At 42.3% G+C, this 144,179-nt stretch overlaps 1 protein-coding gene across 6 annotated transcripts; it reads left to right on the top strand.

The window, feature by feature from the left end:
* The first annotated feature begins 50,948 nt into the window (after positions 1-50,948).
* On the top strand, positions 50,949-135,346 carry NPR3 (natriuretic peptide receptor 3). Of its 6 annotated transcripts, none has more exons than XM_034960210.4 (8): positions 50,949-51,889; positions 65,796-65,918; positions 79,326-79,492; positions 118,337-118,472; positions 124,342-124,436; positions 126,500-126,635; positions 128,422-128,509; positions 129,855-135,346. In XM_034960210.4, exons 1-8 carry the CDS (start codon positions 51,769-51,771, stop codon positions 129,964-129,966), a joined length of 978 nt encoding a protein of 325 aa, XP_034816101.2. In that variant the 5' UTR covers positions 50,949-51,768; the 3' UTR covers positions 129,967-135,346. The 6 variants fall into 6 exon arrangements, with proteins under 6 accessions (XP_034816101.2, XP_057158292.1, XP_003818558.2 ...); XM_057302309.2 differs by having other exon boundaries at positions 51,143-51,889; positions 128,425-128,509; XM_003818510.7 differs by having other exon boundaries at positions 51,754-53,643; positions 128,425-128,509.
* Positions 135,347-144,179: the final 8,833 nt, after the last annotated feature.

Below are 144,179 nucleotides of genomic sequence, written 5' to 3'. Positions count from 1 at the left end.
TTCATGGAAGGTCAATTATTGACACTTATCTTTTGTAATTTTTAGCTTGAGTTCCCCAATTTCTTCACATTAGTACTTTGGGTGCTCTTCTGGGTCGGCAGAGGTAACTCTGTCAGCTTCCCAGGTCTTTACTCAAGTATAATGAATCCAAGAATCTATTCCATGACCTTTATTGCTGTAGAAGTAGAAAGGAGTACAGTGTAAGGTCCCTCCCAATCTGGGCCTATAGAGGGAGAAAAGGAAGGAAGTACCTTTACCAGTACTAGGTCCCCTGGGTTGAATAGAGGTGGCCCTAGTTCATGGGATTGGGCCTCTGACAGTTGTTTCAGTTCCTGTTGGAAATGGGCTAAAGAAGTTCTGTTTAATCAAATCAGAGGTTTCTTGGTTTAGGAAGAACTCTTGGGTGGGAAAATGCTGTCCATACATCATTTCAAAGGTACTCAAACCTAGCTTTGAAGGGGTGAATCTAACATGTAGTATGACTATTGGAAGAAGGGTAGTCCAGGGAAGATGAGTCTCCTGAGACAGTTTCCTGAAGTGCCTTTTGATAATATCATTTGTCTTTTCTACCTTTCCCAAGGATTGTGGTTTCCAAGCACAATAAAGATGGCATTGTAGGCCTAGTGCATTTGAGAACCCCTGGGTGACAGCCATCTTGAACGAGGCACCATTATCACTCTGGAGATACTTAGGGAGTTCAAAGTGAGGGATTATCTCATTAATTAGTACTTTTTTCACCTTAGAGGTTTCTCTGACATGGAAATGCTTCTACACAGTTAGTGAAGGTATCCACCCATACTAGGAGGTACTGGGTACCCCACTGTCTTTGGCATATGGGTGAAATTCATTTGCCTGTCTTCCTCCAGGTAACCTCTTGTTCTTTGTGTTCCTGGGGGGAGAAGCCGTCAATTGAGGGGATTTTTTTAAGGCAAGTTTTGCAAGCATTAACGACCTGTTTGACTGTTTGTAGCAGATTTTTACCTGAGAACAATATCTGGGCTAATTGATAGGTTTTATCCTTACCTAAGTGGAAGGCTTGGTGAAGGATTTTAAGAACTTTCCATTGGCTGACAGCTGGTAGATGAAGCTTGCCATTCTCTGATTGCAGCCATCCTGAGGACTGAAAGATGTATCCCTGAGAGGTGGCCATTCTATTTCCGCAGGATAATATTGAAGTTTTATTTCTCTGATGGAGTGTTCCCAGATCAGAGGGGCTTCAAGTGGATCAGAAATCTGGGGCCCTCTCACTGCTTATTTAGCTGCTTTTTCTGCTAACCTATTTCCCTGGCTATTTTACCCATCTCTTTTTGGTGGCCTTTACAATGTATTATTGACACTTCCCATGGGAGGAAAACTGAGGATAATAGTCTATTAATTACCTGATGGTATTTAATAGGAGACCCATCAGGTGTGAGGAGGTTCCTGTTTTTCCAGATAGTGGCATGGGCGTGGAGGACTAGGATAACATACTTAGAATCAGTATAACTGTTAACAGATGTCCCTTTGCTTAATGCAAAAACACTCATGAAGGTAATTAGCTCAGGTAGTTGAGCACTTGTGCCCGAGGAGAGAGATGTGCTCTCAACAATATCACTCAGGGTAACTATTGCATACCCTGCTTTATGGATCCCTCATTCTACAAAAGAACTTCCATCCATAAAAAGAATCCAGTATGGGTTCTCTGAGGGTGTTTCCTTGAGGTCCTCTCTGGCTACATGTGTTTGTACTACTATCTGTTCACTGTCATGTTCAAGCTCCCCAGTTTTCCCTGGGAGGAAGGTGGCTGGGTTTAGGGAGGGACAGGTTCTTTTTTATCTTTTTGAGATGGAGTCTCACTCTGTCACCTAGGCTGGAGTGCAGTGGTGCGAGCTCAGCTCACTGCAACCTCCGCCTCCTGGGTTCAAGCAATTCTCCTGCCTCAACCTCCCAAGTAGCTGGGATTACAGGAGCACACCACTACACCTGGCTAATTTCTTGTATTTTAGTAGAGACGGGGTTTCACCATGTTGCCCAGGCTTGTCGTGAACTCCTGAGCTCAGGCAATCCGCCCGCCTCAGCCTCCCAAAGTGTTGGGATTACAGGCGTGAGTCACCATGCCTGGCTGAGACAGGTTCTTAATTGGACTGCAGATCCCTCTAAAAGAAGAGCTTGATGTCTGCGAGGCAGTTGTCCATTAGCCAGAGACTCCCCTTAGAAAATAGCAGTCCTGCCACATTATGTGGGGTATAAATGGTTAAGTTATTTCCCATGGTTAACTTAGTAGCCTCTGGTACCAGCTACCACTGCAATTACCTGGAGGCAGGCCAGCCATTGTGTAGCTACGAAATCAAACTCCTTACTTAGGTTGCTTACAGGCTGCTGGGTTGGACCTCAGGCCTCAGAACTCCCAGGGCCATTCCTTTCTTCTCTGACGTGTAAAGATTAAACATCTTCCATATGGGAAGACTAAGGGCTAGTGCCTGAAGCAAGGCTTGGTTTAGTTGGTCAAAGCCCTTTTTAGCCTCTGGTTCCCAAATTAGAGAGTGAGTTTTAGCTGCCTGAGTCTCTTTTATTAGGTGATATAAGGGACAAGCTATTTTACTGTACTCAGGTATCCATAGTCTGCAGAATCCTGTAATGCCAAAGAATCCCTTCAGTTGCTTGAGGGTTTTGGGGAAGGGAAAGGAGGAGATGGGCTTAATCCTTCTTTCACCCAATGCCCTGGTCTCCTTTGACAACACCAAACCTAGGTACTTCCCTGAAATCTAACAGAGCTGAGCTTTAGATTTTGAAACATTATATCCTTTGCTGGCCAGAAAATTAAGAAGAGCCTTACTGCCCTCCTGAGAGATTTCCTCAGGTGAGGAGCAGAAGAGAATGTCATCTATGTTTTGTAAAACTTTAACCTGAGGATAAAAGAACTCAGAGAGGTCTTTGGACAATGCCTGCCCAAACAGATGGGGTCTGTCTTGGAATCTCTGAGGTAACACTGTCCAGGTTAGCTGGGTGGTTTGGTTAGAGGGTTCCTCAAATGCAAACAAATACTGGGAGTCATGGTATAATGGTATGCAGAAAAATGCATCCTTCAGGTCCAGGACTGTGAACAATTTAGTTCCCTCAAGTATTTGAGCTGGCAGGGTATATCGATTGGGAACCACCAGGTGAATTGGAACTACAGCCTCATTAATGAGACAGAGGTTCTGGACAAGTCTCCATTTCCCATTTGTGTTTTGTTCCCCCAGTATCAGGGTATTACAAAGGCTATTGCAGGGTGTGAGGAGGCCCTGCATCTTCAAGTTATCAATGATGGCTTCTAGTCCTTTCCTAACCTCTGGTTTCAGGGGATATTGTCTCTGGTTAGAAAAGGAGGTGGGATCCTTAAGCTGGATCCCGACTGGTATAGTGGTTATGGCTTGGCCAATTTTCCCTTGAATTGCCCAAACTTCTGGGTTAATATTGGTCTCCACTAGGGGGAGGAAAAGAGTTTGTCCTGGGGCCATCATGATGGTGGTCCCCATATGGGCCAGAATATCTGTGCCCAACAGAAGAGTTGGGCTTTCAGGCATAATTAGAAAGGCACGGGTGAAAAAGAGGTCTCCGCAACTACAACAAAGGGGTTGTATGTTGGGAAAAATATTGGGTTAAAGACCTTCCTGAGAAACCCCTCACTGACGTGCTAAGAGAGGAGGGGGGCCCTGGATTGGAGAGAATGGAGAGACCAGGCCCAGTGTCCAGAAGGAGGTCTACTTTCCTCCCTTCAACTTCCAGGATTACCTGGGGGTCCTGTGTGGTAATGGTGGTCTGGACCACCGGAGCCAGGGAGAGGAGCCCCAGGACCCATCAGTTCTGCTGGACCACTGGGAGACTGGCTCTGGACCTGGTGACCTGACCTGCTTCTTTGGGGACAGTCCACCCTCCAGTGATCCCCACTGCAGATTGGACAGGGTTGAGGTGGCTTCCTTATGCTATCAGGTCAGCCCTTTTTAAAATGCTCTGGCTTACCACATTTGTAACAGTTAGCAGATGCGTCTCAGGGATTCTGGAGTTTGTGGGCTTGAAAGGAGGCCATTAAAGCATCTGCCTTTATCTTGTGTCTCTTTTCTCTCTCTCAGGCTTCCTCCCTATCTCTGTTATAAAAGACCAAGGTGGCCACTTTCAGGAGGTTCTCTAAAGTACTGTCTGGTCCTGTGGCTTGTTTCTGCAGCTTTCTCCTGATATCAGGGTCTGCTTGAGTAATAAAATATATCCTTTAAAATTAGTTGTCTCTCAACTGAATTAGGAGATAGAGAGGTGTGCTTTACTAAGGCCTCTCTTACCCTTTCCAGGAAGGCAGCAGTATTCTCATCAAAATCCCTGGTCTCTTATGGATAGTTTGGAGTAGTTGAGAGGCTTAGTTCTGGTCCTTCCTAAGCCCTCCATTATACACACTTGAAAGTGTTTCCTCTTCCATTCTCCCATTCCATCATTGGGATCCCATCTAGGGTCATCCAATGTTACTGCTTCCCTTCCAATTGGATAAGGCTTATACGTTTCCCTGATACTATATGAGATACAAAGCTCATTCCCAAATCTCTCTGCCACTTGCAGAGTGGCCTGCTTCTCAGTGTCAGTCAGGGTTTGATTCAAAAGTAACATAATGTCTTTCCAGTAGAGTTCAAATACTTGGGTTAAATTCTGGGAAGCCTCTATATACCTGTCACGGTCATCTGAAAACTTGCCAAGATCCCCCTTAATTTGCCTTAAGTCTTGTAGAGAGAAGGGGACCTGGACCTTACTGGGACCATATTCACTAGGCATCTGTTACAGGGGCAGGAATGAGACACGGGGCCTGTCTAGAGTGAAGATTTCTAGGATGGGGTGAGAGAGAGAGGGGAACTGGATAGGGAGGATGAGGTAGACCCAGAGGAGCAGGGCCAAAGGGAGTTAGCTTCCCTCCTGGAGGTGCCTCTGGGGTTTGTTTCTTTTGTTCCCTGGGATTGCCCCTTGCAGCCTCTCTTGAGAAGGCAAACAGGATGCCTGGATCAATCCTACAGTGTTGGCAAAGGTCTGGATTACCCTGGAAGGTAAAGAAAGACTGCACATATGGGGTCTCATACCATTTGCCTCATTTTGCATTTACAGGAAAGATCCAGCTGCAGGATGGTGTTGAAATGAATGATTCCTTCCTGAGGCCAAGCCAGTCCTTCCTGCAAATCATAATTTGGCCAAACCTTTGTGCAAAGGGCTATGAGACATTTTTTTTCCTCAGAGTTTGAGGGTCAGAGCAATCCCAATGACTCAGGATACACTCCAGAGGAGTACAGACTGAAGATGGTGAAGATGGTTACCCATCTGAAAGAGAGAGGGAAACAGGTGTCCCTGAGTTCCATTCTCTCAGCAAAAACCCGGGGTGTGTGAGGGAGAGAGAAAAGGGCATTCCCCTTTCGCTTCCATCTTTCCATCCCTGAGTCATGGCGACCCAGATGGGATGCCATCCATGGGTGCCAGTGTGACCTGCACCCATGAAGCAGAAGGGCCTAGAAGGCAGGAGTTATTTACATTTACATTTACCTGCACTGTCTATCCCCCACAGTGTTGGTAACATTTGAGTTCCTTGGGCCTCACTTATGCCATGGTTAATAGTGTGACCTCCATCCATGAACCAGGGGCTTAATCAGCAGGAATTAGTCTGGCCCACCCACGCTGTCTATCTTCCTTAGTTGCCGGCCTTTGGATCCCTCAGATCTAGTTTTCCTTTCTAGGGCTTCAACCTGAAGCTTGGGTTTGAGTTTGCAGGGCTATGCATTAACTCTTGACAAGGTGGAGAAAAGGAAAAACAAACAAACAAACAAAAAACAGCTTAAGTGCAAGGTGGGGGAAAGGCCTGGGGGAGAAACCTTTTGCTCTATGCAAATGGATTCCTTTAACAGGAAAAGGCTCTTAATCACTGTGTCCTCCTCTTGGTTCAGACTGAGCTGGGCCCCTCTGTCATGGGAGGAAGGATTCCGTGGGAGCGCGTAGGTACGAGGGGGCGGAGAGTGGGCAATGTTGACCAGCCAGTTGCGCAGGGCCCCCAAGACTGCCCTGGAGCCCCTGCCTTGACTGCAGCTCACTCCCACCCGCCATGGTCTTTGGGTGCAGCATGCATGCCAGGGACATGGCCATGCACCCCAGCTGGTAGGGTGGCTGGTGGGGTGAGGAGCTGCCCTCTGCCCATCCGTCTGTCCTGTGCACCTGTGGCTGTTTGGATGGGGAGGCACCTCTAAGAACAGATGGAAATCGAATTGTTCTGAATTGCATAACTGATGGCTGGGCCAAAGACTCATTCTACTTAGTTATATTTCTGCAGTTTACAGCAACAGCCTTAACATTATAAAAGAAGAGATAGGAGCCATTTCAAAACCATGAAAGAAGGAAGTAAAGACACCATAGAAAAGTCTGGGGGTCTTGGCCGATGCCCTAATGGGTGGTCTGGGATGGAAGCCAGTCTAGGGGCTTTCCAGCAACACGGAGGAGTGGCCTCGGCCAGATGCCTTGAATTGCCCCAGGACCTTATCCCGGTCCCACGAGACTGCTAGACCTCCGTGAAGGGAAACAAAGCTAATATTCCTTTCTCCCGAAAGAAAGAGAAGTGGCAGAGTCACATCTTGTCCTCTGTAGCTGTCCCATTTGCCTTTAACTGGCCACTCAGGGAGGTTCGGTGCATCATCTGTCTTCAAGGAAAGTCTGAGGACAAGAAGTCTTGGGAAAAAAGTGAAGAGACAGATCTGCATTTACTCACCCTTCTGATGAATCCCAGGCAAGCCCCCAGATGATGCAGGAGTTTTTCTTGACTCCTTCGTCGGACTTGTGATGGGGGTGCCCCGTTTACTGGCCCCCCCTTGTGCTCAACCTCTTGCAGGAGGGAGTGCTTGAGCCAGTGAGTGTGGGATCCCACTGGCTGCTTAGCGTTCCCTCCCTCAAGAGGTTGAATGCCTCGGGCTGAGTAAATGGTTGCAAGTTCAATGAAGGGATCAAGAAAGACTCCTGCATCACTGGCCTCAAGTGATCCTCCTGCCTCAGCCTCCCAAAGTGCTAGGATTACAGGCATGAGCCACTGCGCCTGGTCTCTACTATCTTTGCATCACTGGTATGGAGGCAGCAAAACAGGGTCTGGAGGCAGGGAACATAAGGCCGATCCACACTTCAGCTATAACAGGAAATATTCAGCTGGGTGGGGTGGCTCACACCTGTAATCACAGCACTTTGAGAAGCTGAGGCAGGCAGATAATCTGAGGTCAGGGGTTCGAGACCAGCCTGACCAACGTGGCAAAACCCCATCTCTACTAAAAATACAAAAAATTAGCTGGGTGTGGTTGGTGCTTTTATTCCTAGCTACTCAGGAGGCTGAGGCAGGATAATCCCTTGAACCTGGGAAGCAGAGATTGCAGTGAGCCAAAATGGAGCCATTGCACTCCAGCCTGGGCGACAAGAGCAAAACTCCATCTCAAATAAATAAATAAAACAGGAAATCTCCTCTCCATAGAGCATATAGCAAATAAATGACTTTGTGACTTTACTTCATCCTCTTCATTTACCTAGGACATACCCCAAGTAGAGGGTATTTAAACTCATAAAAACTCTGTAACAGGGCCTTTGAGCCCCTATGCTCAGGCTTGCTCCCACACCATGGAGTGTACTTTCATTTTCAATAAATCCCTTCATTCCTTCCTTGCTCTGTGTGTTTTGTCCAATTCTTTTTCAAGATGCCAAGAACCTGGACACCCTCCATCATTAACAATATGGTCATGTGAGAAGGCATCTGATGGGAGCCTCTGGATTCTCTTCATAGTTCCTTCCTGCTCCTGCTGGGTTTCAGCATACCTAGTTCCCTTTGAGAGTCAGGATCGACCCTTTTCACCAATTTAGAATCCACCTCTGTTTTTGTTTATCTTCCAACTGGCATGAGGATCCTGAGTGTAGCCATCATTGACTGTGGAATCATTCCTTCCTGGGTTCAAAGCCAGTGGAACCCAGAGTCACAGAGATGGGAGCATAAATTTGGAAAGTGGGTCAGTAGGAGTACTAATAAAAGGTGACAATCCAATTTCTGTCCCTTGATTCCAGATCCTTGTATTCTGGCTGTGAGAGCAACAGTTACATATATTCACCGAAACTTGAATAGCTATAGGCCATCCTATATTCTTTAAAACCAGCTGCTTCAGATTAATGGTGAATACACAATAAAAGCTGCAAATCTCAAGGGCATGAGATTATTACCTATCTTTTTTCACTGTAAAATTAATTCCTTGGTCATAAATAATGATGTATGTGATACCATGAAAGTACCTCCATAGATGGTGTAGCTGGCAGAAGCATTGTGGGTAGATTTGGTGAAAATACATCATTACCCAAAGGATGGGGTGGTCCACCTAAGGAATGGGGAGTTTAGGGTTGGTCTCTGCTGCTGGCAAATTTAGCACTTATAATGGTAGTAGTCAAGTCAGTTTTGCTAAGGGAAAATATTTTGTTGAACTCCTGCATAACCTCCACTCCTGCCACCATGCACTTTGTTTTTGAATCCTTTGAATAGCAATGGAGTAGCTGGGGAAGGAAGCAGATAGAGCAGGTCATCTTTCTCATCTGACTAATTAAGAGTTTCCTCCATGGGAGGAAATTTCTGTTAAGCATTCACATGGAACATAAATATTCTCAGACTCTGAGCCCATTCAAAATGTCTATAATAAACTTCTTTCCCAAATCTTTCTGTCTCAATATTCAAATCTTTCCTACCACAACTCTGACAATTGAGTTATACCATTAATATTTTCTCATCACGCCAGTTGATATTAAATTCAGCTGCATGTAACAGAGAAAACTCAAAGTGTGGGATAAACAAAAATAAATTTATTATTTTCTCACATAAAAGAAATATTGAGCTAGGCTATCCAGGGCTGATATTGCCTCATCATATTTAGGGTGTGGTCCTTGTCTTTTGGTTCAATATAGCTTCTAGCACTCCAATCATCATGTTTACCTTCTAACTGGCAGAAAGGAGGAAAGAGGAAAATAGCTAACTTTGATATCTTTAATAAACCTTTCTGGAAGCTACACACAACATTGCTGTTCAAATCTCATCATTATTCACATTGGCCCACATCAAGCAATGTGCTCAGTTAAAGTCACTAACAATGAAGAGGACAATAGATAAATAGTTGCCTAACAGGTTTCAGGGATGATTTGGTTTGCCCAGATCGGTTTAGACACTACAAATGCTGTCTCCACCTGATTAAAATCAAATATTCATTATCATTTTCCTAATACAAATCTTTTTCATTCTAGCCAATTGGACATATAGGTGGACACGTAATAGAAATCATCCTCCTTCCCTGTATAAATAAAATATTTCATGATGGCTCCTGTTGGGGTGATCAGACCCAACACCAGGACATGGGGGTGACAAAGTCTGGTGGAGTCAAAGGAATGAGAAAAAGAGTTTGAGAGAGAAAGTGGGACCAGGGCGCCATTGTGAGTGTGGAGGCTGTGAAGGCCCCAAGCTCTGGGAGCCCACGCTATTTATTGGTGTTCAAAGAAATGGGTGGTGAGGATGTGGGGGTTGAAAGGAAATGGTGTATCAAGTGAATGAGAAACATATGGCTACTTGAGATAATGGGAGTGCTAGAAGCAAGGAGTCAGCAAGTCTAGCAGACATGCAAGCCCCGCCTCAGCTTCTCTCCCAACACTCAGCTTTTCTCCCAACAGGCTCTGACCTATGTAATTTCTTAGAAATGGAGAATTGCTTTTGGTTTATTGTTTTGGAAGGGAGGAGAAACCACACAGGTTCCTGTTGGTCCTGTCTACTAAAATAAGGAGTAAAATAGGACAAAAATGGTCCTCACTCCTTCTGTCAGGAAGCCAACACAAGTATTCTTGACTTGATGAGGCTATCTATATTTTTAGCAATCATGCGATATTTTAGTGGTCCTGTGTCTGGAATTGGTGGGTTCTTGGTCTCTCTGACTTCAAGAATGAAGCCGTAGACCCTCGCAGTGAGTGTTACAGTTCTTAAAGATGGTGTGTCTGGAGTTTGTTCCTTCAGATGTTCAGATGTGTCCAGAGTTTCTTCCTTCTGGTGAGTTCGTGGTCTTGCTGACTTCAGGAGTGAAGCTGCAGACCTTCCCGGTGAGTGTTACAGCTCATAAAGGCAGCATGGGCCCAAAGAGTGAGCAGCAGCAAGATTTATTATGAAGAGCGAAAGAACAAAGCTTCCACAGTGTGGAAGGGGACCCCAGTGGGTTGCTGCTGCTGGCTCAGGTGGCCTGCTTTTATTCCCTTATCTGGTCCCACCCACATCCTGCTGATAGGTCCATTTTACAGAGAGCTGATTGGTCCATTTTGACAGAGTGCTGATTGGTGCACTTACAATCCTTTAGCTAGACACAAAAGTTCTTGAAGTCCCCACCCGATTAGCTAGACACAGAGCGCTGATTGGTGTGTTTACAAACCTTTAGCTAGACACAGAGTGCTCATTGGTGCATTTACAATGCTTTAGCTACACAGAAAGTTCTCCAAGTCCCCACCCATCCCAGAAGCCCAGCTGGCTTCACCTCTCACTAGCACTCACCATGGGACTTTGCGGCACCTAGCTAGTCCCAGACAACCAAAAGGAAAAGAAGGGAAGTGAGAAAGAGAAGGAGACCTGCCACCATGGCCAATGACCCCGTGAAGAGGGAATGGTGGTCCACGCACAGGACCCAGCCTCCAATCAATCACAGCAGGTGCCGGCTGGCAGTGCCAAGTGCCGGGCCTGCCGGGCCCATGCCCACTTGGAACCTGCACCAGCCTACAAGTGCCACGTGCAGCCCCGGCTCCCACCCGCACCTCTCCCTCCACACCTCCCTGTGGGCAGAGGGAGCAAGCTCCGGCCTTGGCCAGCCCCAGAGAGGGGCCCCCATAGTGCAGCGGTGGGCTGAAGGGCTCCTTGAGTGCAGCCAGAGAGGACGTCAAGGCTGAGGAGACGCTGAGAGCGAGTGAGGGCTGCTAGCACGTTGTCACCTCTCAGTCCACCCTCTAAACAGGACACCCCAACGGCTGTTGGGAATTTGGCCGATGACCGCTCTAGCTACTTCCTGCTGGATGGGACAAAGAAGAGGCCCTGCAGTTGTAGGGTCCTCTAGAGGTGAACTCTTTAGGCCAGCAGAAGGGCCAGCAAGTTGGTCCAGGGGTCCTCGGTAGAAGTTGTTAGTTGAGCTCATTTGGGGTTCCATTTGTAAGACCATCTGTAGCATGATGACCTTGATTCTAGAGGAAACAAATTGACAAGAAGGTTAAAAACACAGGGTCCAAAGGCAAGTAACAGCAAGATGGCTGCCACAGGACCTAGAAAGGGGAGAAGGCATGTTGCCCAACTCCAGAGGTGGTATAAGAGTTTGAAGGGTGTTGTCTGATTTCAGAAGCCTTTTCCTGTAAATGCCAGGCAGCATCTCATACTGGTTAGTGTAAAAACAACACTCTTCCCCTAAGAAGGTGCAGAGTCCTCCTTTCTCAGCAGTGAGGAGGTCTAGGCCTCAGCAGTTTTGGAGAGTCACTGCTGCCAAAGAGTCTATTTGGGACTGTACAGTAAGGATAGATTTCATTATTTCTTGCAAACTGTCTGAGAAATCCTTTGAGAGTGTGTGGTAGTAGGATAATGAAGTAGATAAACTGGCTATTCCAGTTCCTGTAGCAGTAGCCATTCCTAACCCTATAAGTAGGGGTATTAGTTGTATGGCTCTGCGCTGATGGACTTGAGCTTTGAGGGGTACTGACAAGTTCTGATTTCCTGGGGCAATGTTAATGTTGGGACTTAGAAAGACTAAGGTGCAGGTGCCTGTCCAGTTAGTGGGGAGGCAGATATAGGTCGATGTTCCACATAAGAAGAATATACCGTGGCTGGGTAGACAGAAATTTACCCTGGCTTTTAAAGGAATAGGGTACACTGTTTTTTCTTTACTACTTCTATCTCTCTCTCTCTCTTTGACTCCTTTGTCTCTTCCTCTCTTTTCTTCTCTCTTTTTTTTTTTTTTTTTTTTTTGAGACGGAGTCTCGCTCTGTCGCCCAGGCCAGACTGCGGACTGCAGTGGCGCAATCTCGGCTCACTGCAAGCTCCGCTTCCCGGGTTCACGCCATTCTCCTGCCTCAGCCTCCCGAGTAGCTGGGACTACAGGCGCCCGCCACCGCGCCCGGCTAATTTTTTTTGTATTTTTAGTAGAGACGGGGTTTCACCTTGTTAGCCAGGATGGTCTCGATCTCCTGACCTCATGATCCACCCGCCTCGGCCTCCCAAAGTGCTGGGATTACAGGCGTGAGCCACCGCGCCTGGCCTTTTCTTCTCTCTTAAACTTTCTGTCTCTTTCTCTCTTTCCTTTCTGTCTCCTTCTCTTTGACTTCCTATCTCTCTCTCTCTCTCTCTCAATCTCTCTGACTTTCTGTCTATTTCTCTCTTTCCTTCTTTGACTTTGTCTCTCTCTTTCTCTCTGCTGGTCTTTCCCTGCTGCCAGCCGCTTATGCTGCTGTTCTCCCTCTCTTTCCCCTTTCTGATGGCTTTGGCGGTGTAAGACTGCCACCTCCTTGGGTTTTTGTCCTCTGGGGCAGTGCACCTTCCAGTGATTGCCTCGGCATAGAGCACATGGATAAGGGGACGGCTTGTTTCTCATTGGACAATCTTTTTTAAAGTGTCCTTGTAAACCACACTGATAACAAGCCCTACCAGGTGATTGGCCTGCTCCATTTTCTGTCCTTTCTGAACCACCAAGGTTTGTTTGTCTGAGGGCCATGACTAAGCCTGCAGCCTTTCTCTGATCTCACTTTTCATTTTGGGCCTGTTCCTCTTGGTCCCTATTATAGAACACCGAGGTTTCCAGGTTTAATAATGCCTCCAGATTTTGTTCAGGGCCCAGGGCTTGCTTTTGGAGCTTTCTCCTGATATCTGTGGCTGATTGGGTAATAAACTTAGCTTTTAGAATCCATTGACCCTCGAGTGATTTGGGTGACAGGGGAGTATATTTTCTTAAGGCCTCCCGTAGCCACTCAAGGAAGGCAGAAGGATTTTCTTCCTTTCCCTGAGTTATGGTGGACATCATTGAATAATTCATGGACTTTTTCCTAATTCTCCTTAGTCCTTCTAGAACACAGGTCAACAGATGTTTACGACTCCAATCCCCATGATCTCAGTCAAGGTCCCAGTGGGGACCCATACTGGGGATGGCTTGGTAACTGGTAGGGAATTTATCCCTTTCTTTGGCTGTCATTCTATCATTTACTTGACTAAGATACCAGGCATCTCCAAACTCTCAGGCTGCAGCTAAAGCTGCATTCTTTTCATTAAAGGCCAGGGTTTGATCTAACAGTAGCATGACATCTCTCCAAGCGAGGTCGAAGATTTGCCCTAGACCCTGTAGGACATCTATGTAACTATCAGGATCATCTGAAAACTTCCCCAGGTCTGCCTTGATCTGCTTTAAATCAGAGAGGGAGAAGGGGATATGTACCTGGATTGGGCCAAATTCCCCTCCCTCTACAGCTTGCAGGGGACATAATGGATAGCCTGGGGGTTTTTGTGGTCCTTTGGAGATTTCCTTGCTTATTTCCTTCTGGGCAGGGGAGATTAGAGGAGGATTATCAATAATAGGAAGGGTAGCTATAGGGAGGCTAGGATATGGGGGTAAGCTGAGAGGTCCTCCTGTGGAATGTAAATTGCAAGCTTTGCATAGTTGTGTATTCTTCTTCAATGAAAAGAAAGCTTGGACATAATGTATTTCACTCCATTTGCCTTCCGTCTTACAGAAAAGGTCAAGTTGTAGGATAGTATTGTAATTTACACTTCCCTCAGGTGGCCATTTTTCCCCATCAGAGAGAGAATATTAGGACCAGGCTGTAGTGCAGAAAATAATGAGCTGCCTGTTTTTCAGGGTTTGTGGGTCGAATTGGTCCCATTGGCTTAGGATGCATTTCAAGGGTGAGCCTGTTGATGCCTGAGTGTTTCCCATCTGAAAGACAAAACCGCCCATGGTTTTGGTTTGTTTTTTTCTCCCCCCACCCTAGAACCCACAACGGTCCCTGGACCCTGCTGATAGGAATAGTTGCACTCACTGATGCAGCAGCACAAACAACCCCTGCCCAAGAACCCGCAACAGTCCCTGGACCCTGCTGATTGGAATAGTTGCACTCACTGATGCAGCTGCAGAAACAACCCCTGTCCTAGAACCCACAATGGTCCCTGGACCCTGCTGATTGGAATAGTTGTGCTTACCAATGCAGCAGCAGAAACACTAGTTTTCCTCCCAGACCACAAGGAGGACTGAGGAAGGTCAGATTTACTGGCGCTTACTGATGCATTCTTGAAAACCTGCACCCTTGCCTGTCCTCCTAGACCACAAGGAGGACTGAGAAAAATTGGATTTAGTGGCCCTTACCGATGCATTCTTGAAAACCTGTTAGAGTCCTAAGCATTCTCCTGTTAGTATTGGGACCTTAACTGTGTCCTATAAAGATGTTATGCCCCAAAAATGAAGTGGAGGGCCATACTCTGAGTGAGGGACCTCCAGAGTTGGAAGAGTGACACCTTTTGTCCTCACTTATGTGAATAGGAAGGATACAATTTCTGAGGCTCCCCATATCCTAGCTTCAGGAATAGCTTTTGTTAGGCCTGCTAGTCTGAGGAGGGATCCTAAAATTCCAGATAGTCCCCTCTATGACAGGGCTTTGGGCAAAAATTATGTCTTTCTGATTGGTGAGCCTGGGTACCTAAAGAAGGTAACAGAGTCCTGGAGTGTATACTAGAAATCATTCTTACAGTAGAAACTAGAAAAGCACCAGAGACAGGGAGTTGTTTTTAGAAGTGGGACTAGCCTTGGAGAAGAGAGGCAAGAGGAAGTTTGTCTGGCAGGCATTAGGACCCAGGAGGCAAGGGTTAGGGTAGATAGAATAGATGGGCAAGTCTCACTGGGCAACATGACTTTGAGAGTTCCACTCATGGCCGCAGGGCCAACCAACTTATTGTCAGGACCCCAGAGCTGAACGGCTTTCCTCTCTGTCAAACCTCAGCTCAGCCCAGAAGTACAGGAAAAGTGGAAGCTGGTTCCAGGAAATCCAATGCTCCCAACTCCAAAGAGTCTAGGGTTGTTAGAGAGCCCTTTCCCAGAAAGCCTGACACCCGTGTCTGTAGTCTGGCGGCTGCACTAGTGACTTTTAACTGGCCAACAGGTGCCCGGTATTTAGCCCCCAAATTCTAAGGAAAAATAGGACAGAATAGCAAGTGAAAGGGGTCCGATGGTATTCACTGCTTGGTGATAGGCAATAGTCTCACCACTTGGTGATAGGCAATGGTCTCACTGCTGGGTGATGGTCCCTTCATGGTTGGCAAAATGTGTCCAGAACTGGTGGGTTCTTGGTTTCACTGATTTCAAGAATGAAGCTGCGGACCCTTGCAGTGAGTGTTACAGTTCTTAAAGATGGTGTGTCTGGTGTTTCTTCCTTCAGATGTTCAGATGTGTCCAGAGTTTCTTCCTTCTGGTGGGTTCAGGGTCTCGCTGACTTCAGGAGTGAAGTTGCAGACCTTTGTGGTGAATGTTACAGCTCATAAAGGCGGTGTGGACCCAAAGAATGAACAGCAGCAAGATTTATTGTGAAGCGTGAAAGAAAAAAGCTTCCACCGCGTGGAAGGGGACCAGAACTGGTTGCCGCTGCTGGCTCAGGTGGCCTGCTTTTATTCCCTTATCTGGCCCTCCCCACATCCTGCTGATTGGTCCATTTTACAGAGTGCTGATTGCTCCCTTTTACAGAGAGCTGATTGGTCCATTTTGACAGAGTGCTGATTGGTGCGTTTACAAACCTTTAGCTAGACACAGAGTGCTGATTGGTGTGTTTACAATCCTTTAGCTGGACACAAAAGTTCTCTAAGTCCCCACCTGATTAGCTAGACACAGAGCACTGATTGGAGTGTTTGCAAACCTTTAGCTAGACACAGAGTGCTGATTGGTGCGTTTACAATCCTTTAGCTAGACACAAAAGTTCTCCAAGTCCCCACCGTCCCAGAAGCCCAGCCATCTTCACCTCTCACTAGCACTCACTGGTGGACTTTGTGGCACCTAGCCTGGGCACTCTGGCAGCCCAGAGGGAGCTTGTCCCAGACAACCAAGAGGAAAAGAGGGGAAGAGAGAAAGAGATGGAGACCTGCCATCATGGCCAACAACCCCGTGAAGAGGGAATGGCGGTCCATGCACGGGACCCAGCCTCTGATCAAGCCTAGCAGGTGCCAGCTGGCAGTGCTGAGTGCAGAGCCCAATGAACCCATGCTCACTCAGAACCTGCCCTGGCCTGCGAGTGCTGCATGCAGCCCCAGCTCCCACCCGCGCCTCTCCCTCCATACCTCCAAGCGAGCAGAGGGAGCTGGCTCTGGCCTCGGCCAGCCCCAGAGAGGGGCCCCCACAGTGCAGCGGTAGGCTGAAGGGCTCCTTGAGTGCGGCCAGACTGGACACCAAGGCTGAGGAGGCGCCAAGAGTGAGCGAGGGCTGCTAGCACATTGTCACCTCTCGGTCCCATTGGACCTCTGGTGAGGTGGATATTGTTAAAAAAAAAAGTCAATATCATATGTCTTCTGTTATCTCTACTGTGATTTGTAGACTGCAGTGATAACCTGGGAGTTCTGGGAGTTGGTGTTACCTTAGAGTCAGCGTACAATAGTTTTCAAAATATTTGGGTACTTTCCTTTTTTTCTAGTGCCAGGTTATACTGATGATTAGCTATAGGCCGCTTTGGAGAAGACTAGGAAGAATCATGGTACCCACTTGTGGTATTACTTTAGGTTTATTCATTCCTTCATGGAACCCGGATTTTTCTTCACTAATCCTTCACTGAGTCTGTGAAGGATTCAGGACTGGAAATTGGGCAAAGTCTTCCTACTCTTGGGGTATTCTTAGGACTTGGTGTTTTCTTATTCAAATCAAGTAGAACCTCAGCAGTCTGACTTCACATATTTATTCCAGGGACTAAATAATCTATTAAAAATCACCAGAGTTCCATGTGGGTCAGACCATTTTGATTACAATGATGACTCATTGTCTATAATAGCAGGAAGTTGAGGGTGGGGGGTGAGGAAATCAAGGTTTCTAAGATAGAAAACTTAAGGAGGCCCGCACTCCTAGGGTATCAGAAGTGCCAAGCCCTTCTCTTGCACAACCTTGAGAGTGAATGCTTCCTTAAATTTTGTGTCTTAGGTGCTTTAATGGCCTCACCCTAGACCTGTGTAAGAGTCATCATGTGCTTTGACTTTACCTCTGATTGAATACTGCTTCTTGGACTCCATCATCTCTAATATCTTGGATTCCTTCATCCCCACTGAAATTGAAGAGATAATTTCAATTGCAATCAATTGTGCAATGCGATTGTTTCCCTGGTTGTGTGTGCTGTGCTGCCCAGGCCCTCTCTTTAGGATTGGTAGCTAAGGGCTCTCAGCTGAGTTGCTCACCAGGAACTGCGCTCAGGTGAAGGAAGTCACCTCGCCAAGATCACACCCCTCCCTGGGGGTTAGCCTTCAACATGAAGCTATAAGGGTCTGCACACCATGCCTCAAAGGTGGCCATTCCAGCTCCAGAGCTCTTGGTGGGAGCTACATTGCAGTTCATCCCTCCCTCTTCCTCATCCTCTTGTTTTCACTCCCCCACACATGTAGAACAAGAGAACATTCACCAATAAACTTCCTACATGTGTATCTCCTCTCAGAGTATGTTTCCTGGAGGACCATATCTAAGGCAGCTTGTGCCAGGTATGGTATGAGGAAACAGATCCTGTAATAAGATTTTGGATCAGGATCACCTGCCAGCTGACTGCTACTGAGGACAGCATCCTCTGTGGGAGTGAAACACTGGTAGACCCTGTCATACTGCAGTGGTGCATTCATTAAAACTTTTATGGCTGGTGTACACGATGGGATACCAATAGAAAAGAATCCAGCCATGGACTGCAGAAAAAAATGCAGAGGTAGGGGAAATACCACAGGTGTTTGAGAAGTTTGGGGGAAGTAGTAATTAACTGTGGAACTGAATAGCTATTCTGGGAGGCAATTAATGCAATGGAGTAAGACAATGGAAAACGGAGGCAGGGGGCATGAATCACTAAGGAAAGGCTAAGTGTGAAAGACAGAGGGCATCTCTGGTAGCATAGAAAGACTCCTCCTCAGCTGGAAGGCAGAAAAACCTGAGGGTTGGGCCTAGTGTGTAATTATAAGAATAATATCACTCCAGATGAGGTTGAATTCTCAGTATTAGAAAGTCTGTGACACCAAGATTAGGGTCCTGACTGGAAGGAGTGGTACATTATGACATGGGATGGGAACATCTGGGTCAATGCATTAGAAAATATTGAATCTCCATATCCTTCTGAACCTTCTAAGCCTGCAGAAAAAGCAAACCACTTGCTGTTAAAGGACCTGTGTTCCCTCCTTGCTTGAAGACAATGTAGAAGCCTCTTCCGTGCAAGACAATATGAAGCTCCTGCAGGATCTACCCCTATTTCATATCCCGGCTCCCAGCCTATTAATTAGGGTTTAATCACAGTACAACTCAGCTGTGGAGGTGCTGGGTCTGCTAAGGAAGGATAGAGACTCTACCCTGAAGGAACTACAGGATTTCACCAACATGTACTAGCAGCAGCTGGGAGAATGTACATGACACTGGATCCTGAGACTCTCTGGCTTGAGGGCTAAGAACACCATAGTGGGGAAATCCCTGAAACTCCTTGTCCATTGCTCACTGCCCCAGCCAAAAGAGTATTACATTGTCATAGGAAACAGCACGGATTGGTATCCTAAAGGATGCAGGGGTCATGGTTTCCCTAATATCCCCATTTAATTTACAGATTTGGCCACTACGTAAACTCCCTGGAGGATTACAACTTACCAAAACTCAAAGAGGTAGTATCTCCCAATGCAGCTGCTGTGTCAGATGTGGGTATCTTCACTAGCAAATGAACAAGGCTGTAAGTACATGGACTGTAGCCATTCTTGTCACGAAGGAGGATCAGAAACAGTTCCTATTCACTAGAGATGGATAACAGTGTACGTTCTTACCTTGAGCCACTTCTCTTTCCACATAAAGTGGGCAAACAGGTGTGTGGTCTAAAGTTCTGCTCATTGTGAATAGTGCCCCTTGCTGTAGTGTTTCAGGGCCACCTCCAGACAGGCAATAGCACAGCAGCTGCCCATTTCCAGCTCTGCACAGCTTCAGCAGCCCGTTATAATGGGCCTTACCATAGGTGTGATCTGAAGGCTAGGGACATGATGTTCCACTTAGAATGTATTTTTCTGCATTACACCAGTGGATTTTTGTCACCTCAAAACTTTGTTTAACGCTCGTCACCATAGTTTAATAGTGGAGCAACTGTTAGAATCATTAAGAACTGCTTGAGCTGGCACATTGAATCCAGACTCTTGGGCTAGGTTATCTGTATCAGTCAGGGTTCAACCAAAGAAATAAAAGATATAAGAGACGTATTGCATGGAGTTAGCTTATATGATTGTGGAGGCTGACAAGGCAAGTCCAAAATCCATAGGGCTGGTCATCAAGAATGGCAGGCTGGAATTTCTGGGTAAGAGGTTTAATTACTTTACACAGGTGGGATTTCTTCTTCCTTAGGAAAGCCTCAGTTCTGCTTTTAAGGCCTTTCAACTGACTTAATCAAGCCCACTCAGATCATCTAGGATTATCTACATTATCTAAAATAATCTCCTTTACTTAATCAACTGATTATGGATTTTCATTACATCACAAAAAGCTTTTAGAGCAACACTTGGATTAGTTTTGATTGAATAACTGGGAACTATGGCCCAGCCATGTTGATATATAAAATTGACCACCACAGTACCCATACCATTAAATGTAATCCCACTTAAAAACAAAATCTAAATGTTTTTCTTGTTTGATTGAAAATCCTTAGAATGTATTCTCATGTACATACCCCAGATTTTTGCTAATGTAAATTAGTTAAGTATATAATTCTTTTGTGTTTAAGTCAGCCTCTTCAAAATTTGACTTTTTAGTGGCAGCTTTTGGGAAATCCAGGATCTGACCCTAAATGTAGAAAGAAGTGGCCTGGAATCAAGAAAGGCTCAGTTGGCATGGAGAGTTTGAGGGGCTCCAAGTGCTACAAATCCTCTCATATGCCCCTATTCATATTCTCAGATTGCCACTCTTTACCAATCAATTCCTATCTTTCATATAGGAGACTTTAAAAGGCATTATTTTCAACTCCAGTTGCAATTCAGAAACCAGCAGGCCCAAACTTTGCTTTCCTTCTGGCTACTTCAGAATTAAGAAGCCAGAAGAATTAAGAATCCCTTGGTTTTAGTTTACATCTGAGTGGGAAAGACAAGCATTTGAACTTGTCATTCTATTTTTTTTTTGTTGGGTCAGGGGGGTGGATGGAGTCTTGCTCTGTTGCCCAGGTTGGAGTAAAGTGGCATGATCTCAGCTCACTGCAACCTCCACCTCCTGGGTTCAAGCAATCCTTGTGTCTCAGCCTCCCGAGTAGCTGGGATTACAGGCATGCACCATCACACCTGGCTAATTTTTGTATTTTTAGTAGAGACAGGGTTTCACCATGTTGGCCAGGCTGGTCTTGAACTCCTGACCTGAAGTTATTTGCCTGCCTCAGCCTCCCAAAGTGCTGGGATTACAGGCATGAGCCACTGCACCTGGCCTTGTCATTCTATTTTTAAAGAGAAGTTCAGTGCTGTTAGAAGCAGCTATCCCATTTCTACATCTCTGAATTTCTCACATCTTTTATACTCTTCTTTGGAAGCAGGAAGACAGTATCAAAAAGTTTTGCTTCACATGGGCATGTTATTTCAGATGTCCATTGATAATAATTTATTTGGCCATCTTGCTACTATATACTATGAACTTCCAGATTCCTATCATGTGAATATTAATGAGACTTTGACTCATTCTGCCCCAGTTAATCTAGATAACCCCAGTTTTCTCCCGTTTTCCTTAGAGTCTTTGCCTACAACACATCTGCTGGTGCCAATTTTTGTTTTGAATGGTATTCTTGGTTGCAAGCCAGGGAAACCAACTCAGGCATCTTAGCCAGAAAAGGAATACTAGGGCCTCATAGAATTGGCAGGATGCTGGAGACCAGGCTCAGAAATTGAAACATAAACCAAGGTAGCTTTGGGAAGTCAGGATGCAGGAAATACAATTGTCTCTTGAAGAACACTCTTCCCAGAATTTAGCTGCTGGGGTTGGCACCTCCCCCCAACTTTTGTTTCCTCTCTTACCATATGTTCTTTGCACACACCAGCTCCTTTTTGCCTTCCACCATGAGTGGAAGCAGGTTGAAGCCCTCACCAGAAGCAAATGCTGACACCAAGCTTTTTGTACAGTCTGCAGAACTGGGAGGCAAATAAACCTCTTTTCCTAATAAATTGTCCAGCCTCAGGTATTCCTTTACGGTAACACTACATGGAGTAAGACAGAAGATACGTACTGAGGAGTGGGCTGTTGCTATAAAGGTACCTGAAAATGTGGAAGCATCTTTGGAACTGGGTTGGAAGAGTTTGGAGGGCTCAGGAGAAGATAAAAAAGTGAGGGAAAGTTTGGAACTTTAAGAAGTTCTGGTTAAGAAGACTGGTTAAATGGTTGTGACCAAAATGCTGATAGAAATATAGACAGTAAAGGTCATGCTGATGAGGTCTCAGATGGAAATTAGGAACTTATTGAGAACTGGAGCAAAGGTCACCCTTTTTTCCCCTTAGCAAAGAACTTGGCTGCATTGTGTCCATGCCCTGCAACTTGTGGAAAGCTGAATTGGAGAGTGATGAACTAAGGCATCTGGTGGAAGAAATTTGTAAGCAGTAAAGCATTCAAGAAGTGACATGGCTGCTTTTAACAGCTTATTATCAGATATGAGAGCAAAGGAGGGACCTAAAGTTGGAATTTATAATTAAAAGGGAAGAAGAGCATAAAAATTTGGAAAATTAGCAGCCTAGCCAAGTGTTAAAGAAGGAAAGAGCATTTTCATGGGAGGAATCCAGAGGTGCAGCTGAGATGCCATTTGCTAGAGAGATTTGCATGGCTAAAAGGGAAAAAGTCTCCTATGGCATTTTAGAAATATTTGAGGCAGCCCCTCCCATCACAGGCCCAGAGGCCTAGGAGTACAGAAAGATTTCAGGGGTCAGGCCCCAGCACCACTGCTCTGTGCCACCTCAAGATGCTGTTCCCTGCATGTTGGCCCCTCTGGCTCCAGCTGAGGCTCAAAGGCCCCCAGGTATTGCTTGGGCAGCTGCTTGGGAGGGTGCAGGTAGTAAGCCTTGGTGACTTTGTGACATTAAGTCTGCAGATGTGCAGAATGCAAGAGCGGTAGAGGTGTGGCAGCTCCACCTAGATTTCAGAGGATATATGGGAAGCCTGGGTGCCCACAGAGAAGTCTGCCACAGGGGTAGAGTTCATGAAGAGAACATTTACTAAGGCAATGCTGAGCAGAAATGTGGGGTTGGAGCCCCCAAAGAGAGTCCCACTAGAGCACTATCTAGTGAAGTCCTGGGAGAACGGCTGCTGCCTTTGAGACCCCAGAATTATGGAGCTACCATCAGTGTGTGCCTTCAGCCTGGAAAAGCCACAGACATTGAACTCCAACCCATGAGGACAGCCACGTGTGCTGCAATGGGCAAAACATGGGGGCAGGGCTCCCAGAGGCCACAGGAGTCCACCCCTTGCTTTGAGTGTGCTTCGGACAGGGGAGATGGAGTCAAGGGAGATTATTTTGGAGCTTTAAGATTTAATGTCTAACTTGTTACCCCTTTCTTTTGGCTGACTTCTCCCCTTTGGAATGGGAATGTTTACCTAATACCCATGCAGCTATTCTGTCTTGGAAATAAATAACTTGTTTTTGATTTTACAGGCTCACAAGCTGTAAGAAACTTGCCTTAAGTCTCAGATGAGACTTTGGACTTTTGGATTGATGCTGGAACAAGTTAAGGCTTTTGGGGACTATTGGGATGAAATGATTGTATTTTGCAGTGTAAGAAGGACATGAGATTTGAGAAGCCAGAGGTGGAATGCTGTAGTTTGTATATGTTTGTCTCCCAAAACTCATGATTTTTTTTTGATAGAAACAATAAGATACTTTTATCTTCAAAGTACTTGATAAATTCACAGAAGAAAATAGTTTCTATATCCACCCATTACAGATTAAGAACAAAAGAGATTGGGAAAAGATCTGTTTAACATTTCTCTATATGATTGGGAAAATATCTAGCTTAACTTCTTTTTTAAAAATTTTTTTAAAATTTAAAATTTCTAATTTTTTAATTTTTAAATTATATTTTAAATTCTGGGGTACACGTGCAGAACGTGCAGTTTTGTTACATAGGTATACACGTGCCCTGGTGGTTTGCTGTAGCCATCAACCCGTCACCTACATTAGGTATTTCTGCTAATGCTGTCCCACCCCTAGCCCCCCACCCCCTGACAGGCCCTGGTGTGTGATGTTCCCCTCCCTATGTCCATATATTCTCATTGTTCAACTCCCACTTTTGAGTGAGAACATGTGGTGTTTGGTTTTCTGTTCCTGTGATAGTTTGCTGAGAATAATGCTTTCCAGCTTCATCCATGTCCCTGCAAAGGAAATGAACTCATCTTTTTTATGGCTGCATAGTATTCCATGGTGGATATGTGCCACATTTTCTTTATCCAGTCTATCATTAAATTCAGTCTCCAATCTTAGAAGTGGAGTCTAGTGGGAAGTGTTTGGACTTGGGGACAGATCCCTCATGAATGTCTTGGTGCCATCCTCAGAGCAATGAGTGAGTTCTCACTTTGTAAGTTCCCTTGAGAGCTGGTTGTTTAAAAGAGTCTGGCACCTCCTTCCTTTCTTTCTTGCCCTTGCCATGGTGCCTCCTCACCAGAGAACATCTCTCTCTGCACACACCAGTTTCCTTCCACTGCAGCCATGCATGGAAGCAGCCTTAGGCCCTCACTAGATGCAGATGCTGGCACCATGCTTCTTGTACAGTTTGCAGAACTATAAGCCAATAAACCTCTTTTCTTTATAAATTATCCAGTCATGTAGAGGCTTGTGCTTGTAATCATAGATACATGGGAGGCTGAGGTGGGAGGATTGCTTGAGCTCAGGAGTTCGAGACTAGCCTGGACAACATAGCAAGATCCCTCATCTCTAAAAAAAAAATTAGCCAGCTGCAGCAGTGTGTGACTATAACCCCAGTTACTGGGGAGGCTGAGGCAGGAGGGTCTCTTGGGCCCAGGAGTTTGCAGCTACAGCAAGCTATGATCATGCCACCATACTCCAGTCTGGGGGACAGAATGAGATCTCATCTCTTAAAAAAATTACCCAGCCTCAGGTATTTCTTTATAGCAACACTATGTGGACCAAGACAGTGGGGTTAAAGTGGGACTCAGGGAAAGAGTGAGGGACAGTGATTGGGTGAAACTCAATTGGGTGAAACTCAGATAAGTATTTAAAAGTGAAGTGAAGATGAGGTTAAGGATGAAGTCAAGGTCAGAAATGGGGTGAGAGTTAGGAATGGGATAAAGGTTAGGAAAGGTGTGAGGGCCAGAAATTGTGTAAGGGTCAGGAATAAAGTGAGGGGCAGGGAAGAGTCGTATTACTTATATATCAATGGCATCTTATCATTCTGCACATCAAAAGGTTCACAGCATCTACACAGTTTTGTCAAGTTATGAATCATTCTTAGTTGGGGATGGGCTTGATATGATGCATTGAGATTTGTCACCCATTTCATTCCCTTCTGTGTTCCTCTTACATCACAGTGTTTGGGAAGGCTAAAAATGAAACTCTTCAGATTCCCTTGCTATTAGGGTACTCGATGCATCTTACTTCCTCTTGAGACATTTGGAAAGCAGAAAGGAAGACCTTTATCCTTGTGGCAGTGGCAGCTGATGTGGGCATGAGTTTTTGAAGGACCCACAGTCATGATTTACAATTCAGCCACCATCTTGGAGAGGAAGGGACAGCTGTGACATTGGCAGTAAGGCTGGATGTTGTGCAAGTAGGTTCCTCATCTTGAAATTGCAGACATGGTGGTGTGACCTTGAGGTCAAAAGTCTAGCTGAGATCTCCAATTCTGCTCCTCCAGTCTTTCCAATCATTTTTTTAAAAAGCTGTAGTGTAAATAGTTCATTTTAAACGGTATAATCACCCTATAACTTTCATTTCTGTTTTTTAAAAATAGGCTGCACCTATAATTATAATTAAGTTAATTTAGTGCAGACTGGGAAATATAACAAAAATTAAGCACATTCTCTGGGACTGGTATAATATTAACTCTGGAAATTTGGCACCCATCCCCACCTGCTAGAATTTGCTGGCATGGAAACACATTCCTACTCCTGGCACAGTGCCTAATGCAAAACAGGAGCTCAGTTCATGAGCACTGAACAGATAAATACCAGTAGAAGTAATAAACAGAAGTTTTATACCAAAATAATGTATAAAAATGAGCTTTAAGAAAAATAGGAGTCATGTAAGGAAGTTTGGGAGGGGTATAAAGGGAGTTTAATATTTTAATACAAAGCAACTTCCAATTATTTTTAAGCATCTAAATCTTTGTATTAAGGCCCTTCCTGTTTGAAATAACTATGGTGGTTTCCATTTTCTATAATCTTGAATGACACAGAGGACAGACAACTAATCTGAAGTAAGGAACGATAGAAAGGCTGACAAATTTACTAGGTTTTATAACTTCAATTTTTCAATGCTTGATTATCCCACAAGAGGGCTGATCCACGGCATTGCAACAGCATTGGCTACTGATTTGAAAACTCTTTGATACCTGCATGGGTAGAATATGGAGGACCCCATAAACATTGTCTCCCATTCAGGGTGGGGTAGAGGAGAAACTTGATTTTAGAATATCTGGACCCCTAGGCTTTTTTTTTTTTTTTTTCACACTGGGGGTGAGATGGGGATCTTAGTAAAGAATCACGAGATCAATTTGCACATTCCTTCATGGAAACCAGATAAATGTAGTCTGACTTTATAACAGAGCAAGCATGTCAGGGTGAGGTAGGGACTGAACAGGAAAAAAAGTTAATATTGAGTTAATGTTGATGCCCTTGTAGGTGTGAAGAGGGATTCCAGGAGAATATTTTGTTTTGTTTCTTTTTGTTGTTTCTCAATAGTTTGCTATTCATTGAAGGTGTTTTATAAATGCTAAGCCTAAAGACTCCATAATAAAAAAGCAATGGGATGATTTAAACTTGACTTGAAGGAGTATCTATATTTGTTTTTAATATTTTTTAACCACATGGTTAAAAATACTAGTCCTTAGTTGCATCTCTTGCACCCTCAGCCCCATTCCCTAAGGAAAGTTCTAACTCATTTAATTTTTTGGAATGTTTTTGAATTAGGTTAGTGATCAGCTGCAGGTGACCTCAAGTGAACGTTAACAAGCTATACGCTATCCTATCTGTGGGTGCTTTGCCAGTGTTTATCTTCAGTTTCCCTAATGTTTGATGTCAGCAGAAATAGACATTTTCTTAGCATTCTGCTAATAGATTGTCAGTCAACCTTCCTTTATTTTGAGAGTAACAGGCACAAAATCAGGAATGGGGAAACAATTTAATACCCTCTCAATGAATTTAGCCCAAGTGGAAGTGGGAAACTTGATTTTGTTGATTTAGGGTAACACGATTTTCTCAGAATTCTGTGACACAGTTATTCCAGGATTTAAATCCCACCAGTTAATGATTATGTCCCTTCCCTATTATCTCCTTCCCTTCTTGGAAGCCTAAGCCTTCTTTGCAGTGGCAGCATGGCAGAGGGATGTGCTGTGTACGGAACCTGGCCCTGGGGAGGGATGTTCCAGCTGTTCCGGCCTTCTGCCCTTGCTGGCCTCTGCTCCATAGGACTGGGTAGGCCTGGTCTTGTTCTTTACCTCCCTGCATCCCCTGCATCTTTACCTACTCTCTGGATCCCAGGGTTGTCTCAGACATACAGTCCTTGTTCAGCCATTGCCAGCATCTGCCTGTCATTCTGTGAGGCTTCTGCTGGTCTTCCAGCCCTTCCAGCTGTTTCTGCTTCTCTCCTGGGGGCATAGAACACATTCAGTGGCACCTGCATCTCACAGGTGATGGGCAGGCCTCGGCAAGGCTCCCTCATGGCCATCTGCCTGTGCACCTCCCGTGGCCATGGCTGCTCTGCTCCTCAGGTACCAGTTTGGATGGGAGAGTTCTTTCTGAGTGTGCAGTCTCTCTGAATATAACCGGGAAGCTAGGCAGTGACTCTCCTGATCTTTGGGTTTTCCCAAACCTACATGCGGTTTTAGTACGGGCTACCCCCTGACCCCAGGACTCAGAGCCAGGAAGCATCTATGCACCACTTATACCCCCTCCAGATCTCTCTGGTAAAATTTTTTATCCTCTTTTGGATACTCCTACATCTTCAGCATTATTTTCCCAATTTATTTATGGATAGACCCCTGCCTTCCAGCATTTTCCCTTAATATGTAAAGCTGATATTTTAGAATAAAAATAAATTTTCTCTTTTGGGATCCTGGTGTTTGTAAATCAAAAGCATTTTGGTTTTTAGACTATTGACTCTGCTACAGATCTACAAATACCTGCTTAGATGCTCAAAAGTAAAAAACAAGACTGCTCTCTTGGTATTAGCTCTGCTTAGAGCAGAAAACTGTTGGTGCTGTCTGAGTGGTAGGAAACCACCTGGACCATTCTGAAGAGTAGAGCTTAATAGAAAAAAATTATTTTGCTACATGAGATGACTCATTTTACTTTTGGGTATCATCCTTTTAGAAAATCATGGTGATAGAAAATAAGAATTACAATTATTTTAATGCCTTTCTGGGGGCGGGTGATGAGTGGAAAGCTTTTGTCATCCTTTTTCTATTTCCTTATCCCTCCTTCCTGCCCTCTCCCCCTCCCTCCCTTAGTTTCAAGAGAGGCTAATCAGAATAGTTTTTAAGCAGAGCAGATCGTTTCCCTGAATAAAACAGAGTTCTGTTAATTAAGGACAAAGGGGAGAATGGATGTTGGATGGGCCACTAAGTGTCTCTGCTGCAGATGGCTTCCATGGCTCAGAAGCCCAGCTCGGTGGATGTCCTCCAGCTCCAAAAGCTGGCAAAAGCTCAAAGCCCCATTGCTTGTATTTTGTCTGTGCTTTGAGCTTCTCTCCAGTCTCCCTGTGCAGGCATCATCCTAGAACCATCACCTTAGTTCTTCCTCCATGTACCATGGGCTGGCTCAAGCCAGAGGAGCCAGATGTTTTTCCGGGCTTGTCCTTGGTTTCAGTTATTGGCTTGGAAGTCATACCTTTTCCTAGGGAACTCTTAGTGAAACTCACCAACTGTCCTTGAGCATGGTAGAATTGTTATTTTGATGGCTCCCTGTAAATCATGTTCCTGGTACTCACACCCTTGTGTAGTGTCTTCCCATATTGGCTGTGGTCTAGGCCATATGACATGCTGTGGCAATGGGACATCAGCAAATGTCATGCCAAAGGGTTGATGAGCACTTGTGCACTGAGGCTTGTCTTCTTGGAACACTGCACACCACTATTTAAGAAATGCAGTCTACCCTGTTGGAGAAGCCACATGGATGAGAACTGAGATGTTCCAGCCGACCACCCCGGGTATTCTCCAGACATGTGAGTGTGGCTCTCTTGGACCTTCTTGCTCCAGATAAACTGCCAGATGAGCAGATATTTTAATTCCTTTTTGATAGGCAGTGAGACAGCTCACTGTAACCATGTGAGCTCTCTTAGAGGAGACACTAGAAGAGCTGCCCATCTGAAGTTACCTGCAGAATTCTAAGTAAATAAATGGTTGCTGTTTTAAGATACTAAGTTTTGGGGTGGTTTGCTATGCAGAAATAGAAAACTGAGACATCCTGGATATTGTTCAGAGAAGTTATGGCTTGGGTAAGTGTTATGTGTTGTTCATACCCCTATCTGCAAAGTTGCGGTTTTAGCGAGCACTTGTTTACTTGTTTTTGGACATTAAGCGAGTACTTGTTTTTGGACATTATGCATCAATTTCTTCTACTTTTGGCACAATACTGGGATTTTACTTAGGGAAATCAATTATTCAATGTATCACATGCAGTTCCTTTGGCCACAGTGTTTGGACCAGAAGAGGTGGGTGACCTAATTGAGGACAATTAAAGATCAGATCCAAAACTTATGTTCAAACTCTCGCTTCATCCAGAAGACAGACTCTGAAGTTAGGAAAGATCTCAGGAAACTGGTTCAGCTTTTCTCTTTGGGAATGAAGACACACCTGAAAGGCGTTAGAAACATATTGAATTTGTACTGAAGGAATCCTCCCTGTAGAGCTGGTGAGAATGTTAGCTGATGCTGCCATTTTCAGAGTAATCTGGCTGTACTAAGTAAAATAAAGCACATATACCTTTGAGCTAGAAACATGTATCCCGGGAAAATGCTCACGTAAGTCTAAAAGGGGACACCGATGAAGAGCTTCATCAGAGCAGTTTCTACTAACAGGGAAATAGCATAGGTGTCAAAAGCGAGGAGAAGGAATAAGTAAAACATGTTAGCATGTTATGCAGCATGCAAAAGTAATGATGTAGATTTTACACTTACTATTGTTAAGATCTGTCCATGCTATTCTCTGCAAAAATAAGAAATAGCACAATACAATTTCTATATTGGAATAATACATGAATGCACAAGAAACACTCTTTTTCAGGAAAACAGATCTATTACAGCATATATTAAACACATTAAGAAGAATCCTATGGAATGAAAGGAATGTGAAGAGAGCAACGAAGGGGCAAAGTAAAATAAGACAAGAACCTTGCAGATTGGAAATGAGAGTGTGCCAAGAATTGAGGATATAGCTAATTAAACATTTTTACTTGAGGTTAAAAAAGAACCCGAAGTGATTCACTAGTACATGAATGATTTGCAAATGAAGAAAATGTGTACACTTATATATACTTAGACATGAGAAATTACCCAAGAAGAAAGGCATTTCCATGTCATAACTCAAGACAACCAAGAGCCTGCCAAACAACAGGATTCAGGTTAAAATAGCTCTTACTATTTCTCCCAGGAAGTTAATTCATAAAGGAACAATAATAAAAAGGCTGACAAGAGAATATTTTTGTAGGATAGATGAGGAACAAAGACGAATATTTAAAGTGAAAGGAGTTACCAACAACTGAATAGGAACAATGTCAGCTTGATGAAATAAACTTCTCCACTAATGTGAGGGCAGAATTTGATGTTACAATATGATTACCAAAAATATGAGAGGGCAAATGTCAAGAATTTTCCTGATGTTTTTCTTATGGCATTCTATTCTATTTTAGTCTCATGCATCAGTTATCCAAGATGTAATACCAACTGGAATGTACTTGCTGGAAAGAAATAAAAAATTGTATCTCACAACATTGCACATCATGGTAATAGAAAATTTCCTCATTACCTTAAATTTCTGTTCCTAGCATAATAAAAGAGAACACACTGATTCTTCTTTAGGCTATTGCATTTTTCTCATTAGCAAGGAAATAATCAAGAATTAAGTATGGATTGGGGATGGTGGCTCACGCCGGTAATCCTAGCACTTTGGAAGGCCAAGGTGGGATCATCAGTTGAGCCCAGAAGTTTGAGACCCACCTGGGCCACATAGTGAGACCCCTGTCTCTACAAAAAAATAAAAAAATTAGCCAGGCATGGTGGCATGTGCCTGTAGTCCATCTACTCAGGAGGCTGAGACAGGAGAATCCCTTGATCCTGGGAGGTTGAGGCTGCAGTGAGCGGTGACTGTGCCACTGCACTCCATCCTGGGAATAGAGCAAGACCCTGTCTCAAAAAAAAAAAAAAGGGATCTTTGATCTCTTATATTGTTTGTATAATCAGAAATCTAACATGACTGTATCGGAATGTTCTGAAAATTATGATTTTAGAAATACATACAAATAAATTTGTATATAAATGAGCTAATTTCACTTTGAATTATCTCTTTTTTCCTTTTATTGTTTCATTCTTTCTCTTGTAAATTCTGTTTCTTTAACTTCTTTAAATTCTTATAAATTCTGTAATCTTTGCATTCTTTGGATTTATCATTGGTAAAATAAAATTTTAAGTGATCACATATTGTTCTTCAGGGAGGGAATGCAGGATTGAAGAAAAAACTCCCTTACAGAGTTTATATTTTAATGGCTTAATGCTGACTAATTTAGAGTAGAAAATGTTCAATATTGTGATGTAATATGATCAGAAAAATGATTTTTATAAGGTGTTTTTGAAATTTGGTATATTTTTGTCCTGATAATGTTACTTTTGAACATAGCATATTTGCCTGCTGTAACACGATTGGCTATCACACAGATTTAAATATAATTTGGGCCAAATCACATCCTCAAACAAAAGGAATGAATGTCTGATCCAAAAGGTTCAAGCCATAGAGCACCATAGTCTTTGACATACTGTAGATGTTTCAAAGGTTTCTTGAGTTTAATAAGAGCATTAAGCCCTGGGCCGGACATTTTTATAAGCTGAGTATTGAGTACATTAGTACATTCTACTCTTCTCTCATTATTTATAACACCCATGATCCAAAAGTTACATACACTCCCCCCAATGCAATCCTCTTTGTGCCTTCATACAATCTGCTTCTGGCTCTCCTTCATCCTCAAAGTCCTGCCCCTTGCATAGCCACTTTTATTTTCACCCTTTCTTTTCTCGTTGCCTCTGATGGCTTCCTGTCTTCTCTTGCTCCTTCTAGTTCTCTCTAGCTGGAGGCAGCCTGAGTTTCTGGAGGATACTGAAAGCTGTTAAGGGCACTTGTGGGGTAGCAAACATGAGTCCTACTCTCTTTGTCCCATTATGTAAGAGAAAGAATATTGAACAAGTGCTGGTCTCAAGCTTACTTGGAAATATCTGAAGTTGGGATACCAGGGCCAATATCAAGGTGACTACTAAAAGGGTTCCCCCAGGGAAGCCACTGTTAACAAGCAAACATTATACAGTAAGGTCTGTTGTAATCAGGCAGTAGATAATTCCAAACAAATTACAACATAACAATATTGTCTAGGGTTTTAGATTCATTTGTTGATTCCATAAGCATTTATTGAACACTTACTTGGTGTAAAATTTTTTCCAGGCATTGAAGGGAATGTAATAAAAAGAGCTGCCATTTATTAATTTTCTACTGTATACTAAGCACTTTGCATCTGCTTTTTCTCAACCTTATTGCTACACCAGGATGATATCTGAGTTTTATTTATTTTTATTATTTGTCTAATTTTTAATTTTTGTAGGTACAGAGTAGGTATATATGTTTATGGGGTATGTGAAATATTTTGATACAGGCATACAATGCATAATAATCACATCGGGTGAATGGGATACCCATAACCTCAAGCATTTATCTCTTTGTTTTATTACACACAATCCAATTATACTGTTTTAGTTATTTTTAAATGTACAACAAATTATTGTTGACTGTAGCCACCCTGTGGTGCTATAAAATACTAGATCTTATTCATTTTATCTAAGTATATTTTTTACCCCATTAACCATCCCTATGTTCTCCCTCCCCCACACTGTCCTTCCCAGTCTCTGGTAATCGTCAGTCTATTCTCTGTCTCCATGAGTTCAATTATTTTAATTTTTAGCTCCAACAAATAAGTGAGAATATATTAAGTTTGTCTTTCCGTGCCTGGCTTAGTTCATTTAACATAATGGCTTCCAGTTCCATCCATGTTGTTGCACATGACAGGATCTCATTCTTTATTATGGCTGAATAGTAATCCACTGTGCATATTAACTACATTTTCTTTATCCATTAGTCTGTTGATGGACACTTGGGTTACTTCTCAATCTTCGCTATTGCGAATAGTGCTGCAATAAACATGGGAATGCAGATATCTCTTCAGTGTACTCATTTCCTTTCTTTTGGGTATATACCCAACAGAGGGGTTGCTGGATTTTATGGTAGCTCTATTTTTCGTTTTCTTTTCTTTTTTTTTGAGATGGAGCCTCGCTCTGTCGTCCAGGCTGGAGTGCAGTGGCACGATCTCGGCACACTGCAAGCTCCGCCTGCTGGGTTCACGCCATTCTCCTGCCTCAGCCTCTGGACTAGCTGGGACTACAGGTGCCCGCCACCACGCCCGGCTAATTTTTTGTACTTTTAGTAGAGACGGAGTTTCACGGTGTTAGTCAGGATGATCTGGATCTCCTGACCTCGTGATCTGTCCGCCTTGGCCTCCCAAAATGCTGGGATTACAGGCGTAAGCCACCACGCCTGGCCCTCTATTTTTAGTTTTTGAGGAACCTCCAACCTGTTCTCCATAGTGGTTATTCTAGTTTACATTCCCACCAACAGTGTACAAGAGTTCCCTTTTCTTCACTTACTCACCAGCATTTGTTATTGCCTGGCTTTTGAATAAAAGCCATTTTAACTGGGGTGAGATGATATCTCATTGTAGTTTTGATTTGCATTTCTCTGGTGATCAATGATGTTGAGCACCTTTTCACAGACTTGTTTGCCATTGATATGCCTTCTTTTGAGAAATGTCTATTCAGATCCTCTGCCCATTTTTAAATCACATGATTAGATATTTTCCTATAGAGTTGTTTGAGCTCCTTATATATTATAATTATTAATCCCTTGTCAGATGGATAGTTTGAAAATTTTTTCTCCCATTTTATGGGCTGCCTTCACTTTGTTGGTTGTTTCCTTGGCTGTGTAGAAGCTTTTCAATTTGATGTGATCCAATTCATTCATTTTTTGCTTTGGTTGCTTGTGCTTGTGGGGTATTACTCAAGAAATCTTTGTCCATACCAATGTCCTGGATAGTTTCCCGTGTTTTCTTGTAGCAGTTTCATAGTTTGAGGTCTCAGATTTGATTTTTGTATATAATGAGAGATAGGGTTTTAGTTTTATTATTCTGCATATGGATATCCAGTTTTCCCAGCACCATTTATTGAAAAGGGTGTCCTTTCCCTAATGGATGTTCTTGACCCCTTTTTCAAAAATGAGTTCACTGTAGAGGTATGGATTTGTTTCTGGGTTCTCTATTCTGTTACATTGGTCTCTGTGTCTGTTTTTATGCTAGTACCATGCTGTTTTGGTTACTATAGCTTTGCAGTATAACTTAAAGTCAGGTAATGTGATTCTTCCAGTTTTTTTTTTTTTTCTTTTTGCTTAGGATAGCTTTGGCTATTCCGAGTCTTTTATGGTTCCATATAAACTTTAGAATTGTTTTTTCTAGTTCTGTGAAGAATGTCATTGGTATTTTGATAGAGATTACATTGAATATGTAGATGGTTTTTGATAGTATGGACATTTAAGAATATTGATTCTTCCAATCCATGAACATGGAATATCTTTCCATTTGTTGTGTCATCTTCAATTTCTTTCATCAGCGTTTCATAGTTTTCATTGAAGAGATCTTTCACTTCTTTGGTTAATTCCTAGGTATTTTATTTTATTTTTAGCTGTTGAAAGCGGGATTACTCTCTTGATTTCTTTTTAAGATTATTCACTGTTGGCATATAGAAATGCTACTGATTTTAGTATGTTGATTTTGTGTCTTGTAACTTTACTGAATTTATCAGTTACAATACCTTTTGTGGAGTCTTTACATTTTTCCAAATATAAGATCATATCATCTGCAAACAAGAATAATTTGACTTCTTCCATTCCAGTTTAGATGCCCTTTATTTCTTTCTCTTGTCTCCTCTGGCTAAGACTTCCAATACTATGTTGAATAACAGTGGTGACAGTGTCATGTTCCATATCTTAGAGGAAAGGCTTTCAGTTTTTCCCTATTCAGCATGATACTAGCTGTGGGTTTGTCATATATGGTTTTTATTGTGTTGACATATGTTCCTTCTATACTCAGATTTTTGAGGGCTTTTTAAATTGTGAAGGGATGTTGAATTATATTCAATGCTTTTTCAGCATCAATTGAAATGATCATATGGTTTTTGTCCTTCATTCTGTTGATGTGATGTATTACACTGATTGATTTGCTTATGTTGAACCTTCCTTGTTTCCCTGGAATGAATCCTACTTGGTCACAATAAATGATCCTTTTAATGTGTTATTGAATTTGGTTTGCTATTCTTATATTGAGGATTTCTGCACCAATGTTCATCAGAGATATTGGCCTGTAGTTTTCTTTCTTTTTTTTTTTTTGATATGTCTTTTTCTGGTTTTGGTGTCAGGGGTAACACTGGCTGCATAGAGTGAGTTTGGATGTATTCTTTCCTTCTCGATTTTTCAGAGTAGTTTGAGTAGAATTGGTATTAGTTCTTCTTTAAATGTTTGGTAAAATCCAGCAGTGAAACCATTTGGTTCTGGGCTTTTCTCTGCTGAGAGACTTTTTATTATGGCTTCAACCTTGTTACTTGTTATTGGTCTGTTCAGGTTTTGGATTTCTTCATGGTTCAATCTTGGTAGATTTTATGTGTCTAGGAATGTATCCATTTCTTCTAGATTTTCCAATTTATTGGCATATGGCTGCTTATAGTAGCCTCTAATGATCGTTTGAATTTCTGTGGTATTGATTGTAATGTCTCCTTTTTCATCTCTGATTTTATTTATTCAGGTATTCTCTTTTATTTTTAGTCTTGCTAAAGGTTTGTCGATTTTCTTTATTTTTTCAAAACACCAACTTTTCATTTTGTTCATCTTTTGTATTGTTTTCTTTGTTTCTGTTTCATTTATTTCTGCTCTGATCTTTATTATTTCTTTTCTTCTACCAATTTTGGGTTTGATTTGCTCTTCCTTTTCTAGTTCTTTAAGATACATCATTAGGTTGTTTAATTGAAGTTTTTCTACTTTTTTTGATGTAGGTGCTTATAGCTGTAGACTTTCCTCTTAGTACTGCTTTCACTGTATCCCATGGGTTTTGGTATGTTGTGTTCCATTATCCTTTGTTTCAAGAGATTTAAAAATTTCCTTCTTAATTTCTTCATTAGCCCACAGGTCATTAAGGAGCATATTGTTTAATTTTCATGTGTTTATATAGTTTTCAAATTCCCCTTATTTTTTATTTCAAGTTTTATTCCATTGTGGTCAGAGAAGATACTTGATAAAATTTCATTTTTTTTTTGAATTTTTAAAGACTTGTTTCGTGGCTTAACATATGGTCTTTTCTGTGCTGAGGAGAAGAATGAGTATTCTGCAGCCATTGGATGAAATGATCTGTAAATATCTATTAGGTCCATTTGGTCTATAATGCAGGTTAAGTTCAATGTTTCTTTGTCAATATTCTGTCTGGAAGATTTGTCAAAGGCTGAAAGTGGGATGTCGAAGTCTCCACCTATTATTATATTGGGATCTATCTCTCTCTTTAGCTCTAATAATCTTTGCTTTATACATCTGGGTTCTCCAGAGTTGGGTGCATATATTTGCAATTGTTATATCTTCTCGCTGACTTGACCCCTTTATCATTAGATAATGACCTTGTTTGTCTCTTTTTATAGTTTTTAACTTTAAATCTATTTTGTCTAAGTATAGCTACTCCTGCCCTTTTTTGGTTTCTATTTGCATGAAATATCTTTTCCATCCCTCTATTTTCAGTCTATGTGTGTCTTTAGAGGCAAAGTGTGTTTCTTGTACACAATAGATGGTTGGATCTTGTCTTTTTAAATCCATTCAGCCAGTTTATGTCTTTTGATTGGAGAGTTTAGTCCATTTACATTCAATGTTATTATTGATAAGTAAGGACTTAACTCCTGCCAGTTTGTTATTAGTTTTCTGGTTATTTTGTGGTTTTCTCTTCTTTCATTCCTTCTTGTCTTCCTTTTAGTGAGGGTGATTTTCTGCAATGGTGTGTTTTAATTTCTTGCTTTTTATTTTTTATGTATGTGTTGTATGTTTTTTATTTGAGGTTACTATGATGCTTACAAATAATATAACCCACTTATTTTAGACTGATGGCAACTTAACACTGATTGCATAAACAAACTAACAAACGAGCAAAAAGCAAATGAACAAAAACTCTGCGCTTCATTTTTGTGTTTTTTATTATTTTATTTAACTTTAAATTCTGGGATACAAGTGCAGAACGTGTAGGTTTGTTACATAGGTATACGTGTGTCATGGTGGTTTGCTGCACCTATCAAATTAATCCATCATCTAGGTTTTAAGCCCCGAATGCATTAGCTATTTGTCCTAATGCTTTCCCTCCACTCATCCCCTAACCCCCTGACTGGCCCCAGTGTGTGCTGTTCACCTCCCTGTGTCCATGTGTTCTTATTGTTTAACTCCCACTTATGATTGAGAACATGCAGTGTTTGGAAAAACTCTGCACTTTAACTTCATCCTCCTGCTTTTTAACTTTTTGTCACTTGTATTTATATTTTCTTGTATTGTGTATGTCTTGAAAAGTTGTTGTAGTTATTATTTTTGATTAGTTTATGTTGTTGTCATTCTACTTGACATGAGTAGTTTACACACCACAATTACAATGTTATAATATTCTGTGCTTTTCTGTGTACCTACTGTTACACAGTAATAGGGAGTTTTGTACCTTCAGATGGTTTCTTATTGCTCATTAATGTCCTTTTCTTTCAGATTGAATCACTCCCTTGAGCATTTCTTGTAGGACAGGTCTGGTATTGATGAAATCCTTAGCTTTTGCACTTCTGGGAAAATCTTTAATTTTCTTTCATGTTTGAAGAATATTTTCACCAGATATACTATTCTAGTTTAAAAGTTTTTTCCTTCAGCACTTTAAATATGTTGTGCTGCTCTCTCCTGGCCTGTAAGGTTTCTACTGAGATGTTTGCTGCCAGATATATTGGAGCTCCATTGTATGTTATTTGTTTCTTTTTCTCTTGCTACTTTTAGGATCCTTTCTTTAACCTTGACCATTGGGAGTTTCATAATTAAATGTCTCAAGTTCTTTTTTGGGTTAAATCTGCTTGGTGTTCTATAACTTTCTTGTACTTGAATATTGATATCTTTTTCTAGGTTTGGAAAGTTCTCTGTTATTATCCGTTTGAATAAACTTTCTGCTGCGTCACTCTCTCTACCTCCTCTTTAAGGCCAGTAACTCTTGAATTTGCCCCTCTAAGGCTATTTTCTAGATTTGGTAGATGTGCTTCATTGTTTTTTTAAATTCTTTTTTCTTTTTTTTCATTATACTTTAAGTTCTAGGGTACATGCGCACAATGTGCAGGTTTGTTACATAGGTATACATGTGCCATATTGGTTTGCTGCACCCATCAACTCATCATTTACATTAGGTATTTCTCCTAATGCTATCCCTTCCCCAGCCCCCCACCCCCCGACAGGCCCTGGTGTGTGATGTTCCTCGCCCTGTGTCCATGTGTTCTCATTGTTCAATTCCCACCTATGAGTGAGAACATGTGGTGTTTGGTTTTCTGTCCTTGTGATAGTTTGCTGAGAATGATGCTTTCCAGCTTCATCCATGTCCCTGCCAAGGACATGAACTCATCGTTTTTTATGGCTGCATAGTATTCCATGGTGTATATGTGCCACATTTTAATAATCCAGTCTATCATTGATGGACATTTGGATTGGTTCCAAGTCTTTGTTATTGTGAATAGTGCCACAATAAACATACGTGTGCATGTGTCTTTATAGTAGCATTATTTATAATCTCCTGGGTATATACCCAGTAATGGGATGGCTGGGTCAAATGGTATTTCTAGTTCTAGATCCTTGAGGAATCGCCACACTGTGTTCCACAATGGTTGAACTAATTTACACTTCCACCAACAGTGTAAAAATGTTCCTCTTTCTCCACATCCTCTCCAGCATCTGTTATTTCCTGACTTTTTAATGATCACCATTCTAACTGGCGCGAGATGGTATCTCATTGTATTTTTGATTTGCATTTCTCTGATGACCAGTGATGATGAGCATTTTTTTCAAGTGTCTGCTGGCTGTTTTATTATTATTATTTTTTCTTTTGTTTCCTCTGACTATGTATTTTCAAATATCCTGTCCTCATGTTCACTAGTTTTTTCTTCTGCATGATCACTTCTGCTGTTAAGAGACTCTGATGCATTCTTCAGTAGGTCAATTGCATTTTCAACTCCAGAATTTCTCTTTGATTCTTTTAAATTATTTCAATCTGTTTGTTGAATTTATCTTATAGGACTGTGAATTCCTTCCCTGTGTTATCTTGGATTTCATTGAGCTTCCTCAAAACAGCTATTTTGAATTCTCTGTCTGAAAGATCACGTATCTTTGTCTTCCCAGGATTGATCCTTGTTGCCTTATTTAGTTCATTTGGTGAGGTCATGTTTTCCTAGATGATCTTGATGCTTGTGGGTGTTTGTCAGTGTCTGGGCATTGAAGAGTTAGTCATCTATTGTAGTCGTTGCAGTCTGGGCTTCTTTACACACATCCTTCTTGGGAAGGCTTTCCAGGTATTCAAAGGGACTTGGGTATTGTAATCTAAGTTTTTGATCACTGCATCTGTATCTGCATTAGGCGGCATCCCAAGCCCAGTCATGCTGTGGCTTTTGCAGACTTATATAGGTACTGCCTTGGTGGTCTTGGATGAGACACGAAAGAGTACTCTGGATTACCAGGCAGAGACTCTTCTTCTCTTCCATTTATTTTCTGCCAAACAAACGGAGTCTCTCTCTCTGTGCTGAGCTGCCTGAAGCCAGGGAATGCTGACATAAGTATCTCTGTTGTGGCCACCACCACTGGGACTGTGCTGGGTCAGATCTGAAGCCAGCATAGCAGTGGGTATTGCCCAAGGTCTGTAGTAACCACTGCCTTGCTACCAGTTAGGTTCACTCAAGGCCCTAAGGCTCTACAATTAACAGGTGGAAAAGCCAGCCAGGCTTGTGTTCTTCTCTTCAGGATGCTGAGTTCCCCCTGCCCCTGGGTGGGTTCAGAGATGCCATCCAGGAGCCAGGGCCTAAAGTTGGAAACCTTAGGATCTACCTGGCGCACTAGTCTACTGCAGCTGAGCTGGTACCCAAGCCACATGACAAATTCTTTTTTTAAATTTTATTATTATTATACTTTAAGTTTTAGGGTACATGTGCACAATGTGCAGGTTAGTTACATATGTATACATGTGCCATGCTGGTGTGCTGCACCTAATAACTCGTCATTTAGCAGTAGGTATATCTCCTAATGCTATCCCTTCCCCCTCCCCCCACCCCACAACAGTCCCCAGAGTGTGATGTTCCCCTTCCTGTGTCCATGTGTTCTCATTGTTCAATTCCCACCTATGAGTGAGAACATGCGGTGTTTGGTTTTTTTTGTCCTTACGATAGTTTACTGAGAATGATGATTTCCAATTTCATTCGTGTCCCTACAAAGGACATGAACTCATCATTTTTTATGGCTGCATAGTATTCCATGGTGTATATGTGCCACATTTTCTTAATCCAGTCTGTCATTGTTGGACATTTGGTTTGGTTCCAAGTCTTTGCTATTGTGAATAGTGCCGCAATAAGCATACGTGTGCATGTGTCTTTACAGCAGCATGATTTGTAGTCTTTTGGGTATATACCCAGTAATGGGATGGCTGGGTCAAATTGTATTTCTAGTTCTAGATCCCTGAGGAATCGCCACACTGACTTCCACAATGGTTGAACTAGTTTACAGTCCCACCAACAATGTAAAAGTGTTCTTATTTCTCCACATCCTCTCCAGCACCTGTTGTTTCCTGACTTTTTAATGATTGCCATTCTAACTGGTGTGAGATGGTATCTCATTGTGGTTTTGATTTGCATTTCTCTGATGGCCAGTGATGGTGAGCATTTTTTCAGCCACATGACAAATTCTGTGCCACTATTCCTTTCCCTTTTCATAAGCAAAGGAATCTCTCCATATGGTCATCACCACTTCAGGATTATGATGAGTACTTCCTGGCTACTGCTGATGTTCACTCATGGCCCAAGCACTCTTCAGTTAGCTTGTCATAAATGCTGGGCCTGGGAGTCTCCCTTCAGGGCACTGGGCTCCCCTCTGGCCCAGGGAGTGTCCATAAATGCCATCTTTTTTTTTTTTTTTTTTTTTTTCTTTTTTATTGATCATTCTTGGGTGTTTCTCGCAGAGGGGGATTTGGCAGGGTCACAGGACAATAGTGGAGGGAAGGTCAGCAGATAAACAAGTGAACAAAGTTCTCTGGTTTTCCTAGGCAGAGGACCCTGCGGCCTTCCGCAGTGTTTGTGTCCCTGGGTACTTGAGATTAAGGAGTGGTGATGACTCTTAACGAACATGCTGCCTTCAAGCATCTGTTTAACAAAGCACATCTTGCACCGCCCTTAATCCATTCAACCCTGAGTGGATACAGCACATGTTTCAGAGAGCACAGGGTTGGGGGTAAGGTCACAGATCAACAGAATCCCAAGGCAGAAGAATTTTTCTTAGTACAGAACAAAATGAAAAGTCTCCCATGTCTACCTCTTTCTACACAGACACAGCAACCATCCGATTTCTCAATCTTTTCCCCACCTTTCCCCCCTTTCTATTCCACAAAACCGCCATTGTCTTCATGGCCCGTTCTCAATGAGCTGTTGAGTACACCTCCCAGATGGGGTGGTGGCCGGGCAGAGGAGCTCCTCACTTCCCAGTAGGGGCGGCCGGGCAGAAGCGCCCCTCACCTCCCGGACGGGGCGGCTGGCCGGGCGGGGGGCTGACCCCCCCCACCTCCCTCCCGGACGGGGCGGCTGGCCGGGCGGGGGGCTGACCCCCCACCTCCCTCCCAGACAGGGCGGCTGGCCAGGCAGAGGGGCTCCTCACTTCCCAGTAGGGGTGGCCGGGCAGAGGCGCCCCTCACTTTCCCAATGGGGCGGCTGGCCCGGCGGGGGGCTGACCCCCACACCTCCCTCCCGGAGGGGGCGGCTGGCCGGGCAGAGGGGCTCCTCACTTCCCGGTAGGGGCGGCCGGGCAGAGGCGCCCCTCACCTCCCGGACAGGGCGGCTGGCCGGGCGGGGGGCTGACCCCCCCACCTCCCTCCCGGACGGGGCGGCTGGCCGGGCGGGGGGCTGACCCCCCACCTCCCTCCCGGACGGGGTGGCTGGCCGGGCGGGGGGCTGACCCCCCCACCTCCCTCCCGGACGGGGCAGCTGGCCAGGCGGGGGGCTGACCCCCCTACCTCCCTCCCGGACAGGGCGGCTGGCCGGGCGGGGGGCTGACCCCCAACCTCCCTCCCGGACGGGGCGGCTGGCCGGGCGGGGGGCTGACCCCCCCACCTCCCTCCCGGACGGGGCGGCTGGCCGGGCAGAGGGGCTCCTCACTTCCCAGAAGGGGCGGCCGGGCAGAGGCGCTCCTCACCTCCCGGATGGGGTGGCTGGCCAGGTGGGGGGCTAACCCCCCCACCTCCCTCCCGGACGGGGCGGCTGGCCGGGCCGGGGGCTGACCCCCCCACCTCCCTCCCAGACAGAGCGGCTGGCCGGGCAGAGGGGCTCCTCACTTCCCAGTAGGGGCGGCCGGGCAGAGGCGCCCCCCCCACCTCCTGGACAGGGCGGCTGGCCGGGCAGGGGGCTGATCCCCCCACCTCCCTCCCGGACGGGGCGGCTGGCCAGGCGGGGGGCTGATCCCCCCACCTCCCTCCCGGACGGGGCGGCTGGCCGGGCGGGGGGCTGACCCCCCCACCTCCCTCCCGGATGGGGCGGCTGGCCGGGAGGGGGGCTGACCCCCCCACCTCCCTCCCGGACGGGGCGGCTGGCCGGGCGGGGGGCTGACCCCCCCACCTCCCTCCCGGACGGGGCGGCTGGCCGGGCGGGGGGCTGACCCCCCCACCTCCCTCCCGGATGGGGCGGCTGGCCGGGAGGGGGGCTGACCCCCCCACCTCCCTCCCGGACGGGGCGGCTGGCCGGGCAGAGGGGCTCCTCACTTCCCAGTAGGGGCGGCCGGGCAGAGGCGCCCCCCCCACCTCCTGGACAGGGCAGCTGGCCGGGCAGGGTGCTGATCCCCCCACCTCCCTCCCGGACGGGGCGGCTGGCCAGGCGGGGGGCTGATCCCCCCACCTCCCTCCCGGATGGGGCGGCTGGCCGGGCGGGGGGCTGACCCCCCCACCTCCCTCCCGGATGGGGCGGCTGGCCGGGAGGGGGGCTGACCCCCCCACCTCCCTCCCGGACGGGGCGGCTGGCCGGGCAGAGGGGCTCCTCACTTCCCAGTAGGGGCGGCCGGGCAGAGGCACCCCTCGCCTCCCGGACGGGGCGGCTGGCCAGGCAGGGGGCTGACCCCCCCACCTCCCTCCCAGACGAGGCGGCTGGCTGGGCAGAGGGGGTCCTCACTTCCCGGTAGGGGCGGCCGGGCAGAGGTGCCCCTCACCTCCCGGACGGGGCGGCTGGCCGGGCGGGGGGCTGACCCCCCCACCTCCCTCCCAGATGAGGAGGGAGGACGCTCCTCACTTCTCAGACGGGGTGGCTGCCAGGCGGAGGGGCTCCTCACTTCTCAGACGGGGCGGTTGCCAGGCAGAGGGTCTCCTCACTTCTCAGACAGGGCGGCTGGGCAGAGACACTCCTCACATCCCGGACGGGGCGGCAGGGCAGAGGTGCTCCCCACATCTCAGACGATGGGCGGCCGGGCAGAGACGCTCCTCACTTCCCAGATGTGATGGCGGCCGGGAAGAGGCGCTCCTCACTTCCTAGATGGGATGGCGGCCGGGCAGAGACGCTCCTCACTTTCCAGACTGGGCAGCCAGGCAGAGGGGCTCCTCACATCCCAGACGATGGGCAGTCAGGCGGAGACGCTCCTCACTTCCCAGACGGGGTGGCTGCCAGGCAGAGGCTGCAATCTCGGCACTTAGGGAGGCCAAGGCAGGCGGCTGGGAGGTGGTTGTAGCGAGCCGAGATCACGCCACTGCACTCCAGCCTGGGCGCCATTGAGCACTGAGTTAACGAGACTCCGTCTGCAATCCCGGCACCTCGGGAGGCCGAGGCTGGCGGATCACTCGCGGTTAGGAGCTGGAGACCAGCCCAGCCGACACATCGAAACCCCGTCTCCACCAAAAAAATACGAAAACCAGTCAGGCGTGGCGGCGCACGCCTGCAATCGCAGGCACTCGGCAGGCTGAGGCAGGAGAATCGGGCAGGGAGGTTGCAGTGAGCTGAGATGGCAGCAGTACCGTCCAGCTTCGGCTCGGCATCAGAGGGAGACCGTGGAAAGAGGGGAGAGGGGAGAGGGGGGAGGGGAGAGGGGAGAGGGGGGAGGGGAGAGGGGAGAGGGGAGAGGGGAGAGGGGAGAGGGGAGAGGGGAGAGGGAGCTCTATCTACCACACAGTCCTTCTCTCTACTTTCACAAGCTGAAGCTTAAATTCTGTCCAGGTAACCAGCCTCAACTGTAAAAATAAATCTGAAAGAGAAACCAACGTGCCCTGTACCCCCAGGTGCACAGCAGGGACTGCCTCAGGCGCGAGCGCAAATGCCCCAGCGTCGGCTCCGTCTCGGGCACCTCCAGCGGCCAGGTCCGCTTCAGAAGCCGCACCCGCAGCCTCATGACGGCGGCAGGCGGCCCGAGGGGCCTGGACCCGGAAGCCCATAAATGCCATCTAATGGCATCTTGGGGTCTCCATTTCCAAGAGCCAAGGCCTGGAACTGGGGACCCCAAAAGCCCGTTTAGTGTTCTATGCCACTGTGGCTGGGCTGGCACTTAAGCTTTGAGACAAAGCCCCCTTTACTATTCCCTTTCCTTTTCTCAAGCAGAAGGAGTCTCTCCCAGTAGTCACCATGGCTGGGAATGTGCTGGGCCACACCTAAAGCCAGCATAGCCCTGGGTTTCACCAAAGGCCCACAGCAAATACTTCCTGGCTATTACTGCTGACTATTCAGGGCCCAAAGGCTCTTTAGACTGCAGGTGATGAATCCTGCCAGGACTGGGTCCTTCCCTTCAAGGCAGCAGGTTCCCTCCTTGCCCAGAATATTTCTAGAAATGTCATCTGGGAGCTAGGGCCTGGAATGGGGGCCTCAGGACTCCTTTTGGTGGCCTATCCTACTGTGGCTGAGCTGGTAGCCAAATTGCAAGACAGTCCTCTTTTCTCTTCCATTTCTTCTCCTCAAGTGGAAGGAAGGAGTCTCTTGTGGAGCTGCAAGCTGCACTGCCTGGGGTTGGGAGAGGGTGGGGTGCAAGCACTGCCTTGGCCATCCTGGCTGGTGTCTCACTAGGTCATGTGTCCCCCACATCCACTGGCTCCACGCCTAGCACAGCGCCAGGACTTGCCCACAAATTGCAGTCCCTGTGGCCTGGACTGTCTTTCAAGTTTATTTAGAACCCAAAGCACTTTAGCCCACTGTGGCAAGGCTTGTTTTATCTCAGGTTCCAACCACTAGGATGGATGATTCCCCTTTGGTTAGGGCTAGTGTAAATGCTCCCTTCATGGGCACTGGCTGATTTCTGCCCAGTATTTCTTTCTGCTGTTAAAGGGCAACACTGGGTCCCAGTGCAAAGTCCCACAGTCATTGCACTCTGTCTCTCAAGTGCACAGATTCTCTCTCCACACCACATGGCTGCTGCTGGGGGATGGGGGAAGGTTGACATTGGCAATTCAAGGCTGTCTTTCCTACCCTTTTTTAATGCCCCTTTCAGTGATATGAAATGAAAACCAGGTACTGTGATTTATCATCTGGTTTTTGGTTCTTATGAAGTGTTCTTTTGGCTGTGTGTGTGTGTGTGTGTGTGTGTGTGTATAGTTGTTCAGTTTGGTGTTCCTGTGGGGACGACAACTGGTGGGGGCTTCTATTTAGCCAGCTTGCTCTGTCTTCCAATTGATATCTCTATTTTAGAAATGAGAAAATTGAGAAAGTGAAGGTTAAACAGGTTAAGTGATAATGCGCAGACATTTTGATGAGGCTTCTAAATGCATGATCTTAACATAGTATACCACCCTGGAGACTGGATCCCAACCCAGACATATTTTCCTGCAAATGGAAATACAATTTGGTGTGATCACAAATCTGAGCAATGTTATGGAAACTGAGATGGGAGAGGAGATCATTTCTGAGGCCATTACAAAAGAGTAAGACCCAATGGCTCTGCAACATGCACTGGCGTTTGCACATGGCCCAGTGCCCATTTCCTGCACTCCCCAGCCAGTGCAGGAAAGTTTTCTAAAATTTGATTTTATGTATTTGTGTGCTTTCTCAAATCCTTTTTGGAAGAAGGCAGCGTACAACTAAATAAATCCATTAAACATAGTCAGTATTGGTATGCATGAAGTTGAAGTGCATATAAGTGGTCTTCAAAAAGTTTGTGGAATATGTGTATTATGAAAAAAACTATGCATAGATTTCAAAATTATTTTTTAACAAACTTATACTAACTTTTTATGACATGTCTGTATAGGATTCAATTTGAGGCACTATCAGAGCAAAATGAATTCTGCTGAAATTGAAGCAAGGAGAAACATTAAATTTACAGTGAAGCTTGGGTTGAAAAATGGTGAAGTAATTGATGCTTTAAAAAAAGCTTGTAGGGACAATGCCTTAAGGAAATCAGAAGTTTACAAATAGATAACTCATTCTGAGAAAGGACAAGATAATGTTGATAATGAAGCCCACAGTCGCAGACCATCCACATCAAGTTTTGAGAAAAAACAAACCAACCAACCAATCTTGTTTGTGCCTGTATTAGTCCATTCTCACACTGCTATAAAGAAGTACCTGAGATTGGGTAATTTATAAAGAAAAGAGGTTTAATTGGCTCACAGTTCTACAGGCTGTACAGGAAGCAGGATGATGGCCATCTGCTCAGCTTCTGGGGAGACCTCAGGAAACTTACAATCATGGCAGAAGGCAAAGGGGAAGTAGGCATGTCTTACATGGCTAGAGCAGGAGGAAGAGGGATGGGGAGGGGGAGATGCGACACACTTTTAAACAACTAGATTTTATGAGAACTCTATCACCATGACAGCACCAAGGGGGATGGTGTTAAACTATGAGAAACTGCCCCTGTGACCCAATCACCTCCCACCAGGCCCCTTTTCAAATATTGGGGATTACAATTCAACATGAGATTTGGGCAGGGACACAGATTCAAACCATATCAATGGGGAAGACCAGCGATTAACAGCAGAAACAATAATCAACACCATAGATATCTCAATTGGTTCAGCTTACACATTTCCAATGGAAAAATTAAAGTTCAGCAAATATTCCAGTCAATGGGTGCCAAAACTGTTGCAGCCAGATTAGTTGAAGACAAAAGCAGAACTTTCAATGGAAATTTTAAACAAGTGAAATATCCCAAAGCATTTATTTGGAGAATTGTCCCTGCCAAATCTCATGCTGAATTGTAATCCCCAATGTCAGTGGCGGAGCCTGGTGGGAGATGTTTGGGTCATGGGGGAGTATCCCTCATGACTTGGTGCTGTCCTTGGCAATAGTGAGTGAATTCTCATGAGATCTGGTTGTTTAAGTGTGTGGCACCTCCCTGCCAACCCTGCACTCTGTCTCAGCATGTGAGGTGCCTGCTCCCCCTTCGCCTTCTGCCATTCTTGTAAGCTTGCTGAGGCCCTCGTCGGAAGCCGAGCAGATTCTGGTGCCATGCTTCTTGTACATCCTGCAGAACCATGAGCTAATTAAACAACTTTTCTTTATAAATTAACCAGTCTCAGTTATTTCCTTATGTCAATGCAAAAATGGCCTAATACACAGGGGGATGAAACACTGCTTTACCAACATGATCCTGAAGACAAACACAATCAAAGCAGTGGCTACCAAGAGGTGGAAGTGGTCAAGAGCCAAGGCTATGGCAATGGTTTCTTGAAATGCTTAAGGCATTTTGCTTGTTGACTTTCTGGAGGATCAAAGAATGGTAACTTTTGTTTATTATGAGAGTGTTTTGATAAAGTTAGTCAAAACTTTGCCTAGAAATGTCTGGGAAAGTTTTGCCAGAGACTTCTTCCCCACCACGACAATATTCCTGCTCATTTCTGTCATCAAACAAAGGTGATTTTGTGAGAGTTTTGATGGGAAATCATTAGGTATCTACCTTATAGTCCTGATTTGGCTCCTTCTGACTTCTCTTTGTTTCCTGATCTTAAATAAATTTGTAAAGGGCACTCATTTTTTTTTTTCAGTTAATAAAGATTGCATTGACATGCTTAAGTTTCCAGGATCCTTGGTTTTTTAGGGATAAACTACATGGTTGGGATCATCACTCAGAAGAGTGTCTTGAACTTGATGAATCTTTTGTTAAGAAATAAAGTTCATATTTAAAATTTTTATCTTTTTAATTCCATTTTACATGAACTTTTTGAAGTCCCCATTCACACTCGTTTTTGTGAATATAATAATCTACATAAATTAACTTGTCTATAAATCAATAATATGAGAATTCTTCATATAGCTTGCAAATCTTATGCCAGTATTCAGGTTAAATCACAGACTAGCTATACATTTTTCAGAAGTCTTTCTAATGTCACTTTGCCTCAGAACATCTTCAAAGAAGTGAAAAAAAGATTGTAGTTGATGGAAATCTAAGAGGATTATAATAAAGAAACAACTCTGTGTTTTCAAAAGAACCCCTTAAGGTCACATTTAGCTGCAGCTTCTGATGAGATTGAATTATAAATTTAATTAGAAAAATATAAAATTACTATTATTTACAGTGCTGGCAAATTAAAATAATAGATTTATATAATAGAAGAAAAAGAGTAAGTTAATAAAGTCCCTGCTAAGGAAAGTGAAAACCTAGAGGCAAAATTTTAATTTAATTTTTTGGCATCCATTGATTTTTTTCCCCACTTCTTGAATAGTTCACTCTAAAACAGCAACAATATGTAAAGAATGAAATCTCAACACTGATTACATTACAGAAATGTTCTTGAATTATTTGTAATGTTCTTTCATCTTTTCTGCCTCTAGGGGGGAGTGTGTTTTCAACAATTCTGGCCTCAGAAGGTATTTTATTGTGGGCCACAGGCTTCACAGGGGTATTCTCGAATACAACTTTAGGGCTGGCTCAACAAGGGAGAAAAGGCCCTTTGAAAATCTAGGTGGGTTCTTAGTTTAGAGGTTGCAGCCAGGATGCCAAGGGAGAAGAGTTGCAGAGACTGTTACAGTTGGTGGTGGAGAAAACTTACTTCTGATAGAATTTTTAATACACTTCAAAGAATCACATGTTAGTTTTCCTATATTAATGCTGTCTTTCCTGGTAGTGAGAAATAACATATAGACAGTAATTTCATTTCATAGAGCTGGAAAATAAACCGTTGAATACTTTATAGAAAACTTGCCACCTTATTGTAGTAGCTTTAAAAAAAAATAAAACATGGTTTGTGGATATTAAGTAAAACATTTCTAAACCTCATAAAAAGTCTATTAGTTTCTGAAATATCCTGTTTAGAGCTAACATTGTCTTTCTTTCAAATGGCTAATTTTCTTTCATTTTGCAGCATTTTCCCATAACTTTCCTTTGGCTTCATTCAACAACTGAAGCCAGAAAGGAAGCACCTAGTAAAAAGGTTACCACTCTTTTGAATGTTAAAAAAAATACTTATTTTTCCCCATTTCAGTGTTTTACAGAATTGAAAGAAATAATATTTAAAAATTGAGTCAAATAAATAAGTTATTTCTATTTTTTCCTTTTGGTTCATTTTTGTGATTAAAGTGCTGCAAAAATTCTATTACAAAATGTTATTTTTGGGTTTATTGTGCTGTATTAGCCTCCAAACTTAGCTATATATATATATATAAATTTGATATAAAGAATGTTATTACTTAGAGTAGAAATTAACTTTGTTCCCAACACTTTCACATGATGTAACTGGTGGTCCTTGGTTTATTTTGAATACAATCCCATTTAAAAATATTCTCAGGGGATGAAGAGGTATTTAAGTATATAACTTATACTGTTTGGGCCTTAATTCATCTAGAGAGTAAGGGGTGTCAGGCTGGGTGACTTAAGTCTTCTGGCCTGAAGATTTAGAACTACATATTTACACAAACTTTCAGTTGGTTGCAAAAATTCTAACTTGATGGAAAGTAAACAAACCCGTAACGTTGAAATCCATACACTTACATTACTTGGTGGGTCTTCCCGTAATCTTGTGACTCTTTTCATTTGAAAAGGTTTTTTAAAAACCCTAATTGTTGCTCACTGGAATTCTTAAGGGGTGTTTTGAGCCTCAGCAAAAGCATAACACTGGCTTTTTGTTTTTTTAATTCGTTCCGCTGCTTGGTTTGGGGTCTCTTCCCTTCCGCAGCTTGGTCTTGTTGGTGCTCTTGAGTGTGACAAACTGCAAGTCGAGAGCTCTTGTCCAAAAGCTGCGGAGAGGCTACGGGCACTCACCCTTACTTAAGCGCACTGCCCTGCTGTTGAACTGCAGGCGAGGCTAGGTAGCATCTGCGATGGGACAGGCGTTCACACCGGTGCCACTGAAACCCCAGACTCTCCGCATAAACCCACACCACACGCGGCAGAATCATATCGCCATTGGCTGGTGTTCCGCAGACACAGGGCATACCGCAGAGTAATAGGAAACACTGGTTCCTACCACTGTGGCCAGTGGTAGGACTGGGTCTCCGAGGCAGGACCTTTCTTGGAGTCTCGGAACCCCAGCACAGTGCCTGGCAACCAGTTTTGAAATCCATTAAGACCCTTGGAATTCATGATTTAGTTCTTGTTTTGTTGTTGTTGTTGTTGTTGTTTTTTAAATCTGTGCTGCCATAAACGCCTGCCCTTCTGCAAATTCAGGAAAGATTTAATTGCTGTGGAGCACTAAATCTCAATTTCCAGTGTGTGTGGATTACCCTGTTTGTGGAATTAAATTTTATATAGATGTCTCTTTTGCTCCTGGTTAGTGGCTCTAATTAAATAAATGGAAATTCTCGCAGGAATTAGAAGCTCCTACTTAACAGTGAAGATTTCGGAATCACAGTGCATAAGCTGAAATATAAATGACCCAGAAGCTGAAACATTACCCATAATCACATTGACGGTTCCAGAAACAGCGATAAGGAGAGTGCTGTTAAGGGAGGCGAGCGCTGACGTCAGAAGTTGCCATATCCCCAGAAACCCCAGTTTGCCTTTTCACCGTCGCAAGTGAGAACCAGAGCGCGTTAAGGCCTCAGAGTAAAAAACGCAGCGTCTGGGACTGCGGCACCCGGATTGAGTCGGGTGCAAGTTTCTGCCGAAAGAGGGCGTCGGTCTGAGACTAAAAGAAATTTGTGGACACGGACGCCTAGTCAAATGAAAGACCATTTTAACACATTTTCAATGTATTTAAATGTGCGGGACTTAATTGTCAGAATTCTCCCGCCCAGTGTAGCCCGTTCACATTGCAAATGACTTGGCTGCAGTAGGCACAGAAGGTCCAGTTCCATTTTGACCCGCCCCGCCGCGCGGCGGACTCCCGCGATGCTCCTCTGGTCACGGACTTCTCCAGAGCCGCTTCCCTCCGGTCTCCACCGCTGCTGTGGAAGGACTGGGTCTCCGAGGCAGGACCTTTCTTGGAGTCGCGGAACCCCAGCACAGTGCCTCAAGCGCTCCAGAGAAGGAGCGGTTGGATCTTTGAGCACTCAGGTTGGAGGGGAGCGTGTGTCGTACCCGGGGAACCTACCGGGAACGTTTTGGGAAAGACAGTCCCTTTATTTAGGTACCTGGTTTAGCAAACAAAACCCCGAGGACGCTTTGGGGATGCTTTCCAAGCTTTGTGACACCTCCAGAAGTTGAACCATTCCCTCGCCTTTGGGAGCAACAAGTTTCACTTTCCCGCTCTCAGTGCGCTGACAGAGGGTCCGTGAGCTGGGACACTGTGACCCCGGCACCGCTGCGATTCCAGCGCAAACCTGCGTGGCCCAGCGGTAGGGGCCTGGCGCGGGGCTGAGGAAGGCGGGGTGTAGGTGACGCCCGGGCCAGCCGGGCACACCAGGTCCGCGATGGAGCCATCTGCACTGGGACCTTGGTCCTTGTTCCCTGACCTTGCGCCGAGGGACCAGGAAGGTCAGGTGCTCGCCCCGCGTCGGTGCTTCAGGAGGGAATGTGGCCAGAACGAGAAAGGTGAGAGCAAGCGGCACCTAAGGATTTTTGCACCGAAACCACAATTTCTAGAACCATCCCTTTCCCCTAGTCCTGTTTTTTTTTTTTTTTTGCACGGTGTGTGTGTGTATATGTGTGTGTGTGTGTGTGTGTGTGTATGTGTGTGCATGCGCGCGTGCATTTCTCTACTTTAAAGCACGTTTCCTTTTTTGAAGCCAGGAGCTGGAGAGCGTTACAAGGGAGAGGCGGGGATCGCACAGGCACGCGGCGTGGTGGGGGCTCTTGCCGGTGCAGACGTGGGCGATTTCAGCTTTAAGGAAAAGGCAGAGGGCCTGCGGGGAGTGGTGGTTAGGGACAGGGGCGCGATGGGTAGTGAAGGGGTGCAGGGAGGAGCCCTGATGTAAGAATGTTAATGAGAGACTCCCCCAGCCCAGCCTCCACATCTCCCCACCCCCACCCACCCCACCCGCTGGAAATACAAGCCCGGCCTCGGCGCGCCATGTGTGGTAACACGCTCAGCCGCTGCCACGCTATTTAAACGCGGGCTATGGATCCAGGAACCGGCGCGAATCAATGAGATCAAATGCGAGGGAGATGCACCGTCAATTACAAACACTTGGACAAGTCTAACTTTTTTTTTCTTCTACAAAAACGCTTTCAAAAGCAACCTTAGCAACGCCCAAATAAGAAGCCACCTCTAAGCAAAATAGTATATGTATAAACGGAGGGCGAATATATACAAGTATATATATATGTATATTACAGACGCACAGGTTTACACCCGGTGAACTTTTTCTTTTTCTTTTCTTTTCTTTTTTTTTTTTTTTTTTAAGAAAAACTAGTGACATTGCAGAGAAGGACGCTTCCTCTCTATCTTTTGGCGCATTAGTGAAGGGGGTATTCTATTTTGTTAAAGCGCCCAAGGGGGCGCAGGGACCTTGGAGAGAAGAGTGGGGAGGAAAGAGGAAGGGTGGGTGGGGGGCAGAGGGCGAGTCGGCGGCGGCGAGGGCAAGCTCTTTCTTGCGGCACGATGCCGTCTCTGCTGGTGCTCACTTTCTCCCCGTGCGTACTACTCGGCTGGGCGTTGCTGGCCAGCGGCACCGGTGGTGGCGCGGGCATAGGCGGCGGACGCCAGGAGAGAGAGGCGCTGCCGCCACAGAAGATCGAGGTGCTGGTGTTACTGCCCCAGGATGACTCGTACTTGTTTTCACTCACCCGGGTGCGGCCGGCCATCGAGTATGCTCTGCGCAGCGTGGAGGGCAACGGGACTGGGAGGCGGCTTCTGCCGCCGGGCACTCGCTTCCAGGTGGCTTACGAGGATTCAGACTGTGGGAACCGTGCGCTCTTCAGCTTGGTGGACCGCGTGGCAGCGGCGCGGGGCGCCAAGCCGGACCTTATCCTGGGGCCAGTGTGCGAGTATGCAGCAGCGCCAGTGGCCCGGCTTGCATCGCACTGGGACCTGCCCATGCTGTCGGCTGGGGCGCTGGCCGCTGGCTTCCAGCACAAGGACTCTGAGTACTCGCACCTCACGCGCGTGGCGCCCGCCTACGCCAAGATGGGCGAGATGATGCTCGCCCTGTTCCGCCACCACCACTGGAGCCGCGCTGCACTGGTCTACAGCGACGACAAGCTGGAGCGGAACTGCTACTTCACCCTCGAGGGGGTCCACGAGGTCTTCCAGGAGGAGGGTTTGCACACGTCCATCTACAGTTTCGACGAGACCAAAGACTTGGATCTGGAAGACATCGTGCGCAATATCCAGGCCAGTGAGAGAGGTGAGCAGGGGCGCGTCCCGGGCCCCGGGCCCCGGGCCCTAACCCAACCGCTCTCCGCGGCTCTCCCTGCACACTCGTCCACTCTGCAGACCCCACTCCCCCCTGCGGCGCTGAGGTCGGGTGCGCGCAGGCACTCGTTCAGGTATGCGCTGTGTGGCTGCGACAACATTTGACGACCGCCCATCGCGGTGTACGTAGAGGGTCCCAGGGAGGTGAAGGGGTTGGAGGGGAGGGCGTCTGCAGCTCCTGCGTGCCCAGGTCCAACAGGTGCTGTCAAACACTTGGATGTATTTTCTTCCCAGTTTCTACTTTGCCAGCGCCGGGCTGGTGATTAGGGGGCGCACTCCCAGTGCCTGGCTCCATCCAGGGTCTGAAGCATCCGAGGCGGAAAGAACTTGTTCCCCAGTCCTTTGCCAGCGTGCGCCCCCACTTAGTGCGGAAGCGTCCGCGGACGCCTCGCAGCCAGGCGTCGCCACTTAGCTCGCCCGCTCTTGGGGTTTCTCTGACTGTTGTTTCCACAGACCCCAGGTTTCTTTTAAAGGCTTGTTGAATCACTCTTCTCATTCCTTTCATTTCCCTTCCAGCCCCTTATAAACGAGCTTCTGTGGTTTCCACCAAAAATGCCCCTGTGTGTCTGAATTCTGGCGACACTCACTTCTCCCAGCGTGTTCTGCAACGCAGTCTCTAATGCGCCCAGAGCTAAGCTTTGCGGGAGTGCCTTTTGAAGAAACGAGCGCTGAACCTTCTTTCCACCTGTCCCCCAAGTTTTCTCCATGGGTCTTTGGGTGTTGGAATAAAACCCAAACTGGACAAAGAGCTCGAGGCTGAGGATGGTGGCTATGGCTTCGGGGAGCGGGTGGACGCGGACGTGTAATCGCCAGTGTGGCCCATTTTACGGTAGGGTAGAATCTGAGGGAAGGCTGATTGAGATGCCGGTATAGCGCCGATCCCTCCTCCCTCTAGTCAGGGATTAGGAGCACTGCGATGAGGGAATCCCGTCTCTGCTCCCCCTTGGCGCTCACGCGCCGGGAATGTGAGTGGTGCAATCCCGGCAAAGCTCCCCGAGACCCCAGTGCCACGCGGATGAGACCGAAGGGGAGCGGAGTTGAGCCAGGCGCCGGGCTAGTCCACAACTTGGCATGGCCGAGCACCTGGGCGCTGGTCGTAGGGGACAGCGCAACCTGAGGCCGAGGGCCTCAGGAACAGGTGAGAGTGGACAGAGAAGCCATCGATAATGGCGCTGCTGTCACCGCCTTGCCATCTTGGCCACCTCGGACTCACCCTTTAGAGCAAAGAGGCGAGAGGTGTTTGACAGTGGGAATGCATGGCCAAATTTTGAGCTCTGGAACTCCAGGCTGTCTGTGCCGAATTCCTACCAGCCAAGCAGGCGGGGCGCAGGCTTTGCCGATTATGAAAAAGGGCACGTGTGTCCAACGGCTGCGGACTTGCCACGCCTGCCACGCCTCGGCAAGGAACCCACATCTACACTCCCAAGTCCCAGTCGCCAGGTTACTGCAGCCTCCACGGGGGTGTCTGCGCCCCGGGCTGCTATGGCTCCCGGAACCTGCTTCTCCAGTTCTCGGCTTTCGAGGGCTAGGCGCTAGAAGTCAGAGACTTCCCAAGGCGGGCTGGGACTGGGGGTGTGTCCCCCTATGGGCGAGATCCGCGGTTTGCTGACTCCTCCGTAATGTCACTACCCTGTAGATCCCAATGTCAGCGGCTGCCCCGGCGCACGTGGCCTGGGATACAAAACCAAGGGCATGTGTGAGACCAGAGGAGGGCAGATCGCGGCCCCGCGGCCCCTCACCCTCACAGTGGTGGCTGAGGCCTGGGGCTGGGCGGACAGCAGTGCCCTGGTGGGCCTGGGGACTGGTGCGCCCCGGGCTTCTGAGGACTAGGGCTGCAGTCGGCTGTAAGAATTATTTTTTAATTCCAAAAGCCTCATAGACGTTCCGAAGTCTCTTTGCTTTTTTTTTTTTTCCAAGTTTGCATTGAGGGGTGAAAGTTTGCTTAACTGACCTGTATATTTTACAAGTGATAAGGTTAGGATTTTACAATTCTTACTCTAAAAAGTATTTCCAACAGTGACCTGGCAGATATTTAGAAATATGAAACAAAACAGTTTCTCCTCTAATCGTCCTCCAATCGCCTCTAATCATCCTTCCACCCCGAAATTCCTTACACTCAAGGGAAAAAGTTACTTGATATCAAAGCTCTCTTAGGGGACCTTTAAAAAATACATTGAAGTAACACAGTTACTTTACCGTAAGCAGTTAATGTATTAAATAGGGCTTCGGTACATGGTTGCAGTGAAGTTTCTGGCTCAGTCACCGGCTGGGAGATCTTGGACTGCTATGAAACCTCTGTACCTCGAGCTCCTTAGGTAAAGTGGGGGTAGTCAGAGCACCCACGTCTTTGGGAAACTGTGAGGGTTACAGAAGCTAACCCAGGAATGCCTGGGAGCAGTGCCAGAAGAATACGAAGTGCTCAATAAAAGTGCGGTTTCATTGTAGTTATTATTTTATATATGATGATAATCACCTTTACCCCAAGGGTGAGGCCATGCCATGGGAAAGAACCCTGGGCTGAGATGCAGATGCCTCTGGATTTGGCTGGCCTCCTTATGTGAGTTTTCTTCTCTGTGAAACAATGTGTGGGGTGAGAATCAGGCCTCTTCAAACTGATATTCTCACCCAAGTGTGAAAATGCAACTGACAGTATTTTTGCTTTTGAAAATTCCCTATTAAGTATTATGAATTAAAGTAGAGAGAATTCCTCCCTCTTTTGGTGAGAACATTGGTATTACTTTTTTTTTGGACTTAAGTTTCTCTTTAAAACCAAATCACAAATGTTTGAACAAGTAAAAAACTGACCGTGCCAGCATCTCAAACAATAATGCGACTAAAATTTCACATGGCATACGGTAGAAAGAAAAACTAAGGGGCATCAATTATTCCTTCATTTTAAGGATTTACCATCTAAGTCAATAATTTAAAATCTTTTTTTTTCCTGTCATGTCTTTCGCTAATGCCACTAAAATAAACAGACCTGAGCATATATTATTTTTAAAAACAATTATCTTTGTTTAAAATAGATTCACTTACACAGCCAGCTACTGCCCTCAATATTCCACACACTTAACAATAAATTTAGTTTTAAAAAGACAGGCTTAGAAATAATTTTTTCAAGCAATATAAGCCAGTAGTTGTTTTGTCGATGCACTTTATATGATGCAGAACTAGAAGTATCCTAACGCAAATGTTTTTATGTGAAGAACTGTAGTTTTATCCTTTTAGTTATTAGTATGTCATTAATCTGGGCCTGCATAATGACTGTACAACATTATACAGTCTGTAGAGATAGAGATAACAGTATTTAATCAATACAAGAATCATTTATTTTTAGAATTAGTCTGGGGTAAATGACCAAGTGGTCAATCAGCAGCATTTTTAAGGAAAGAACCCATGATAAGTGTAAAATAACTAACACAGCAGGGGAAAAAAGGAGCTTTGTAGGCTGCAGTGTGGAAATTCTAAAGGCCTTTGGAGTAGATGGAGCTTTATGAACAACAGAAATAAAGATGCAATCTCCATTTTGCAAACAATATCCATTGCTATGGAGTGTAGAAACAGCCAGAGAGAAATCTTTTTTGAAAAAAGTTAGATTTACTTTTTACCAAAATTCAGTTGTACAGCTATAGAAAGTGAGAAAACTACACAAGGTTTATGAGGAGAAAAAGTTTCGTGTCTCCTACTCTCCATTTTTCATTCTCAATTCTTGTTAGCTCTTCCTGTAGGTATTGGCCTTCATATCTCTTAATAACATGCTACTTTTTTTTTTTTTTTTTCAGTTTTAGGTCTTATCTGTTGGAATCCCAGTGGAAGAAAATTCTCTTCTTGATCATTCTACTGCCTGTTAACCACACAGGCAAGCTTTCTTTCCAGTCATCTTTCCAATATGGTTGTGCCAAAATTTTTCTCAGTAGGCTGAGGCAGGAGGATTGCTTGAGTCCAAGAGTTTGAGGCTATGGATTGCCCTATTTGAATAGCCACTGCATTCCAGCCTGGGCAACATAGCTAGACCCCATCTCTTACACAATATTTTTTAGTTAGTTCAGTATTCAGTACAAATATTATCATTACTTTCTAAATGATATTTAAGGTTAAGTCACATAGGCTTCTACGTTGACATTTCCTTTTTTTCCCCTACCTATTTTCCTTGGAGTTAAAACAGTCTGTTTTTGTTTATTTGCTTAATTTCCTATGGATTTATAATTAAATAATCTTCTAATTCTTTATTTTAAATCTCCTGAGTGTTTTTTTATTATTATACTTTAAGTTCTAGGGTACATGTGCACAACGTGCAGGTTTGATACATAGGTATACATGTGCCATGTTGGTTTGCTGCACCCATCAAGTCATCATTTACATTGGGTATTTCTCTTAATGCTATCCCTCCCCCAACCCCCCCACCCCCCACCCCCTGACAGGCCCCGGTGTGTGATGTTTCCCACCCTGTGTCCAAGTGATCTCATTGTTCAGTTCCCACCTATGAGTGAGAACATGTGGTTTTTGGTTTTCTGTCCTTGGGATAGTTTGCTGAGAATGATGGTTTCCAGCTTCATCCATTTCCCTGCAAAGGACATGAACTCAGCCTTTTTGTGGCTGCATAGTATTCCATGATGTATATGTGCCACATTTTCTTAATCCAGTCTGTCACTGATGGACATTTGAGTTGGTTCCAAGTCTTTGCTATTGTGAATAGTGCCACAATAAATATACATGTGCATGTGTCTTTATAGCAGCATGATTTATAATCCTTTGGGTATATACCCAGTAATTGGATTGCTGGGTCAAATGAGAATTCTAGTTCTAGATCCTTGAGGAATTGCCACACTGTCTTCCACAATGGTTGAACTAATTTACACTCCCACCAACAGTGTAAAAGTGTTCCTATTTCTCCACATCCTCTCCAGCATCTGTTGTTTCCTGACTTTTTAATGATTGCCATTCTAACTGGCATGAGATGGTATCTCATTGTGTTTTTGATTTGCATTTCTCTGATGACCAGTGAAGATGAACATTTTTTCATGTGTCTGTTGGCTGCATAAATGTCTTCCTTTGAGAAGTGTCTGTTCATATCCTTTGCCTACTTTCTGATGGGATTGTTTGTTTTTTTCTTGCAAATTTGTCTGAGTTCTTTGTAGATTCTGGATATTAACCCTTTGTCAGATGGGTAGATTGCAAAAATTTTCTCCCATTCTCTAGGTTGCCTGTTCACTCTGATGGTAGTTTCTTTTGCTGTGCAGAAGCTCTTTAGTTTAATTAGATCCCATTTATCTATTTTGGCTTTTGTTGCCCTTGTCTTTGGTGTTTCAGTCATGAAGTCCTTGCCCATGCTTATGTCCTGAAAGGTATTGCCTAAGTTTTCTTCTAGGGTTTTTATGGTTTTAGGTTTAACATTTAAGTCTTTAATCCATCTTGAATTAATTTTTGTATAAGGTGTAAGAAAGGGATCCAGTTTCAGCTTTCTACTTATGGCTAGCCAGTTTTCCCAGCACCATTTATTAAATAGGGAATTCTTTCCCCATTTCTCGTTTTGTCAGATGGTTGTAGATGGTGTGGCATTGTTTCTGAGGCCTCTGTTCTGTTCCATTGGTCTATATATTTGTTTTGGTACTGGTGCCATGCTGTTTTGGTTACTGTAGCCTTGTAGTATAGTTTGAAGTCAGGTAGCATGATGCCTATAACTTTGTTCTTTATGCTTAGGATTGTCTTGGCAATGCCAGCTCTTTTTTGGTTCCATATGAACTTTAAAGTAGTTTTTTCCAATTCTGTGATGAAAGTCATTGGTAGCTTGATGGGGATGGCATTGAATCTATAAATTACTTTGGGCAATATGGCCATTTTCATGATATTGATTCTTCCTATCCATGAGCATGGAATATTCTTTCATTTGTTTGTGTCCTATTTTGTTTTATTTTATTTTCATTGAGCAGTGGTTTGTAGTTGCTGAAGAGGTCCTTCACATCCCCTGTAAGTTGGATTCCTAGGTATTTTATTCTCTTTGTAGCAATTGTGAATGGGAGTTCACTTATGATTTGGCTCTCTGTTTGTCTGTTAATGTTGTATAGGAATGCTTGTGATTTTTGCACATTGATTTTGTATCCTGAGACTTTGCTGAAGTTGCTTATCAGCTTAAGGAGATTTTGGGCTGAGACAATGGGGTTTTCTAAATATACAGTCATGTCATCTGCAAACAGGGACAATTTGACTTCCTCATTTCCTAATTGAATACCCTTTATTTCTTTCTCCTGCCTGATTGCCCTGGCCAGAACTTCCAACACTATGTTGAATAGGAGTGGTGAGAGAGGGCATCCTTGTCTTGTGTGGGTTTTCAAAGGGAATGCTTCCAGTTTTTGCCCATTCAGTATGCTATTGGCTATGGGTTTGTCATAAATAGCTCTTAGTATTTTGAGATACATTCCATCAATACCTAGTTTATTGAGAGTTTTTAGCATGAAGGGCTGTTGAATTTTATCGAAGGCCTTTTCTGCATCTATTGAGATAATCGTGCGGTTTTTGTTGTTGATTCTGTTTATGTGATCAATTACATTTATTGATTTGCGTATGTTGAATCTGCCTTGCATCCCAGTTATTTTCTAGGTATTTTGCACAATTGCCACTCTGGGTTCTTCAACATCCTCCTGGGACTTCCATCACCTCTCTGTTGAGCTAGATCCCTGTGTGTTTCTCTTTTTTGATTATGTTTTTGTTTTGTTGGAGCACATCCTCCAAGAGCTTTCTGAGAAAGGATGAATAAGGCCTAAATTTTGAGAGGTTTTATGATTGAAAAATTTTCATCATACATTTACACATAGTTATAGTATTCTAGGTTGGAAATAATTTTCCCTCGAAATATGACAGTATTGCTTTACTGTCTTCAAAATTCTAACATTGCTATTAGAAAGCTGGAATCAGTTTGGATTCTGAACTTATAGTTATTGCTTTGCTTTCCTGGAAATTTTTTAGAATCTTCTTCTCTTCCTTGTGTACTCAATAGGCCTCTTTTATCCAGAAACTCATATCTTTTAATTCTGGGAATACTTCTTAAGTTATTTCTGTGATAATTGTGTCCTTTTCATTTTCTCTATTTCCTATTTCTAGGTTTCTTTCTTATTTGGATGCTAGACCTCTTGGATTGATCTTCTACTTTTCTTACCTTCTATTTACCACCTATGTTGTTGTTGTTTTTTTTTTGTAATTCATCTTGTTTGGATATTTCCTTGGCCACTTTTAAAGTTACTGTTGAGTTTTTCATTTTTGGTATCACATTTTCAGTGTGCAGGACATGGCATACTCTGCTTTGCTTCCATGCAGTGATATCCCTCTTTTCCTTCTAAATTTGTAATTAACTGGAAGATGGGTACAGTAACCAGATGGAGAATATGAATATATCCTTATTATTGATAAAAGCAGTTGAACATGGATTTAGATCTATTTCCAAAAGGGCCTGCTTGCTATTACTTCCTCCCAGAATTAGGCAGGAATATCTATTAAATCACATATAGTGCCATTTAGCTGCAAATCTCCCCTGCTAACTCTTGACCATGTGACAAAAGAAGCCCATGATGTGTGCTTTCTGCAAACAGCCACAACCCAAAGAAGAGGGAAGAAAAGACTGAGCCAGCATACTCAGTTTTAGGCTCAACAATCAGACATTTCACTTCTTTTCCTCTTGTTGGGGGTGAGGGGAGTGTAAATGAAAGCACATTGAGAGATGAGAAATGTTAGCACATTAGAGGTTTCTCCCAATGAAAACTTGAGATTTTGGAAATAAGTATTCCCCCAATTCAGGGATACTACCTGGAATGTTTTTGATTCTCTGAATTGACTTCTATAGCTACCTCTTTGCATTTCTCTCTGCTGTTCTTAGAGTGATTGCAAGAACATGATGCAATAGTGAGAAGCCATTTACAGAAGTCACTGTGGGAACCAGATGATGGAGGGTGGCATGGAACATTGAAAGTTCTTTGGCAAGGAGGAGGAAATAGAGTAGAATGAAGAAAAGTCTATACATAAAGTTACAGTTACACCATCATTCCCTCTTTTAGAATTTTAACAATGTGACCCAAAATTAATATTTATATATTAACTATACTGAGATACAACAAAAACTGCCTTAATTAACCTCCACTTATGCAGGTCGCAGGATTAGCTGATGTCCTCTGTTCTCTATAAATCTTATCACCTGTTGGTAGGTGCTGGCAGCTAGTATAGTTCTCCTGAATATGCTGCACACTTCTCATACTTCTTCATGTACTTTCTAAGAGTTGTCCACAAATCTGTTGATGCTGGTTGTGCTTATTATGATAAATATGTAATTTAATTAGTTATTATATAAATTGATGAAACATAAGCAGGAAAAGAAAGTTATTTTAATTAAAATTGTTCTAAACCTTTTGATTATATAAAGGCAAGTTACTAAAAATACTTGCTGTTCAATTAGGCATGAGTGAGACAACCCTAAGAGATTGGGGAGCATCATAAAAATCTAGGATCATGCACTCTGACTACTTTGCAACTGTCATTAGGTGCTTGCTTCAGTTTGAACTGAAACTGGATGATAATGTGCATTATGGGTTTGGTTCATTCAAGAAAGACAGTGCTCTGCTCATGAACTTGGAAATTAGGGCTTCTTTTTGAATCTTAAATCACATGGCCAACACAAAATGGATAAGATCTAAAATAATCAAAATCTGCTTAGATAGACACAGTGCCACTCTATGTCTCTTTTGCTCAGTCTAAGTGGCTACTAACATTTACAGAAAGAAGGTAGGCTGGGCGTGGTGGCTCATGCCTGTAATCTCAGCACTTTGGGAGGCCCACGGTGGGCCGATCACTTAGCCTGGCCAACATGACAAAACTCTATCTATACAAAAAGAACGAAAATTAGCCGGGTGTGGTAACATGCACCTGTAGTCTCAGTTACTTGGGAGGTGCTGAGGTGGGAGGATCGCTTGAGCCCAGGAGATGGAGGTTGCAGTGAGCTAAGACTGAGCCACTGCACTCTTGTCCGGGTGACAGAGTGAGAGTCTGTCTCCAAACAAATGAACCAGCAAACAAAATAACAACAGAAAAGAAAACAAAGAATGTGTCCATCAGAAGGACTTGGTGGTGGTGGGGTATGTCTTAGTTTGTTTTCTGTTGCTATGACAAAATGCCACAGACTGCATAATTTGTAAAAAAAAGAAGTTTATTTAGCTTATGGTTCTAGAGGCTAGGAAGTCCAAGAGCATGGTGCTGGCATCTGGTGAGGACCTTCTTGCTGTGTCATAACACTATGAAGGGCATCACATGGTGAGAGAGCAAATGTGTGCCAGCTCAGGTCTCTCCTCCTCTTCTTCTAAACTGCCAGTCCCATCTTAGGGGACCCAACCTGATGACCTTATCTAATCATAAGTATCTACCGAAGGCCCCATCTCCAAATACCACCAACAAATGATTTTGAGCATTAAGTTTCCAACACATGAAATCTGGGGGACACAACCAAACCATAGCAGGAAGAGAGAGAAGGAGATGGGCCAGGAATGTAAAAATAGAAAAAAAAAGTGCCACAGAAGCCAATGTTTAGGGAAACTTCAGGCAAAGTTTAGGAAAGCTTGTCCTCTGGTCCTTGGACCCTGCCTGTTTGGTCCTGGACCAGATATATCTCTTAGATGGATGCCTAGGGTCATCAATTTCTGGTGCCTTTGACATCTGAATCCTCTACTGGCCTCCCTGATTCTGATTTCATCCTTACTTGCATCCTACTGCTTATAATTTGTCTCTCCAGTTAGCATGCTCAGGTACAGGGCATGTTGACACAAATATATTCATAACCATCCTGGACCTCATTGAATTTAAACAGTATGCATTTCAGATTACCTATACATATCTGAGTTAGGTTATTGGAAACTTGCTCCTAAGCAATGACTCTACTCTCTATATGTTGACAGAATCAGGTTCTGCATCTTGGGACTGAGAGCCAGACCCTGGACTATGATCACTTGATCGAAAAATGATGAGGGCTGCTTGGTGGCCAGTCAGCCAGAACTTCCTGGAACCTCCTGGAGACATCCACTCTTGGAATCCACATTCTTCAAACTTGTCCAGCCTCAGTCCCTTGTTGAATGTTTTATGGGACACCTTGGCTCTTTGTTCATTTAAGAGGCTAGAATCAAATCAGAGGTAAAACAAGGGTCTAAGTCATAACAAATAATTAGGAGTTTCTTTGAAAACTTTCTTACTGAGGCATCTTGGAATTGATTATTTATTCCAAATGTATACCTATACTTTCAGGCAGAAGCAACACCTACTCCCATAGTTGTAGACTTTAATATTTGTATTGTTTTAAGAACTTTTTCTCTAGAGATTTTATGCTGTACACTGAGCCCTTTTGGGGTATGAAATGTCAGAGTCATGATCTAACACTGAATTAACGTGCGCAGTAAACTAAATATCAACAAGAACCCAACCTCCATGCAGGTTGCCAAGGCCGCTTTGGCATAGCCTGAAGTTTGTTTTATGTCTTTCAGCACCCATGCTTTTACAAAGAACATACACATCTTGGAGGGCTGGCATGCATCGTGATAATGCGGTTTATAGCACCCAGGTCTCTCCAGGTCTCTTTGCACAGTATGTGTGCAGCAAAACACAGTGGTACCGGTCATGGAGACCTGGGTCTATCAACAGGGATCAAATAGACTGGGTAATGGTCAAGCCCTACTTCATTCTAGGCTGTGTAGCCCTTATGTGGTAGGCAACGATATCCAATTCGAGAGGCGTTCGAGTTGTGTGAAGCCTCTTGAATCCAACAGTGTGGATATAAACTGAGAGAACATGAGAGAGATACCTGGAATCTTACAAACGATTTCTTACGTATGTTGAGACAACCTGAAAATAATGTTTTAAAATTCAAACAGCAGAAAGCTTGTAGCACCCTCTGAATCCTCTGATTTGCTAAGTGAATGTTCTCTCTAAAATCATTAAGTTTGCTTTTTCAGGACAATGCATTTACCATGCTATTAAGTATAAAAAGCAGTTGACAATTTTCACTATCTTATATCTGGCAAATCTGGTGATTTATTTGATGCAGTTTTTTTTAAAAGAACTTTATTTTGAAATAATCTTGCACTTTTGGAAAAGATGTAAGAAAGTATAAAGAACTGGTCTGTAAAAGCTTCATTTAGAGTTTGATCAATTGTTAATATTTTGCCACATTTGATTTATGATTTCAAGTATCTCCCTGTCCCTCTCTCCTCTTCTCCCCTCTTCTCCCCTCCTCTCATCTCCTCTCCTCTCCCCTCCTCTCCCTTCCTTTCTTCTCCTCTTTTCTACCCATCTACCTATCATCTATCAATCAATCAATATATGTGTACATATACATACACACACAGATAATACTTGTTATGAACCATTCGAAAGTACAGAATCATGCTTATTTACCCCTAAACATTCAACTGTGTACTTCCTAAGAACAAGAATGTTTACTTACATAACCACAGCATAATTATGAAAAGTAAGAACTTTAACACAAACAGAGTTCTATTATCTAGTGTATGGAACTTATTCAAATTTCACCAGTCATCTTCATAATGCCCTTTATAGCAAAACATTTATGTATATATGTATGTATTTATTTTAAGGTCCAGAATCCAATCCAGCATCACACGTTGCAGTCAGTTGCCTATTCCTTTAAGCCTTGTTCAGTCTAGAATGTCTCTTCAGCCTGTCTTTGTTGTTCTTAAAATTGACCATTTTAAAGAGCATAGGCCGATTTTCTACAGACCATCCCCCAAGTTGGGTTTGTGGCTGCCACCTTCTGATTAGATGTAGGCTGCCTATCTGGACATTTTTGGTCCTCAAAGTGTTATTCCAGGTGTCTCATGAGTCTGTGTTCCCATGGTTGGTGATGTTGGCTTCCATCTCTTGGTTATGGAGGCGTCTGCTAGGTTCCTCCATGGTCCATTTGTAGTTAACAAGTGATTGTGAGGAGATACTTCAGGACCATATAAGTATCCCATTCCTTGTCAGATGTCCCTTACTGGTGTCAGCATACTCGAAGTGCTCTGCAAAGGGGTGCCTCATGTGTGTTGTTTGTTCCTCCCCTAGTGGTGATCATGTGTGCGAGCAGTGACACCATCCGGAGCATCATGCTGGTGGCGCACAGGCATGGCATGACCAGTGGAGACTACGCCTTCTTCAACATTGAGCTCTTCAACAGCTCTTCCTATGGTAACTCTGCTTCCACTTTCCCCTCCTCTGCTAGGGTTCCAAGAGAGATTGTCAGATGCCCATGAATGGTGGGTTGGATAAATAATATGTGGTACATAAACACCATGGAATACTATGCAGCTTTATAAAACAATGGAATCATGTCCTTTGCAGCAACATTAATGGAGCTGGAGGCCATGATCCAAACAAATTAATGCAGGAACAGAAAATCAAACACTGCATGCTCTCACTTATAAGTGGGAGCTAAACATTGAGCAAATACGGACATAAACATGGGAACAATAGACACTGGGGACTTCTAGGGGTGGTGGGGGTGGGTTAAAAAACCCTGTTGGGTACTACGTTCACCACCTGGGTGATGGGATCCATACTCCAAACCCCAGCATCACGCAATATTCCCATGTAACAAATCTGCACATGTACCCCTTGTATCTAGAGTAAAAGTTAAAATAAAAAACAAGAGGGTTGTGAGAAAGATTCAGAAATTTGAATTATGTCCATAAATGTGATTTCCATAAATGCAATTTTGGAAATTTGTGACTCTGAACACTCCTACAGCTTCTCAAAAATTTCTTGAATTTGCTTCATCTCCAACAATTCAATTAGAGCAAAAAGATACCATGTACCTATGATGTCAAGACACCTGTCTGGGTATGAGCGTAGCCCACTCCTACACTCCAAATGGTCATAAATCCAGGCCCCAAAGACCTCTTGTCCAGTGCTTTTCCAACTGCACATTGCAATCATCATGATACCATCATGATCAGAATAATTTCAGTGAGATTTGGGCAGAATTTTTAATAGAATGGAATAGACTAGAACATAACACTACTGAATAGGTAAAGGTGTGTCACACTTAGCATGTGTATTGTTTTAGAAAGCTTTTACTTTAGTAATATTATTGCACATTTATGTGTATATGTGCATGTTACACCTATGTTTACAGTGGGTCACAGTGTGAAATAAAATAACTGTTACTGCAAATTGAGGTACAAATCATTTGAAAGCCACTGCTCCCAGTCCCCTCTTTCTTCCAGATTACTGCACCTTAAACCTCTCCTATACAGAAGTTGTGAACCACCAATGTATAGAGTTGAAAGCATTTAATTCCCTATAATGAATCTGGGGAAGTTTGCAGGGTTCCTGTCATGGAGGGTGTTTAAGGAGATCATAAAGATAACAGGTACAAGACATTTCTCCCCCAAATGTGGTTAGGGCTCTCTCTGAAGCAGACAGCATCGGGCTACAGAACATTTTCTCAAACGCTGCATGCTGGCTGCTCAGAGCGGAGCAGTTGTAGGGGAAGTGTAAGTGTGTATATCACAAATGGCATGTTTATACTGAGCTTCACTTCCCAGTTCTTGCTAATGAGATATAGTTGGACAGGATCTAAACCTTAAAACATACTCCCCGGTTTCCTGCCCTGATATCCTGGCTTACTGGAGCAGTACATCATTGTGCATATACAGATAATAAAACACGCTTATCATGGAGATAAAGAAAAGTTGATGAAACAAAAGTAGCCACTGCTTCCTGTAGTGGATAAAATTAGAGATTTGAGGCTTGCAAGATAAACACCCTAGTTTGCCCTCCTTCCTGCCATGATGGTCTTTTCCCCTCTGTTTTACACAAGCAGAGTGGTGCTTTCACTTCTTCACTCAAGATCAGAATGTAGTTTTACTATGGGCTGCAGGGTTGAGTTCATTGAAATAGTGGTAGAAACTGGTGAAAATGAAAAACATGTACGCTGAATTTTGCAAGTTGGCAACTACAAATACAGAGTTTAGAGGCAGTGCATGTGAATTTAGAGGCATTAGGTCTGGCAAGTACCTGATACAAATGTTAGGTACTAGAATTCCTCTTATCCACAGATAAAGCTTTTATTACTTTTCCCTGTTAATTACAATACATGAGTATTGTAGACAATTTAGAAAACATAGAAAAGCACAGGAAAGAAAACAAGTTACCATAATTCTGCCACGCAGACAAAAGTACACTGATAATTTTTGGAAGTATGTACATCCTGCCTATTTTATAAATACATGTTTTACAAAAATATTCTTCAATATATTGATCATACTATTTATGGTATGGCTACATGTTCTTTTATAATGTTGATAGTCATCTTTTATAAGTCTTATTTTTCAATATTGATGTTGTTCCCAGCTTTTTGCTATTAAGAACAATGCTGTGTTGAGTGTACATACGCACATACACTTTCTCTCTCACATATTTATACATATATATTATCTGTAAAATAAATTTCTAGAAGTGGAATTGTTGGCTCAAAGGTTATGTGCATTTAATGTTTTGTTTTCTTTTTTTGAGACAGGATCTCACCCTGTTGCCCAGGCTGGAGTACAGTGGCGTGATCTTGGCTCACTGTAGCCTCAACACCCTGGGCTCAAGTGATCCTTCTACCTCAGCCTCCTGAGTAGCTGGGACTACAGGCATGTGCCACCACGCCTGGTTACTTTCTCTTATTTTCTTTAGAGACAGGGTTTCATCTTGTTGCCCAGGCTGGGCTCGAACTCCTGGGCTCAAGTGATCTGCCTGCCTCAGCCTCCCAAAATCCAAAGGGACTACAAGCATGAGCTACCATGCTGCCTGCCATTTAGGTTTTGATAGATATTGTCCATTTTTACTTTTGCAGCAAAGTATGTGATTATCTGTTTTCCTGTAGCCTTGTCAAGCCTGTATAATCTTTTACCTTATTTTATTTAATTGAATTTCTTTTTATGTTTATAAGCAAAGTTTTGCAGTTTTCTCATTTATATTGTGCATTATTCTTGCTGAGTTTGTTCTTAGTATTTTATGTTTTTTGGTTGTTATTATGATCATGATCTTTTCCTGTTGTATTTTGGAATGGTATTTATGTAGAGAAGCAATGAGTTCTTGTTTATTTATTTTGCAAGAATTCTACTTATTAAATCCTCTGCTCTAATAGTTTTTATATCATTTCAAATAACAATGACAGTTTTTTTCTCTGTTTTGATAGTTGAACATCCTATTTCTTATTCTTTTCTTATTGCATTGGCAAGAACTTCCAGAATAATATCATATAACAGGGGTGATACTTTAAATTTTGACTTCTGTCATGAAGTAGATGGTAAAGTATCCTTTTATTCCTAGTTTATCAAGTCTGATTTTTAAAATCAGAAATGAATATTGAATAATATCAAATGCATTTGACCTGTTCTCTTAATAAATTTTAAAATATTGGGCCACCATGGCATTCTTGGAATCAAGTGTACTTTGTCATGATGATTTTTCAAAAGATATATTGTTGAGTTTAAGTTTTTAGTGTTTTATTTAGGGTTTTGGATCTATATTCATGAGTGAGATTCAAGAGCAGTTTTTAGCTGGACTGCGGTGGCTCATGCCTTTAATGCTAGCACTTTGGGAGGCTGAGGCAGATGGATTACCTGAGGTCAGGAGTTCAAGACCAGCCTGGCCAACATGGTGAAACCCCGTCTCTACTAAAAATACAAAAATTAGCTGGGCATGGTGGTGCGTGCCTATAATCCCAGCTACTTGGGAGGCTGAGGCATGAGAATTGCTTGAACCTGGGAGGTGGAGGTTGCAGTGAGCTGAGATCTTGCCACTGCACTCCAGCCTGGGCAACAAGAGTGAAACTCTATCTCAGAAAAAAAAAAAGAGTCTTTTTCTTGGGATAGTATTGCCAGATTTTAATATCAGGTTCTTATTAGCTTTATAGAATTAATTGAGATACTTTCCATTGTTTTCCATGCTCTATAACAATTTTGATACCATAGGAATATTCCTTGAAATAAGAAAACAGCTCAACTCTGTATTTGCACCTAACTTCTTTCTGGAGGTAATTTTTGGACAACTTTAAAAGACCCTTCTATAATGAAATAATTTCAGATATAAAAAACTTGCAAAAAATATAAGTTGAAAATCAATTATTTGAAATTTCTTGGTATTAAAGTGCTTCAGATTCCAAGTTTTTATTTGGATTTTGGAATATTTGTGTGTGTGTGTGTGTGTGTGTGTGTATATATATATATATATATATATATATATATATATATATATGTAAAATGAGACATCTTGGAGATGGGACCCAAGTCTAAACATGAAATCCATTTATGTTCCATATACCTTATAAACATAGCCTAAAGATAATTTTATTTTTTTCCCTGAGGATGCTGAATAATATTGTGTGCCTGTGTTTTGACCTATCACATGAAGTCAGGTGTGGAATTTTTCCACTTGTGGTGTTATGTTGTTATGTTGATGCTCAAAAAGTTTTGGATTTTGGAACATTTTGGATTTCTCACTTTTGGATTAGGAAGCTTAATCTGTGTAGAGACTTCGTGTACAGTTATGTGTTGCTTAATGATGAAGATACATTCTGAGAAATGAGTGGTTAGGCAGTTTCATCATTGTATGAACACCATAGGTTTTCATACAAACCTAAATGGCAGATAGCTTACTACACACCTATGCTACATGGTATAGCTTATTGCTCCTAGGCTATAAACCTATACAGCAAGTTACTGTACTGAGTACTGTAGGCAATTATAGCATGATGGTATTTGGGTATCTAAACATAGATTCTATCTAAGTATAGAAAAGGTATAGTAAAAATACAGTTTTATAATATTCTGAGACTGCTGTCATATATGTTGTTTGTCATTGACTGAAATGTTATATGGGGCATGACTGTACATATTTTACCAAGCTTCCTCTAATGTTACCAAATAACCATAGTACAATTATCAAAACAGGGAAATTAACATTGGCACAATATTACTAACTAAACTACAGGCCTATTTGAAATTTACCACTTCTCCTCCTAATGTTCTTTTTCTGTTCCAGGATCCAATCCAGGATCTCACACTGCCATTTAGTTGTTGTGTCTCCTTTATCTCCTCCAGTATGTGATAGTTCCTCAGTCTTTCCTTGTCTTTCATGACTTTGACACTTAAAAAAAAAGTTTTCACTATGACCAAGCGGGGTTTATCCCAGGGATGCAAAGTTGGTTGTATATTTGAAAAGCAATCAACTTAATCCATCAAATTAAGGAAGTTAAAAAAAAAAGGTCACATGATCATATCAATAGACACAGAACAAGCTTTTAACAAAATTCAACACTCATTCATGATTTTAAAAATAAAAAATAAAAAAGTATAAAACCAGGAACATAGGGGAACCTGCTTAGGTTGACAAAGAACACCTACAAAAACCTCGCAGCTGATATCACAATTAATGGTGAAAGACTGAATGCTTTTCCCATAATACAGGAAACTAAGCAAGGATGTTCACTTTCATTACTCATTCAATTTGCCACTGGGGGTTCTAGCCAGATAAACAGGGCAAGAAATGAAAATAAAAAGCATACAGGTTGGAAAAGAAGAAAAAATCTGCTGTGTTGTGCAGATGTCATGGCTATGTAGAGAATCCCAAATAATCTATAAAAATTCCTTAAAGCTAATTAATGAGTTTAGCAAGGTCCCACCATACAGGTTCAACATACAAAAATCACTTGTGTTTCTATATTCTAGCAATGAACATGTAGATGCCAAAATCAACAATATAATATCATTTAGTCAAAAAAGAAATACTTAAAAAATGTAAATTAAAAAATGTCTAAGTTTTTTTGCTGAAAACTACAAAACACTGATGAAACCACTAATGAAAGAAATAAAAAAATCTGTATTAATGAGAGACATACCTTGTTCATGAATTGGAAGACTCAACATGGTAAAGAAGACAATTTTTTCTTACATTGAGGTTAAATAAATATCTTACAAAAATTTCAACAAGATTTTTTTTAGATGTAAGGAAGATTATTCTAACTTTGACACTTTTCATGAGCCCATTATTTTGCAGAATGTCTTTCAATTTGGATTTATCTGGTATTTTTCCACAATGAGATTGAGTTTATGTATTTTGGTGAGAATACTGCAGGCGTGATGTTATGTCCCTCTCATTGCATAATACCAGTGCATAAGAAGCCATACTATATGACTTATTGCTGGTGATGTTTGGACAACTTTTTAACACTTCCTTTCCTATGAGTTTAATTTTTCTGCTTCTTGAAAATTCTACTACACAGAGTTATACAGAATGCTCTTATACCACTTACAAAGTATACTTGGGGTTTCTGATTAGATCCTTTATATTTTACCTTTTACGCCATATTTGCTCAGACTTTGTGCTTTGGTGTTTTTCTGCCTCAGAGGCTCTGCCATGAACTAGCTGTTAACTCTAAGAGGTAAGGGTTAAGAGATGGTTAAGAGCTTAATCCTTAACCCTGGCAAAGTAACATAACTCTGCCCTCCCCTGCAAGCCTTAGTTTCTTCAATGAGAATAATAATACTTATCTTATGGCATCAGACTCAGTAATAAATGAGGTGATGTATATAAAATACCTTGCAAACTTCTTGGAATAACTATTTAATAAATGTTAGCTATATTTTATTAGTCCTAGTTTACTTTTACCATTACACCTAATACTTAAAAAATTATGTTAAGTTTATACATTTTTTCTGTGGTGTTAGGTTTACAGATAGATTTAAGGTCATACATTCTGTTATCAGGTTAGCCAATGTTAATATAATATATCCCAAGGACCTCGGTGCATTAGGAATTGCATCTTCATGCACCTAACCAAGACGTCCAGTTGTAGTGATTTTAAACAAATGTAGAGATTTATTCTCTTACCTGAAGCACATCCAGGGGTGGGAAGTTGAGGGCAGGGATGATGACTTCCTAATGTCATCAGGAGTCCAAGCTGGTTCTGTTTTCCTGCTACTCTCAATCTTAGTGCATAAAATCCATTCTCAAGATCAAAGATGGTGGCTAGAGCTCCAGGGATCGTGTGTTAATTCTAGGCAAGACAAAGAGACAAGACAACAGGTAAAAAGAGACCCTCCTGGTTGACATGGTTCTCTGTGAAAGGCTTTCCCGGAAGCCCCACTCATTAACTTCTGCTTACATTTCACTGACTAGCTCTAGTGACAAGGGGTATCAGGGAATGTGTGCTTTTAATTGGACTCACTGCTATCCTACCTCAATTTAGGAATCTGTTACTGAGGAAGAAGAGAGCATGGATGTAGGAAGGCAACTGTCCATCTTCCACAGACTCTGAAGCACCTTTTTCCTTGGGGTAGAAGCAGTCAACAGAATCACATGGTGGGCAGAGTGACCTAGACCAAGGTTCTGCTATACATCAGTAGTAAAGGGCCTTGTTTGAAACTTTGTGCCCTAATAATCAGATATATATGTTCATGAAAAGTTCTTCAACATCTACCTCTCCCTGGGCCTCTTCACACCAAACCCTATGCTTGTTCTAGGAAAAGACCTCTATTTTATTTTATTATTTATTACTATTTTATTTTATTTTATTTCATTTTTTTGAGACAGAGTTTCGCTCTTGTCACCCAGGCTGAATTGCAGTGGCATGATCTCAGCTCACTGCAACCTCTGCCTCCTATGTTCAAGCAATTCTTCTGCCTCAGCCTCCCGAGTAGCTGGGATTACAGGCATGTGCCACCACGCCGGCCTAATTTTTGTATTTTTAGTAGAGATGGGGTTTCACCATATTGGCTAGGCTGGTCTCGAACTCCTGACCTCAGATGATCCGCCTGCCTCGGCCTCCCAAAGTGCTGGGATTACAGACGTGAGCCACCGTGCCCGGCCAAGGCATCTAATTTTAGTCACTACTTACTTGATGTTGGATTAAAAAAAAAACATATTGATAGTGCGTCCATTTTTACTAATTACTAGATTGTTTGGTCTTGGTGAGCACTCAAAAAAAGATTCTCAGATTTGCCCAAATTATGTGATTACAGGAGTTCAATGGGTAATATATTATGGGATAATTCAAGTGATTGAAAATAAGACTTAAAACATAGGTTTAAAAAAGTCTAGAAAGAAGATAATATATATTGCCCCATAGAGTTTTTAAAGGCACCGATTGACATTTTTGTCCATTGGCATTACCTGCTTAGAAGGTGAGTTAGGTGGTAACTTATCTGGGCGATCCTGTCTAGAACTGCTATTATTGTAGAGCTTCCCTACCTTCCTGAGAACTCAGAGAGCACTAATTAAGATGAGAACAGAAGTATAGTAGAGATTGGTGATGCACAAAAATTAAATTATTTGACTGGCTAAAAATGGAAAAATAACAGAAAAACCAGGGAGAGATTAGAATTATGTTTTGCCATAAAAGTGATACATGTACATTAAAGTCAATTTGGAACATAGAAAAAAGAAAAAGAATTCTCACATAATTCATCAATCATAACAGCTGCTAAACAGCTTTTGGCACTTCCCCTTTTGATATTTTTTCCTCTTCTACATTTGTTTTTAACGTTTTTGTCAATCACCGCATATGCAGTTTTAAATCTTAGAACACCCAAACTCTGATGAAATGAATGTAGGTTAGGTGGGGTGTTGGTATCTGGAGTCTGGCTTGCATTTGGATCTTGTTCCTATCATTTATTAGCTAAATGACTTCGGGCATGTTAATCTCCTTGAGCCTCAATTTCCTCATCTGTAAAATAGGGATTATACTTAAATCTTTTTCAAAGAGTTGTTAGGAGAATTAAAGAAAGAAATACTGCAGGTCGAACAGCCATATGGAGCTGTGCACGGTGGTATCCCCCATTAAGGGGTGCTGTTATTAACAATGGGTGTAATTGGACCAGCCTAGCCATGGCAAGCATGTGACAGTGGGTCGTTTGGAGAGGGTGGGGGTAAGCCAAGGAAGGCAGATATTTTCTCTCCTTAAATGACCACCAGAGCTGAAGAGCCACAGTACTGTGGGGCCAGGCCAGGTGAATGCTTAGCATTCATTTTTTGGACACATTCTGTGATGTCTCAGCCACTCATTCAGGTGATATATATTGAAAGTTTACTATGTGCTAGGTCCTCGGTAAGTACTGGGAACTACAGGATGGCACAGTTACCCCAACATGGGTACCCCTTATTGGCTGCAGCTCTTCAGCCACAGGATCGCTGGGCACAGGGCTTGGTGCTGAGCAGACTACCTTCCTCTTTCATAAATATTCTGTACCCAGTGCAAGCTTGGGTGTTCAATACAGCATTAGAATCCACCACTCCTCTGCAAGTGCTTTCCTCAAGGTCACCAGTGAGCTTCTCATTACCAAATCCATTAGCCCTACCTAAGACCATGCTTCATGCCTCCAAAGCTGTGCCACCCAATGGAACTTTCTGCAATGACGGCTATGTTCTAGTCTGTGCAGCCCAATGTGGTAGCCACTAGCCACATGTGGCATTGAGCACTTTAAATATGGCAAGTGTGACTGAAGAGCTGAATTTTTAACTTTAATTACATTTAAATAGTCACACATGTGGCTAGTGGCTCCTCTGTGAGACAGCACCGCTCTAGAGCATTCGATCTTGTTGCCATCCATCCCTTTCTGGTAACCCTATGCTCTTAGCTTTGTGACACAGCATTCTTCTGGTTCTCTGTTAGCTCCTCTCTGTTTCCTCTTACTCCTCTTGCTCACTAAAAATAGCATCCCCCCAAAGTGTCTGTGCTCTGCCCTTCTCCCTCTGCTTTCTGCACTGTATTTCATGTCTGGCGAGGCGGCCCCTGGTTTCTAATTTGGAGCCGTGTGGAAATGACACTCAGCACGGTCTCTAGTCCTCACTCCTCTTTTTGGCTTCGGACTAGCATTTCCACCTCTAGCCTGGTGGTCACTTGGGCATTCTGCAGTCGCCTTGGATTTACCATACCCCTAACTGAAATAATCATTTCCATGTCCTTCTAACCCCTCCTCCTCCATCTGGCTCTGCTGCTTCTTTACTGTTAATCTGTTTTCCTTTTCTCCTTGGTGTCATCTGTGACATGCCTCCGTCTGTGTTGTCCCTCACTCCCTTACTGTTGTACAGTCTTGAGATTCCTCACGCACAGTGCTCTGCCTTTGTTCTCAAGGGCTCTATCTCTTTTTTTATAATAAAAGTCAATGCTTATTGTTGGAAATTTACTATATTCAGAAAAATACCAAAAAAAAAAAAAAAAGGAAAAGAAAACTTGCTCATAATTGTAACATCCCAAGAACCATTTTTAACTTTTTTGGTGTGACTTCCCACATATAACCTTCCCTAACCTCTTGCCTGGATTACTGCGGCTGTGAACGCTTGGTGTCTCCCCCACCCTAATCCACTGCTATTTCCCAAGGCTGATTCTCATCATATCACTCTTCTGTTCTGCTCATAAATCTCCAGAGGCACCCAGTTGTCTACTGCATTAAGTTTGTCCCCACTGATGGGGCGTCATGCCAAGCCGACCTCTGCTTTCCTAATGCTCAACAGCCCTGATATGGGAAATGTTACTGACACACCACAGTTAGAAATGCCCACAAAAGCAAGAAGTCGTAGTATCAGTTATGGTTGGGAATAGATACCTATTTAGCTTGGCTTAAATTTAATAAGCACTACTATTTCCTTCCTTTTTTCTAGGAAGCAAAACTCCAGGCTGAGCTCGGTGGCTCACGCCTGTAATCCCAACACTTTGGGAGGCCGAGGCAGGTGGATCACTTGAGGTCAGGAGTTTGAAACCAGCCTGGCCAACATAGTGAAACCCTGTCCCTACTAAAAATACAAAAATTAGCCGGGCATGGTGGCGCATGTCTGTAACCCCAGCTACTCGGGAGGCTGAGGCGGGAGAATTGCTTGAACCCTGGAGGCAAAGGTTGCAGTGAGCTGAGATCATGCCACTGCCTTCCAGCCTGGGTGACAGAGAGACACTCTGTCTCAAAAAAAAAAAAAAAAAAAGAAAAGAAAAAAAAAAAAGGAAAACAAAACTCCAAAGCCATTACCTTTTAGATTGTGGTAGACAGATTTATTGTATTGGATTTTACTTCTTTGCAAATTAAAAAAAGTTTTTGTCCATTTCAGTCCGTGAGATAGTTGCAGTTTCTAGTCCTATGTGTGTTTTCTAATTACATAACATACAAGTCTGTAGAGTTAAGCATTTCCCTTCCCCTGGAGAGAACTTTTTTCCAGAGCTGAGAAACTCACACCCTCTTTGCCTAAGACATCACCTCTACTGAGTCTTGATACTTTGAGTCAATTAAAAATGAATCAATAACTATTTATTGCATGCCTGCAAGCAATGGGCTCCTCCATTGGACAAAGATGTCCTGAGCATTCTTAGAATTTGGGGTCTTCCTGGCAATGGACTTGGCCCCTTAACAAAGGCCATGCTGTATCTTGGTGATTGAGCATCCAGCTGGTTTTTGCCTGCCTGATGGCTCACTGGCCCGAGCAGGGGTATGGCTCTGCTCACACTGTGGCCTCCTCAGTGTCTGGGAGGTTTCGTGGGAGAGGAGGAGGACTTTGTCAAGTTTTGCTCGGTGGCCTGAAATTTAATCTTATGCTCATTGAGCACAGATTTAGTTCCTAATGAATTCTGTCCTCAGCTGTGTCTTATTTGTCTTTTAACAGCTCCCTGGCACATGTAAGCAATTAATAAATGGTTGCTATTATTAGGATTATGATTATACAGATGCCTCTGCAAACATTTTCTTTGTCTCTGCCTTTTCTCGGGCTCTAGACTAAGTGGCCAGCTGCCTCCTGGCTGTCAGGCACATTTGCACCTTTGCCTGTGCTGTGATGTAGGCTCAGCCAAGCATGCCTTCCACCCTCCTCCCCTCCTATTAAAATCCTGTTCACACAGTTAGGACCTTTCTAATGCCTCTTCCTCACATGCAGCCTTCCCCCAGATTAGAGCTCATTGCATCTTCCTCTCTACTCTGTGTTGTTTCTTTGTACCCCCCATAGTAAGCTGTGGTCCTACCTGTGATAACTTCAATTGTTTACATGTCACACCCTCAGCCTCTCTCTTGAATGTGGTGGAGACTGTATTTACAATGCTCACCCTGCCAATCTCAGGACCTTGCATAGTTCATAGATGTTTGTCTGATTCACACTGTCATAGAAATTCCAAAGCCACCAGGTCTTTGTTAAACTTCTTCAGGAAGAGTAGAGTGAGTGCCACAAAGTCCTGGCCATATATCCCAGAGACATTCTCACTGCTTAGCTGTTGGGTTCAAGGCCTCTACCAAGGATGAGGGGGCTTGGGGCAAACAAATGACTTTGGCACTGGACTCCAGCAGGTGGAGTTCTTTGTATTTTCAGAGCTCTCCAGGAATCATAACAATACTTCGTAGAAAAAATAGCTTATTGTCAAAAGTTAGAGGTCCACCTTGCCTTTTGGGGCCCTGTAAGCCACGTTTTCTTGAAAATAAAATAACGAAGAGAAAAATAATTATTCTTATTCATGTAATTTTTTGCTTTTGTAAAAGAGAGACCTGTGAAACACTGGGATACCTAGCTTCTCAATGCATCAGTTTTCTTATCTGTAAAATAAAGAGGATCATAGTACCCATATCACGGGGTCTTCTGAGGAGTAAATGTTTTTATGCATATAAAGTGCTCAACAAATAGAGCTTTTATTATTATTATTATTATTATTATTATATATGTGCTTAATAAATGTTAGCAATTTTTATCTCATTACCACTAATGCACTAATGGACATTGTCTAATAAATAATTTCTATGATGTTGCTAGCACGAGAGAGACACAAATCTTTGAGTTCACCTAAGCTACTGTTCACCCTGAAAAAACTCAAGAAATATCAATAATCTCAAACTTTTTTATTTTAATAGCACTAACTTTCTTTTTTTAAATTATACTTTAAGTTCTGGGATATATGTACAGAATGTGCAGGTTTGTTACATAGGTATATACATGCCATGGTGGTTTGCTGCACACATCAACCCATCATCTACATTAGATATTTCTCCTAATGCTATCCCTTCCCCAGCCCCCCACCCCCTGACAGGCCCTGGTGTGTGATGTTCCCCTCCCTGTGTCTATGTGTTCTCATTGTTCAACTCCCACTTATGAGTAACATCACTAACTGTCTAATAGTTGTGCATATCCATTGTCATGCGTCACTGTGACCTGCCGTCCCCCACACACATAACATCAGGTTTATTATACCACACTAGCCACTTGATTCACCTCCACAGTTGATTGTAGGTATTAAAAAAGAAGTATGAATGGCAAGGAATAAAAACTGAATTCTTTCTCTTACAGTGCTGCAATTTTGGGGGTGGGGCAGGGCTGAAAATTGCAGTTACATGGTTATTACAAGGCAATTACCTCAACAGTACTCTTCTTTCTCGCTCACATTTCAAAGGAACACATGTCCAAAGGGCCTTCTTCTCCTTTAATGGTCTTGACGTTGTCCCATCATACCTAAGTGCAAAACTATGACAATACTTCTCTTCCTGGTTGCCAAAAGTAACATGCGGGGGCGCCTCACAGTTGTGAAGGGAGAATGGCCTCTTTATGGTGGCTGGCTTGGAATTATAAATATTTTTATTTCTTCCGTAGGAGATGGCTCATGGAAGAGAGGAGACAAACACGACTTTGAAGCTAAGCAAGCATACTCGTCCCTCCAGACAGTCACTCTACTGAGGACAGTGAAACCTGAGTTTGAGAAGTTTTCCATGGAGGTGAAAAGTTCAGTTGAGAAACAAGGGCTCAATATGGAGGATTACGTAAGTGCCTGATTATGAGCCTAGACCTTTAGCATCCTGAAAACTGTCTTCTAATTAAATCAGAGATGACAGAGTGTCCCATTCTGAGCCATTCAAAAATTCCTAGGTTCAGGTCTGAATGTCACTGTTGCCTTCTGTGTGTGTGTGTGTGCGTTTTTTTTTTTTTTTTCCTTTCTGGGTGGTTTTCCTCCTTCCCTCCTCAGTATACCCACTATCATCTCTACCCTTCACTTACACTTTTTCAGCTGCTGCAGGAAGGACAGACAATTGCTTTTTCATGGGCACTTGTGGTGGTGCTGAGTAGAATGTCTGTAGACTTCCATCACGTATTTGACTAAGAGGGTTTTGGGGGAGAAGGAGGATGAAGGAGTGCCAAAGATTTGCATGCCTAATTTTTTCAAAGCTTGGTGGCAGCTGATATTTGGGGTTTTAGGAGACATTTTCTTTTGGCAGCCTGGCTTAGCGTTCTGGCTAGTCTGCTTGTGGATGGTGTTGTTGCCTCTTTCTGCTGTAAGTTGCTTCCTACTCACATATTGTAGGGCTTCACATTCCATTAGTGCTGTTGTTACTAGTGCATTTCAAGAGTGGACAAGAGTCAGAACCTCATTTCAGACTGAGGATTAAACAGAGGGATTCATCTAAGAGCTGGCACCGCAGGCAGCTGACCACACCTCATTTGGCATCATTGTTTTGACTGCCTCTGACATGCTTTGCTACGTGGCCAACATGCCACTCCTGTAAATCCTTTCTTAGAACAGGATGAGTGATGGGCACCTTGGGCTAGTTGAGTAGGTGTGCTGGTCTTCAAAACTAATCACTCTACAGCATCCCAAATTGAAAAGGAGCACCTTCTTCCTCCTTTTCTTTTTTTTGAGTCAACATTTTGCTCTGTCTCCCAGGTTGAAGTGCAGTGGCACGATCACGGCTCACTGCAGCCTCAAACTCCTGGGCTCAAGCGATCCTCCAAGTTCAGCCCCCTGAGTAGCTGGTACCAAAGGTACACACCACCATGCCCAGCTAATTAGAAGCACCTTCTTAATGATAGGCATATGGCCTGGATACTCTCTGCCCAAGTTGGATAATGATCAACTTCATAAGAGATGGCCACTTCCAAACAGGATTTCTCCTAGTTTCTCTACTTGAGGTACCACAGAGTACTGGCATTGGCCTCAGAGCTGCCTTCTGAGTCTAAATCTAGCACTTCTGAGCTGTGTGATCTTGGAAAAATTGCTCAGTTTCCCCGATTCAAATTACTTTTTCCTGTTGGGAGGATTTCGGATTATTTACCTGAAGCATTTAGGGCCATCCCTGTCAGAAAGTTAGAAAAAAATAAACTGTACCTCTTTTGTACCACTGTTGCAAGATTATACCTGTCTTTATAGGAATTTGTTATCAAATGACATACAAAGGATCTTATAAACATTTTATTAATGTTTTAAATGTTACATATACTATACTCACATCATTTAAAATACCTTTTGACTTTTTAAATCAGTGCTGTCTGGTAGTTATACAATGTGACCCAAAAAAGTGAGCCACATATAGAATTTAAAATTTTCTAGTTGACATATTTGAAAAAGTGAAAAAAAAACCCAGGTGAAATTAATTTTAATAATATATTCCAATTAACACAATATAAACATAATATTTCAACATTTAATCAATTAAAAATTATTAATGAGATTTTAATGTATTTCTTGTACTATGTCTTGGAAATCCAGTGTGATTTTACACTTACAGTGTGCAGAGGCCTTGTTCGAGTGCTCAATGGGCCACACATGACTAGTGGCTACCATATTGGACAGCGTGTTCTGAATTATGAAAGAAGTAGGGTTTCTGCAACAGAGCCTACGTTTAAGGAAACATGTGATAGTGTTGTCATCATCCAAATCCTTTGTCTCAGAAATATGAAAGAACACAAAGGGTACTGAACTTCCTTCAGTAGTGCTGCCAAATGTAGCCTGGGCCATTATTGAAAACATCAAACTCTTTTACATATGCCACTGTATATTGTTTTACTTTATTAGGTTCATATTAATTTTATGGTTTAAAGACTCAACAGTGGTGCCATGTTGTCTGGTTTCCTCTCATTGGACAAAAGTTGGTATTCCAGCCAGGAGTGGTGGCTGATGTCTGCAATCCCAGCACTTTGGGAGCCTGAGGCAGGCAATTGCTTGAGCTCAGGAGTTGAAGACCAGCTTGGGCAACATGGTAAAACCTCATCTCTACAAAAAAATACAAAAATTAGCCAGGCATGGTGGCATGCACTTGTAGTCCCAGCTACTTGAGAAGCTGAGGTAGGAGGATCACCTGCACCCAGGGAGCTCAAGGCTGCAGTGATCCGTGATTGCACCACTGTGCTCCAGCCTGGGTGGCAGAGTAAGACCGTGTCTCAAAGAAAAAGTTGGCATCTCACTACTGGGTAATTCTTCTTGATTATCTGTTATTCTGTGTTCATAATATTAAATCTTATTTTAATGGTAGTCTAAGCAAAATCTCACTGGAAAGGTATACCTACTACAAAGATTTATAGTACATTCCAAACCTGATAAGAGCACTTTAGAGATTATTTGCAGCCCTAGATTACCATACTGCTTCCCTCTGATGGTGGGCCTATTCAAACTGACTTTATAAATAAATAAAAATTAGAATTTTAAGTAGAAGTTAGAACTAACTATAATAACTTATGTTAGTTCTGAAGATGTGTCCATCTTTTGTATGTATGTAGGTTTTAGTGGGGGTTTTTTTTTTTTTTTTGAGATGAGGCCTCCCTGTGTCGCTCTGGCTGCTCCTGGGCTCAAGGGATCCTCCTGCCTTCGACTCTGGAGTAGGTGGGATTACAGGTGCACACCACCACGCCTGGCTGAGTTGGGCTGTTGTGAACACCAGCTGCAGATGTTTATTAAGTTAGGTTAGACGGGTGATCCTGGTAAGTATCATGGGAAGGAACTATGGGAGCCAAAGAGCCAGCACCTGGTGCGGCTGGGTTCGCAGAGACTAGTCTTTGATCTAGTGTGGTGGGGAAGCCTGTAGGAGTCTGGGGTCTTCTCTCCAGACTCAGTCTTTTTGCTTTTCTTATTTGTGCTAATGAGTTGTCTCATCTGCTTACTTAGAACTCCAGTTCATGATGCCCATCATGAGCTCTTCGTTCTCTGCTATCCATCTCGAATTCAGTGACTTTGGTGGACTCTCTCATTTGTTCTAAAATTTACCATGCATTTTCCAAAGAATCACATGACCTAGGAATAGTGACAGTTTTGTTTCTTTTAAATTCTTCTACTTTTAAGTATGCTTAATTGAAAGTGTACTTAAGAAGCTGGGCACAGTGGTACATGCCTGTAATCCCAGGTACTTGGGAAGCTGAGGTGGGAGAATCGCTTAAGTCCAGGACTTTGAGCCCAGACTGGATAACATATCAAGACCTCACCTCTAAAAAAATAAGTAAATAAGGTAATTTTTAAAAAATATAATTAAGTATATGTATACTTAATTGAATTTTAGTATTAAATATATTGAATTAAAATTAAGTATAATTAATTAAATTAAAACTTTAAATGGCCTTGGGTGGGATCCCAATATGTATTAAACAGAAGCAGTGATAGTGGGCATCTTAACTTTAATGTAAAGAGCATATAACAGAATTCATATCTGTTCACATCACCACTTAAGCATGATGTTTGCTGTGGGGTTCGGGGGACACTCTTTATTAGACTGTGGCAGTTCCCTTTTCTCTCTTGTTAGTGAAGTTTTTTTCTTTGGCAAAATTATTCCTTCTAATACGATAACTGAAACAAAAATAGCACATCAAGCATCAAGGTTTGTATAATGTAGGTTAAGGAAAATCTTTGGACATAGATTTTTTTACTTTAGGCGTTATGTATCGTATGATACCGCTGACTCTATTTCTTATATGTAGGTATTGCATTCATCATATTACCATGTTGTCAGCATCCTTAAAAAGGTTATGATCTTCTGAAAATGAAAAATTTGAAACTTTAAAATATTTACAGACTATACTGAAGCATTGAGAGGATAGAGTAGCAATGATGTTTTTAGTAAAATTAATGTTTCATATTTATAACTTACCAAATTTTGATGGATTAATGCCATTTTGTTTTGGTAAAATTGATCTCTTCTCTCCTCTATCCATCTCTTGCCCTCTCTCTTTTTAATTGACTTTTTAGTAGAGGTAATTGCACACTTACATGCAGTTTTAAGATGCAATACAGAGAGATTCCTTGTATACATTTCCCAGTTTCCCGCAATGGTAACATTTTGGAAAATTATAAGATCACAACTAGGATATTGACACGGATGCAATGCAATCATTATGCTCAGATTTCCCAGTTTTACCTATACTCTTCATATGTGTGTGTGTGTGTATTAAGTTCTATGCAATTTTATTCTGTGTAGATTTGAGTGTTTGAATTTTATCAAATGCGTATTCTTACACATATTGTGATACTCAGTTTTTCTTTATTCTGTTATAAAGTTGTGATGTGAGTTGCATTAGTAGATGTTTCTGATTGTAACCATTTCTGCACTCCTAGAATAACTCAGGACCATCTCAACCTCAAGACTGAATCGTTCTATTTCCCAGTTCATATTTTGGAGAATATACTTATGATTGAACCTACACATGCCTGCCTAGGTGGAGATTTTCAGGCTGGGTTGTCTCACATGCTATTAGCAGCCTGTAAATTAGCTTCCCTGAGTCCAGTGTTCACTCCTGTTTCCCTCAGCTTGGGTGCTACATGTGTGTGGTGTGATAGAAAATAGGGTTGTTTAGGGCTAGTCTATCACTGGGGCTGTAAGTGTTGCATATACTATAATTGTCTAGTTATTAGTACATGTATCTTATGACAGTGTCCTCACTATTCCTATGGGTACTATAATATTAAAAAAATGCATTTGTTCTTTTACTAGTGAACCAAGGGGAAATCTATTCCATTCTGATGCATCTTTTTTTTTTTTTTTTTTTTTTTTTTTTGAGACAGAGTCTTGCTCTGTCGCCAGGCTGGAATGCAGTGGCATAATCCTGGCTCACTGCAACCCCTGCCTCCTGGGTTCAGGTGATTCTCCTGCCTCAGCCTCCCAAGTAGCTGAGATTACAGGCACGTGCCGCCACGCCTGGCTAATTTTTGTATTTTTAGTAGAGATGGGGTTTCACTATGTTGGCCAAGATGGTCTCGATCTCTTGACCTTGTGATCTGCCTACCTCAGCCTCCCAAAGTGCTGGGATTACAGGCATGAACCATCTCGCCCAGCCTGCATCATGTTTTAATGAGGCTCAGTGACCACCACTGGAGGCAGTGCAGCCCAGTGGTTAAATACGCAGGCTTGGGATTTCATAGACCTGGCTGCCTCTTACAATTCTTATACCATGGGAAATAGTGTGGAGATAGTAATGGGGGTTCTGAGGACCATCTGGAGGTCACCTGAAATCTAAAGTGAGAAGTAAAGCCCTACTGCAGAGGCTCTCAAGTGTCAGTGGGGCTCTAGGTATGGCTCAGACAAGTTTTTGCCAAGTACCCGCCTGGCCTTTTCTGGTGGTTTCTATTGGGTTGCCCATATGTGCAGTGGCCCTCACTCAAGGGCATCTTAATGGTGGTGCTTGGCCTCTGCCCATGAGCAGTTCCAATTCCAGAGCACTGGTATTTGGTTTTAGAATGCACTGTGTGGTGGCCAAGCCAAGATTAGTTGCATCCCCTGACTCCTGCCTGGGTCAGTGACTTTCTTTTTCCACTACATCAGTCTGACCCTTTTAACAACAATGTACCCCATAAGGGGGCAAACCCATGACCTGAAGATTATGTGTCTCAGGCTCTACAAGTGAGCCTGGCAGCAACACAGGCTGAAGTATTTCCTTCCTTTCCCTGCACCCCACCTGCCCAAATACACACTTGTAAGATACTGATTTCTCTTTCCTCTTTCAGACACTTGGCAAAGTCTGGCTAGGACTTCATCTCCTCTTCATCCTCAGTGACCTGGTTTTCCTATTTTTTTCTGAAGTATAAACCATCATTCCTTTGATAATCAGATGCTGTTTATTGAGTGCTCCAGAAATATGAATGTGAGTCTGATCCTGGAAAATGAGTGGTCCCATTTGGGGTGGGATCCTCACCCCCTAAAAATACTTGAGCAGGTACATAAATATCCATGACTGTGAGCTCTGGGGGCCCATGAGAGCTGCATTCTTATGCCAGCATGCACAAAAAACAACATATACCTTAGTGTAAAGCACTCTGACACGCTGGTGATAATCACAGGAGTCTGGACAGTTTATTTTGTAGCAGATCGAATGTGGCATATGTGTGAAAATATCCATGTTTCTAGAGAATCGAAATTAAACAGTGAGTTCACTTTGTTCTTTAGTAAGAGGTACCTTTCAAATTCATTCATGTTTTCATGAGCTCGTTAGGTGGATGTTTTCTTGACCTAGGGTGTGTTAACACTTTATAATTATGTACAAAATGTTGTGTGTAAGTGCACGTGTGTATACTTTTGGAGAGAAGGGTCAGCATCCATCATCTGCTTCTTAATGGGGGTCAGTGTAGCAAAAAGTAGAAAATCATTGAATTAGACCATGGCTTGTCAGTATTCCATTCACCCAGTTACTGTCCTGAGCCCTGTTTATTCACATGGATAGGGTACGACAACATCATGTATGTCAGGTTGCACTGAAAAATCACTCCCTTGGAAGAAACTAAACAAAGACCTAAATGCTTAAATGCTACCTTATCTTACATGATAAAAACCATTAGTTTTATTTCTGAAATGAAAGATATATTCATTTTTCCATTCTGGACTAGGGAGACAGTTCAGTCTTTTCAATTCCCAGTGTTTTTGCATTATGCTTTTAAGAGTAGACTTAAATTTGTCCCTGCTACTATTTCTCATGTTAGACTGAGTCAGTGTGGGAGACAGATGTTCCTCTCAGTCAGCTTATTTGGCTTTTCTGGCCTGTAAATTTCACTTTTGACTTGACCCACTCTCCTGATTGTGTTTGGCACTTTTGAGACCCATTCACTGACTGGCCCTTTAACAGTTGGTTCTGTCTTTGGGTGAAGTTCACATTCCTTCCCTCATATTGTTGTTGTTTAAGTCAAAATAATATACAACTTTCTAGATTGAAAGGGCCCAATATAATGAATTAAATGATACACAATTAAATGATACACAACAAATTAAATGATAAATAATACACAACTTTCTAGATTGAAAGGGCCCAATATAATGAATTAAAAATACATTCATAGTACTAAAGAGTTATAGATAAACATGAATCTTCTTTTCTGCCATTCTCTACTTCTAACTCCCATTTCCCTAGAGACAATCATCATTAATGTTTTATCTGCTTTTCTGTTGTTTCTCTCCACATTTCTAAAATTGATTATCCATATTGCTGTTTTTGATAGTAAAAATTTTGATATTATCTCTTGACTTCCTAAAGTGGAAAAAGATTTAGCTAGCTCTTTTATGTACTCTTTCTCTGCCAGTTCTTCCTTTTCCTTCTACCTTCCTAATACTTTGTAACATAGTTTCTGGTTAAAAATACATTCATAAAATAAAATGTGAAGAAAAGCTTAAAAAATTCAGAGCTTTTATTATTATGACCATATAAATATTTATAGTAGGACCATATAGTATTCTACAATTACATATCCTTTCCAGTATAGCTTTTTGTTTCTCTGGCCTTACTAATTGCCTTAGTTTTTTATTTGCTTCTGTGCCTATGTAGTTCTTACTATTTCATTTTCACTTTCTCTGCCAAACATTTTAGATAATGTTGATTTTTTAAAACCCTTTATCTTCCTGCTCTAATCTAGAGTAATTTATTTCTCCAATACCACCTGGAAATGTCCTTCAGTTCTCTCTTATATCTCTTTTCTCAGGTATCAGATCTCCTTTTTTCTTAAATTTCCCCATGGTTGTGAAGAAGAAAGGAGGCATGCATTTTTTTTTTTTTTTTGAGATGGGGTCTCACTCTGTCACCCAGGCTGGAGTGCAGTGGTGCCATCTCAGCTCACTGCAGCCTCCACCTCCTGTGCTTAATAGATCCTTCCACCTCAACCTCCTGTGTAGCTAGGACTATAGGCGTGCTTCCATGCCCAGCTAATTTTCGTATTTTTAGTAGAGACAGGGTTTCATCATGTTGCCCAAGCTGGTCTTGAATTCCTGTGCTCAAGCAATCCTCCTACCTCAGCCTTCCACAGTTCTGGGATTACAGGTATGAGCCATCATGCCCGGCAGGAAAATCTTTTGAGACTTTGAGTATCAGAAAACATTTTGTTTAGTCTTACATTTAATTGACAGTTTAGCTGGGTATAAAATTTTCTTTGAATATTAATTTTCCTCAAAATTTTGATGCTATTACTCTGCTGTTTTGTAGCTTTTGGTGTTACCATTCTGATTATTTATATTTTTCATGCTTTCTTTTTCTCCATCTCTAGAAGCTTTTAGTATTTTCTCTGTATTGTTGATTGTATCAGTAAGGATCTAGTCAGGAAAATAGAGCCTATGCCAGGTGATTCAACAGGGATTTAATATGAGGAATTACCTTTAAGATGTAGAAAGAGCTGAAACGCCAAATGCAAGAATAATGCAAGCCAGAGATTAGCAACAGCAGAAAGCATTACCACCTGTAGAGCTGGAAGGACCAAGGAAGAGATAGTTTTCCTAAGACTCCAAAGGTAGGGTTGCCCTGGGAGATAAAAGGATAGAGTAAATGCAGGTTCTTCTAGAGATGCTGCCCAAGGCAAAGGGAAAGTGGGAGAAATATCCTGGCTTTTTTGTTCTTTCTGGTGCTAGTCTCCCACCAGTGCTTCTTCTTGGCTGAACCAACTAGATGTCAGCTGACAGGGAAAGGGACCTGGAGGAGTGATTTTCATATGATATAGGGCAGAGCAAAGCAGATGAAGGGAGGGGAATGAATTGGAGGGGAATGAAATAGGCAGACAACTGTACTCACTGGCGTTCTGAAATTTCACAATAATATGAGTGTTTTTACATCCTTGTTATGAGCACTTTTTGCTTGCTTTTTCTGGAACTTTAAAATGGGATGTGGCTCTTCTCAGTTGATTCTCTAATTTTCTCTCCTATTTTCCAACTCTTCTTTTTTCTTTTACTTTCTGAGAAATTGACTCAACTTTACCTTCCAGCCTATTTATTGAATTTTTAATTTTTGCTGTCATATTTTTAATTTCCAAGAGCTCTCTCTTGTTTTCTGTGCCCCCCTTTTAAAAGATAGCACCTTGACTTGTTTCCTGTATACAATATTTTATCTTTCTGAGTGCATGCTTTCATCAGTTGTAGAATACACTTTAAAAAAATATTTAAACTTATCCAAAATTGAGATTCATTTTATAATTGGTGGACTGTTATAATTTAATAAGTAGAATTTTTTCTTTCTAAGGGCAACTTAGAAAAAAAGGTGCTTCTTACAATTGCAGGTATATTACATTTGTTGAGATAAAGTTTTTTCCTCTGAGAACTAAATCAGAAGGAAAAAAAGAGATTTAAAAAAAAATTTTTTTTTTTACTTTCTGCATAGTGTTTGCCTTTCAAGTTCATTTTTTTCTATTAATTTTGATCTCTTTCTCTTTTATGTTATAAACTTTTCCTAAACTTTTGGTAATCCTTAGCTGTTTATATTTAAGGGTGAGCCACTATGGAGCTTTCCAGAAGCTCTATGTGTATGAGTGGAACTTGTTATAGTGGTGAACTTTACTATAGGGTAATAATGTATCAAGCTTGTTATTCAACGGATTATCCCAAATATGAATATCTGGAAGTTGCTTATCTTAGGTTGTTCGGTTTCACTACAAAATTCCCCTCCAAATTCCTTCTTGAGGGTCATAAGGCTGCCCTATATTCTTGGGGCCCAGGGAGTGAAAGTCTCACCTTTAGGACTGCAGACTTATTACTTAAACCCAATTTTCAGTTTTATGCTTCACCCAATCTTCAGCTATGCCTGGTACCTTCCTGTTCAGATCTTCTTGGCTTCAACATCTTCAGACAATAAAACTAACGCCTTTTGCCTAGATGGTATGGGCACTTTCTTCTCTGTATAAGGTTAGGGAGGAGATCCAACTCAATTTAAGGTTGAAAAATGGGATATTTACATAAAAATAATTATGACAGCTCCTTATACAGACTTTCAACTAATCTTGCTATTTTCAGTGCCACTGCATCCCCCACCTCCAGAGGTGACAGTGACTCCAATTCTAGAGCCTCTGAACTGGATTGGCTTTGCTTCTTGTTGGAGTTCCCTGCCACCCTTCTGTGTACACTTTGGTTGTAGTTTTTCAGTTCTATTGAGTCAGTTACCTTTTCCGAACTTCCAACATTTTGTTGATATTTCTCACTCTGTCACCCAGGCTGGAGTGTGGTGGCGCGATCTCGGCTCACTGCAACCTCCGCTTCCCAGGGTCAAGCAATTCTCCTGCTTCAGCCTCCCGTGTAGCTGGGACTACAGGCGCCAGCTACCACGCATGGCTAATGGCTAATTTTTGTATTTTTAATAGAGACAGGGTTTCACCATGTCGGTCAGGCTTGTCTCCAACTCCCGACCTCAGGTGATCCGCCCACCTCAGCCTTTCAAAGTGCTGGGATTACAAACGGGAGCCACCCCTCCCGGCTTGTCGATATTTCTTACCTGCTATTTCCTTTCTGTACTCTTTAGACGTATAGGTTTATGTCTTAAAACATTTATTTATTTCATTTTGGTGGGGATTTTAGAAAGAATCTGTGTTTATATGGCTGTGATTTACCTGAAGTCTGTTCTGTATTGTTGACTCTCAGTACCATGCAAGTGTTCAAAGATGGTGGTGCCATTTTTTGTGGGGTGGAGGTGGGGTGGGGAATAATCTTATCAAAGCAGGGGAAAGAGAGACAGGATGTATTTGAGAGAGCGAGTGAACATATGTTTTGGTCCAAAATGCCCTAGCTCCTTTAGAAATTCCCATTTGGTTATAGTTTCCTTCTAAGGGCTGCTTTTCTTCATTTACTAACTCAGTGCATTCTTTTACCCTTGTGGACATACCTGACTTCTGTGGTTCTTTAAAAGCAACTACAGACAAGCAAAACACACGAACAATAATGCATACCAATTGCTTTGCCAGGTAACAACAAAAAGGGTGGTGTCTTGCAGGTTTGTCATCTTGGTATATGAAGACTGTTGATTTTACTTTATGTCTGGAGCTGTTTCCTCTAACATAGCTCTTTGTTGGCTTTTAAAAATGCGTCTTTCCTACATGGACAGGAACATCATTTAGGGATCCTGTTCCCAGTGTAAGGAGACTTTTAGGTTTTAAAGTAGATTTTAAAAAATTGAGCTGACTCAATTTTAAGGTAAAAACAGGGATATTTACATAAAAATAATTGGAGATATTTGTGTCCTGGCAGGTTATTTGTAGTTTATCACAGCATAATGTAGCAATTTTATACCCTTTCTACAATCTGTTAAAACTCTTTTGTTGTAAAATAAGAGAGAATAAGGTGAAAAAATTTGAGGATATAAACTTGTTGAAAGGGCCGCAGTTACCTTCCATTGTACCCTTAGAGAGCAGAGACCATCTCCTCTGAAATGAATCCACTCTGTAGTAATCTCCATTGTTGCAGACAGCATCCTTCTAGTGCCAAAGGAGGGAAGGCAGGGTCCTGACTGTGGCCAAGCTCAGCGGACTTGGGCTGAGAAAGCCCTTGGCTAGGTCCCTCATCTTCCTGGTGCTTCCTCTGTTGTGCAGCCAGACATTTGGTCCCCCACCACAAGGAGCCTTCCCATTCCCTGGATTTTGGTATTACATGCAGGCAAACAGTGTTTTTCTAATAGTCTTAATTTAGAGGCTGAGTTTCATTGTTGTTATCTCGGTATGGAATTTACTTAGCCCTTATTGACAAATCAGAGTCCCAATAATCACAGGCACCCCTTCTCACCCCCCATTTGAGGAGAATGTTGTTACAATCAAGTATTCTGCTGCTTGTAACACTACATCAGAAATGTCTCTTGGAAATTTTCATTACTCCAGCTTTAAAATACAAAGGGCCAGCTTTTCTTCAGCTCTAAACTGTCACCGTTCTATGGTGTGTAACTGTTTCTCAATGCAAAACCCACCGTTGTATACACAAATTAAGTAATTGCAATGTTCTGTGTCCAATATGTGTTTGCAAAGATACAGTTGCAAGTGTAGTTTTGCAAACATAAAATTAGAGCCTAGTTTTTAAAAGTGGGTCAGAATTTCTCCAGTGAATTTCAGAGATCAGATATATATATATTTTTGGTTTTGTTTCATTAAAGAAAGTTGTGTTAGTTATAAAGAACATGTAAAGTACATTTTAAATAAAATAATGCTGCATCCTTAGTACTTTGGCTTTCAAATTCAGTTTTATACTTCTTAATGCAACCTCTGTTCTTGTTTTTGGGGTAGAATTTGGTAAATGCTGTTTTTATTTCTAACCAGGTATTCTGAGCAGGGGGTGATTTTATAACCTTGGATATTTGCTCGTTTGAGGTTAGCAGGCCACCCGTAGCTTGTTTCTTCTCCTTATTTAGAAGTGAAAATTTAACTAATTAAACAAATACCCCAGTAGTAAGCAATGCACAGCAGTATTGATAGGGAGGTGGGATGTGTGTTTGGGCATTCCCTCTCTCCCAGGTCTCCCTCTGACACTCAAATATGAAACAAGAGGTTGAGGAGCAGGTGGTTTATCTAGCCAAGGTGTTTGAAAGGGACTGGATTTAAAAAGTAATTGTTTAGAATAGCCCAGACCTCACATGTTGGAAAGTCTAAAATGTTGAAAAACAATGCTCTAATTTCCTTATATGAGGGAGAAGTGTCAGCATTAAAGCTGTTTAAACCAACTTGGAGCTGGGTGTGGTGGCTCACTCCTGTAATCCCAGCACTTTGGGAGGCCAAGCCAGGTGGATCACCTGAGGTCAGGAGTTCAAGACCAGCCTGGCCAACATAGTGAAACCCCGTCTCTACTAAAAATACAAAAAAGTTAGCTGAGTGTGGTGGTGGGTGCCTGTAATTCCAGCTACTCGGGAGGCTGAGGCAGGAGAATCACTTGAACCCAGGAGGTGGAGGTTGCAGTGAGCCAAGATCATACCATTGCAATCCAGCCTGGGCAACAAGAGCGAGACTCCTCCACCTCCAAAAACAAAAACAAAAACAAAAACAAAAACAAAAAACCAACTTGGATTTTGATACTAGTTTTGCACAGAAGCAGTATGGGAGGTGACATTATTTGAAAAGTTATCAGATCATCAATAAAATCTTGGCCAGACACTTCCTGCCCTCTTGCCTTGTACAATATCATTTAATTGGAATTGTATACTCCTAGAGAAAAAATTTTAAGCTAATGGGAGAAGCTAATGGGAGAAATAAAATGAAGCTGTATTTGCTGCCCTTCCAGTGAGACTGCAAGGCTGGGCTCTTCTGCTGGAGCTGCATCTGGATAGAAGGAGGCTTTCCCCTCCCCTCCTTTGCCCTCACTCCCTTTCTTTAAAGTCAGCTAGGGAATAATTTGTCCATATAAAAAGGTCCTTTCAGGCACTGGAGGGCTTTGCTAATTGTATTTGAGAGAATAAAGGTAAACTACAAGTTGGCTTTTAACAACAGAAAAATAATGAGTTCGCATGGCAACATGTTTAATAAGATTAGTTTTATTAGGAAAATGTAATCAAGTGGACTGAGGTGTTGCAGGAGGAATGGCTGATTAAAAGCCATTCATTTTCTCTAGCTAAAGAACTATCAGTTGGCTTTCAGAACTCATTTAAATAAAGAGGTATTAAAATCTAAAAAATATACATTACTCCCATTTTCTTGGACTAAAAGGGAAACTTGTTTATTCCTCTAATCTTTACTTAGCTTTAGTTGTGCTAAAGTAGAAAATTTGAAGAACTTGGGAATCTCCTGATTAGAGTGTTTTTTGTTTGATTGTAAATAAGTATTTGCTTGCAATTGGCACATATTGGCAGGTATGGATTTATTAATTTCAAAAATACTATTGAAGTGGTACAATCTGAAAATGTGAAGAGCCACAATACCTGTAAAAAAGGTCTTTTCCAAGCAATGAGCTTCATTTTGTCCTTCTGAAAGGTAGTCACTGTTTTTTTTTCCATTATGTGTGGTAATGTAATTAATTTCAGTTAGAAATATGTTTTGCAATAATGGTGACAATATACTTAAATATGCATGACTAAAATAGCAATGCAGCGTGGGAATATGTTTTATAATTGAAATGCTATGCTATTTTCTTTTTTTTTTCCTGTATGAAGGAGAACGGCACTTCAGTTAATTTGGCCAACTTCTTCACAATTGAAACACAATTTAAATTCTTGTTGGAATAGTCCGATCACTTAAAATATGGACTATAGACACATTACCAGTTCAGCCTGTAGAAAGAACAGGTATTAGCTCCAGCAGTTATACCCATCAGTGTAACTGAAGGAGTCTGAGGCAAAACTGTAGAGGGTAAAAGCTCAGATTTCCTTTTTTTTTTTCTGCCTTTCTCACCCCTTCCAATGCCTCTGAGCACCTCAGGGTCTCAGTATCCTTTTTTTTTTTTTTTTTTTTTTTTTAACTTGGTGAGGACCTCTAATGCACAAAACATTAGAGGTTCAGTAGAGTAGCTTTACCAGGACATTGCATTTAAAGGAGGAACCTGGAAAAGGGAGGCTTAAAGTAAACAAATTTAAAGGTGATATTTTGCTGTCAGTCACAGGAGATGAGAGTGTCCCTCAAATGCCAGGATTTACTCCTTTGATAAGAGAGCCCTGCTCATGAGACATGTCTTCAGTCAGACCACCTGATGGCCACATTCACAACTTAAACTCCCTTGCATGAAGTTTTGCATTGCACTAGTAAAGTGGAAGCAATATTACTCTGCACTTTAGATCATTTGACAGGACCCAGAAAGGCATGCTCGCGTAGTCATCCTTCCAGCTTGGAAGAAGAGAGACTGACAGGCCACTGCCAGCTTCCTTGGCCACTGTACTAACCAAGGACTCTGGTGTTTGATGCTGACAGCAGCCACAGTTTTTTAAAGTCTTAGGGCAGAGTTCTGGTTCATAAGGCCTGGCCATTGATGCTGCTATCCATGTGGGTGGATGTGGTGGAGGAGCCCAAGGTAGTGGTTCAATAAATATTAATTGATGGGTATTAAAACAATCGATGACCCAAGGGCATGCCACCTCGTGTGCCAGAGACTTTAATTTGTTAAATGAAGTAAACCACACTGAGTTGCTCTTGGAAGTTATGAAAAATGATTGTAAAGGTTTTTTTTTTTCTTTTTTTAAGCTCAAGCACTTTGAGTGATAGTAGCCAAAGACAATAGTCCCAGCAGCCGAGTGTAGACCCTCCCCATGGCCCTGCAAGCAGTGTGTATGTAGTAACAGTTTTAAGTGATATCCTTTCTGGGGTCCAGCCAATTGTTAAGAGAGAGGAACTAGGATAATATATTACTGGGGATTCAGCCCTCTTACTGATCATAAAATTTCAAAGGAGCTCAAGCTGTAGGAAATTAGTTTGGATTAGTATTTATCTTCTGATTTTTTTTCTCCTCTGGGGTGAACTTGCTTCTTCTATAAAGATCTTAAAAAATCTGGCCCCACAGACCGTGATTTGGAGGTGGGGAGGGGGGTGCAGAGAGGATTATTTTTTGTATAATAAACAATATGACTATTGGCCTGAATTTGAAGACCTTTATTAATTATTTCTTCTACCCAGATATCTCTATGTGGAATAATTACTAAATCACTGGTGTTGGAAAGTTGTGTTTATACCCTATCTTAAAGAGATTTAATTTCTTTTTTTCTTTTGAGACGGAGTCTTGCTCCGTAGCCCAGGCTGGAGGGCAGTGGCGTGATCTACGCCCACTGCAAGCTCCGCTTCCCAGGTTCACGCCATTCTCCTGCCTCAGCCTCCTGAGTAGCTGGGACTACAGGCGCCCGCCACCACGCCCCGCTAATTTTTTGTATTTTTAGTAGAGATGGGGTTTCACCATGTTAGCCAGGATGGTCTCGATCTCTTGACCTCGTGATCCGTCTGCCTCAGCCTCCCAAAGTGCCAGGATTACAGACGTGAACCACCGCGCCCGGCCAAGAGATTTAATTTCTTTGTTAGTCAACAATTCTGTGTGAGATTGACATACCAGTTTTCCCACTGTTGCCACACATATTATATTCATTTCGATCTTAGGTTATTTTTCCTTTTCTGTGCTCAGTGGTGACATATATTTATGGTAACCATATGTTCAAGAATTCCTTGGATTAAACAGATTTCAGATGTGGTTTATTTGACCTCTCAGTGCACATATATTTTTGTTAACCACTTGACTCTCCCTATCAGCACGCATATAGTTAAGCCTGAAGATGGTTGGTGATTGAACCCATATATGCACCCTCCAGCACTCCCTGAGCTCCTCCTCTGGGTAAGGTATTGTACTATGTGCTGTGAGGACAATTTAGCACCTGTGTTGGGGTTCCCTGGTGGGCCAAAATAGATGAGTAGATATGAGCCTCTTAAGTGAGGCAAATACAGGGAATCCAAGCTTAGAACTAGAGACGCATTAGACACATTTAAGAAATAGTGAAATAACCCCGCTTGAATGGATGGATTTCTTAGAAGAGTGGTTTGGAAAGATCTGTGTCCTTTTGAAATTTGTTCCTTCCTTGACTGCCAAAACACCATCATCTCCAAGTTCTCTACCTACATTGCCGCATCCTTCTTTGTCTTCTTTGATGACACCTTTTTTTTACTTGCTCCATAAACATTGATGTTTTCCAAGCTTTTTCCCTTGGCCCTTTTCTCTCTAAACACTATTTCTAGGCAACACATCTGCTTGCCTGAGCAGGATGTTCACCTCTATGTGGATAACACCTAACCTTCTATCTCTGACTCCAACCTCTCTCCTGAGTGACAGCCCCAACTTCCAGTTTCCCGCTGGCACCTCTGCCTAAGTAGCACTGTATCTATCTATCTATGTCACCTACTGACTACTCCATTCAGAGCTCTGTGACCAAGCCTGGAAGAGGAATCAAGGAAGACGAAAGTCTGAGTTCAAAGAGCTTGTTTTGCCCACAGAAGAGTGTAGGAAGGCAAGGGGATAGTAGCAAAAAGTATGATTTCCAAGGATTTTGAAAATTGAGCCGTTCCAGGCGATAATAAGGTCTACAGGCTTGCTACCAAACTGGTGGTCTATGGACCAGTGGCATTAGCATCACATGGGAGATTATAGAAATGAAGAATCTTAGTCCTCCATTCCTCAGATCTACTGAATCATGATCTGCATTTGAATAAAATCTTCAGGGGGCACTGTCTGCACATTAAAGTCTGAGAGACATTGGTAGAGAGTTTGTGCATAAAAGTGAATTGATGAAATTGAATGGAGATGAAATATGGCGGGCAAGGAACCAAGAGTTTACAGTGTTGAATGAATGGATAATGCACAGGGACATTGAAGTGGCTCACCAGAAATGCCATAGAATGTGGGTGGAGAAGAAGAATGTGAGCTGACTTCTGACCTCCGTAATGTATTCATTATGCCCTGAGAGTGAGGGAGGGCACTTGTATCAGTTGATAATGATATTTGACATATAAGATTTTTGATGTCTCAGTTCTTTGAGAACACTCTGGTTAAGACGATTTCTTTTCCCTTTAAATTCTGCATCTCAGCTCTTAAAAAATTATAGCAGATCCTTAAATAATGATGAATTGGCTTTGTCAGCAGTGGACCTAAAAAGATTAAGCCTTCTTTTCTGGCTTTATGTCAATTTACAGAATTCTTTTCAACAACCCTAAGGCTGACTAACAATCTAATATCCAATGTTACCTTTTTTTTTTTTTCATGGTTCATATTTTCCTGACAGTTAATTAAAAGTTGTGTTTGATAGGGCAAACTTTCTTTCTTTCTTTTAATCCCTCCTGATATGCAGATAGCATCTTGGAACTTTTTATACTTGCTAGAGAAGTCATATTAAGTCTTCTAAAGAAGAGGCTGATATACTTGGAGTTCTATCCCTGAGTGTAAGTTAGGTGTTTAGGGAGGTGTGTTGCTTGATAAACACATGGACACTGATGATGAAGGTGCTTGTTTGGTGTTAGGAGACTTCAGTTCTAGTTGCAGCTCCATCCTTCCCTCTGCATGATGTTGGGTGAATCAGGCAACTGTTGTGGGCTTCAGTTTCTCATTTACACAGTATACTGGTTGTACTGTATGAGGTCTAAATTCCCTTCCAGTTGTAAAATTTTGTGATGTGTAACTCTTTTAGGCTGTTAAGAATGCCTATAAGGTTGAGGTAATGCATCCTTCTAAGACTTGTACCCCAGGAGTCTCTCTTGTATGGTGGCCAATGCATTTATTGGGCTCAGGTCATTCTACCTTTCAAAATATTGGGACTATCTTTATGATTCCAAATCATGATACATCTGCATCTGGAATACTCTGTATAGTTTTGATAAATTTCTTAACAGAAATAAGTCTCACCACATTAGTAGAGTATGTTAGCTTTAAAGGTTTCAAAAAAGAAATAGAGTATCTTTTAATTGCCCAAAGGAGTGAAACAACTTTCTTATAAAATAGGCTAAAAAGATCAGTCTCTTTAAAATATATAGGATACAGCATGATCCAACCTTGTGAAGACTGTGGGGCATTTCTTGAAATTTGAAGACAATGGAATTCTCAAACTGAAGGGATCCTTTCAGGATAATTATAATGAATTATTATTTTTCCTGATAGCTAATAAGCATATGAAATTCATTATTTCCATAGTTTCCAAAGACTTTTAAAATGGGTTCCAGAATGATTTAGATCAGTTCAGTATGATGGATTGCAAATGGGAATAAGAGAGCGTTGATCATTGGTGTGTTGCCCTATCCTTTTAGGTTGACATTTGAGATCTACAAATGTCTTTTTTCTTTTAAAGAATTATTTTGGTTAAATGATGAGAAAACAGTGCTGGACTGGTCAAAAATAGGAATGTTGACCTTATTATTAATGGTTTTTCATATGTTCTAAAGGTACTGACTGTGGAAAAGCTCCTACAATTTTCTAGGCTTAGGTTGTTCATTTAGGAAATTGATTAATAAACAAAACTTTAAAAAATGGCAAATTTCAAATAAACACGAATAGAAAGCCCAGTAAAGGGAAACTCCATGCCCCCATCACTCAGATCCTACAATTATCAGCTCGATCTAATTTGATTTATAAGCTTTTCCCTTCTCTCACATCCTGATAATTTTGAGGCAGATCTGAGGCATCATGAGTTCATCTGTAAATATTTTAGTATGTGTCTAAAAGATAAGGCTCTTTATTATTTTGTTAAAATTTGTACGCAATGAAATATGTAGATCTTAATTGTACAATTTGGTCAACTTTGATGAAAGTGTATGTCCTTGTAAGCACCACTCCAATCAAGATATAGGACATCTGTGGGATCATATACTGTTTGTTCATGTCCCTTTCCAATCAATTATCACCTCCATAAGCAGGCATTTTTATTTCTATTACCACACATTAGTTTTGTCCAGTTTTGAATTCATACAGCACACATTGCGTGAGTGAAATCATGTGGTTTATACTCTTGTGTCTAGCTTCTTTCACTTTATATGCTGCTTTTGAGATTTTGGATGGTGAGGCATATTTTAGTAGTTCATTCTTTTTTTTAAATTGTTGTTCATTATCATATTTCTTTTCTATTTTTTTCCTTTTTTAAAATTATACTTTAAGTTCTAGGGTACATGTGCACAATGTGCAGGTTTGTTGCATATGTATACATGTGCCATGTTGGTGTGCTGCACCCATTAACTCATCATTACATCAAGTATATCTCCTAATGCTTTCCCTCCCCCCTCCCTCCACCCTACGACAGACCCCGGTGTGTCATCTTCCCCTTCCTGTGTCCAAGTGTTCTCATTGTTCAATTCCCACCTATGAGTGAGAACATGCGGTGTTTGGTTTTTTGTTCTTGCAATAGTTTGCTGAGAATGATGGTTTCCAGCTTCATCCATGTCCCTACAAAGGACATGAACTCATCCTTTTTTATGGCTGCATAGTATTCCATGGTGTATATGTGCCACATTTTCTTAATCCAGTCTATCATTGATGGACATTTGGGTTGGTTCCAAGTCTTTGCTATTGTGAATAGTGCTGCAATAAACATACGTGTGCATGTGCCTTTATAGCAGCATGATTTATAATCTTCAGGTATATACCCAGTAATGGGATGGCTGGGTCAAATGGTATTTCTAGTTCTAGATCCTTGAGGAATCACCAAACTGTCTTCCACGAATGGTTGAACTAGTTTACAGTCCCACCAACAGTGTAAAAGTGTTCCAGTTTCTCCACATCCTCTCCAGCACCTGTTGTTTCCTGACTTTTTAATGATCACCATTCTAACTGGCGTGAGGTGGTATCTCATTGTGGTTTTGATTTGCATTTCTCTGATGTCCAGTGATGATGAGCATTTTTTCATGTGTCTGTTGGCTGCATAAATGTCTTCTTTTGAGAAGTGTCTGTTCATATCCTTTGCCCACTTTTTGATGGGATTGTTTGTTTTTTTCCTGTAAATTTGTTTGAGTTCTTTGTAGATTCTGGATATTAGCCCTTTGTCAGATGAGTAGATTGCAAAAATTTTCTCCCATTCTGTAGGTTGCCTGTTTACTCTGATGGTAGTTTCTTTTGCTGTGCAGAAGCTCTTTAGTTTAATTAGATCCCATTTGTCAATTTTGGCTTTTGTTGCCATTGCTTTTGGTGTTTTAGACATGAAGTCCTTGCCCATGCCTATGTCCTGAATGGTATTGCCTAGGTTTTCTTCTAGGGTTTTTATGGTTTTAGGTCTAACATTTAAGTCTTTGATCCATCTTGAATTAATTTTTGTATAAGGTGTAAGTAAGTGATCCAGTTTCAGCTTTCTACATATGGCTAGCCAGTTTTCCCAGCACCATTTATTAAATAGGGAATCCTTTCCCCATTTCTTGTTTTTGTCAGGTTTGTCAAAGATCAGATGGTTGTAGATGTGTGGTATTATTTCTGAGGGCTCTGTTCTGTTCCATTGGTCTATATCTCTGTTTTGGTAGCAGTACCATGCTGTTTTGGTTACTGTAGCCTTGTAGTATAGTTTGAAGTCAGGTAGCATGATGCCTCCAGCTTTGTTCTTTTGGCTTAGGATTGTGTTGGCAATGCCAGCTCTTTTTTGGTTCCATATGAACTTTAAAGTAGTTTTTTCCAATTCTGTGATGAAAGTTATTGGTAGCTTGATGGGGATGGCATTGAATCTATAAATTACCTTGGGCAGTGTGGCCATTTTCACGATATTGATTCTTCCTATCCATGAGCATGGAATGTTCTTCCATTTGTTTGTATCCTCTTTTATTTCATTGAGCAGTGGTTTGTAGTTTTCCTTGAAGAGGTCCTTCACATCCCTTGTAGGTTGGATTCCTAGGTATTTTCTTCTCTTTGAAGCAATTGTGAATGGGAGTTCACTCATGATTTGGCTCTCTATTTGTCTGTTATTGGTGTATAAGAATGCTTGTGATTTTTACGCATTGATTTTGTATCCTGAGACTTTGCTGAAGTTGCTTATCAGCTTAAGGAGATTTTGGGCTGAGATGATGGGGTTTTCTAAATACACAATCATGTCATCTGCAAACAGGGACAGTTTGACTTCCTCTTTAAATAAAGAATACCCTTTATTTCTTTCTCCTGCCTGATTGCCCTGGCCAGAACTTCCAACACTATGTTGAATAGGAGTGGTGAGAGAGGGCATCCCTTTCTTATGCCAGTTTTGAAAGGGAATGCTTCCAGTTTTTGTCCATTCAGTATGATATTGGCTGTGGGTTTGTCATAAATAGCTCTTATTATTTTGAGATATGTCCCATCAATACCTAATTTATTGAGCGTTTTTAGCATGAAGGGCTATTGAATTTTGTCAAAGGCCTTTTCTTCATCTATTGAGATAATCATGTGGTTTTTGTCTTTGGTTCTCTTTATATGATGAATTACGTTTATTGATTTGCCTATGTTGAACCAGCCTTGCATCCCAGGGATGAAGCCCACTTGATCATGGTGGATAAGCTTTTTGATGTGCTGCTGGATTCGGTTTGCCAGTATTTTATTGAGGACTTTTGCATTGATGTTCATCAGGGATATTGGTCTAAAATTCTCTTTTTTTGTTGTGCCTCTGCCAGGCTTTGGTATCAGGATGATGCTGGCCTCGTAAAATGAGTTAGGGAGGATTCCCTCTTTTTCTATTGATTGGAATAGTTTCAGAAGGAATGGTACCAGCTCCTCCTTGTACCTCTGGTAGAATTCGACTGTGAATCCGTCTGGTCCTGGACTTTTTTTTGTTGGTAGCCTATTAATTATTGCTTCAATTTCAGAACCTGTTATTGGTCTATTCAGGGATTCAAATTCTTCCTGGTGTAGTCATCAGAGGGTGTATGTGTCCAGGAATTTATCCATTTCTTCTAGATTTTCTAGTTTATTTGCATAGAGGTGTTTATAGTATTCTCTGATGGTAGTTTGTATTTCTGTGTGATCGGTGGTGATATCCCCTTTATAATTTTTTATTGTGTCTATTTGATTCTTCTGTCTTTTCTTCTTTATTAGTCTTGCTAGTGGTCTATCAATTTTGTTGATCTTTTCAGAAAACCAGCTCCTGGATGCATTGATTTTTTGAAGGGTTTTTTGTGTCTCTGTCTCCTTCAGTTCTTCTCTGATCTTAGTTATTTCTTGCCTTCTGCTAGCTTTCGAATGTGTTTGCTCTTGCTTCTCTAGTTCTTTTAATTGTGATGTTAGGGTGTCAATTTTAGATCTTTCCTGCTTTCTCTCATGGGCGTTCAGTGCTATAAATTTCCCTCTACACAGTGCTTTAAATGTGTCCCAGAGATTCTGGTATGTTGTGTCTTTGTTCTCATTGGTTTCAAAGAACATCTTTATTTCTGCCTTCATTTCGTTATGTACCCAGTAGTCATTCATGAGCAGGTTGTTCAGTTTCCATGTAGTTGAGCAGTTTTGAGTGAGTTTCTTAATCCTGAGTTCTAGTTTGATTGCACTGTGGTCCGAGAGACAGTTTCTTATAATTTCTGTTCTTTTACATTTTCTGAGGAATGCTTTACTTCCAACTATGTGGTCAATTTTGGAATAGGTGTGGTGTGGTGCTGAGAAGAATGCGTATTCTGTTGATTTGGGGTGGAGAGTTCTGTAGATGTCTATTAGTTCCGCTTGGTGCAGAGCTGAGTTCAAGTCCTGGATATCCTTGTTAACTTTCTGTCTCTTTGATCTGTCTAATGTTGACAGTGGGGTGTTAAAGTTTCCCATTATTATTGTGTGGGAGTCTAAGTCTCTTTGTAGATCTCTAAGGACTTGCTTTATGAATCTGGGTGCTCCTGTATTGAGTGCATATATATTTAAGATAATTAGCTCTTCTTGTTGAATTGATCCCTTACCATTATGTAATGGCCTTTTTTGTCTCTTTTGATCTTTGTTGGTTTAAAGTCTGTTTTATCAGAGACTAGGATTGCAACCCCTGCCTGTTTTTGTTTTTCATTTGCTTGGCAGATCTTCCTCCATCCCTTTATTTTGAGCGTATGTGTGTCTCTGCACATGAGATGGGTCTCCTGAATACAGCACACTGATGGGTCTTGACTCTTTATCCAATTTGCCAGTCTGTGTCTTTTAATTGGAGTATTCAGCCCATTTACATTTAAAGTTAGTATAGTTATGTGTGAATTTGATTCTGTCATTATTATGTTAGCTGGTTATTTTGCTCGTTAGTTGATGCAGTTTCTTCCTAGCATCAGTGGTCTTTACAATTTGGCATGTTTTTGCAGTGGCTGGTACCAGTTGTTCCTTTCCATGTTTAGTGCTTCCTTCAGGAGCTCTTGTAGGGCAGGCCTGGTGGTGAGAAAATCTCTCAGCATTTGCTTGTCTGTGAAGTATTTTATTTCTCCTTCACTTATGAAGCTTAGTTTGGCTGGATATGAAATTCTGGGTTGAAAATTCTTTTCTTTAAGAATGTTGAATATTGGCCCCCACTTTCTTCTGGCTTGTAGCATTTCTGCTGAGAGATTCGCTGTTAGTCTGATGGGATTCCCTTTGTGGGTAACCCGACTTTTCTCTGTGGCTGCCCTTAGTAGTTCATTCTTTTTCAAAAAGTTGCTGAGTAATACTATGTTGTTTAAATATGCCACGATTTGTTTATCTACTCTTCCGTTGATGGATGTTTTTTTTTTTTTTTCCAGTTTGGAACTATTGTGACCAAAGCTGCAATGAGCATTCTTGTATACGTTTTTTTGCAGACCCATGCTTTCATTTCTGTTGAGTAAACATCCAGGAATGGAATTGCTGAGTCATAGCATAGATGCAAGTTTAACTTTATAAGAAGCTGTCAAAGTAGTATCATTTTACATTCCAACCAGCAATGTATGGAGTTACAGTTGTTCTACAACCTCATTTACACTTGGTGTTGTCAGCTTTTTAATTTTAGCTATTCTGTTGGATGTAAAATGCTACCTTGCTGTAGTTTAAATTATATTCTGATGACTAGTGGTTTTGAGCTACTTTTCATGTGCTTGTTGGCTACTTCACTTTTGTGACCGGTCTGCTGAAAAACTTTGCTTATTTAAAAATTAGGCTGTCTTTTTATTGTTGGTTGAAAGATTTCTTTTTTATATATTTGGATATAAGTCAGATATATGTATAGTGAATATGTTCTCTGTCTTTCACCTGCATTTTAATGTTTTAACTGTGCTTTTTGATGAGCAGTGGTTTTTTTTTTTAAATTTAGATGTAGTCAGTTTTTTTAATGTTCTGCTTTTTTGGTATCATCTTTAATAAAAATCTGCCAACCCTAAAGTCACAAAGATATTTTCTGATTTTCTTTCAGAGCTTCATGAAAGTTTTGGCTTTTATATTTAGGTCTGTGATCTGTCTCAAGTGAATTTTTGTATTTGCTGTGAGGTAGGAATCAAGTTTTAGTTTTTTCCCATCTTTTTTTGTTCTGCCACAATGCATTGAAAATACTTTGTTTCTCCCATTGTCTTGCTCAGGTGCCTTCGTCAAAACTCAAGTGACTATTTTAAGTGCGGTTCTTAGACTCTTTATTCTGTTCCATTTATCTATTTGTCTATTCTTACACCAGTTCTACACTGTCTTGAAAACTGTAGCTTTGTAGCAAATATTCAAATCTGGCAATGTGAGCCCCCTAATTTGTCCTTCTCTTTGAAAAAGTTTTGCCTACTGTAAGTTTTTTCCTTTTTATATATAAATCAACTTGTCAATTTAATTTAAGAATCAACTTGTTAGTTTCTAAAAAAAAAAATCCTGGATTTTTGATTTGGATTGTATTGATCTGTACACCTATTTGGGGGAAAACTGACATCTTAAATATACTGAGTCTTTCAATCCATGAACATGAGATACTCCTCCATTTATTTGGGTCTTCTTTATCTCAGCAATGTTTATAGTTTTCTGTGTAAAGATCCTGCACATTTCTGATTTCAAAAAAAATAATTTTATGTCTTTTGCTGCTATTGGACACAGAATAAAACAACCATTTCCAATTGTTCATTGCTAGTATATAGAAATACAGTTGATTTTTATATACTGGTGTTTGTTTCTGTTCTTTAGATTGAGATATTTTCTATTGTTATTTCTTCAAGATCATGGACTCTTCTGCTGTCTCTAATCTGCTTTTAAGCCTGTCTAGTGACTATTTCCTTTTTCAATATTGTACTTTTCAGTTCTATAATTTCTATTTTTTTTAATATAGCTTTCATTTCTCTGCTGAGATTACTCATATGGTAACTCTCTTTGGCCATCTTTTTACTTTTATTTTTATTTTATTTTATTTTTAAATTTAGTTTTATTTTTTATTTCTTTAACTCAAAAATATAATTTTTTTTTCATTATACTTTAAGTTCTGGGATACATATGCAGAATGTGCAGGTTTGTTACATAGGTATACATGTGCCATGGTGATTTGCTGCACTCATCAACCTGTCATCTACATTAGGTATTTCTCCTAATGCTATCCTTCACCTAGCTCCCAATCCCCCAACAGGCCCCGGTGTGTGATATTCCCCTCCCTGTGTCCATGTGTTCTAATTCTTCAACTCCCACTTATAAGTGAGAACATGTGGTGTTTGGTTTTCTGTTCCTGTGTTAGTTTGCTGAGAATGATGCTTCCCAGCTTCATCCATGTCCTGGCAAAGGACATGAACTCATCCTTTTTTTACAGCTGCATAGTATTCCATAGTTTACATGTGCCACATTTTCTTTATCCAGTCTACCAGAGATGGGCATTTGGGTTGGTTCCAAGTCTTTGCTGTTGTGAACAGTGCTGCAATAAACATACATGTGCATGTGTCTTTATAGCAGAATAATTTATAATCCTCTGGGTATATACCCAGTAATGGGATTGCTAGGTCAAATGGTTTTTCTGGTTCTAGATCCTTGAGGAATCACCACACTGTCTTCCACAATGGTTGAACTAATTTACACTCCCACCGACAGTGTAAAGGCATTCCTATTTCTCCACATCCTCTCCAGCATCTGTTGTTTCCTGATTTTTTAATGATCACCATTCTAACTGGCGTGAGGTGGTATCTCATTGTGGTTTTGATTTGCATTTCTCTAATGACCAGTGATGATGAGCTTTTATTCATGTTTGTCAGCCACATACATGTCTTCTTTTGAAGTGTCTGTTCATATCCTTCTGTCATATCCTTCTGTTTTTAAGTGTCTGTTCATATCGTTCACCTACTTTTTCATGGGGTTGTTTGTTTTTTTCTTGTAAATTTGTTTACGTTCTTTGTAGATTCTGAATATTAGCCCTTTGTCAGATGGATAGATTGCAAAATTTTTCTCCCATTCTGTAGGTTGCCTGTTCACTCTGATGATAGTTTCTTTTGCTGTGCAGAAGGTCTTCAGTTTGATTAGATCCGATTTGTCAATTTTGGCTTTTGTTGCCATTGCTTTTGGTGTTTTTGTCATGAAGTCTTTGCCCATGCCTATGTCCTGAATGGTATTGCCTAGGTTTTCTTCTAGGGTTTTTATAGTTTTAGGTCTTACATTTAAGTCTTTAATCCATCTTGAGTTAATTTTTGTGTAAGGTATAAGGAAGGGGTCAAGTTTCAGTTTTCTGCATATGGCTAGCCAGTTTTTCCAACACCATTTATTAACTAGGGAATCGTTTCCCCATTGCTTGTTTTTGTCAGGTTTGTCAAAGATCAGCTGGTTGTAGATGTGTGGTGTTATTTCTGAGGCCTCTGTTCTGTTCCATTGGTCTATATATCTGTTTTGGTACCAGTACCATGCTGTTTTGGTTACTGTAGCCTTGTAGTATAGTTTGAAGTCAGGTAGAGTGATGCCTCCAGCTTTGTTCTTTGCCCATCTTTTATTTTTTATTTATATTTATTTATTTACTTTTTGAGACAGAATCTTGCTCTGTTGCCCAGGCTAGAGTGCAGTGGCAGTGCAGAGCTGCAGTGCAGCTCACTGCAACCTCTGCCTCCTGGGTTCAAACAATTTTCCTGCTTCATTCTCCCTAGTAGCAATGGCCACCTCGCTCAGCTAATTTTTTTTTTTTTTTTTTTTTTTTAAGAGTCAGGGTTTGATCATGTTGGTCAGGCTCATCTTGAATTTCTGATCTCAAGTGACCTGCCCACCTTGGCCTCCCAAAGTGCTGGGATTACAGACCTGAGCCATTGTGCCCAGCCTCTTTGGCCATCTTTTTGAAAAGTCTCTAAACATATTTATAATAGCTGCTTTAAAACTCATGTCTGCTAATTCCAACATTTATATCATCTCCAGGTCACTTTCTATTCACGATATTTTTCTTGAGTATAGGTCACCTTTCCAGCCCCCGCATGTCCAGTATGTTTTGATTTTATACTGGATGTTGTGGGTATTATGTTATAAAGATTGTATTCAGAGTATTTATTTGAAGTCTTAATTTTTGTTCTAACAGGTAATTAAATTACTGACTGACGTCCTTGAACTTTTGGAAACTTGGTTTTGGTCTTTCTTAGGGTTGCTCTGTTTTGGTTTTGCTTTTAGTCTTAGAATGAATTGTTAGTCTTTGGACATAGTCTTGACTCCTAACCTGTGGTCCTTTTGTAGGGTTTTCATGGAAAGTCTGAGGCATTCCCCAGTTTCCTCTAGCTTGGTGGGGTTCAAACTCCAAACTCTCTTTCGCACAGAGGGCAGCAGTTCAGATGTTCCTCAGCTTCTCAGCCTACCCTCTTTCTACTGGACTCCTGATGTCTCCTTCGTGCATGTGCAGTTTAGGGATTTACCATGGACAGCAGAAGTTTATGAAAGACTTGGGTGCTCCTTTCTCTGTGGCTCTGTTCTTCCCAGGAATTACCCCCTTGATATCAGCTCTCACCTATCTCTTCTGATCTTTAAAGCCAAGAAGCTTGTGACCTTCTGCTTGAGTGCCAGCTGCCCCCTGCTTCTGGGGCCAGGGGGTACCCTCAAGGGAAAAGCCCTGTCAATTTAGTTTCCAAATAGTGTTGTCTCTTCTTTTGAGGGTCAAATCTCTGCTAGCTACCGTCTGCATTTGGTCAATTTCTAGTGCTTTCAAGTAGTTCTTCAAAAAAAGAATTTGGCCGGGCACGGTGGCTCCTGTCTGTAATCCCAGCACTTTGGGAGGCCGAGGCGGGTGGATCACCTGAGGTCAAAGGTTTGAGATTAGCCTGGCCAACATCGTGAAACCCCGTCTCTACCAAAAATACAAAAGTTAGCCGGGCGTGGTGGCGGGTGCCTGTAGTCCCAGCTACTTGGGAGGCTGAGGCAGGAGAATTGCTTGAACCCAGGAGGTGGAGGTTGCAGTGAGCCGAGATCACGCCACTCCATTCCAGCCTGGGTGACAAGAGTGAGGCTCCATCTCAAAAAAAAAAAAAAAAAAAAAGAATTTGTCCAGGATATAGAATTATTTTTGGAGAGAGTTAATCTGATACAAACTATGCCACCACTACTGGAATGCTCTTTTTAAAACATAACAATAATTCTACTAATCACACCAAAAAGTTGCCAATGATTCCTTAATTTTACCCAAATGCAGGGAATTAAGTTTCTTGTGAGGGAGATAATATTTAGTTTAGCTTTTTTCTTTTTTTAATAGCAAATTTGATAGAAAAGCTTTCAAAAAAATGAGTTTACTCATTCCCTGGCTGAGAAGCATATTGTTACTAGGTTGGTGCATTAAAAGTAATGGTAAGTACCGCAATTGCTGATAGTTATAGCGTGAGCATCCCTGTCTTGGTATTAAAGCCAGGAAGTCTTCCCCTTGGCAGCAGCTGCTGAGCCAGTTTTATGGTAATCTCAGGTATTCAAGACATGGTCAAGAGCAAAGAAGTATGTGACAAAGGCCTCTGAGCAGCTAAAATAGACATATAATCAATTAATTTCATCACATGGGAATCTTTCAAATCCTCACTTGGAACCTATTTACCCCGATTTTAAGTACAGCTATAACAAGCCTTGTGATTTCTTCCCCTAGCTTATAGAACATTAGTGGGAGTGAGTGAGAGAGGGGATGATGGCATGCTATGGGCAGGCACGATGACAGTGGCAGGAAGTGACTGGTGACAGCAGCATTAACTCCAGTGAGTGCAGTTTCTGTATTTGATGCAGGGCTAGGTCCCAGGGTAACAAAGATACCTGAGGTTTGGCTTGTGCATCAGGGAGCTTGTGCAGTATCGGGAACACAGATGCGCAAAAGTGCAAAATGGACTGGTGAGTGAAACAATAACAAATTTTCACTGAGTGCAGTTATGGAAGGAAGGAGGAATTGGATGGTTCAGAGAAGACTTCAGTGAGAAGAAGTTCGCTGGCTCACATAAGGTTGATCTCTGTGTCCGTAGGGGTCTTTGGAGGATACAGATGACACATTGAAAGGGAATCAAATGGAATCTATAAATAAAGGCACTATTTACAAAGCTATGTTTAGGAAAACCTACAAAGGATGGTTAAGAACCCCAGGGCCTGTGAACATGGTGGGAAGCTGTGACCATCCCTAGACCAGAAGGAGCAAGAGGAGGAAAAGTTACCAGAGCCTGCAAGGCCTGTGGCAGTGGGGGTGGGGGGGGAACTGCCTGTGGCATCTGGTCTGGGAGAGCAGCCCCTGGCATCCCACCTTTATCTCCTCTGCCCTCTCACCTCCTGCTAATCCAACTGGAAGCCAGAGGATGGCGGGGGTGCCCATTGGTGCTGTGGGTATATATTAGCACAGAGCTGGCTGGAGAAGGGCGGGAAGTGGACTGGAGGAGTAACCTGAGAATATCCAGCAAAGTTGAGTAGAATTTTGTACTCTAGAGGTCCCTAGCAGGAAGGGGACCAGCAGCCAAGGGGAGAAAGCATGGCAGGAAAGAGTGAGGGTCGTCAGCTCATGTTCCACTAGTGCGGACGAAAAAATAATATCTGAAAAACACAAGTCTGGTGTCAGCATTGTGTAGACAGCACAATCCCAACCTCAATAGTGGTGGAGGCAACTGGACTGCTCATGATCATAGCATTACATATCACAGTCAGCATGTTTCTGTTGCCAAGACAGCAATGTCTGTGGTTCATTTTAGGAGCATTTCCAATCAAAGGTCTTTAGATTATATAAAAAGTTTTGATACTTAGAGAAATGACATTAAGGAACCTGGAAAATTTGCTTATTTGTAACATCTCTTTTTCCTAATGAGACTGGGTAAATGAAGTTTTACTACATTTATTATTATTATTATTGTTATTTATCAAGGTTATTATTGTTATTTATCAAGGTTATTATTGTAATTATCACTCCAGAACAAAGACCCTTCAAAACCAAAGTCATCTTATTTCATAGTGAGTGCTAGTTGGAAAACATTTAATCAGTAGATCTTTTATTACCTGGTGGAGTTGCTGATGTGTTTAGCTGCTATGTGAGGTAGGACACTCATCCTTCATGTCTGGCTTATTTAGAGATATCTTTGGTGAGTTCACAACTTAGCAGAAATCCTGATTCACTTGACCTGAGTCAAGCTGTTGTTAGCTGTTGGTTTAAAGACCAGGTTGAGATGAGGGACAATTAGCTTGTTGTCTTACGTACTGTTTTGTCCTTTCTCTTCCATCTTCTGCCCTCTCATTCCCTCTCCAGGTGCAGTTTCTGTTCCTCCCTCACCCTGATGATGGGTTGGAGGTCAACTCAGTCACAGCAACTGAAGGACATTGTCAGTCTTAGTCTTGTGTCATTTGTCTCTCACAGCATACATGCTCACTTGTAGAGCCACCCAAGTATTGGCCAATTAAAAACACAAACTGGAGCACAAAACTGTTTTATCATATTTGCTGGCTGAACAAATGTGTCAATAGGATAAATGTTATAACTGGGCAAGCCAGCTTTAGACTCTTAAAAACTTGCCCACTCAACGTTTTCTTGAGTTTTGACCCCATCCACTGACCAAGATCTCTTTTTCCTGTTCGGAGGTTGGTCAGACTCTCTGTCATAGGATAATAACAGTACCCATCTATGAATGTTCTGTAAGGTGCAACAGAACTCAAGCTATGTTTACATAACTCCTAGCATATAGTAGGTGTTCAATAAAAGTTGGCTATTATAATTATTGCCCAGCAGTGAAGAGAACTGCTTGACTTTGTTTAATTTAGCATTTTGTAAACCTGCTTAACCAAAATACTTCTATTTCTAGAACCATTCATTAACATTTCAAGGAATGCTACTGTTCTGTGGAATACAGCTTGGGAAACTCTGAATTAAGAATTGGACAAAATTAAACTGTTGGAGTTGGGGTTCTGGATCTTAGCTCAGTCCTCACCACACCTTGAAATTTCTTAAATAAAAACAGGGAAGTTTCATTTTAGGGTATAAAGCAGAAATGAAAAAAAGCCATCCATATAAAAACCTGTATTTTTGTTCATCTCTTCTTTGTAAACACATCTCTAGGTGACTCAGAAAGTTCAAGGGAAGCTGTCCGAAGTTCTCAGGACAAGTTTAAGAGGGTATCATGAAGTCAGAGAAATTAGAATTACATGCTCCTTCTGATTTTGGACGATCAGAAGTAATGAGGCCAGAAATTGTGCCCCTCCTCTTTCCCTGCCTCCACCTCTGTTTGACCTGATCACCCCTCTTCCTGTTTGTATTGCTGCCCGGCACAGTTGCAGGGTGAGTGGGATGCCTGCTCCTGATCCTGCTCCTCTTCCCGCCCTTCTCCTGTTGGGTTTTGGTTTATGCCTTTGCCTACCTCAACTTCGTGCCTTGACAGGACACAGACCTCAGGGAAGAGAGGCCTGCATGTGTCCCGAGCAGTCTTGTGGGGGTTGGGTCACCAGCCTTTCAGAGGCATGTCTGGCTGGCACTGGTGAATCATCAGGGCCTAGGACAGACATCACTCACTTGCTCATCTGAAGGCCAGGAACGATTGTGTCATTGTGTATGTGCATTTCTCAACTAAGCCTTCAAGAGGGTGATGGGACGAGAAGCATCTGTATATGATGCATGTGTGACACATCCAAAGGGCAAATATATCATATGACCGTATTCCCTGCATGAGCCTTGGGAGAATTTTCAAAAGTCATTCTCACTTACTTGTGCTCCATACCCACCAATTCCAAAAACTGATGCCCACAGAGATCTCCTCGTTGCTTCCCATGAACAGGACCAGCTTTCCTTGCTGAGGTGTGCTTATGCCTCTGGATTCCGTGTGCCAGCTGTGTGACCCTCTATTGTCCCTGTCATTACAGGAGGTGAATGAGGGCCCTAACTCTACCTAATGATCTTCCTAAGACTGCTTTTGTTTAATGATCCAGTCTGTTCTAGGTCATGAGAGAGAAAACAGTCTGCAGGCAGCCACACCTCAGGAAGGTCCAAGTTAATTTGCCAGCCCAGTGCATTGCTACCAGTGCAGAGCTGAGCCCACGATGGGGACAGTTATTTGGAAAACTTAGGTCAGATCCCACCCTAAGTAAGTTCTAACTTCAGTCGGGGGAGCAAGAAGTATGCCAGAGGATTCAGAGATGCTTCCACTATGCACAGAGTTGTAGATGAAGACCCCAGCTCTCTCCCTGTGGTGCTTCCTGTCAGTCACCTGCCCTTTGCATTTTCCCAGAGTTCCACTGGGATAAAGGCGCAGATTTTCAGCTTAACTTTCCTCAAAGCTAAAATACGTCATCAAGTGACCAACTGAGAATTCCATGAAGACAGGCCCACTATGGAACAGGAATTGGGGTCTCTGTCAGTAAGAAAGAGACCTCCCTCTGTTTGGTGCTGAGGAGGTTGTGAGGCTACTTGGTTTATGGCAGTTGCTGCTGTGACCCTAAATTGTACACTTATTTTAATGATTTAAAAGGAAATTGAACAAAAATAGATATTCTATTTTTAAAGTCTAGGTACTGTATTATATTTGTAAAATGTTCATCAAATGCAGAATGTCCTTTAACCCTCGTGCTATGCACACAGCACTCCCAGACTACTTCCTTCTGCTATCTACCACCTCCAGTGGTCCAGGCGGGCTGGACCAGTTTCAATTCAGGTCAGAGAAGGTGGTCCAGCCATTGTTCACTATGATGAGGGACAAGCCTATAATGGGCCCATCTCCTCTTTTACCTGCTTTCCATCCAAATTTCCCTTTCTCTCATCTCCCCTTCAACCAAAATGGGTGGTTAGAAGGCATGTCTTTTGCAAGACAGTCTTGAGAAATGCTGCCCGGCACCCTCAGTTTCCCTCCTTTGCACTGGGAACCACTGGTCTGTGGTAGGGAAGGTAGAACTACTGTGTGCTATGCTTGTGTTCCCGTGAACACCAAAGGCAAAGCTCCAGGACAGCCTAGCTAAGCATTGAACTCGGTCACTTTCTTCCAGCAGCCTCTATCTGAGAGCTTGACAGGCTTTGTCAGTTATCCAGCAACCCCAAGAGCTAGACCACTCTCACTTTACAGAACAGCTGAGGCCCGCAGCGTTCTATGCTGACTTGTTTGGAACACCGGCATTGAGGGATTCATCTAACTATGAATTTGTGTCTCCAGAGAGAAGTGAGAGCGATGTGGCTCGCTGCCATGGTTGGGAGCCAGGCTGTGCGCACCAACTCTTTATGATCAGTTGGAAGATAAACAGCAGCAACAACATGATTTCTATTCAGCTCTCCCCATGATAGAGGATCTAAAAAAACACTAATAAATCAATGTGGCTGGCAGGTGATATCAGAGAGGAAGGCCGGGGCAAAACAGTGTTCTTCCATTCTGGCCAGCTGCAGAGGACAGAAGCAAGAGAATGGAGATGACAGGCCTGGTGCGGTGGCTCATGCCTGTGATCCCAGCACTTTGGGAGGCTAAGGTGGGCGGGTCACTTGAGCTCCAGTTTGAGATCAGCCTGGGCAACATGGTGAAACCACATCTCTACAAAAAATACAAAAATTAACCGGGCATGGTGGTGCACGCCTGTAATCCCAGCTACTTGTGGGATTGAGGCAGGAGGAACACTTGAACTGGGTAGGTCAAGGCTGTAGTGAGCTGAGATTGCACCACTGCACTCCAGCCTAGGTGACAAAGTCAGACTCTGTTTCAAAAAAAAAAAAAAAAAAAGAAAAAGGAATAGAAAGAAAATAGAAATGAAAGGAACGAGAGTTAGCGCCCTCTTGTCATGCTACCTTGTTTTGGCAAGAATGGGTGGAAGATGGTGAATGATTTTCATCTCGTTGAAAGGCCACTTTATTTGATAAACAGCACCAATAACGATTACCCTGGAGCTTGGCTTTCAGCGAGGCCCATGTCATAACTTCGTAACTTGCATGCACAGAGCCCATCTACCTGTTTGTAGGTAGCAGTGGTGCTGTTTGGTGGAGATTGGAAACTGCATTGTTCTCTTCTCCCAGTTTTCTGAGCATCTAGCAGAGGAAATGGCTGCATGTAGGAACTTAATTAAGACTTATGGCTGATGATAGTAAGGAAAGCTTCCTGGCAATAAAGGATGCTAATTACTAGAACAGATTGCTCCGTGGGGAAATCCCAGTTGTTTACCTGTGATAGGTAACAACAGCATAACGACAGCATGACCTGTGTTAGTCAGGACTTGGACTTTGAAGTTCAAGGGTTGTTCTGTCCAGAGGCAGGGGACATACCAGCTGACCTTGTTCCTTTCAGCCTGGAGGGCCAATAGGAAGTGTTATTAAGCTAACTTCATACTTGGTTTTTTTTTTTTCTCCCTTATTTTTTTCTTAATTTGCACGTCGAATTTTCAGTGTCTACAATGTGCTAATGGGCTTTCTTCCCACTAAAAATCACGTGTAGATGTGAGAATGTTCTTCTCAAGAAAAGCCGGTCTCTGGGGCTTTGCTTCTGGCTTGAGGTCCTGTGGGGTAGGTGTTATGAAACCTCCCCCGCAGTGGGCGGGGTGCCAGCAAACCTCAGCGGGGTCAGCAGCTCTCCTGCTAATTTTGGCAGGAGAGGGAGACACTCAGCCACCCTGAGAAGAAAGAAGGTAAATTTTGCGATCCATTTGCAAATCAAGCTAGAATGTATTTTCAGACCGGGGTGTGTATTCAGGGCCCATCTATTTCCTTCTACCATTAAACCTGCAAGGACGAAAGTAACTCAAGTTCATTGTTCTCCACCACGTAATCTTTCTTCCCATCCTGGATAGTAGCGGGGGCAGCTCAGAGGGCATGTCAAGAAGGAAGGAAGGGGAAGGGCTATACAGGATATGGTGCTGGGGCACACAGTCAGTGCTTTGGGTGATCAACATCAACGTGGTGGTCCTGGGTTAGGATTTTGAGGATGAGATGGAAGGAGGAGGACGAGAAGGGGATGGGTGATGCCCGGTGGCTGGTGCTTCACAATTTAAACGAGGCCTGTCTTGGGAACCCCAGGAACAAGTAGCTTGCAGGGCACAACCCTTGTACAATAAGAACAGAATGCAGGAAGACTGAGGAGAGCAATGAATGCTCTTTGGGTCCTCAAAGTAAGAAGGGGATTTGATCAGAGCTTTCCGAGGGCACCTGGCATCTCCCATAGGCCATGACTGTGATTCTTTGACTTCCCTCTGTAGCTGGCTGGCTTCTGTAAAATTATCAAAGAGAAGATAGACCTCAAACTTAAAAAAAAAATGTGAACTGAGAATGAAATTACACCGCTAAAGTTCACTTATTAAAATTCATCAGCATGAAGACTTTCTCAAGCCATAATGACTTCATGGCCTAAGTGGAAATTTCATATTCCTTTGGAAAATCAAATTGGCATAGCCAAATGAGCAGAAATTATCTTTGACTGGTAGATGTTATTTCTACATTATTTTTCTTTGCCTGAGAAAATAATCACTCTGACACTTAAACTTGACAGCTAAGAGTAAGAGCCAGAATCTATCAGTTCCTTCCACGGTCCCAGGAACTGTTTGGGTGTTTTACATGCACTAGTTCATTTAATCCTCAGAAGAGCTCTCTGAAGTGAGATGGTACTAAACCCCCACTTAACAGATGAGGAAACTGAAGATTAGAGAGATTAAGTAACCTATCAGCGCCAGGACTGGACTGTGGGTCCAGCCAGCTAACTCCAAACTCTCCTGCAAATCAGCACTCTTTCCCACCCTCCACCTCTTGCAGAGGGTCAGCAGATGACCACTTGAACTGCACTTGTCATACTGGGATGGAATTAAGAGCTTGGTGTTGTGGAATAAAGAGAACTGTCTAGGGCACAAACAACATGAACAGTAGGCTTCTCTCCTACTCAGTGTAAAATGGGCCAATAAAATACATGATACCTGTAAGAAAATCACTTTTATTTTGAATACTGGTGTTAATAGTTTCAAACTAAGCAGGATCTCTAGGTTAATAATTCTCCATCTCTAGACAATTACAGCAACAAAAGCTAACAGTGAATGCTGATTCTGCCAGACACTATTTGAAGTCTTCTACATTTATTAATTTTTTAAACCTAACGACATCCCCACGAAATAGGTACTGTTAATTTTTCTCATTTTCCAGATGAGGAAACCAGAACACAACTAGGAAGTGGCAGAACTGGAAAGGGGGGGCGAGGATTTTTAACCATTATTCTAAACTGCTTCTCAGCACTAGCTTTTGGCAAACACGAAATATCTGCTTCCGGGATGCAAACAGGAGTCCCCATCCTAGCTAGGGGTGGGATAAGGTTAAGTAGATCCAGTCACAGAACCGTATCTTGTGAATGTTTGTGTATCTGAACCAGGTGATGCAGAAGGTCAGTTGCAGCTCTCTTCCCACGAGGTTTCCTTCTAGAGATGGGGCGGGTAGCAGGTTTTCCCCACTAAGCCATGCCAGGTGGTCATCTACAGAATGCCCAGTTCATTCTGCATCATTGGCATTTCATCATTGACACTTTTTTCTGAAATGAGAAGGCTTGGATATTTTGTACTTTTTGTACAGAGTTTTTTTGTAAACCTCTTGGTGTTTGAAGATTCAATTTGCTCATTTCATATCCAATAAATCTTATAATGGGTTTAAATGTGGTATTAGAATTTACCAAAGGTTGCTTTTAATGTAGGTAAGGGGTGAACTAAAGTGATTAGATGCCTACTGAAGACAGTCCAAGTTCCTCAGTGTGGTCTCCAGATTCTGGATGATCTGACTCTCCTTACCTCTCCAGCCTCCTTACCTCTCCATCTTGGTGTGACCCTGTTTCTCCTGCTCCCAGCCGAGCAAAACATTTGCACTTCCCAAAATACACCAGGCTGTGAGAATGTGCCCTGATTCTGTGTTTTGGCCCTCACTTGAGAAACATCCCTTCATCTTCATAACTCAGTTCGACTTTTTTTCACTGCTGTTAAGCCCCTCTTGCCCGCCCTTCTCCAACCCATCAGATTGACCACTCCCTTTTTGGTATTTGTACTGTATTCTGAACAGACTTCGAACACAGCACAGACTCCAACACTTTAAAGCCCACATAATATCATGATAGCATTGGCTTCTATTTGTTGAGAAGTTGATATGTGCCAGGCATGATAATACCAAACATTTTATTTAATAGAATTCTTGCAATTCCCTCTTGAAGCAGGCACTAGTCTCATGGTCAATATACAGATGAAAAGAACAAAGCTCAAAGAGATGAAGTGACTTCCCCAAGTCCACATGACCAGTGTTTATGTTTATGAAACTTTAAGTTTCCTGAGGGCAAGGGCTAGCTTACTTGAGTCAGGGCTCAACTGGGATATACCAACAGTCCAAGCCTGTTTTCCATTCCTGTCATTGGAGCTTGGCAGGGAGTAGGGATAGGGAGTGGTTAGATGTACTCAAAACACAAATTGGAAAGAGAGACTAAGACATTATTACTAATGGGAGAGAGGACACAAATGCTAGGCAGACAGGCAGAAGTTGCAACATCTACTCTTCTTTGTACCCATAGCACCAGCACTCTAGTAGATATCAACAGTTGCTAAATATAAGTGAATGGATCTCTACTGTTCTTTAGTTATGCTCCATGTTCAGAGCATGAAGAGATCGTGGGGCTGTTGAAGGTGGAGAAGACCTCAAGGGGGAAGCTGAATTCACATAAGCTTGAGGTAGAGGCAGATGTGGGGAAGGAGGAGGGGACTTGTCCAAAAGGGACCATTGGCAAAAGTGGGCGCACTTGAAATACTTGACCTGGTCAACAGGTACAGTTTTCTTGACTTCTGTACGAGGCTTTCCAAATTCCCCAACTGGGGAAGGGTTTTCCCCTCTGAGCCATGCCAGGAAAGTCATGGCATGATTCTTGTCAGTACCCCTTCTGCCCACCTCTGCCATGGCTAACAGACCTGAAGTCTAACTTGTTAACCCTTTGGATTGCTCATCTTATTCCTGGCATGAGTCACTTGGTGTTTTGGTTCACCCATCTGGGGTTTTCTTTTCAGGTTAACATGTTTGTTGAAGGATTCCACGATGCCATCCTCCTCTACGTCTTGGCTCTACATGAAGTACTCAGAGCTGGTTACAGCAAAAAGGATGGAGGGAAAATTATACAGCAGACTTGGAACAGAACATTTGAAGGTGGGGATTCCATCTATAAGGCAACGACATGGGGCCAAATGAGCTGCTGCTTTTCTGGTTCTGTTGTTCTCAGTTGCAGCTGTGGGGCCTTTCCAGCTTCTTGCTTTTCTCAGCTCTAAAGCAGCCCATCTCATAGGCTTGTTGTACCAATTAAATGAGATAATACACGTGAAAGTGCTTTGAACAAGCCCCACTGAAAGAGGAAAGGCCTTGTCTCCTGATTATTTAGGTAATAGCTCTATGCTTCTTAATATTGCATTGAACACAAGCCTCATGCACGACAGGACAGTTTGTGAAGAGTTCTGTGATGAGTTTTAAAACCAGTATTAATCCCAGATATACATTCATGTGTTCAGACTATGTTGGTTTTTGTGAAACACAGAAAACATTAGCTGTCACAGTTAAACCTGGTGGTTTGAGATGATTAGCAGGTTCAATTGAGGCCTCTGCATTTTTTTTTTTTTGAGACGGAGTTTTTGCTCTTGTTGCCCAGGCTGGAGTTCAGTGGCACGATCTCGGCTCACTGCAACTTCTGCCTACTAGGTTTAAATGATTTACCTGCCTCAGTGTCCTGAGTAGCAGGGATTACAGGCGCCTGCCACCACACCTGGCTAATTTTTGTATTGTTTAGTAGAGACGGGGTTTTACCATGTTGGCCAGGTTGATCTCTAACTCCTGACCTCAGGTGATCCACCCATCTCAGCCTCCCAAAGTGCTTTTATTTTACTTTTAAAATAGTGACTGTTAGTTTTTGCTTTCTTTTTTTTTGAGATGGAGTCTCGCTCTTGTCGCCCAGGCTGGGATGCAATGGAGCAATCTCAGCTCACTGCAACCTCCACCTCCTGGGTTCAAGTGATTCTCGTACCTCAGCCTCCTGAGTAGCTGGGATTACAAGCGTGTGCCACCACGCCTGGCTAATTTTTGTGTTTTTAGTAGAGATGGGGTTTCACCATGTTGGTCAAGCTGGTCTCAAACTCCTGACTGCAGGTGATCCACCCACCTTGGCCTCCCAAGCTTTCTTAATAACAGGGAACTATAGGAAAACAACAAAAAATGACCCATAATCTCATCTCAAGCAACTTCTGTTGGCACTGAAAAATTGTACAAGATAAGACTATGCTTGGCTAGGAAATTTAAACAGTACAAAAATGTGCAAATTGAAAGCTGAAAACTTTCCTTCCCAACCTAGTCCCCTCTCCCCACTGTGTATCACTATTAATGATTTCCTATGATTCTGTGTATAAATATTTTAAGCCTTCTGCCAGCACATATGCACTTGTATATCTTATCTTAAAATTTGTATGAAAGGGGTGATAGTATGAATGCTATTTTTCATCTTAGGTTTTTTACTTGTATGTCAAGTTAAAGAATTTTCCATATGAGAACTCATAGATCCAATGCAGTTTTAAATGACAGTTACATATTTTTCTACTGTATGGCTGTACAGGAATTTCTTTAACCAATCTCCTATTGATGGTCACTTGTAAAATTGTTTGCAATTTTTGCTATTATGCAATATGCTGTCACAAGCCTCTTGCACATCTTGAAGAATTTTTGTGAGTCCTTCCAACAGGGAACATTCCTGCTTGTGGGATTTCTGGGTCCAAAAGTATGTTGGTGCTTTTTAAAGTGCATTAGAAATTGCCAAAAACTTCCAGAAAGTTCTGCTAATCTATATTCTTGCTAACAGTGTATATAAGAGTGCTAGTTTCCTCTCACCTCACCAACACTCAAAGAAAATGAACATGAAACTCAATATGGAAGTGATCTTACTGCAAGAGCCTTGCAGATATCAACTCTATATTAATTTATTCATTCAACAAATGTTCATTGAGCACCTACTATGTGCCAGGTGCTGTTCAAGGTGCTGAGGATTCAGCAGTGAACTAAAGACATTTTATGCAATCATTTGAGCTTACATGCCAGTGGGGGGATGAGGCAACAAACAATGAATACAGTATATCTTTCAGAGCTATAAAATAAGGTAGGATAGGGAGCTAGAAAATGCCAGGCAAGGAGGAGTAGGGCTGCTAGTTTAGAGTGGTCAGGGAAGGTCTCTGAGAGTGAAGTTGAGTAGAGACCCGAGGGAAGTGAGGGAAGCTCTGTAGATGTTTAGGAGAGATCACTCCAGAGGGAATGGCAAACGTGGAGATCCTGAGTGCATCTGGGAGACTGTGGAGTGTCCCCAGAGAGAGCAAGATGGCTAATGTGGCTGACACCAAGTGTGACAGGCAGTGTGATAGGTGCCAAAGCCCGAGAGGTAATGGGGCCAGATCATGCGGACCTGCAAGCCTTGCTGAGGTCTTTGGGCTCCACCTGGGTGAGACAGAAAGTCACCTGAGGCTTTTGAGTGACATGATCTGCCTTGCGTGTTTAAAAGGGGTCCTTATGGCTGCTATGTGGAAAATAAACTATATATGCTTATGGGTATCACTTGACAACCGGTAACATAAGGTACAAATTGCTGAACCAGGGTTCAGTGCATCCTAGCCACTAACTAGTAACCTTGTCCTCTGAGCTTCTCTTTCTTCACCTGTATAATAAGGAGGTTGGTCTAGTTAATGACTGACAAGAGCTCTTTCGGTTTTACATTGTGCTTGCTCTTCCTCCTTTGAGCCCTTTAATGCACTGGGGTATGCCTATATCTATTTGTAATCCAACTAGTGACATTTTTCAGTGGCAGGAGCAAATACTGCCAAGTTTAGATTTGGGGCTCATATTTTTTCAGTTGGGACTCCTGTCCCTTAGTTTGTCCTCAGTTCTTAGAAAGGGCAGGACAGTACAGTAGGGAGAGGTTGAGCTCCAGCTAGAGTTGTCTGGGCAGTATCTATGGTGGCAATTGGTAGATTTCATTTCTCTCTAGTGGATGCCATGTCTTACTCAAAACCAGAGTGAGATCTCCCTTAGCATTAGACAGATTGTAGTTCATGGGTGAGTAGACCTCCGGGATTATCTTGTTTTACCTCTGACTGCTTCAGTTGAGGAGCTAGAATCCAATAGGATAATTCAGGGGGCATATTAGGACAGAGCCAAATTTCCCAGAAGTTTTGCACAATACACTGAGAACCTGGCATCTGTGGACACAACCTTGGTCGGCCACATCCCATTCTTAGCTATTACTCACTACATGGTGTGGTCATTTGTTCTTGGTCTTCTGACAGAGGGACAGGAGCCAGAGTTGGGGGATGCTGGAGGGCGCCACTGAGGGAGGGTGTGAAGGGGAGGGTAGGTGCCAATGATGGCTGGAATGTATTTTGGTTAGAGCCAGGGCATGGGTTCAATTTTCCCATAGGCCATCTTGATGTCTCTATTCTAGGGCCAGGTCTACACAGGCAATATGAAATGAGTCCTGAAACAATCAACTGTGTAGTTCAGTCTACAATTAGAATCTCATTTGTTTAAATGTAAAGATAATTGAAGCCAAGCTAAGTTTTTGGCTTGAATTGCTTGGAGAGCCCATTTTATTTGCTAAACAATGGTCCATTTGAGGGTAGGCCTAAAAAGATCTCTAAGGTATCTGTATGAAGAAAAACTCAAACCTTCCTAAAATTGAAAACAATTTTAACTTTAATGGTCACCATTAAGTGACCATTAAGTTGTCAAGGGAAAAATACTCTGACTGTGATTTGACAAATTTGGCTTTTATTGCCATGAAACCTGTGATCAACTCTCATTTCAATAAATGGCCTGGGAAGAAGCTGGATTTCCTCTGTGTGAGAGGTCAGAGTGACAAGGTAAATAGGACTGTGGCTTAAACTTTGAGCTCCACTACAGCCAAACAGAAATAGGGTGGAAAGTCTCATTACTTATGTACAGGAAAATTCTACTGTAAGCCTGGCAATCTCACCTTATGTACGATACTCTCAGGTGAAGTCTCACTTTGCTAATTGGCCACGCTGAGGATTCTTACCCCATTTCTTGGCAGAATTGCAATAGCTTAAAGGCATAATGAGGTCTTAAATTACTAGGGCCACCTCATCTTATAAAATACTCTGCAAAATGCTTAGCAGGACACATCACAAACATCTCTCAATAGAATGACAAATGGTTTTGGATAGCCAATATACAAATATATTTTAAGCCTATTTATCACTTAAGAGTTTTATAGGCTGTCAAGGATACACAAGTTTATGGTAGGTGTACCCTTTGTAACCAGTCTATTTTAAGAAGACAAAAAAATCAAAGTGAATGGTAGCTTCCATTCTGTTTCCGGTAAAGTAGACCAAAGTCTGGAAAAATCAATGGGCCTTCAAACCACAACCCAAAGGACAGTAAACCCAAATACATGCCCTCTCCAAGCCACACTAGAGGTTGGAACTTTCCCTTGGGATCCTTTTTCCCAGACATTCATTTTACTTGAGGAGTCAGTACCTCCAGAGAGAACCAAATCAGAGAACCAAATCAATAGAAATGCCAATTAAGAATTACACTGAACTCTCCCCAGTTGAAAAGGGAATAGCTTTAGTTAATTAAAATGGGGCTGATGTACGCATTCTCTTATTTAGTGAATGAGAATTATGACATAGACATACTTAATATCAGCCGATGACATATTTGCTTTTATTGATTAGTTGCTCTGAGCCACCATTATAGGCCAAAGCAAGTGGATACCCAAAGCCCTCCGTTCTCTGGCCACCCCGTTCCAGCCTTACATGTCACTGACTCCCTTTGTCCACATGGGCCATCTTCCCAGAAATCTCACAATTCCTCTGGTCTCTTTGGGCCTCTGTGCCTTGGCAGATACACCTAGGCCAGCCTTTCAGCCTCTCTCCCACTTCTTGATTACTGCTTGCCCAATCTTAGACTTCCTCCAACATCCCTATAAAATTCCCACTCTTTCACTGAGTCCTCCCTGATTCTCCAACTTGTTGTGCTGGCTCCTCCTCTGAGTGATGTGGGTACAGTTGGGTCTTCTCTACCAAGAGTAATTATAAAATAAATAGTAGTAATAATAGTGACAGTAATAACGACAGTAGATGAAAACAATTAACTTCCCTTAAATGTGCTGAAAGTGCTTTATTTGTTTTGTCTCATTTAATCTTCTCCAAAGCCTCTTGGTAGGGAGGTACTATTATGCCCATTTTACAGTTGTGGAGACTGAGGCTTAGAGGGCTAAGTTCCTTGTCCAAGGTCATGGAGCTATGTAAATGTAAAAACTGGGATTTTAATGCAAGTGGTTAGATTCTGGTGTGAACAAGCTAAATCCCCAGTCCAGGCTGCCCTCTCTAGAGCAGAGAATGTGTTCAATTCATCTTTGCCTCAGCTGCAGCACTAATTCAGTACTAAGCGTCCAGAGAATGTTTGGATAAACAATTAGCGAAGAACTCAACCAGGATAAAGAAGAATAGCTCTTCTTAGCTATTGGCTCCAGTGACCCACAAAGCAGGCCTGCTGCTCTCCTGTGTATTAAAGCAGCCTGGAGAAAAGCACATTCACTGAGTCCTGGGCTGGAATGATTTTTCTATTATAATGTTCATCCAATGATAACGCAAACCCATGACAAATCTATAAATGTACCCCACCTCCACTTCTAACTCTGCGATTAAAAAAAATTAATACAAAACTCTGGGATAAGCATGCTGCTTTCAGGATTAGCCTTAATCTTTTTTCAAACATATCCCCCAAAGAAGATCATTTATTTCTTTTTCTTTTCATTTTTAAATGGAGAAATGTTAAGAATTTAGGAATGCAGACGCAGATGAAATTACAATGTCTTTCCAAAATGCCAACAAAAATGCTCAGAGTCTGATGAGATTCCCTGTGGCATGAGTTTGTTTAAAAAATCCTGCCAATTCATTTTCTTGTTTTTGTTGGCAGACAGAGGTATTTTAAGTAACCAACGTTGAGTTCTTCGCTTCTGGTCCTGTAGGTATCGCCGGGCAGGTGTCCATAGATGCCAACGGAGACCGATATGGGGATTTCTCTGTGATTGCCATGACTGATGTGGAGGCGGGCACCCAGGAGGTGAGCACGTGAGACCTCTGCACCAGTTGCTCCTTCTGCTCGTGGGGGCTCTGAGGAATGCATTTGTTCTGGCGGCCAAAGAGCTGTCTCCAATGCAGCTTCCAAATAAAAATGAGTTGAAAAACCTCAACTTTTGATTGAGGGTTCAAGGAAGACTTCAGGAAATGGTTCCTTGTTTATTCTAAGTGAGGAAATCCTACCCTTCAAGTGGCCAAGAATCACACCTTAGTCTTGTGGATGAGGGTCATCGGGTAAAATCAGTAAAGTGAAACTGTATTTCCTCCCTTAAGATTTGAGCTTTTCTGAGGAGGAGTGGGAGGGTGGGTGGTTACAAACTCAATGTGTATTAACATTTCCCAAGATGATGTAGTTTCAGGATAACATCGTGAAGGGAAAAGAGGGCCCTGGACACAAAGATGAGTCTTCTGTGCTTGGGAGTGTGAACTCTCTGCCTCAGTTTCCTCAGCTGTAACATGGAAATCATCATGTCTTCCTGGCTGATGTCACATGATTATTGTTAAGGGGAACAGATCAAATGAAACCTAGAAAAGTACTATCTACATTTTAAATTATAAATATACATATACAATTATACAAATATGCAGTTCTTCAGCAAAGAATGCCACTTCCTCTGTTTCCTTGATTGCCGGCTCCCAGGGTCATTGCTCCGGTGCCCTTCATGGGACCTGGCATATGGGACTTGCTGTTTTCCTCTTTGTATGTATCAGGTTGGTGCAAAAGTAATGCGGCTTTTGTCATTATTTTTAATGACCAAAACCTCAATTACTTTTGCACCAACCTAATAGATGCCTGGCTCTTGTGGGAAGTTCTGAAGCAGCAGGAGTCACCCTCGCTATGTTTAATGAATGATTGTTTTGCCCACTGAGTGGTCTGGGTCTCATCTGTATTTCTGGTTCCCCCTGGGAAAGGTGGGTAGCAACAGTTCATCAGAGTCCATTGTGAGGTTGCAGGGGTGGAGGTGTATAAAGCCCTTGGCAAGTGCTCAGTACACGCCAGTGATTGTTATATTTTGGTGGCGATCTAGACTTCCTCTAGACCTGACATGGCCTGTGAGAACCTGCTGTACCTCCGTCAGGAGAAGGGGAGATGTCACCAGCCACTCGAGAGCCATGCGCTTGTTTTCAGACAAAAGAGAAATGACTTCCAAGAACCTGGGTGGGAAGGCACTTCTAGACTGGGGCTTAGGGAGCTGATCAAACAATCATTTTAACCAGAAACTGAGGGATGACCGTGGAATTAAACCATAACAGAATAATGATTTTCCAGGGGCCAGAGGAGCGAATTAAGAGAAACAGAATTCTGCCTGGAAATGGGGGTGCACATAGGGTGGGTTCATCAGAGAGGAGAGTGCAACTCTTGAAGAAATAGTCTGGCAACCGGAAGTGGTGAAACAGGAGGTTCCTGAAAGACGCTCTTTAATTATATGTTGAACAATTGAGGGCTGTGAGGCTGGGTACCTGTCATATGCTTAAATCGGGTATACGGTGGACCCTGGCTGTCCTTCACATGTCCCTGAAAGTAACTTGGGCCTTACAATTGGCTGACGGGGTGGGCTGCTCTGGGACAGATGGGTGGGATAGTGCCTTATCCGATGAACAAAGCAAAAGCCGGGAATTCCGAGATTATTCCTTTTCCACGAGGGGGTAGTGACTGAAGAATCCTAGGGGCAGCACTGACAGGGCTGGGCCTTCAGTGAGTGCAGAGCCCAGGGGACACCACTCTCACCGCTTCCCACATCCTGCTCTGGCACGACCGCTCTTAATGCTCTCTTGAGAGCACCATTAGCGACTTCAAATCTTGACTTGTGAAGTCCCCAGAACACACCATGACCATCAGTGTGGACAACCGAGGAACGTGCCCAATGTACCACGCTTTTCTGAAGCACTTGCTGTCCTTGCCCTGGAGACGGTGATGTGATGAAATGCCCAGAGGCAGCCAGTTTAGATCAGGCTGTACATTTTGGGGAATAGCTGTGGAAGGCTGCGAGCTTTGTGCCTCCTTTGACTTTTTGGTTTGTCTATTTGTTTTTTGCCTCTATATAGGTTATTGGTGATTATTTTGGAAAAGAAGGTCGTTTTGAAATGCGGCCGAATGTCAAATATCCTTGGGGCCCTTTAAAACTGAGAATAGATGAAAACCGAATTGTAGAGCATACAAACAGCTCTCCCTGCAAATCATGTAAGTCTGGAGACTTAATTTGCTATGTATGTCATCACCTCTAACCTCAGTGTAATGTAAGTTTAAAACCCAAGTGTTTCTAGGGGCTTACATTTTGGAAGTTTACATTTCTTTCTCTGATGTGGTAAAACGCATGGGAACAGTTCACAAACTGGCATCTTGCCTTTATCAGAGGCTTTCAGGTCTTCCTTCCCTTCCAGTCTTCTCTTCCACAATGGTAGAATGTTTCTTCCTATTTTTACATCTCTTACTATAATCTCTTGGCTAGGTCATGTTTCCACTTTTAGAGATAATCAAAATATCAATTAGTAAATATCACTCCCTTATTCATCTGTCACAGCAAGTCTCGTTCTGATTTTTCAAGTTTGTGGTTACTTTCCAGCTCCTCAGAACCAAAGAGATAACATCCTTTAAACATCTGAACATTTACACATTGGCAAATAAGTGTAAGATGTATTACTTATGAGCAGCTTTGTATATAAGTAGAGAAGCAATTGGATGTTCTCATAAGTAGCTTACAAATAGGAAAGCTGTTAGAAATAATTGTTTTAGAGAATAAGGTAGTGAGGGAGAACAAAGTGAATATAGGTCTTTCAGGAGGCCAGTTGATCATTTTAGGCTAATATATGTGTGCTTTTGAAAATATCTTTTAAACTGTTAGGTATTTATGTCTATGCAATAATTACGGGAAGGAATTAAGGAGGAAGTGTTTTAAGAACACACTGGGGAGACTGGGCCTGTATTTGAAATCCCACTGTTGTTACTTGCTGGTTTTGTGACCCTAGGAGTCTTCCTTCAGCTTTTTAAGCCTCAGTTTTCCAATGTGTGAAGAGAAAGAAATGTGCCCACCTAAGCGTTTTGAGGGCTGTTTTGAGGATTACACAAGATAACACATTGAAGGGCCGCGTACTAAACTCTAGATACAAGTTAGCTATTTATCACTTTTATATAACTGGGATACTACTGAACTTGATTGTTTCAAATTGTTATCCACATTTTCCAAAGCTATGTAGGACATTTTGACATGAAACGCTGGCTTTGGTGAGAGAACATCTAAAAACAGAACATTGACCCAATGAATTTTTCATCAAATCTTCTAGCACTTTGAAGTGTCACCATCCATCTGTGAAAATAAGAAGCCCTGGGTCAGTGCCCTGGTCCATCTGGTTGTCTTCTTTGACTTTATTTATTTATTTTGAGATAGAGTCTTGCTGTCTCACCCAGGCTCATGTGCAGTGGTGCGATCTTGGCTCGTTGCAACCTCCACCTTCCGGGTTCAAGTGATTCTCCTGCCTCAGCCTCCTGAGTAGCTGGGATTACAGGTGCCTGCCACCACACCCAGCTGATTTTTGTATTTTTAGTAGAGATAGGGTTTCACCATGTTGACCAGGCTGGTCTCAAACTCCTGACCTCAGGTGATCCACCCACCTTGGCCTCCCAATTCTTTGACTTTAAACTCAAAAGAGAGTGGCTATATCTGAAATCTTCAGTTCCAGTTTTCCTCTGATTCTTGAATTTTCTTCTGTTCTCACTGTGTCCACTCTCTTAATAGTGTTTTTGTTTATCTAGCACTTTCTCAAGTGGTTCTTAAGCTTTGCACTGGGCAAAAACAAACAAACAAAAACATAAAACAAAAAACAAGTGTAGGGTCCCTTAGAAAATATTTCTGAAAAAGGAAAAGTTGCCTCCAATGGGAAATCGAGGAACTTCTTGCAATGAATGAAACTCGAGGCATTTCTAACTGTATCTCAAAATGAACCCTGATTATCCATGCTTCTTTTTCAAGCAGGTGGCCTAGAAGAATCGGCAGTGACAGGAATTGTCGTGGGGGCTTTACTAGGAGCTGGCTTGCTAATGGCCTTCTACTTTTTCAGGTGAGGACCGTTTGTAAAGGTACAATTCACTCTCTTCTACTGTCTTTGTCATTTGATTTTACATGATTCTCTTTGTGATTTGTCCACATCCCTCTTTCACCCAGGAAGCACGGTGGTTAAAAAATCTTAGCCATTCTTTTGGCAGGACCCCAGGTTTGGTGTGGTCAGTGGTTTAGCATACTGGGTGCCGGGGTCATGGGTTTTGACTACATCTCACAGTGGGACAGAGAGATGCTGCTGCCCTTTGATCACAGATTTTTTTTTTTTTTTTTTTTTTTGAGACGGAGTCTCACTCCCCCTGTTACCCAGGCTGGAGTGCAGTGGCACGATCTCTGTTCACTGCAACCTCCACCTCCTGGGTTCAAGCAATTCTGCCTCAGCCTCACGAGGAGCTGGGACTACAGGTGCAGACCACCATGGCTGGCTAATTTTTTGTATTTTTATTAGAGATGGGGTTTCACCATGTTGGCCAGGTTGGTCTTGAACTCCTGACCTCCAGTGATCCATCTACCTCGACCTCCCAAAGTGCTGGGATTACAGGTGTGAGCCACTGTGTCTAGCCCTTTGATCACAGATATTCTGACAAGAATTCCTACCACCCACCAAGTGAAGCAGTGGGGAGGGAATCTGGATAAAGGGGGAAATCAACTTCCCCCTTCTCAGGCTTTCTCCAATTCAGAAATAGATGCCTGGGCTCACCTTAAAGAGGAGGAGGGAGCTTTGCGTAGCCCATGCTCTCAGGCTGATCTGTGCTCAGTATCTGGAGAGCCCACATGCTCATTTGCCACTGTGGTTCAGCTCCAAGGCTTGCAAAATTGTAATAATGTACGTGTGTGCACTGGTACTGATTGTTCTGCCCCGTGAGGGTGGCCCATTCCTTTGTAATCTTTGGTGGTTGAGTTTGTGGTTTATTCATAAGTCATTAGAGCAAGGTTTCTTTATTTCTGCATGGGATTGTAACTAGGCATATGTGACCCTTTGTGGGAACAATTGTATTCCTGTTCCTTTGGCCACAGTACATGTAATTTGATCTTTATCAAGGGCATATCCTGGGAATCAGGGAGAACTTCTGTAGCCTAATAGACAAGACCTAACCCCCAAGGCACCCAGGGAAGAAGGGGAAGGCTTGTTCTGTGGTATTTGGGAAAGCATGCCAATTTTCTCTCTTGAATAAGGGCACCATGCCTGGGGGCACACTACTTTAATCTCTGACCAGGGTTTCATATTCTGTCACTTCTCATTTATCAACTGAAACCCAGATGTCCCTTGAGGGCACTCTTTGTAAGAGAAACCATGGTATTTTGCAGCCAAGTTTTATTACCACATTCACTTTCCCTTTACCCAGGAAGAAATACAGAATAACCATTGAGAGGCGAACCCAGCAAGAAGAAAGTAACCTTGGAAAACATCGGGAATTACGGGAAGATTCCATCAGATCCCATTTTTCAGTAGCTTAAAGGAAGCCCCCCACTTTTTTTTTTTCTGCCTGAGATTCTTTAAGGAGATAGACGGGTTGAAAGACATCAATGAAACAGAAGGGGCGTTCTTGAAAAATTCATAATTTTAAGCAGTTAGTAATTTCATTTTAAAATTTCTGTAGAAGCTCAGGAATTATTAATCACCATCTGCCTCCAGGCCTTTCATCTCATGACAAACAAATATAATAATGATATCGTGTCACTCTGTTAAATGTTCATACTGTTTCAAGGCCATATGATTAGATTTATGTTTTTAAAATCTGTTGTCTCCATATCTTGATGGCTTTTGGGAGCATTTCACACAAGGATATAAAATGCGGTTTTCTTAAATGAAATGTTTTGTAGCTAGAATAAAATCATTTTTACAAGTACAGCATTCTTGGAAAGAATTTAACACCCAAAAAGGGGAAAATGTAATGAAAAATCTCAAGGTTGGAAATACAGCCTTACTCTCTCTAGAGCTGGAGGACAGGTTTGTGGTTGAGGACTTCTCTGTCCAATGTCTACATTCAGGTTCTGACTTCATACCTTGAAAAAGGATTTCCTCCCTGTCTTTTTCAGTGTCTCATAAACGCTACTCTGGATTGTTGTAAATATTAGTGAGATGGGAGGATTTACAGAAGAAAAGCAAGTCAAAAATATTTCCTTTTTGATGTAAAAAAAAAGCCCTATTTCGCACTAACATTTTATTTTACAAGTATTTTAATCTTATATTTTGGTATTAGAAAAATTTGTCTATTTTTTCATTTTGAAGATTAAATGTTGCTTACATTTTAAAAGCATGGGTGAAGTGTACAACAAACCAATAATGATAAAAAATACTTCTCTTTTTCTCCCTGTTTCCCTTTTTCCCTTGGCCACAGCCAAATGCTAATTGCTGCTTTAATTACAGAGATGTGTAAATGTATTCAGATTACAAACTCTACAGGAATACATCAAAATTTTAACTCTTTTGCGTTTTTACTGTTTAACTGTTTTAAATGCAAGTTATTTTAGGGTGACACTCCTTCCAGTTCTGGCCAGATCATGAGTTTCAAGATCAAGAGTAAAAAGTTATTAGAATTAAACAGTTTTATAAAGGGAGGCAGCCCTTTTCCCTCAAGAACAACTTTGTTGAGAGTTACTACTTGACAGCAAGCACAGAAATGACAAATTTAAAACTTTTACACATGGCATTTACCAAAATTCCCAGTGATTATTTTGTTTAAAAGAGGGAACCTAAATATCTACTCTATTCCCTTTCAGTTAACTCCACAGAACTTTGTAGGCATCCATGAATACCTGTAATAGTGGGTTAGGTGTGGAGATAAGGAATTTGGAGAAAGTTGAGTAAGTTTTTACTGGGTATCTGCTTTGCACCCAGTAGTCTGCAACATGAGTTTAAACTCAGGTTACTACTTTCACTTATACTTTATGGAGAAGATAGACAGTGAGGGAGGAATGGGAAGCTGTCATGAGAGTGCACCATCTTGGAATTACATAACTGGGGTCTTCCCTCAATAACATTTTGAGCATCTGAAAAATAGTTTAAAAAATTGTCTTAATATCTATTAAAAGGCATGTCTAGGGAGGAAACAGGAGAGTCTGAGCAATCCCTTGGTGGTGATGAAGGTGGTAGTTCACACAAGTAACAGTGGAGGCAAAGGTAAGCGCAAGCTGCCTGTCCCAGATGCTGGCCCATGTGTGAGTGCTTCCCTGGAGAAGTCTGCTTCTGTTACTCCCACCTGAGTCACAGTTAACAGATTATTTCTGTGTGAGGCACATTTCTCTTCTGTTGTTTAAGAAATGGGAGCTGGGAGGCAGCTGAGAGGGCGTGATAAAAGAATTAAGTGTGATCAACTGAAACAACTATGTTGTAGTTCTCCATGCTGGATGCAAAGGGAAAAGTGTCGAATTCCAAAAAGGATGGAAGAAGAAGGCAAGAAGGGCAAACTCCAGAAGTTCTAGTGGAGGAAGAGAGTTTGAGAAGTAAAATCCAGGAAAGCAAAGCGTTGTACCGCTTGGGACTCCCCAAAGTGAAACAGCAAGGAAGGATTGTGTCCATCTTAGTTACTTGAATTGGAGAGCTTGTTTCTCTCTCATTTTTATTTTTCAATGATGTTTTCTTTATATTTTAGAGATATTCATTTTCTCTTATCTTGTGCTTGTAAAAAGCATTTACATTTCAAGTCTATGTGCTTATTACAGGGGAAAAATAATCTACCTGGTTGCAGTCTTTGAGTATAAACATTTCTAACCTTTTTAAAACTTCTATAGCAGCCCATTAACACTAACATTTTTAGAGCAAATATATTCTATTTTAACTTCAGGTAGAGGAATAGTCCTAAACTTAATATGATAGCTCTAGATAAGATCTTAAAGATAAGTGAGCATTTAGTATTCTAAAAGTGGCAGAACAAATCATGAGGTTTCTGGATGCTATACCAATTTAAAATCAATTCTTATGTTAATATCGATTGCTTATTTACATGTCAGTCATCTACTTTTTTTCTTTGAAATCTGCATATGGGTTACAAAAACTCTGTTAGGTTTTGAAAATTCCATTAAGTTGGAAACCTTGGTTAAAAATGTAGGTGCCTGGCCCATGGTTACCCTGGATTCAGATCTCTCATGATTATATTTGGGGATTTACGTTCCTAACTGCTAAGCAACATCTTTGACAACTAGTAATTCATACTCTACTAGTAGTCACATGTCATATAGTAAAATAAATAGGGCTTTAGTTCTTAAGTAATTCTATAGGATTTTACCCTGAAATCCAGGGTGTTCAGATTTCAAAAAGGATACTTTATCAGTATTTTCTCATCCAGTCAAACTTCAGCTGACATTGATACAGGTCAAAATGCGTAGATGCTTTTTGGTGTTGGAAATAAGTGTCTGTCTTATGGTCATCATTGTCTTCTTAGATTTTTGGGTAGGGGGGCCAGGTAGGGGGAGACTCAGAAATAAAAGCGTTCCCCAGATAACTTCAATCTGGAAAGAATTTTTTGTATAGAGTCCCTCTCTCCCTCAAGACTGACCACAGGTTTCATGAGAAGGTCCCTGAAAACATCACATTTCTCTGAAGAACCATCAACTTGTCTTTTCTTGAACCACAGGAATGGTTCTACAGACCCTACTATAATTCTTCACATTTCAGAACCCATGTTTAATGGAGGGAAGAGAGAAATGCATGGGAAAAGAACACCTCCTTTTCTCCTTTCTCTTAAATTCAAAGACGTTTGCTTTGGAATGCCCTCACTTCTCCCTATTCACAGGCTTCTAAAATCATTAATTTACTCAAGGCACATGTGCCTTCTTTGCCCCAAATGCATCACTTTCCTTTTAGTTATGGCTGATTTTGGGTGTGTGTGTGTAAGACATGCAGTCAACAATGAGATGAAGGCCATTGCATAGATCTCATGCAGATAGTGATGGATTCAGAAAGTAGGTTCCAGTGGCGTCACTACCTTCTTGTAAGCCAGTATACACTGGCTATTTGTGGAAATCTCTTTGGGAGATCAAATAGAGTATTATGCCACTGTGAGTGTTTATAAACTGGAAGGAACAAGTACCTGTGTTTCTTGGGACACAAAGCACTCAGATCCTGAGTGGATGCAGACATGAGAGTAAATGTCAGCCCAAATTAGGCCCCTCGACCTACAGACATTTCATGGGTTTTATTTAATCACACCCCATGGTTTGGGGCTACATGAGGAAGTTGGTAATGAGCTGAATTTCTTATTCAGTGAAAAAAACTGAAACTGTCTAAAAACACGGGGTATATTTTAGAGGCAATTGTGGAAGCGGAGAGAATGAGATGATGGTGTTCAGAGGGACCAGCTTCTTTTTCAGTTGTCTTTAGAATTGAAGAATAATCAATAATTTAGTGCCCCTTCAACAGCCATACTCAGCAAGAAGCATGGAACATGCTGAGCAAGAAGAATCAGAAGCTTGATCCTCTAACAGAAATAGAAGAGGGTAGCTTTGCCCATTGCCACTGTCTTTACTGCCCCTTCTGCCCTTCCACCCACATCCACATTCAGCATCACTCCAAGGATGTGTCAGCATCTTGCTCATGCAGGTAGAAATTTGTGAGTAGGCCTCCATACTTCCTCGGGGGAAGAAAGAGAAACTAGTGCTGGTTTTAAGAATGTAGCTGGCTTTTCATCAGAACCCTTATGCTAACCTGACCACACTTGCTCTCGGGGAAGTTCAAGCCTGTGATGTGCATAAACTCCAACAAGCCTGGCTTTGGTGTTCAGCATGCACATTCCATAAATATCTCTTGCAGGCATACCCCACAGCTAGACTGCAGGATTAAAATAACTTCCAAAAGGTGCTGGATTGGAGTTTGTTCAAATTTCTCATTAACCACTAATGTTAATTTATACCAAATGCAAAGTATTCTAAACCAGCTGATGCTGTTAGTGTTCAAGTTTTAAGTGACTTCAAACACAATGGAAGTGTTTCAATGGGAGCCAGATCTCATGAGTAAAAATCCATTTTATAATAGCTCTGTGATATATCAGTGGGAGATGATTCGTAGGGGAGAGATTTGAACAAGCAGAATTAAGTGTTAGCAAAAATGCTGCATTGCTTTGATTCATGTTTAAAGACCTAAATTTCTATGCACAAGGAATAAAGGGCCTACTTACCAAGTGTAAATCACAACATAGGCTACCAAAATATTTCTTATTTGCTAGGAGAACAAAGCTGTCACGGTGCATGATAGTTGGACAGAGATGGCTAAAAAAGAGGCAAATTCAGATTTGGAAACAGGGTGGCCTCTTCATTATTTATTGCCAAGATCTGAAAATCTTCAACATCTTATAAGACAACAATGAAGTAGCCCCTGAACAGCATGGAGTTGCTGTGAGTTTGTTCATTGCAGACCTTTGTGTTGGGTCCTGGGAATCTGAGCTTTGTTCCCTGTGCATGGTGGATAATTGAAACCAAGAGGACATGGGATAGACCTTGTGACAGACCAATTCTGTCTTCTGGGTCACATTATTCATTGTTGATTTAAATACAGGACTACCAAACAGTACAAATCTATCATGAGTCTGGTAGAAAAGTAAAAGTAAAAGCTGCACACGTTACATACTGTTTATTGTTCTAATGTACAACTATTTGCATATAATGTGATTTAATTTATTGCTGTTTTGTGTAGAAAAGGAGAACTAATGACTGTGGATATAACCCATGTTTTGTATAATATATTTTATTTCTTGTGCAAACTGGTCATTTAAAATATCTACTTCATTTGATGTTTGGATATAAATGTGTATGTGTCCTTGTAAATGTTTCTATCAAGCAAGAATGCCACGTACTCAGAGTATAACAATGTGTTCTCATTAAAAAATACATCCCACGGAAACCTCTTCCTGTTTATAATTCAACCAGCATGCACTGCACATATCCATATTCTTTGAGGGCTTTTGTTCTCCTGGGACTTGTTTAAGTCAAAGAGCAATAGGTGGGTCCGATGAATTGTAATATTTGAATGATACCCATGAAAAAACCCAAGAATTTCTGCCTAGCAAAGGCAAATCGACAGAATTTTAAAATGAGGGGCAAACCTTGAATCAGCTGGTAAGGGAAAGAATCTTCATGAAGAATAACCATCATCTTGAGTCACTACAGCTCGAGAGCACTTCATGTTTGACTTCATCGACTCATGTTATTAAGTCCTTTGCCACTTTAAAGAGGTCCTAAGTCAATTTTGTCACTTTAAAGACCTCCCCATGTTCCAGCATACTAAGCAGATTAACCAGTCTCCAGCATCTCCAGTTGCCTCTGGGTTGTAGAAAGCTGCTTCACCATCTGGGAAGTTACTAATGATTTATTTTAAGCCCAAGAAACATATAGCAATTCGCGTGGTTGGAGCAATGTTCCCCTGATCCTGCTGCTGCTGCCACCACCAATGAGGTCCCCAGGTGACACCACAAATACCACTCAAACTCCCCATGTTTGAGGAGATTCTGCTGACTCGGGGTGGGGTGGGGTAGGGCATGGGGGCATGGCAGGAATGAAGGGTAGAGACAGAAAAGTTCTGGAAAACAAGATTTCCCACTGTGACTTTTCCATCTCCGTTTTGGGAAACATGGCCTCCTTGAATCTTTCCACCATATTCCTACCTCCCCAGTCCCCTCTGAATTTCATTTCATGCATACCCAACATCCCATGATGGGCTAAAGATGCCTCATGACTGGCTCTTGGGGCTGTGCCCACTGAAGAAGCCCTAGGGAGCTCCAAACACCATTGATTTAGAGCTCTGCCCTAATCCTAAATCAGGGGCATCTGGCATTGACTTAAATAGCAGCTACTATAGTGGGAGATACCAATGGCCATGTGTCTTTAAAAAAAAATACTTTTTTTTTTTTTTTTTTTAAGATGGAGTCTAGCTCTGTTGCCCAGACTGGAGAGCAACGGCGCGATCTCGGCTCACTGCAACTCTGCCTCCTGGGTTCAAGCGATTCTCCTGCCTCAGTCCCCTGAGTAGCTGGGATTACAGGTGTGTGCCACCACGCCTGGCTAATTTTTGTATTTCTAGTAGAGACGGGGTTTCGCTATGTTGGTCAGGCTGGTCTTAAACTCCTGACCTCAGGTGATACACCCGTCTTGGCCTCCCAAAGTGCTGAGATTATAGGCATGAGCCACCACGCCTGGCCAAAAAATAGCACTTTTATAAACCATCCATTAGCATCAAACTAGAGTCAAGAAAAAAATTCCCTTTGCAGGCCTGTGCAACCCTGATGATCATTAGCTGCTGAAGTTCTTGAGGAGTGGAGAGGAGGAGGAAGATGAGCAGGGCATGATGGGTTATGTGGTTTGTATTAATCCGTCATGCCATTTTCTCACATGCTGCCCCTTCTGTCATTTCCATTTCATAGATGGCGACTCTCTGGAGCCAGACTCCTGGGGTTTCACAGCCTGGCTCCAATCCTTGTGTGAAAATGAGGATAATACCAATTCCAACCTCATGGGGCTACTGTGAGAACTTCACGCTTAGGATTCTGCCTGGCAGGTAGTGAAAGATTCAGTGGAATTACTATTATACTCTCCTGTCTCCTTGGATAAGGAGACAAACCTCTCAGTTGGTAATTTTTGAGGCCTTTAAGGCAAAAGGAATTTTACTGTTGAAAGCCGGGCAGCCCACATTTCTTTCTTTTCAATTTGGCTTGATGACAAGTAGCCTCGACCTCGTGGAGGATGAGATGAAAGGCAAGAGGTCCCTTTTCTGTACACCGCCCCTCTCTAAAGGGTCCCGACAAGGGCCGAGAAAGGGACAGTGATAGCCACATTGCCTCTGAAGCTTTCAGAGGGCCTGCACAGCTTTACTCAAATCTGGGTTCCCTCCTTAGAGTGTAGGCGCCAATCCAGGAGCAGTAGGCCATACATGCTATACCTGCCTTCCACCCCCTGCTTTCTCCCCTGGCTGAGACGGGTCTGGGGACTGCTCTTTGGAATTCATCACCTCACTGCTGTGATTGGTCAGAGCAGTTCCTGCCATGACGTAGAGGACTGGTGTGTCCTAAAGAAGAGCCTCCCACCTCGGTGCCCTCAGCCCCAGGTCTTTCCCGAGAATGCAGGCATTTTGTCCTAAATGCAAGAGTAGCACCTCATTAAGGGTGTTGGTGGGCAGGGGATTTCCCAGTGTAGACAAAGGAGGTTTTTATTCCACTGCTACTCCAATGGCTCAAGAGAGACCAGGCATCACACAGGCTGGCAGAGAATGCTGCATTAAAGTGACCTTTATGGACTAGAGGACATGAGGTTCCTGGTACCCACAAGATCCTCCTACTCCCAGTGCTAGCAGCTACAGAGACCAGAATAGAGATGACATCCACTCTTCTGGATGGGCCTCTGACAGTTCAGTTCAGAATGAGGATGGAATAAAGCAGATCTGGGAGGCTTACTCTAGGCTGTGTCACCCCCTCCATCCCTTGCACAGTGACCCCTGCTAGGTTCCGTCTGGTGGTGCATAGACTGGTTCTGTGGAATGCTTGAGAAGGACTAGCAGTGCATGAAGAGATTGGTGTTCCCCCAGTGGGAACCTCTTGGGTGATATCAAAGATACACTTTCAGGCAAACATCCAGCAAGAGGCTGACTCTCAGTAGAATTTGCCGCCTGTCATTTTCACCATATACTACTTTATGACTATTCTCAGCATTTTATTCAGAAGGAAAATGAAGACAGCAGAATGTATGCCATTCTCAATTTGATGACACTAGCTATTTATTGAGAGCATTCCACATGGCAAAGTGGGGCTTATGCACCTTAGATATGTGCAGGTATTGCACTCTCACAGCACCCCTGTGAGCTAGGACTGTGGTTATCCTATTCATCTTAGAAATGTGTAAACTAGGTTGCAGGCAAGATGGCCAAATAGGAAGATCTTTGGTCTGCAGCTCCCAGCAAGATCAACACAGAAGGGGGGTGACTTCTGCATTTCCAACTGAGGTACCCAGTTCATCTCATTGGGACTTGTTGGACAGTGGGTGCAGCTCACGGAGGGTGAGCAGAAGCAGGGTGGGGTGTCGCCTCACCTGGAAAGAGCAAGGGGTCTGGGAACTCCCTCCCCTAGCCAAGGGAAGCTGTGAGGGACTGTGCCATGAGGAATGGTGCATTCCACTCCAGATACTACGCTTTTCCCACAGTCTTTGCAACCCACAGACCAGGAGAGTCCCTCGGGTGCCTATGCCATCAAGGCCCTGGGTTTCAAGCACAAAACTGAGCGGCCATTTGGGCAGACACCAAGCTAGCTGCAGGATTTTTTTTTAATACCCCAGTGGCACCTGGAATGCCAGCAAGACAAAACTGTTCACTCCCCTGGAAAGGGGGCTGAAGCCAGGGGGCCAAGTGATCTAGCTCAGAGGATCCCACCCCCACAGAGCCCAGCAAGGTAAGATCCACTGGCTTAAAATTCTCTCTGCCAGCATAGCAGTCTAAAGTTGACCTGGGATGCTCAAGCTTGGTGGGAGAAGAGGTGTCCACCATTACTGAGGCTTGAGGGTGGTTTTCCCCTCACAGTGTAAACAAAGCCACCTGGAAGTTCAAACTGGGTGGAGCCCATGGCAGCTCGGCAAAGCCACTGTAGCCTGACTGCCTCTCTAGATTCCTCCTCTCTGGGCAGGGCATCTCTGAAAGAAAAGCAGCAGCTCCAGTTAGGGGCTTATAGATAAAACTCCCATCTCCCTGGGACAGAGCACCTGGGGATGGGGCGGCTGTTGGTGTAGCTTCAGCAGAATTAAACATTCTGCCTGCTGGCTCTGAAGAGAGCAGTGGATCTGCCAGCACAGTGCTCAAGCTCTGCTAAGGGACAGATTGCTTCCTGAAGTGGGTCCCTGACCCCCATGCCTCCTGACTGGGAGACACCTCCCAGTAGGTGTTGACAGACACCTCATACAGGAGAGCTCTGGCAGGCATCTGGTGGGTGGCCCTCAGGGATGAAGCTTCCAGAGGAAGGAACAGGCAGCAATCTTTGCTGTTCTGCAGCCTCTGCTGGTGATACCTAGGCAAACAGGGTCTGGAGTGGACCTCCAGCAAACTCCAGCAGACCTGTAGCAGAGGGGCCTGTTAGAAGGAAAACTAACAAACAGAAAGGAATTGCATCATCGTCAACAAAAAGGACATCTACACAGAAACCCCATCCAAAGGTCACCAACACCAAAGACCAAAGGTAGATAAATCCATGAAGATGAGGAAAAACCAGTGCAAAAAGGCTGAAAATTTAAAAACAAAACAAAACACATCTCCTCCTCCAAAGGATTACAACTCCTCACCAGCAAGGGAACAAAACTGGACAGAGAATGAGTTTGATGAATTGACAGAAGTAGGCTTCAGAAGGTGGGTAATAACAAACTCCTCCAAGCTAAAGGAGCATGTTTTAACTCAGTGCAAGGAAGCTAAGAACCTTGAAAAAAGGTTAGAGGAATTGCTAACTAGAATAACCAGTTTAGAGAACATAAATGACCTGAGGGAGCTGAAAAACACAGCACGAGACCTTCGTGAAGCATACACAAGTATCAATAGCCAAATCCATCAAGTAAAAGAAAGGATATCAGAGACCGAAGATTAACTTAATGAAATAAAGTGTGAATACAAGATTAGAGGAAAAAGTACAAGAGGGAACAAACAAAGGCCTCCAAGAAATATGGGACTATGTGAAAAGACCAAGCTTACATTTGATTGGTGTACCTGAAAGTGATGAGGAGAATGGAACCAAGTTGGAACACACTCTTCAGGATATTATCCAGGAGAACTTCTCCAACCTAGCAAGACAGGCCAACATTCAAATTCAGGAAATACAGAGAATGCCACAAAGATACTCCTCGAGAAGAGCAACTCCAAGACATATAATCATCAGATTCACCAAGGTTGAAATGAAGAAAAAAAAAATGTCAAGGGCAGCCAGAGAGAAAGGCCGGGTTACCCACAAAGGGAAGCCCATCAGACTAAGAGTGGATCTCTCTGCAGAAACCCTATAAGCCAGAAAGAGCGTGGGGGCCAATATTCAACATTCTTAAAGAAAAGAATTTTCAACCCAGAATTTCATATCCAGCCAAACTAAGCTTCATAAGCAAAGGAGAAATAAAATTCTTTACAGACAAGATGAGAGATTTTATCACCACCAGGCCTGCCTTCCAAGAGTTCCTGAAGGAAGTACTAAATATGGAAAGGAAAACCTTGTACCAGCCACTGCAAAAAATACCAAATTGTAAAGACCATCGATGCTATGAAGAAAGTGCATGAAGTAATGGGCAAAATAACCAGCTAGCATCATAAAGACAGGATCAAATTCACACATAACAATATTAACCTTAAATATAAATAGGCTAAATGCCCCAGTTAAAAGACACAGACTGGCAAATTAGATAAAGAGTCGAGACCCATCAGTGTGCTGTATTCAGAAGACCCATCTTATGTGCAAAGACACACATAGGCTCAAAATAAAGGGATGGAGGAATATTTACCAAGCAAATGGAAAGCAAAACAAACAAACAAACAAACAAACAAAAGCAGGGGTTGCAATCCTAGTCTCTGATAAAACAGACTTTAAACCAACAAAGATCAAAAGAGACAAAGAAGGGCATTACATAACGGTAAAGAGATCAATGCAACAAGAAGAGCTAATTGTCCTAAATATATACACATCTAAAACAGGAGCACCCTAGTTCTTAAAACAAGTCCTTAGAGACCTACGAAAAGATTTAGACTCCCATACAATGGTAGTGGGAGACTTTAACACCACACTGCCAATATTAGACAGATCAATGAGACAGAAAATTAACAAGGATATTCATGACTTGAACTCAGCTCTGGACCAAACAGACCTAACAGACATTTTACAGAACTCTCCACCCCAAATCAATAGAATGTACATTCTTCTCAGCACCACATCTCACTTATTCTAAAATTGACCACATAATTGGAAGTAAAACACTCCTCAGCTAATGCAAAAGAACAGAAGTCATAAAAAACAATCTCTCAAACCACAGTGCAATCAAAATAGAAGTAAGGATTAAGAAACTCACTCAAAATCACACAACTACATGGAAACTGAACAACCTGCTCCTGAATGACGACTGGGTAAATAACGAAATTAAGGCTGAGATAAATAAGTTCTTTGAAACTAATAAGAACAAAGACAGAACGTATCAGACTCTCTGGGACACAGCTAAAGCAGTGTTTAGAGAGAAATTTATAGCACTAAATGCTCACAGAAGAAAGAAGGAAAGATCTAAAATCGACACCATAACATCACAATTAAAAGAACTAGAGAAGCAAGTCCTTTTAAGAGAATAAAATTTAAAAGCAAACAAATTCAAAAGCTAGCAGAAGACAAGAAATAACTAAGATCAGAGCAGAACTGGAGGAGATAGAGACACAAATAAACCCTTCAAAAAATCAATGAATCCAAGAGCTGGTTTTTTGAAAAAATTAACAATATAGATAGACTGCTAGCCAGATTAATAAAGAAGAAAATAGATAAGAATCAAATAGACACTATAAAAAATGATAAAGGGGATATCACCACTGATCCCACAGAAATACAAACTACCATCAGAGAATATTATAAACACCTCTATGCAAATAAACTAGAAAATCTAGCAGAAATGTGTAAACTCCTGGACACATACACCCTCCCAAGACTAAAACAGGAAGAAGTCAAATCTCTGAATACAGCAATAACAAGTTCTAAAATTGAGGCAGTAATTAATAGCCTACTAACCAAAAAAAGCCCAGGACCAGATGGATTTACAGCAGAATTCTACCAGAGGTACAAAGAGGAGCTGGTACCATTCCTTCTGAAACTATTCCAAACAATAGAAAAAGAGGGACTCCTCCCTAACTCATTTTATGAGGCCAGTGTCATCCTGATACCAAAACCTGGCAAAGACACAACAAAAAAAGAATATTTCAGGCCAATATCCCTGATGAACATCAGTGTGGAAATCCTCAGTAAAATACTGGCAAACCGAATCCAACAGCACATCAAAAAGCTTATCCACCATGATCAAGTCGGCTTCATCCCTGGGATGCAAGTCTGGTTCAACATATGCAAATCAATAAATGTAATTCATCACATAAACAGAACCAATGACAAAAACCACATGATTATCTCAATAGATGCAGAAAAGGCCTTCAATAAAATTCAACACCCCTTCATGCTAAAAACTCTCAATAAACTAGGTATTGATGGAACATATCTCAAAATAATAAGAGCTATTTCTGACAAACCCACAGCCAATATCATACTGAATGGGCAAAAACTGGAAGCATTCCCTTTGAAAACCCACACAAGACAAGGATGCCCTCTCTCACCACTCCTATTCAACATAGTATTGGAAGTTCTGGCCAGGGAAATCAGGCAAGAGAAAGACATAGAGGGTATTCAAATAGGAAAAGAGGAAGTCAAATTGTCTCTGTTTGCAGATGACATGATTGTATATTTAGAAAACCCCATTGTGTCAGCCCAAAATCTCCTTAAGCTGATAAGCAACTTCAGCAAAGTCTCAGGATACAAAATCAATGCGCAAAAATCACAAAGCATTCCTATACACCAATAATAGACAGACAGCCAAATCATGAGTGAACTCCCGTTCACAATTGCTATGAAGAGAATACAATACCTAGGAATACAACTTATAAGGGATGTGAAGGACCCCTTCAAGGAGAACTACAAACCACTCTTCAAGGAAATAAGACAGCACACACACACACACACACAAAGAAAGAAAGAAGAGAGGACACAAACAAATGGTAAAACATTCCATTTGGATAGGAAAAAAACATTCATGGATAGGAAGAATCAATATTGTGAAAATGGCCATACTGCCCAGGGTAATTTATAGATTCAATGCTATCCCCATCAAGCTACCATTGACTTTCTTCACAGAATTAGAAAAAAACGACTTTAAATTTCATAGGGAACCAAAAAAGAGCTTGTATAGCCAAGACAATCCTAAGCAAAAAGAACAAAGCTGGAGGCATCACACTACCTGACTTCAAACTATACTGCAAGGCTACAGTAACCAAAACAGCACAGCACTGGTACCAAAACAGAGATATAGACCAATGGAACAGAACATAGGCCCCAGAAATAACGCCACAAATCTACAACCATCTGATCTTCAACAAACCTGACAAAAAGAAGCAATGGGGAAAGGATTCCCTATTTAATAAATGGTGTTGGGAAAACTGGCTAGCCATATGTAGAAAACTGAAACTGAACCCTTTCCATACACCTTATACAAAAATTAACTCAAGATGAATTAAAGACTTAAACATAAGACCTAAAGCCATAAAAACCCTAGAAGAAAACCTAAGTAATACCATGCAGGATATAGGCATGGGCGAAGACTTCATGACCAAAACACCAAAAGCAATGGCAACAAAAGCCAAAATTGACAAATGGGATCTAATTAAACTAAAGAGCTTCTACACAGCAAAAGCAACTAACATCAGAGTGAACAGGCAATCTACAGAATGGATAACATTTCTGCAATCAATTCATCTGATAGAGGGCTAATATCCAGAATCCATGAAGAAGTTAAACAAATTTAAGAGAAAAAAACAACCCCATCAAAATATTGGCAAAGGATATGAACAGACACTTCTCAAAAGAAGACATTTATATCACTGACAAACATATGAAAAAAGGCTCATCATCACTGGTCATTAGAAAAATGCAAATCAAAATCAC

Source organism: Pan paniscus, chromosome 4 (assembly GCF_029289425.2).
Source record: "Pan paniscus chromosome 4, NHGRI_mPanPan1-v2.0_pri, whole genome shotgun sequence".
Classification (NCBI taxonomy): Eukaryota; Metazoa; Chordata; class Mammalia; order Primates; family Hominidae; genus Pan; species Pan paniscus.
Note: the sequence above shows the minus strand (reverse complement) of the source record. Positions and strands in the feature narration are given on the sequence as shown.

Excerpts from the sequence above, each read along its gene's own strand:
- NPR3 (XM_008971840.6), top strand. The coding sequence starts at position 52,899 with ATGCCGTCTCTGCTGGTGCTCACTTTCTCCCCGTGCGTACTACTCGGC. Across the intron at positions 79,493-118,336 it reads GGCTCAATATGGAGGATTAC|GTTAACATGTTTGTTGAAGG; the intron begins GTAAGTGCCTGA and ends TTTTCTTTTCAG. Across the intron at positions 118,473-124,341 it reads TTGGAACAGAACATTTGAAG|GTATCGCCGGGCAGGTGTCC; the intron begins GTGGGGATTCCA and ends CTGGTCCTGTAG.